Below are 144,179 nucleotides of genomic sequence, written 5' to 3' on the forward strand. Positions count from 1 at the left end.
GCCTTGTGGTAAATACAGCCCTGACCTAGCCCTCTCCGGTATGATCCAGACAACTGAGGGGGATCATGGAAGTGTCTACTATGTCTTACAGGCAAGCAGCACTTTCTTACCTCCCCTGACGGGTCGTTGCCTCTGCTCACTCCATGCCACCATGCCTTCATTTTCACAACTTTTTGCACATCATCAGGTGTTTCTGAACAGCACTTCTTCAATCTCAAACTGACATTTCTTGAGTCAGTCTTCGAGGCCTTACCTGCTCTCTTCCCATCTTATTCATATAGAAGATGCTTGTGGTAAATTGATTCATTATTTTACCTTCATGCACGGCTATGTGAGCATAGGTTCTACTGGCTTGAATATACCTACTCCAAGAGGCAGAACAACTTCTAGGCCAAGAGTGACCTACCTTCTTCCATAGCCATTAGATTGGGAACCATCATACTGTATTTAGCTGTATAATTTTTCAGAGGATTGTATATACGTTACCCATTCACTTGCTAGTGAAATACTTCATGCTTTCTGGTTGAAGACTGCTAATGTTTGTATTTTTCTCTGTAAATATTTGGCTCCATGTCCAATCACATGTTGCCTGGTGAGGCTTGTCGTACGTCGTATCTCAGACTTCTGTTATGTACTGCTTTTTCAATAAACTTTATTGACTATGAAATTAACATGGTTCAGGATTATATTCAGGATGTGCACTGCCGTGAGTTGGATAAACCCTATCCCCACACCCCACAGCCTAGTGTTATAGGAAGAATAGTTCAAAAACATCTGGTAAGTTAAGTGTTTGTTTAATATAAACCATATGTTGCACGGTGCCTAGCCTTGGTACCACAGTCAGCTTAGGTCTAAATATGTCACTGTTCTGGTTATGTCTGGTTGTAGGATTTTCTGTCCTTTAACAAATTATTTGTCAGCCTCCATTACATTACTAAGCTCTATTCATATTGTTTCATAAAGGCTTGAAAGCACAGGCCAGGAAAGTATTTTTATAACATCGGTGCTTATAGTGTCCCTTTAACATAGTTTGTAAACTGGTCATGTACAAGGACTTTGGATCCCAATCTCTTATTAACTGACTACAGTTGTGACTTTTATGTGAAGGTGCTGCAGAGCCCCAGCCCCCAGAAAGTTGTACTTCTCTAAACCCATTTCCAAAGAAGATGTTCAAACCTCAAACGACTAAACAACTGCTAGTCAGATCACTTTCATTTCTGTAAAAATGTGCCAATTAAATCTTGTTCTTATGATAGTTGGGTCCCATCAACACTTCATATGAAAATCATATTGTTTTCACTGTGTCCCACAAGATGTGATGGGTAACTCCAATACAGAAGTGTAAGTTAATGGAGGGGGAACTGAGATAGAAAGTAATATATGGCCTTTTTAACATCTTTGTGATCACAGCTTTTAGGAGATATATTGCAACAAAACTTTCTCTAAATAGATTGACGTATTAGTCCTGATTATAACAATGCCCAGTGTGTTTAGGATTTACTTGCATTTTACAGAACATTGTAAGGAGATGGTAATCATTTTAAATCTCCACCTTTGTAACCTTTGGTCTGCTAAGACTTAAACTTCAATAACAGACACAGAATCCAAAATGGTGTCACAAAAGTACATATTTGCAGGAAGTAGACACCCCAAAGGTTTTCATTTAAGAGCATTTTGATACTTTTATTTAGCCATTTCATCATTCACATCTTTCAGATCTGCTGGCTAGATTATATTAGTTATCATGTTTTTTTTTTCTTCTTCTCATATATCATTTATATGTGGAACATCACACACAGGGTAAAGATTCAAAGTAAATTCGAATAGAATTTCATATTTTAGGCCATAGTAGCTGAAGTGAAAGCATTTGGCTATTTTTACTTTATTGTATTTAGAAAAAGGTGTGCTATACCTTTAGAATACTTTGCAATATATAAACATATATACAATGCAAAACAATGCAATAAAAGTGCACTATAAAGTGCAATACACATAATTGTGTCAGAACTATTTTTTGTGTAAAATCCAACCAGTGCACTTTGTGGTCAGGTGATAAGACAAAGAGCACTTACTCTCTTATAGCCTGAAGAAAGGAACTGTTTAGTATACATTTCCAGGTATGGGTAGTGTCAGATACATGAAAACAAAAGAAAAAAATAATAGTGTAATTCTGTGATACAAATTGAAAATAGATAAGAGAATCAGGCAACTCACAAGGGGAGAGCAGTGAACGTCTGCTCAAACTTTAACAGCTCAAGTATCCTATGACCATTACCACAATGTGACAGGCAGGACGGCAACTGGATAAGTAAGTCTTTTATTGGTAAAATAGAATATACAAAGGATAACGAGCTCTATTGCTATGTGATTGTTAGGGTCACTTGTCCTGGTAAGGAGGACATTCAGAAGGCTATGCCTGTGAGGCATCCACAAAAAAACCTGGATTGTTTCTAAATACACTTTACATTGTACAGTGTATTCCTTTGGTCAACAATTACATAAATACACAATAACCACTACATTCATTGTACCTTATTGGTCACTAAGAAGTTAATGATTGTCACTGTCCATCTCTCTAAGTGATCTTATTTAGAGATCTTAATATCAAATCTAAGATTGACATGTCAATGAATAAATATGGCATATGTTGAAAACCTTACCACTCAAAAATATGATTTGTCCTCTTTTCAGATCTTGCAAGTCTCCAGTGATGTGCAATGCACTCTAGACCCATCCACTCCCACCGTCTCCTCCTGTGATTTCATACCTCACAATATTGCGAGCTATACACAGACAGACTCTGAGTACGTTCACAAGAGGCCCAAGCTATCTTGTAATAGAGAACAGCTACACGCTTAGATTCACAAATACGTGAAGACACAAATTTTCAGTAAACATAGTTTAGAAAAATATATAACTACAACTTGCAAAAGATTCTGTGCACACAAGAGGCACACATATGCACACACTGCACACAATCTCAGCACACATTCAGAAAACAGAATCAGAACAAACAGTACAGAAATGAGCCAGTTGGTGTGCTGCAAATGAAGTAGATAATATAATATAAGTATATATTTCGCAGTACGCTGAGAGGAGCATCTTCTTGCCTTTTAGATCACAGATCAAGTAAAAAGAAGTAACACATAGAATGGAAAACAGGAGGAGCAGTAAAAATAATCTATATTTAAATACTATAAATTTATCTTAAATATATAAGAAATATATATCGCACAGTTCTCTCTTTATGGGTGGATAAAATCAACATTTAGTGACTGTCCGCTAACCACCAATCATCGTTTTTTTTTTCTAATCAATATCTCGTTTTTTGGCGCCCCTGTTGGGGGTCTATGTAGCCGAACTGGACAAATAACGGCCGCCGCTTCATTTTTCAAGTTCAGTTAATTCGGCCTTAAATTTTGAATTTACTCTGAATTCCCAACAAATAACACAGTTTCTATTACGTATTTTATTTCCACTAGTTCACTGTTGTTCAACATATAAAGGTATATCTTCATTGTAAATGTTCCTTAATGTCCTAAATCCCTACTGCCATGCTAATCGGCTCCATTCTACAACCGGTCAATACATGTTTTTCGTTTTAAATTTACATTATAGAGCATAGCCTTCCATCTACCTTACTTGTTCACAGCATAAACAATATTTATTTTTCACATTTTGTAAAATCCTCAAAAATAAAACCTACTGCAGTCTCTGTAAGCATCTTTATATTTTTATGTCCATCTCCCGAAGTGCTTTGAATGACTGAAAGGGGTAAAAAAATAAAGGCGCAACAAATATTTAAAATTAGAGATGTGCATGGGCAAAAAATGTGGTTCGGTTTGGCACTTCCGAAGCATTCGAATGTCCGAATTGCCGAAATTCATCCAAATTTAAATTCAGACCGAATCGAATTGCACATGTCTATTTAAAATACAGATATTCATATACTAAAAATCCTTGAGTGAAAAAGATGCACCTATACCGTATAATAGCCCACAAAGACACACACACTCTTACAATCAGAAACTTACAGTGAGGGAAAAAAATATTTGATCCCCTGCTGATTTTTAATGTTTGTTCAGTGACAAAGAAATAATCAGTCTATAATTTTTATGGAAGGTGTATTTTAACAGTGAGAGATAGAATAACAAAAAAATAAAATATTCAGAAAAAAGCATGTCAAAAAAGTTATAAATGGATTTGCATATCAATGAGTGAAATGAGTATTTGATCCCCTATCAATCAGCAAGATTTCTGGCTCCACAGGTAACAAGCTGAAATTAGAAACATTCTCTTAAAGGGAGTGCTCCTAATCTCAGCTCGTTACCTGTATAAAAGACACCTGTCCACAGAAATCAATCATTCAATCAATCAATCGATTCCAAACTCTCCACCATGGCCAAGACCAAATAGCTGTCCAAGGATGTCAGGGACAAGATTGTAGACCTACACAAGGCTGGAATGGGCTACAAGACCATCGCCAAACAGCTTGGTGAGAAGGTGACAACAGTTGGTGCGATTATTCGCAAATGGAAGAAATACAAAATAACTGTCAGTCTCCCTCGGTCTGTTGCTCCATGCAAGATCTCACCTCGTGGATTTTCAATGATCATGAGAACGGTGAGGACTCGGCCCAGAACTACACGGGAGGATCTTGTTAATGATCTCAAGGCAGCTTGGACCATAGTCACCAAGAAAACAATTGGTAACACACTATGCCGTGAAGGACTGAAATCCAGCAGTGCCCACCATGTCCCCACGCACTAGAAAGCACATGTACAGGCTCGTCTGAAGTTTGCCAAGGAACATCTGAATGATTCAGAGGAGAACTGGGTGAAAGTGTTGTGGTTGGATGAGACCAAAATCGAGCTCATTGGCATCAACTCAAATCACTGTGTTTGGAGGTGGAGGAATGCTGCCTATGAACCCAAGAACACCATCCCAGCTGTCAAACATGGAGGTGGAAACATTATGCTTTGGGGGTGTTTTTCTGCTAAGGGGACAGGAGAACTGCACCGTATCAAAGGGACAATGGACGGGGCCACATACCGTCAAATCTTGGGTGAGAACCTCCTTCCCTCAGTAAGGGCATTGAAAATGGGTTGTGAATGGATATTCCAGCATGGCAATGACCCAAAACACACAGCCAAGGCAACAAAGGAGTAGCTCAAGAAGAAGCACATTAAGGCCCTGCAGTGGCCTAGCCAGTCTCCAGACCTTAATACAGTAGAGAATCCATGGAGGGAGCTGAAGGTTCGAGTTGCCAAACGTCAGCCTCGAAACCTTAATGACTTGGAGAGGATCTGCAAAGAGGAGTGGGACAAATCTCTCCTGAGATGTGTGCAAACCTGGTGGCCAACTACAAGAAACGTCTGACCTCTGTGATTGCCAACAAGGGTTTTTCTACCAAGTACTAAGTCGAAGGGGTGAAATACTTATTTCACTCATTGACATATAACTTTTTTGACATGCGTTTTTCTGGATTTTTTTTTTTTTTGTTATTCTGTCTTTCACTATTAAAATACACCTACCATTAAAATTATAGACTGATCATTTCTTTATCAGTGGGCAAACATTCAAAATCAGCAGGGGATCAATACTTTTTCCCCTCACTGTACATACTTAGTTATGATTGCACTTGTATATTTGCACTAAGTGAATAAGTGGTTTTATATCACAATTTTTAAAGATATTTCGCACCTTTTTTTCTGATATATATATATATATATAGAACTGTCTAAATAATGCTTGTAAGGCACACGTACAAAAGTGCTTTATAAAAAGATAGATAAAATAGATAATTTAATAAAAGGGCAAAAGTACAGGAGATCATTTGCCTGGATTTTGAGCTTCACAGATGGGGGATGCCAATGAAAAATCAATTCAAGGAGCTTTTCCTAAACCTATCCAGGGCCAGTTCAATTTAAACATGCTTTTGGTACAGGGGCTCATATACATTTGCATCAAGATTAATAAAAAATATATAAGAGACCCCTCACAATATACTAATGTTTTAATTCATTGAATGGCACAGAAAAGTAAATACTAATGTCCAAAATCAGAATAATGTGCAATGACGCGGTGGGTATTACCTACGGCTTTGCTTTACATACCACTTCTGTTTTGTGTGAACTACCCGGGCTGTCTTTGGCCACATGAGAGAAACAGGTGGAGGCAAATTCATAGCTTTCAGATTACCAATAAATCCTGTTATGTTCATTGACTTCAATGTTTTAATCAATTTCCTTTGGGACACGTTTCAGAATAATTGGAGCGTCATGAAACGTGTCCAGCCAGACACAACTTCTGTCTCGCACGGTGGATGTGAGAAGAGAACGGACATTTGAGGAACTTGATTCACAGCCATTAAGAGCACTTAAACGATTAACTCAATATTTCCATAGACGCTACAGTCAACTGGCTTTTAGACAACCAAGGAAATGAAACGTTTCATATTGTTCAAATTTTCAAAGCATTTAATAACCAGACAAGTACACATTTAAAAATAAATATTATGTTTATGGATATTGCAGATACACTCTGCTGGCCTGTTATGGGGCAGTTACTGTTTTTTGGCAGAGGAGGAACTGTCGCCCAAGGGTGCTCTAGATTCTCTAGGGTAGAACTCGTTCAGCATGGCCTCTGGAATACGCTTTAACAGTTCCTTGGGAAAGATACGCAGGAGTTGCCACCCAATGTCCAGCGACTCAAAGATTGTTCGATTATCATAAGCACCTAAAAGACAACAATCAGCATAATATATGAGTGAAACCTCAAAATGTATGGTATGGAAATCTTCAAAAAATCTAAAGTATACTGCTGTGTCAACATATAGCAAGCTCCCAAAGTACCCAGCAGAGAATTACAAGCTTTCTATGTGAAGGAGTAGGAGAGCATCTTCTAATTCTCCTTCATCAGTGGTCTTTAGAAAAGATTAAAGACCCCAGCAAACTATAATTTAGCATCAAACTGATGGAATAATGAATCAACCAGAATGGAGCAATGATAGCTTAGATTTAATGCGTCATCATATTAAACGCCAATGGTTGCTGACTCACAACTTGTGAATTCACTTCAAGCGGAGCCCGGGTGGGTCCATAAAAATGCTGTACATCACTATTTTCAACATGTTTCAGAGAAGGGAGATAACTTATCAGCAAGCTTTCCAGTGAACAGGGAAATATAACTCATTTTTAAATCAGGAGTTCTAATTGGCCTCACATTCCACGCCCTTAAGGGTAAAAAGGTATTGTGACGTAAGCTCCCATGCCATGGACTTTTGGTGATACATGAAGGCCAGCCTCCTGTACACAGAATATGGGCCTGGTCCCAAGAGCCTCCAAAAGGTGCAGATTCTCTCATCAGGGTGCTATATGGACAGTGAGGTCATTCGTGACGAGCTTTCCACAGATATATATAGTGTGGGGGTACAGTCCAGGGTAAGGTTGTTCTGTCGGACATCTTGTGTCCTGTGCTTGAAGGAATGTGAAGACACATCAGGGGTCTGATTGTGTTAGCTGGGGATAAGGCAATCAAGTCCTTAGACAAGGTGGTGCCAGGTAGGGACAATTGTGCTATACATTATATTGTATGGAGTACCACATGCAGAGGCAGTCAACATTGCAATGTATAAATAGCTGTGTGCTGTGCAATTAAGGTCGTTCTACCCCCTACTTTCAAACTCGTCTAATGTGTAGGGGAAATTATTTAGTAAAGCTATAATCACTTGCTCAACAGGAAAGAGGGTCTCCAGAGCTATATTTACTGCAGCCTGGTCTGGTGGGAGGGGTCCTCAAAGACCCCAGTCAAACTTCATCAAGTGGGTCTGAAGTGCTCTAGAGACCCCTGGTAGCAGCTAGGAAGCTGACCTGGCAGAGGTCAGAATACAGGAGCTCTGTCACAGATACCACCAATGGAATTCACAGGGAATAACAGGTATATATGTTTAGTTTTGTGGTTCTTTTTTTCATAATCGGCCATATAGATTGAGATTTTATGTGCAGCTTTTTGTCCTGGATGCTCACCTTGAGCAATAAACTGCTTCTCAAACTTCTGCAGAAACTCCAGGTAGAGGAGATCATCAGAGGACAAAGCTTCTTCACCGACCACAGCTTTCATTGCCTGGACATCCTTCCCAATAGCATAGCAGGCATACTGTTCAAACATAATGAAATACTGTTACTTACAGAGTTCTGTTATACTTAATGGCGTGCAATACGCACATACAATATAAACATCACTGGTTTCTTGATAGCTTTAGAATAAAAACATTTGGTTTTTTTTCAGCCTAATGCAAAATCAGTGCTTCCTTGTACCATGCTAAGCAATAGTTGGTCGTGTCAATGCTGCAGCTGTGAAGCTCAGCACTTAGCTCATAGCTTTTAATTATGGTAGTGGGAACCCTTGGGCTAAAAATTCTCAAGAGAGGTCTTGTTAATGACAGCAATATCAAAGAAGATTTTGTGCTTACCAGCTGGTTGGAGACATCTCCGTGGTCTTTCCGTGTCATACCTTCTCCAATGGCAGACTTCATGAGACGGGATAGAGAAGGCAGGACGTTGATTGGAGGATAGATCTGGAAATTAATATATTATTGTATAGTATGTGAGATGATACCCATACCAAGTTAGGGTGCACACAGTATTGTAAAACCATGAGGCACAGCTTTGTACCCTGTGCACTTCATTTACAGTTAGATAGGATTAGTGTTATTTTAGGGTTAGGGAGTTTTGATGTCAAGGTGTTAATATCATCTAGGTGAAATTCTTCTAATCCCAAACACTAGACTTGTGCACGGTGAGAAATTTCAGTTCTGTTGAGGGAAAATTGTTTAAGGCAGCCGAAATTCGATTAGGATGTCAGTATCGCTCAGCGAATGTTGACTCAGGAACCAAATCAGAAGACCAAGCCAAAAAAGCATAAAAATGAACCAATCAGTGTACTTCAAAATATATACATAATAACCATCTGCAGCATTGCACATTTCTGTTAGTCCGGAATTTGGGGTACACATATATAACATGGCTGTGAAAAGGGCTGTCTTTGGATGCGGTGGAGAATGATTTTACATAAAATCAGGGGCCAGTACTTAAAGACTTTAGGCAACAGATTTCTTTGGTGTGTTGTGGTTTTGTTGTTTAGAATACTGTAAAAGAGTTGTTCTCTGCTAGTTATATCCTCAATATATACAACTATAGAAGACTAGCTGACCAACCATACACATGATCTGAGTCTGTATACCGGTCAATATGAGAACCTACTGACCTGTCTGTTATGGAGCTGCCGGTCTACATAAATTTGTCCTTCTGTAATGAAGCCAGTCAAGTCGGGAATGGGGTGAGTAATATCTGCCAGAAAAAAAATACATCTCGTTAGAAACAAAAGTATTAACACTTGGGCTAAATTACAAGTATTAAAACAATTCTGTTTATATTTTCAGAATGTTGGAAAATTATGAAAAAAATTATTTATTGATTTAACCTTGTAAGAATTCCAAGTTGCGTCTGTCATTGATGAGGATGTTGTGACACTAGCTGCCACTACTACATTTAAATCTCTTCTATACTGATAAACATTATTATATACACCGTGCTGAAAATAACCTGAGAATAAATAAAATAAAAGTTATAAAAATAGTTTAAGGTATATTTGTGTTGTTTTTCAAAGAGCATAACTCACCATCATTGGGCATGGTAAGAATAGGGATCTGCGTGATGGATCCACTTCTACCTTCCACTCTCCCAGCTCGCTCGTAGATAGTGGCCAAGTCAGTGTACATGTACCCAGGGAAACCACGTCTACCCGGGACTTCCTCTCGAGCCGCTGAAACCTATAAAGGGAATGGACATAATACAATATGGAAAAAGACGCAACTAAGCAGAATTGTAAAAAGAAAATCTGCTATTTGGCTGGGTTGGATTTTTTTTTCTAATATAGGCAGTTTAACTGTGAAGAAATAATAATAAAAAATTTAAAAAAATAAAAAATGTTACACAATTTTCTTTATTTCACTTGAAAGAGAATTGTCAAAAATGTTAGATTTGCTTCAAATATTTATTTTTAAATAAAACACTAGTAATATAGGATAAAGTGTACACAAGTTTCTGGGAATATGTTTTATTCTTGAATTTTAAAAAGGGTGGGACAATTAATTTGAGTCGTTTTGCATTCAACTCTAACATACATAAAATATGGTTATATGTATAAATGTGCTATATTTTAAAGTAATTTCTACTGCAATGGAGAGAATATATTATCCTCTAGCTCATCTTTCTGGAGGTCATCTAAGGCCTAATAAAGGTACCAACTGGTTTCACTTTGTAAGCACAATGTACAAAGTACATTTTTACGGACCTTAGGTTGGACTTAAACAAGTTAGTCAGTAGGGGTAGCCAGCTAACATTCTTATATTGCTTCCAGGAATAGAAGCTCACAATTTCAAATGACAATAACAGTACATAATAATAAGCTGGGGACGTTCTGAAAATGCTTATATACACATTATTAATTCCTTTCAAAAAATAAAAAATACCAGGTCTGTGGAACAAGTTATTGAAGTGTAGGAAGATCTTACGTGTATGCAAGATATTTGACTTTGTTCTAAAATATTTTACATACCTCTGGTCCGGTTTGATCAGTTTTACCAGAAATGCGAGTGAGTATGCAAGAACGTAAGCTATCTGGGTCACTATTCCACTCTTTTACAAAAACACTAAACAAAGACAAGATAGAGGTACAAACCAACATGTCTGGTGGTCTTGTCAAGATTTAGAACCCATTTGGACAGCCATTCAGGCAGTTATTTAATCCCTAATGAGTAACAACATTATAATTACAAATTACAAATGTTCTTCTTCATTTGTCAGCCACCTCCGTTTCTTCTTCTAAAAAAAATCTGCTTTAAGGTATAATTTTATTGCTGTTTCAGAGTCCACCCCTCTAACTAAAGAAGTGATTTAGCACCACATTTGTTGACATGGATAAGCGGAGTGAAGGAATGCTGAACTCTCGAGCTTTAGAAAATTGCCCAATCATTGAAAGTGCTACATTGTAGTCTCTCTTAGGCAGGTTTTAAAATCTGAGTTTACGTCAACTTCACTTTCATTTCATCTCATGGAAGTCAGTAACCTTCTAGGCAAGAGGACTTAATGGGTTATTAAACTAAGGTGACAATTAAGTGAATTTCACATTTAAGGCCAGGATAGCTGAACTGAAAGTATAGGTTAGACAGGTTTTCCAGTTTAACTATTTTAGCCAAAAATATGAATTTCAATTCACTTTGAATTCTCACTTTAGTGAATAGCTCTGGATGTTTTTTATTTTTGTAATTCGTTTGCACAAACTTTGTATTGTTAGTGTTTGTTGGGTTTTTTTTTTCCGTTTTTTTTTCAGTACGTTTAAGATACATATTTCTATTTTTTCTTTTCTAGTTTTTTGTCTTTTCTAATTATGCATGTGTTCATAAATTGAAAACTGAAATAAAAGAATTAAAACCAAAATGAATAAATAAATAAAGGAAAAATATTCTATTATAATCAAAGTCCTAAAAGGGTCACATAGCCCTTTAGATCCCCAAGATATTATTTACCTCACGTAGAGCCTCAGCGTAGGAGCTCATGTCAGTCAGGATGACCAACACGTGCTTCTCACATTGATACGCCAAGTATTCTGCTTCAGTCAGAGCAAGACGGGGGGTGATGATCCTTTCAATTCTGTAAGAAAAAAATATATGCCATGAAGGCATTTATTCTATGATATAATACACAGTGTCAGGCTGAAGCATAAAAAGCCAGCAGTTATTGTGCACAGTTACAATGACCCATTGGTGGCTAGTGAATACTCAACTTGCACACCTCCTCTCTAATACTTACGTTGGATCGTTAGCAAGATTCAGGAAGAGGCAAACATTGTCCATTGACCCATTCTCTTCAAAGTCTGACTTGAAGAATCGAGCAGTCTCCATGTTCACCTAGTGACAAGGAATATGAAAATAGATTCAGGTCTGGAGAAGGGATGCCTGTGTTTGGGATAACTTATGAAGATGATACTGAGGGTTAAGAGGAACTTGAAGTTTAGAAGGTATTTGGAGTTAGGGGATACTTAGAGTAGGTGTTAGCATTTTATTCAACTTTAGTTTACAAAGCACCAGTGTTTGGCACAGGACTAAACAAAAACTTCCATGCAAACCATGACGTGTATTTCCAAGGTTTCTCAAACATCACAACTTTTTTATGCCTGCTTAAAGGACCACTATAGTGCCAGGAAAACATACTCGTTTTCCTGGCACTATAGTGCCCTGAGGGTGCCCCCACCCTCAGGGTCCCCCTCCCGCCGGGCTCTAGGGGATTGAAGGGGTTAAACTTACCTCTTTCTCCAGCGCCGGGCGGGGGACTCTCCTCCTCCTCTCCTCCTCCTCGGCTGAATGCGCATGCGCGGCAGGAGCTGCGCGCGCATTCAGCCAGTCCATAGGAAAGCATTCACAATGCTTTCCTATGGACGCTGGCATCTTCTCACTGTGAAAATCACAGTGAGAAGCGCGGAAGCGCCTCTAGCGGCTGTCAGTGAGACAGCCACTAGAGGCTGGATTAACCCTATTATAAACATAGCTTTTCCTCTGAAACTGCTATGTTTATAGAAAAAAGGGTTAATCCTAGCTGACCTGGCACCCAGACCACTTCATTAAGCTGAAGTGGTCTGGGTGTTTATAGTGGTCCTTTAACCCCTTAAGGACACGTGACATGTCATGATTCCCTTTTATTCCAGAAGTTTGGTCCTTAAGGGGTTAAAGGAGAACTGATTTTAGCTCTATCAGGGTTATGCACTAAAGTCTGAATGGCCCTGAACCGAATGGGGCAAAGCCGCCCAGCTGCATACGGACCATTTGGACAGAATTCACCAATGTCCAGATCTTTGTAATTTGGCCGGATTTCAGATGAGATGAACTCCGCCGGACGACTGAAATCAGGGGCGAATGTGTCAAATCCAGGCTCAAAAAAATAAAACTGCAACCTGGATTTTAAAAAAAATCTGAACCGTCTGCGCGATGGCTGCGCTAGCAGCCTGTGAGCAAATATTTAAAAACCCTTGGAGGCTTGAAGGTTAATTATGCAGCGGCTGGGCAGAGCTTGCTACTCAGCCGCCACATGAAAAAAGTAAATAAATAAATAAATTATAATTAATTAGGGCCTCCATATGTTGGCATATGTAAGGGACAGGGACACTAGATATCCTCCTCTTATTCTATAGTCATGGGAAAAATAAAGCACACCCTCTAATAACAATAATTTGTTCCTTAGCAGTTCTTTAAATTAAGTCGTAATTCGATCATTTTTATCGGATTTTGTCGATTCGGATAATACAGATATAGTACAGAGCAGAGGAGAAATGAAACAATGTTTCAAAGTTTGCCATGACTTTGCCTTGTCTGAACCAGATAGTGATATTTGGTTGTTTTTTTTATAAATTGAAAGCAAAACAGACAATGAAAAAGGTTATAGGTGATATGTTATGTTTTGTTCGATAGTGTAAACTCCGGAGGAGGAACAGATCTCCGTTAACACTAGTGAGGTAATGTGAATAGTAGTCATATTTAGAACAATTGGTTCCTGTGTTTGACAAAGCTTGAATTAAATTATAATGTTTAATGATTAATTTAGTAAACAAGATTTCAACTGACTTAGACAAAAAACAGAAAAGTTAGGTACAAAAATGTAACTTTACGTAGACAGATAGGCACCCAGACCACTTCTGCTCAATGAAGCTGTGTGGGTGCCAGGTCTCCCTAGTTGTAACGCTGCAGCTGAAAACTGCTATGTGTACACTGCAGGGTTAATCCAGCCTCTAGTGGCTGTCTCCCTGACAGCCACTAGAGGCGCTTCTGCGATTCTCAGTGTGAAAATCGCATTGAACTCACGCAGCGAGAGTTCAGATCCCTATAGAAAAACATGGAGTATTGCTTTCCTATGGGCAAAGTGAATGCGCATTTGGCTCCACTCGGGAGCTGATTTCGGCGGGGGAGGAGAGGTCACCAGCGCCGAGGGAGCCCGGCGCTGGATTAAGGTAAGTGGCTGAAGGGGTTTTAAACCCTTCAGCCCAGCGGGAGGGGGGCCCTGAGGGAGGGGGACACACACCTAAAAACTTTATAGTGCCAGGAAAACTGGCTTGTTTTCCTGGCACTATAGTGCTCCTTTAACTTAGATATTATTGGGTATTTATTTTAAGATTACTTTTTGCATATTTATATACAAAACTTGTACCACACAATACAGCACCACCAGTGAAAGGAAAAAACATAAGGGGTAAAAAAAATAGTAAAATTCCCCTTTGCTACTTTAAATGTAGATAAATCTAAGATTCCTCTCGATCTTCTTGTTGTAGATATTCTTGTGTGTTTTCTTTTTGCATATGGTTTATTTTGTTACAACAATGCAATGGTTTTAGTACAGAAATCTACAAACCCTATCAAATATCTCCAATAATGAACTGTTTACAAGGTAGAATAAAGTTTCCATTGCCAGCATCATCACAATACTATTCATAATTAGTCATGTTAAGCTAGAATACCCAAGAGGGACAGGTTTTCTTGACTTACACCCATGGCCGCAAAAACAATGGCAAAGTTGTCGTCGTGATAATCCATTACATCCTTGGACTTCTTCACCAGTCCAGCTTGTCTACAGATCTGAGCTGCAATCTGAGCAGATACAACACATTAACCATCAGTTCTCCTAACTTGATATAACAAAACAAACCTTGATAAATAAATTGGGGGTCATCTCCAGCATTGTTTTAGTTTAGCACTATACCCTGTGGTCGTTGCTAAGCTACTGCCCACTACCAAAAATAATGATTCCTACTTGTTATACCAGTAGGAGACTGGTAACATTGAGTTAAGCAGACCAGGCACTATAATAGGATCAATGAGAAAATGAGCAGCTCTGTCCTTCCAATCTTTAAAAAAAATAGTACGATGATAACTAAAAAAGATGGAGCAATAAAAGTTACCGGAAGCACACAAGAAGAAAAATGGTGTCCTCCACAATGGCACTCTGCGTCTTTGGCTGAAATCATCAGTGTAGATCAAGCATATCAAAGAGGTAGCCCGTGTGCCGCATGCAGCCCACAATGAGTATCTTTGCAGCCCAGGGCCGGACTGGCCTACCGTGATACCGGGAATTAGGATGGGGTGCATAGTAAGTAACTGGAAATAAAGCTCTTCAGTAAATTATATATATGTACTCAGGATTACATATTGTTTGCATGAGAATGATACAAGTAATTTCAGTTTGTGTTGGTCTAGGTTGAACTCTTATTTGCAGCCCACATAAACTTTTCTGACATCCTTGGTGTAGATGATCTGAGCCAATCAAATGTTTCCCCATAGGGACACATTGGGAGGCTAGTGTACAAGTTTGGAAAAATCCCACTCTACGCCATTCACTTGGTGTCTACGAGACCATCTGATTAAAATAGCTGATTTTTATTGGCTATTGGGGCGGTAGCGCCTCTAGTGGTTGGCAGTATGACAGAACGGCAATGTTTTGCATTGCAAGGTAAAAAAAAAAAACTGCAGAGACAACATTGGCAGCCAGACCACTTCATTGAGATACAGATTAGGGGACAGCGCACACACACAAAAAAAAAATACAGCTTTATATTTTACAAGGCTACATAAAATCAGCTATCATATTAAACAAATATGGGGATTCAGTTCCACCACACGGCCAACTTGGGAATCAGGCCAACTCCTTGGTTTTGCACAGCGCCCTGCCACAGGTGCCTCATCCCAGGGTCCTATTTAGCCTTGTACTGCAGCGAGCCCCAGATGGAATTCCCCCCTCCCCCCCCACACTGTAAGTGGGTTTGTCTCATAAGAGCAGACATTAGGCTGTCAGAGTAGAACCTGCCAAAGATGGGGTACATTGACGTTGTGGCAGGCTTATGCAATGTATGATCATATAATGTAACTAAACCCCCATTATTTTTGCCTAGATTTGGTGTTTTTTAAATCTGTAAGCTTTGAAGTTGCTATTTAGTGGATAAGTGAGTGCGCTGGATCTTGTGTATTGTATAAATTTTCTCCAAAAGCACCCCATTTATGCATGTTCAGGTGAGCGTTGCCCCCTGGTTTCTTAGGGTATTATTAGAAAGCAAAAAAAAAACACTTTAGACACAACATGGTAATCCCTAAATCCTGGACTGCTCGGGGGTACTTGAGGACTGGATTGGAAACCCCTGATCTAGAACAAGACACAACTATCTTGTACCAAAGATAAAACACAAAAGATCAACTACCAAGATGGTTTATCCATATGGTATTCATCTGCAGCGTATTTGGTATAGCAGTAAGTTGTGTTCTTACTTCATTGTGGGGCAGTCCCGCAGCTGAAAAAATGGGAATTTTCTGTCCCCTGGCAATGCTGTTCATTACATCTATAGGAGAGATCCCAGTCTGGATCATTTCTTCGGGGTAGGTTCGACCGTACGGGTTAATAGGTTGACCTGTAAGAGCATGTAACAAACTAATATGAATCATAGTGTTTAACACACATTTAATGACACATACAATTTATGTATCCACGGACGGAATTGTGAAACATATCAATAAAATACACTGCTCTATATTGCTTAATTCTCATACGTTAATCCTTGTGATGTTCAATGTTTGAGCTCTCATGCGATAGGCAGGGCCATATTTATATCTTAGGGGTCCGTATACAGCAAGTAAATCCTCACCTCACACTGTGACACAGATACAACACAAACAATATTTGCACACAAAGCTCACACCCTGAAAGATAACTTGCTCCAACTCCAGCCCTCTGCTACTATACAAAGCACACACCCGGAAAGATAACTTGCTCCAACTCCAGCCCTCTATACAAAGGGAGAAGTGTGAATTGTATCCAAAGGCGAACTGAGATTATGAAGCTGCTTCTCTGGTATGCCTGGCTTGCTGTCTAGGTGAATGTCTGATTTATACAGACAGCGGCAAACTTACCATTGATGTCAAGAAAGTCTTCAGCCATCACTGTAGGGCCTCGGTCAATAGGTTTCCCGGAGCCATTAAAGACACGTCCTGAAATTGAGTAGGGTGAGAAATAACAGCTACTTGGTTTATATATGGAATACAGCAACCCTTGGCACTGAACACTAAATCCCTTAATCAACTAATAATCATTTTATACTGATAATATGGACTCCAAGTGTAATGTGTCCTTTGGATTTTAAACCTTTAACATTCCGTTTCAATAAAGAGTACCCAAGCAGCAATCACAATGGAACGGCTCACTATTTGCCATCACTAATCAAGTCTATATCCATAAATCTACTTTGAAGGTTCTTTCTGGTAATTCCAACCTTAACATTAAACATTTGTAAGACCAGCAAATGCCCAACACATTGCTTAAAATGTGAAGTCCTACACTACTAGCCGTCCCTTAAAAGATACTAGCCAATGCAAGTCTAGAGAGTCAACACCACACTCAGCAGGGGTGATTATCTACTTTCCGCGGCCACATTTTGAGCCACCAATGGCTGTTGGTGTTAAGTGGAAATGTTGAGCCTTACAGCTACGGTGTTATTACATTGTAGCCAAGTCTCAGTGCATTTTATAGAGCCCAATCAGGGTTGCCCATTTAGTAAATAGCTCAGTTATACCTATACCCTACAGAATAAACAGACACATATACATGTAACAACATTTCCATAAACTATTAAAATACTATAAGAGAAAGGTATGGCTTTCCATCAAAATACCATCACTAACATCTACAAAATTACAACCATAACAAATATATACTATATATACTTACTATAGGAATGTAATACCATCAAACGGTTCTGGAGACATTATAACATCGCAAACGTTTAATGAATGCCTCCAAAAGAGCTTGATGGAATTATTTTTCCTTAATACTTGCTTTGCCATAGTGTTGGTTTTATATTACACAATAGAATAGGTTGAATGATTGGGTTTCTTTAATCTTGGGCGCGCGATTAACACACACACTGCATTCATACACACACACACACACACAAACACACACACACACGCGCGCGCACGCACGCACACACGCACACACACACCATGTTTCTAAGGAGTGTCAGTTAGAATAGATGCTTAAAGTTAAAGTAAGCGATAGGCAGCTTTAACATGAGTAACATTTGCCTTATATTCAGTGGGTCAACATGTGGTGAACTGTAAAATCGAAACTTCAGCACAAGCAGTTGATGTATGAAACACATCGCTGTCTGGTTTCCCTCAGCCATTCTGTTTGTGTGTTGGTTTAATTAGCGTAAAAACGTCCACATTGCTGCTGCTGTGACCAATGTCTTACTAAAACATCAGCTAGGTGTACATTTACCAAGTGTTGCCATCCCTTGCTGCCTTCCCTTGGCCGTCTGTCCTGAGTCTATCCAACCGTGGAGTTACACCATGGTCAGATTCTACAGCTTTGAGACTATAAGGATCATTTTTTAATGTCACAGCACATAATATTCCCCATTATTTTGAAAAGGAGATGCAATGACCATGAAAGGTCAGTAACCTTAGGGGACATTTTATTGTGCTTTTTTCTTTTGTGTTACGTATCATTGAGGCAGACAGAATTGGAAAACAAAGTAACAATATGGAAGCAAGAAATATGAACAAACTTGCCCCCGGCTCTGAAAGCTCCAAGGAGTCCTTTTTTGTCCAGAGTTTTGAGATGGACTGTCGAGTGTCTAAAGTGTTGAATCTTCTGGTCAACAACTAATGCCCAGTGTATGAAAAATGTTCTGTATTTTAAAGGACAAAGTACCTAAAAAACAAACCCTTGCTTGACAACTTTAAATGCTTTACACAGGTATGGATATCTGGACTCTTAGGTAGTCTTTTAATCTTAAGGTTCAACGTACAGAGATGGACCACTAAAATTTGGAACGGCTTTATGAAAACTCTGGTGACCTAAGGCTAAACCTGTATGAAATAAAAATGGTCAATTTCAGTGTTTGCTGAGTATTCAACAGCACTAATTAATTGAATTGTCAATGTCTTCCATAAAGAATTGGCTCAGCTTTTGACACGTTTGGGAATCTTGCATCCGTACCTTGTACTGAAACTTATTTGCTGCTGACAGTGGGATTTTAATTGATCCTATCTGCAACGAAGACCTCTGAGATCAGCTGTTGAATCTAAGATGGACCCAGGTTTCAGTCAATATTGAACTTAAAGGAACACTATGGCGTTAGGAATACAAACCTGTACTCTTAAAGTAAAAGTGTCCCTGTCCCTAGTGATGTTCAGCACATAAAGGGTTTTAAAAAAAAAAATTCTCACGTCCAGCGACGTCACGGAGCAAGCATGGTCTCCCCTGCCAATAGTCCAACCCAAGGATCCTCATCGTTTTATTACGCTCAAATCCAGGTAACACCATCTAGGGGCTGTCTGAAAGACTGCCACTAAATGTTGGGATTAGACCAGAAAAATTGCGGTTTCAATTAAAATGTTTTTCTTCACAGGGCAAACATGACAGGGGAAAGGCAACCAGGTGACTTCATTAAGATGAAGTGGTCTTGGTGCCTTTATTGTCCCTTTAATGGCTGCTAGATGATTACTAGATGGGTAGTATTTTTAATGATTTATCCTATAGTGATTTTAATGCAGCCCATGATTCTGGGTAAATGCTAAAATGTGAAATACAAATAAAGCTATCATTATATGTTAAAGTGGCAGTACTCGGTATACTAGACATAATGGGTTATTCGCCAAAGCGAAAATTCGAAGCGTTCACCTAGTGAATTTAAAGTGGATTTCATATTTAAGTAAAAAATAGACAAATTGGAAAAATTAGCTAATTCAGCTATTTATTTCATTTCAGTAACTCTAAAATTATAAATAACCCAGTGAGATAAACAATAAAATAATGATATAAGGATGCTTCAGGCCTAGCGTCAGGTGCCTTAATTGTTACAGACCGTGTGCGCTGTTATTATGCAGTGTCTCCTATTATACTCTGTTGGGTGTTAGCCTCATCTTTTTAGGAACAAGATAATATTTTCTAACGTTGATTTTTATAAACAATCAGCTTTTCTTTGATTTGTGTTGGATTAGTTAATTAAGTGCAGTATTTAAACATGAAAATGGGGGATTTTCACAGAACTTAAATAATTGGAAATTTCATTTTTTTGGGGGGAGGGGGTGGCGGGGAAACAAATTGTTTGAAGTGGTATAATTTTGAATATAAATATGAATGCGTGGTCAGTAAAATTAACATCTCATCTAGACTTTTTCACAGCAAAAAAAATGATTTGAAATGTAACATGTTCCCCTCATTCACCATAGATGGGGTAAATAGAAGAGGCTCACATTTGGTATTATTAATGTCTCTACACAACACACAAGGTGAGGGGAAAGGCCCACACTCACTAATATCCAGCACAGACGAAGGGCAAACAGAGGTCTACACTCTGTACCTTGATCACCCCATCCACCTTATATCGAAATACTATTAACCCTATGGTGAATGAATCCCTCAGTGCTGTAAAGTCCGATATCTGTGCAATTAAATAGTAGTTGGATGGTGGTTAATAATATATAATCAGGCCGAATAAAGTGCGCCATATCTTTAATAATTGCGTTATCACTGTCTGTGTGTGTCCATGTGAATTTTTGTGGATTAATCATTTGGAAAGTTTTTGTAACAGTATTGAATCATTTGCAAAGCGTATTAAATCAAGGACTACGTAACTAAATTTTTCAGTCTAAGAAGGAGACCAGTTATAAAAGTGTCAATATTTTTACGTGACGTTTCATAGGAGTACGAGGTCATTAATGTTTCTTCTTCAGGCTTATCACGTAGGGAAAACAGTTCCCGGTTGAGTACACTAGGTGGCAATATTGAGAGGGAAACGCCAATACAGAACTGCATGGATTGTGTTCTAAGTGCATTGCCATGCAGACACCACGCATGGGACTTGCCAAGCCTGTCCCTTCCCCCATAACAGTACGTACCCAGAGAAGTAAATTTTCCCCAGTATGTATCAGCAGATGGCGCTGTTGCAATCCATCACGTAACATCTAGAATCCAATCTATTGAGCGACCAACTAAGCTGCCTTATCCTTAATATGACATGTATTAGGTTGAAAAACCCCATATAGAATCTTACAGAATGCTGCGATAACAATTCTGGTATTTTATCATTAGTGTTAATCGAACTTGGTTTATTCTCTATTTTTAAACTGTTTGTTGTTAGTCAGTAGACACGGTAAAAGATTATTTCATGAGTCAGGGATTGCGAAGTTACGGGGGCAGGCAGGGAACGTTATAACATAATATGTTCTGATATAATATGTTATAATATGGTCTTCAAAGCAATAACAGATATAACGTTACTCTGCATAAATTATTTAAAAATCCTTCTGGTATCCAGTCCATTATGGCATCTCCGACTGGTTCCTCAGAAGAATCTTGCCCACTTCACATTCATTGTTTTCTTTACTTTATAAGGATGTAGGAAGGCTATACCGGGTATTTAACAGGTATCTACCCCTTTTATTATTGCCATTCTCTATTGCTTCCACTCAAAGTCTAATTCATAAACCTACACCCTTTCTACATCAACATTAGTCTTTACTGCTTCTACTGGAGGGCTATGCCATATATCTATTACCCTTTCTATATCAATGTATTTACTGCCCCTACTGGAGGGATATGCCGGATATCTACTACCCTTTCCATGTCAATGTATTTACTGCCCCTACTGGAGGGCTATGCCGTATATCTACCACCATATCCATGTCAATGTATTTACTGCCCCTACTGGAGGGCTATGCCATATATCTACTACCCTTTCCATGTCAATGTATTTACTGCCCCTACTGGAGGGCTATGCCATATATCTACTACCCTTTCCATGTCAATGTATTTACTGCCCCTATTGGAGGGCTATGCCATATATCTACTACCCTTTCCATGTCAATGTATTTACTGCCCCTACTGGAGGGCTATGCCATATATCTACTACCCTTTCCATGTCAATGTATTTACTGCCCCTACTGGAGGGCTATGCCATATATCTACTGCCCTTTCTATGTCAATGTATTTAATGCTTCTACTGGAGGGCTATGCTATAAATCTACTACTCTTTCTATATCAATGTATTTACTGCCCCTACTGGAGGGCTATGCCATATATCTACTACCCTTTCCATGTCAATGTATTTACTGTCCCTACTGGAGGGCTATGCCATATATCTACTACCCTTTCTATGTCAATGTATTTACTGCCCCTACTGGAGGGCTATGCCGTATATCTACTACCCTTTCTATATCAATGTATTTACTGCCCCTACTGGAGGGTTATGCCATATATCTACTGCCCTTTCTATGTCAATGTATTTACTGCCCCTACTGGAGGGCTATGCCATATATCTACTACCCTTTCTATGTCAATGTATTTACTGCCCCTACTGGAGGGCTATGCCATATATCTACTACCCTTTCCATGTCAATGTATTTACTGCCCCTACTGGAGGGCTATGCCATATATCTACTGCCCTTTCCATGTCAATGTATTTACTGCCCCTACTGGAGGGCTATGCCATATATCTACTGCCCTTTCTATGTCAATGTTTTTACTGCCCCTACTGGAGGGCTATGCCATATATCTACTGCCCTTTCTATGTCAATGTATTTACTGCCCCTACTGGAGGGCTATGCCATATATCTACTACCCTTTCTATGTCAATGTATTTACTGCCCCTACTGGAGGGCTATGCCATATATCTACTACCCTTTCTATGTCAATGTATTTACTGCCCCTACTGGAGGGCTATGCCGTATATCTACTGCCCTTTCTATGTCAATGTTTTTACTGCCCCTACTGGAGGGCTATGCCATATATCTACTGCCCTTTCTATGTCAATGTATTTACTGCCCCTACTGGAGGGCTATGCCATATATCTACTACCCTTTCTATGTCAATGTATTTACTGCCCCTACTGGAGGGCTATGCCATATATCTACTGCCCTTTCTATGTCAATGTATTTACTGCCCCTACTGGAGGGCTATGCCATATATCTACTACCCTTTCTATGTCAATGTATTTACTGCCCCTACTGGAGGGCTATGCCATATATCTACTACCCTTTCTATGTCAATGTATTTACTGCCCCTACTGGAGGGCTATGCCGTATATCTACTGCCCTTTCTATGTCAATGTATTTACTGCCCCTACTGGAGGGCTATGCCATATATCTACTACCCTTTCTATGTCAATGTATTTACTGCCCCTACTGGAGGGCTATGCCATATATCTACTACCCTTTCCATATCAATGTATTTACTGCCCCTACTGGAGGGCTATGCCATATTTCTACTACCCTTTCCATATCAATGTATTCACTGCCCCTACTGGAGGGCTATGCCATATATCTACTACCCTTTCCATGTCAATGTATTTACTGTCCCTACTGGAGGGCTATGCCATATATCTACTACCCTTTCCATGTCAATGTATTTACTGCCTCTACTGGAGGGCTATGCCATATATCTACTACCCTTTCCATATCAATGTATTTACTGCCCCTACTGGAGGGCTATGCCATATATCTACTACCCTTTCTATGTCAATGTATTTACTGCCCCTACTGGAGGGCTATGCCATATATCTACTACACTTTCTATATCAATGTATTTACTGTCCCTACTGGAGGGCTATGCCATATATCTACTACACTTTCTATATCAATGTATTTACTGCCCCTACTGGAGGGCTATGCCATATATCTACTACCCTTTCTATGTCAATGTATTTACTGCCCCTACTGGAGGGCTATGCCATATATCTACTACACTTTCTATATCAATGTATTTACTGTCCCTACTGGAGGGCTATGCCATATATCTACTGCCCTTTCTATGTCAATGTATTTACTGCCCCTACTGGAGGGCTATGCCATATATCTACTACCCTTTCCATATCAATGTATTTACTGCCCCTACTGGAGGGCTATGCCATATTTCTACTACCCTTTCCATATCAATGTATTTACTGCCCCTACTGGAGGGCTATGCCATATATCTACTACCCTTTCCATGTCAATGTATTTACTGTCCCTACTGGAGGGCTATGCCATATATCTACTACCCTTTCTATGTCAATGTATTTACTGCCCCTACTGGAGGGCTATGCCATATATCTACTGCCCTTTCTATGTCAATGTTTTTACTGCCCCTACTGGAGGGCTATGCCATATATCTACTGCCCTTTCTATGTCAATGTATTTACTGCCCCTACTGGAGGGCTATGCCATATATCTACTACCCTTTCTATGTCAATGTATTTACTGCCCCTACTGGAGGGCTATGCCATATATCTACTACCCTTTCTATGTCAATGTATTTACTGCCCCTACTGGAGGGCTATGCCGTATATCTACTGCCCTTTCTATGTCAATGTATTTACTGCCCCTACTGGAGGGCTATGCCATATATCTACTACCCTTTCTATGTCAATGTATTTACTGCCCCTACTGGAGGGCTATGCCATATAACTACTACCCTTTCCATATCAATGTATTTACTGCCCCTACTGGAGGGCTATGCCATATTTCTACTACCCTTTCCATATCAATGTATTTACTGCCCCTACTGGAGGGCTATGCCATATATCTACTGCCCTTTCTATGTCAATGTATTTACTGCCCCTACTGGAGGGCTATGCCATATATCTACTACCCTTTCTATGTCAATGTATTTACTGCCCCTACTGGAGGGCTATGCCATATATCTACTACCCTTTCTATGTCAATGTATTTACTGCCCCTACTGGAGGGCTATGCCGTATATCTACTGCCCTTTCTATGTCAATGTATTTACTGCCCCTACTGGAGGGCTATGCCATATATCTACTACCCTTTCTATGTCAATGTATTTACTGCCCCTACTGGAGGGCTATGCCATATAACTACTACCCTTTCCATATCAATGTATTTACTGCCCCTACTGGAGGGCTATGCCATATTTCTACTACCCTTTCCATATCAATGTATTTACTGCCCCTACTGGAGGGCTATGCCATATATCTACTACCCTTTCCATGTCAATGTATTTACTGCCTCTACTGGAGGGCTATGCCATATATCTACTACCCTTTCCATATCAATGTATTTACTGCCCCTACTGGAGGGCTATGCCATATATCTACTACACTTTCTATATCAATGTATTTACTGTCCCTACTGGAGGGCTATGCCATATATCTACTACACTTTCTATATCAATGTATTTACTGCCCCTACTGGAGGGCTATGCCATATATCTACTACACTTTCTATATCAATGTATTTACTGTCCCTACTGGAGGGCTATGCCATATATCTACTGCCCTTTCTATGTCAATGTATTTACTGCCCCTACTGGAGGGCTATGCCATATATCTACTACCCTTTCCATATCAATGTATTTACTGCCCCTACTGGAGGGCTATGCCATATTTCTACTACCCTTTCCATATCAATGTATTTACTGCCCCTACTGGAGGGCTATGCCATATATCTACTACACTTTCTATATCAATGTATTTACTGCCCCTACTGGAGGGCTATGCCATATATCTACTACACTTTCTATATCAATGTATTTACTGCCCCTACTGGAGGGCTATGCCATATATCTACTACCCTTTCTATGTCAATGTATTTACTGCCCCTACTGGAGGGCTATGCCATATATCTACTACACTCTCTATATCAATGTATTTACTGTCCCTACTGGAGGGCTATGCCATATATCTACTGCCCTTTCTATGTCAATGCATTTACTGCCCCTACTGGAGGGCTATGCCATATATCTACTACCCTTTCCATATCAATGTATTTACTGCCCCTACTGGAGGGCTATGCCATATTTCTACTACCCTTTCCATATCAATGTATTTACTGCCCCTACTGGAGGGCTATGCCATATATCTACTACCCTTTCCATGTCAATGTATTTACTGTCCCTACTGGAGGGCTATGCCATATATCTACTACCCTTTCTATGTCAATGTATTTACTGCCCCTACTGGAGGGCTATGCCATATATCTACTGCCCTTTCTATGTCAATGTATTTACTGTCCCTACTGGAGGGCTATGCTATAAATCTACTACTCTTTCTATATCAATGTATTTACTGCCCCTACTGGAGGGCTATGCCATATATCTACTACCCTTTCCATGTCAATGTATTTACTGTCCCTACTGGAGGGCTATGCCATATATCTACTACCCTTTCTATGTCAATGTATTTACTGCCCCTACTGGAGGGCTATGCCGTATATCTACTACCCTTTCTATATCAATGTATTTACTGCCCCTACTGGAGGGTTATGCCATATATCTACTGCCCTTTCTATGTCAATGTATTTACTGCCCCTACTGGAGGGCTATGCCATATATCTACTACCCTTTCTATGTCAATGTATTTACTGCCCCTACTGGAGGGTTATGCCATATATCTACTACCCTTTCCATGTCAATGTATTTACTGCCCCTACTGGAGGGCTATGCCATATATCTACTACCCTTTCCATGTCAATGTATTTACTGCCCCTACTGGAGGGCTATGCCATATATCTACTGCCCTTTCTATGTCAATGTTTTTACTGCCCCTACTGGAGGGCTATGCCATATATCTACTGCCCTTTCTATGTCAATGTATTTACTGCCCCTACTGGAGGGCTATGCCATATATCTACTACCCTTTCTATGTCAATGTATTTACTGCCCCTACTGGAGGGCTATGCCATATATCTACTACCCTTTCTGTGGCGAAACCAACCTCGCCACTGGGCCCTGGAGAAGCCTGTTTGCTAGCCTCCTACCTACTGACTATGGCCCCTGGGTTATTTGGGGCACATTGTACTGTATATTGCTGCTACTGGCCCTTTTAACAGCATCTATGGACATATTGGGACTTTTGGGACTACTGTCCCTTTAAGACTGTGATACATATTCTAGTGTACTGCCTGTAATATTATATGTGTATTAAGTTTAACCTGGGATATGTATGCAGCATTCATCTGATTGTTCGGTAGAATCACTCCATTTATTATATTGAGTGAAACTACCGAACAACCAGACCACCCAGGAATAAGTGTGCCTCCAATTACAGTTTGCAACAATGTTGCAAACGGGTAATTGGCAATCCGTGTAATGTATTCTTTGTCCTCTGGGTGGCCGCCATTCGGGAAACAAACACGTGGCGGCGGCCATCTTAAACTACCGAACAGCGGTGTTTTGCCGTCGAGTGTCTGGAACTAAAATCGGACACTTGACTAGGCAAACACCGCTGAGACCTCCATACTTCCAGAAATTCGTATGGAAACTACCGAATGACCCGCCGTTCGGTAGAAAGAACCCCACAAACAAGGGAATTCATTCAAACCCTCTCCAGGCTCTATAACACAGGCAATTCGCCTGTTTTCATTCCCTTGTTTGTGACCGACCGCAGGGCCAAAATGCATGGAACTGATTTCGGATACTTTACCCATGCGGTCGGTCAAATCTTTGGAACCCCATATCTCCCGAACCATTCATCCGAATTACTTGAATTTTGGATATGTTGTCCCCCTGAATAAGGGCTATCCAGCGATGCTGGATTTAAAGGTGTACCCCCGGGTTTTGGGGTACATCCAGAACTTGGCTGAAAAAGTGTACCGGATAATTGAGTTTAATGTTATCTGAGGGGAGGGGATGTGTGGGCTGAACCATGTATGTGATTGGTTATTTTATGCCTCCCCCTGGGTGTGGCCTGTATGTGGATTAGTGTAATAAAAGCCAGGCTGGATGAGCCAGTCCAGAGTTCCTGTTTTACCCTCAAAGTGATGTGTCGTCTCATTATTGGGGGAAGGATTTAATGTATGCTGTTCCAGTTGACTGCTAGGAGTACAAGCCGATTCGTATGGTTCCTATTCAATGGTCTACAGCATTCATACGCTTGGGAGAATTTAAAGGTTTCTCGGATTCGGTGATTATGGTGTCTGCCAGAGTGCTTGGAGTCCTCAGGAAGCGCTAGGAGCATCCATTAACGGAGGTACCAAGTCGGGGTGCCAGGCGATCCGTTACATTGGTGGCAAGCGGTGGGATGGCGTCCTAGTGCGAGGTAAAGCAGCTCGGAGACACAGTACGTTTGGATTTACAAATTGAGGGCAACGCTAGCAGTCGTGCAGCGCCCCTGGGAGCAGACTAGTATGGAAGGTTCTGGCTCTGGAGATGATTGGCTGGCCGAGGTGAGGCAGCGAGTGGCCGAGTATGGGGATGATATACCCATGGAGACACGCCGGGTGATCTGGAACCAGGTCATGGCCGAGCGAAACACAAGGCTGGACCGAGAATTCCGGTTGGCGAAAGAGAGGAAGTATGCTCAGCAGCAGGAGCGTTACAGCAGCCGAGTAGAGGCTGCATCCGAGGAGGTTAGCCGTCTTTCCCTGAGGCGGCGGGAGGAACCCGAAGTGGGGGTCCTCATAGACTGGTCCTGTGAGGAACCACAACAGGCAGGTAGAGATGGGACCAAGGTCTCTCCACCGGGCCCACCGGGATGCTGGGCAGCCGGCCCAGATCCCCAGCAGCAGCCAGAGTTGCCAGGTGGGGAAGCAGGTGGCCCTTACTCACAAATGTTGAGGGGCCTCACGGATTGGTCCTGGGAAGACCCACAGATGGCAGGTGGAGATGGGACTGCGGTCTCTCTACCGGCCCTACAGGGATGCTGGGCAGTCGGCCCAGATCCCCAGCGGCAGTGTGCGTTACAGGGAGCTGAAGGTGCCGTTCTTGCTCCCCAGCGGCAGTCTACGGTGTAGGGAGAGGAGCCTGTTATCCCCTCTCCCCAGTGGCTGAAGGTGTGTAAGGGAGAGGAGTTTGTTATTCCCTCTCCCCAGCGGCAGCGCAGCTCACCAAGGGGAGACAGTAAGCCCCTCACCAGCGCAGATGGGACCGGGGTCTCTGCGCCCTGCCTACAGGGAGTACAGAGGGTCAGCCCTGCTCCCCAGCTGCTGAAAGTGTGTAAGGGAGAGGAGTTTGTTACCCCCTCTCCCCAGCGGCAGCTTAGCACACCAAGGGGAGACAGTAAGCCCCACACCAGTGCAGATGGGACCGTGGTCTCTGCGCCCGAGTTACAGGGGGCAGAGGTAGTGGGTCCAACCCCCCAGCAGCAGCGTGATTTATTGGGAATTGGGAGCCCAGTCTCCACTCCCCAGCGGCAGTGTGATTTGTTGGGAATTGGGAGCCCAGTCTCCATTCCCCAGCGGCAGTGTGAATTGCAGGGAATTGGGAGCCCAGTCCCCACTCCCCAGCGGCAGGCTGAGTTACAGGGGGCAGAGGTAGTTGGTCCTACCCCCCAGCAGCAGAGTGATATGCCGGGAAGGCAGTGTGAAGTGCAGGGAGAGGAGAGCAGCGTCCTCCCTCCCCAGCGGAAGGCTGAGTTACAGGGGGCAGAGGTAGTTGGTCCTACCCCCCAGCAGCAGCGTGATTTTTTGGGAATAGAGAGCCCAGTCTCTATTCCCCAGCAGCAGGACACTGAATTGGGAGGAGAGACAGTCGGTCTCCCTCCACAAAGACTGAAAGTAGGCATGGGAGAGGAGATTGTTACCACCTCTCCCCAGCGGCGGATCATCAATGGGCAGAGTGTTCTAATGGGAGAGGAGCTGGTTACCACCTCTCCCCAGCGGCAGCTTAATGTACCAGGGGGAGACTGTAAGCCCCACACCTGTGCAGATGGGACCGTGGTCTCTGCACTTCCAGCACAGGGGTTAGGGACGGTCGGTCCTGCCCCCCCACAACAGGGCTGTTTAGCCAAAGGGGAGACAGTCTGTCTCCAGCAGCAGAGCTGTGTAACTAAAGGGGAGACAGTCGGTCTCCAGCAGCAGAGCTGTGTAACTCAAGGGGAGACAGTCGGTCTCCAGCAGCAGAGCTGCGCAGCTAAAGGGGAGGCAGTCGGTCTCCAGCAAGGCTCCAACCAGACTACTCCCGTAGTAGTGCTGGCACCAGTCTGCCCACTCTGCCCACTCAGCAACCCACCAAAACAGCCTACCAGTCCCCCACACAGCCGGGGTGAGGCACCTGGACCTGGACAAGTTTTTCCATTACTCAGGTGTAGTAACCATTCATTGTGGGTGGACTGTACTGCTGTTTCTGTTTTGTGGGTGGGCTGCTGGACTAACAAGGGCACTGACCGGCAAGAGGTCAGGTACCCTGTTAGTCTGTTTGGAAAAGGGGAGAAATGTGGCGAAACCAACCTCGCCACTGGGCCCTGGAGAAGCCTGTTTGCTAGCCTCCTACCTACTGACTATGGCCCCTGGGTTATTTGGGGCACATTGTACTGTATATTGCTGCTACTGGCCCTTTTAACAGCATCTATGGACATATTGGGACTTTTGGGACTACTGTCCCTTTAAGACTGTGATACATATTCTAGTGTACTGCCTGTAATATTATATGTGTATTAAGTTTAACCTGGGATATGTATGCAGCATTCATCTGATTGTTCGGTAGAATCACTCCATTTATTATATTGAGTGAAACTACCGAACAACCAGACCACCCAGGAATAAGTGTGCCTCCAATTACAGTTTGCAACAATGTTGCAAACGGGTAATTGGCAATCCGTGTAATGTATTCTTTGTCCTCTGGGTGGCCGCCATTCGGGAAACAAACACGTGGCGGCGGCCATCTTAAACTACCGAACAGCGGTGTTTTGCCGTCGAGTGTCTGGAACTAAAATCGGACACTTGACTAGGCAAACACCGCTGAGACCTCCATACTTCCAGAAATTCGTATGGAAACTACCGAATGACCCGCCGTTCGGTAGAAAGAACCCCACAAACAAGGGAATTCATTCAAACCCTCTCCAGGCTCTATAACACAGGCAATTCGCCTGTTTTCATTCCCTTGTTTGTGACCGACCGCAGGGCCAAAATGCATGGAACTGATTTCGGATACTTTACCCATGCGGTCGGTCAAATCTTTGGAACCCCATATCTCCCGAACCATTCATCCGAATTACTTGAATTTTGGATATGTTGTCCCCCTGAATAAGGGCTATCCAGCGATGCTGGATTTAAAGGTGTACCCCCGGGTTTTGGGGTACATCCAGAACTTGGCTGAAAAAGTGTACCGGATAATTGAGTTTAATGTTATCTGAGGGGAGGGGATGTGTGGGCTGAACCATGTATGTGATTGGTTATTTTATGCCTCCCCCTGGGTGTGGCCTGTATGTGGATTAGTGTAATAAAAGCCAGGCTGGATGAGCCAGTCCAGAGTTCCTGTTTTACCCTCAAAGTGATGTGTCGTCTCATTATTGGGGGAAGGATTTAATGTATGCTGTTCCAGTTGACTGCTAGGAGTACAAGCCGATTCGTATGGTTCCTATTCAATGGTCTACAGCATTCATACGCTTGGGAGAATTTAAAGGTTTCTCGGATTCGGTGATTATGGTGTCTGCCAGAGTGCTTGGAGTCCTCAGGAAGCGCTAGGAGCATCCATTAACGGAGGTACCAAGTCGGGGTGCCAGGCGATCCGTTACATTGGTGGCAAGCGGTGGGATGGCGTCCTAGTGCGAGGTAAAGCAGCTCGGAGACACAGTACGTTTGGATTTACAAATTGAGGGCAACGCTAGCAGTCGTGCAGCGCCCCTGGGAGCAGACTAGTATGGAAGGTTCTGGCTCTGGAGATGATTGGCTGGCCGAGGTGAGGCAGCGAGTGGCCGAGTATGGGGATGATATACCCATGGAGACACGCCGGGTGATCTGGAACCAGGTCATGGCCGAGCGAAACACAAGGCTGGACCGAGAATTCCGGTTGGCGAAAGAGAGGAAGTATGCTCAGCAGCAGGAGCGTTACAGCAGCCGAGTAGAGGCTGCATCCGAGGAGGTTAGCCGTCTTTCCCTGAGGCGGCGGGAGGAACCCGAAGTGGGGGTCCTCATAGACTGGTCCTGTGAGGAACCACAACAGGCAGGTAGAGATGGGACCAAGGTCTCTCCACCGGGCCCACCGGGATGCTGGGCAGCCGGCCCAGATCCCCAGCAGCAGCCAGAGTTGCCAGGTGGGGAAGCAGGTGGCCCTTACTCACAAATGTTGAGGGGCCTCACGGATTGGTCCTGGGAAGACCCACAGATGGCAGGTGGAGATGGGACTGCGGTCTCTCTACCGGCCCTACAGGGATGCTGGGCAGTCGGCCCAGATCCCCAGCGGCAGTGTGCGTTACAGGGAGCTGAAGGTGCCGTTCTTGCTCCCCAGCGGCAGTCTACGGTGTAGGGAGAGGAGCCTGTTATCCCCTCTCCCCAGTGGCTGAAGGTGTGTAAGGGAGAGGAGTTTGTTATTCCCTCTCCCCAGCGGCAGCGCAGCTCACCAAGGGGAGACAGTAAGCCCCTCACCAGCGCAGATGGGACCGGGGTCTCTGCGCCCTGCCTACAGGGAGTACAGAGGGTCAGCCCTGCTCCCCAGCTGCTGAAAGTGTGTAAGGGAGAGGAGTTTGTTACCCCCTCTCCCCAGCGGCAGCTTAGCACACCAAGGGGAGACAGTAAGCCCCACACCAGTGCAGATGGGACCGTGGTCTCTGCGCCCGAGTTACAGGGGGCAGAGGTAGTGGGTCCAACCCCCCAGCAGCAGCGTGATTTATTGGGAATTGGGAGCCCAGTCTCCACTCCCCAGCGGCAGTGTGATTTGTTGGGAATTGGGAGCCCAGTCTCCATTCCCCAGCGGCAGTGTGAATTGCAGGGAATTGGGAGCCCAGTCCCCACTCCCCAGCGGCAGGCTGAGTTACAGGGGGCAGAGGTAGTTGGTCCTACCCCCCAGCAGCAGAGTGATATGCCGGGAAGGCAGTGTGAAGTGCAGGGAGAGGAGAGCAGCGTCCTCCCTCCCCAGCGGAAGGCTGAGTTACAGGGGGCAGAGGTAGTTGGTCCTACCCCCCAGCAGCAGCGTGATTTTTTGGGAATAGAGAGCCCAGTCTCTATTCCCCAGCAGCAGGACACTGAATTGGGAGGAGAGACAGTCGGTCTCCCTCCACAAAGACTGAAAGTAGGCATGGGAGAGGAGATTGTTACCACCTCTCCCCAGCGGCGGATCATCAATGGGCAGAGTGTTCTAATGGGAGAGGAGCTGGTTACCACCTCTCCCCAGCGGCAGCTTAATGTACCAGGGGGAGACTGTAAGCCCCACACCTGTGCAGATGGGACCGTGGTCTCTGCACTTCCAGCACAGGGGTTAGGGACGGTCGGTCCTGCCCCCCCACAACAGGGCTGTTTAGCCAAAGGGGAGACAGTCTGTCTCCAGCAGCAGAGCTGTGTAACTAAAGGGGAGACAGTCGGTCTCCAGCAGCAGAGCTGTGTAACTCAAGGGGAGACAGTCGGTCTCCAGCAGCAGAGCTGCGCAGCTAAAGGGGAGGCAGTCGGTCTCCAGCAAGGCTCCAACCAGACTACTCCCGTAGTAGTGCTGGCACCAGTCTGCCCACTCTGCCCACTCAGCAACCCACCAAAACAGCCTACCAGTCCCCCACACAGCCGGGGTGAGGCACCTGGACCTGGACAAGTTTTTCCATTACTCAGGTGTAGTAACCATTCATTGTGGGTGGACTGTACTGCTGTTTCTGTTTTGTGGGTGGGCTGCTGGACTAACAAGGGCACTGACCGGCAAGAGGTCAGGTACCCTGTTAGTCTGTTTGGAAAAGGGGAGAAATGTGGCGAAACCAACCTCGCCACTGGGCCCTGGAGAAGCCTGTTTGCTAGCCTCCTACCTACTGACTATGGCCCCTGGGTTATTTGGGGCACATTGTACTGTATATTGCTGCTACTGGCCCTTTTAACAGCATCTATGGACATATTGGGACTTTTGGGACTACTGTCCCTTTAAGACTGTGATACATATTCTAGTGTACTGCCTGTAATATTATATGTGTATTAAGTTTAACCTGGGATATGTATGCAGCATTCATCTGATTGTTCGGTAGAATCACTCCATTTATTATATTGAGTGAAACTACCGAACAACCAGACCACCCAGGAATAAGTGTGCCTCCAATTACAGTTTGCAACAATGTTGCAAACGGGTAATTGGCAATCCGTGTAATGTATTCTTTGTCCTCTGGGTGGCCGCCATTCGGGAAACAAACACGTGGCGGCGGCCATCTTAAACTACCGAACAGCGGTGTTTTGCCGTCGAGTGTCTGGAACTAAAATCGGACACTTGACTAGGCAAACACCGCTGAGACCTCCATACTTCCAGAAATTCGTATGGAAACTACCGAATGACCCGCCGTTCGGTAGAAAGAACCCCACAAACAAGGGAATTCATTCAAACCCTCTCCAGGCTCTATAACACAGGCAATTCGCCTGTTTTCATTCCCTTGTTTGTGACCGACCGCAGGGCCAAAATGCATGGAACTGATTTCGGATACTTTACCCATGCGGTCGGTCAAATCTTTGGAACCCCATATCTCCCGAACCATTCATCCGAATTACTTGAATTTTGGATATGTTGTCCCCCTGAATAAGGGCTATCCAGCGATGCTGGATTTAAAGGTGTACCCCCGGGTTTTGGGGTACATCCAGAACTTGGCTGAAAAAGTGTACCGGATAATTGAGTTTAATGTTATCTGAGGGGAGGGGATGTGTGGGCTGAACCATGTATGTGATTGGTTATTTTATGCCTCCCCCTGGGTGTGGCCTGTATGTGGATTAGTGTAATAAAAGCCAGGCTGGATGAGCCAGTCCAGAGTTCCTGTTTTACCCTCAAAGTGATGTGTCGTCTCATTATTGGGGGAAGGATTTAATGTATGCTGTTCCAGTTGACTGCTAGGAGTACAAGCCGATTCGTATGGTTCCTATTCAATGGTCTACAGCATTCATACGCTTGGGAGAATTTAAAGGTTTCTCGGATTCGGTGATTATGGTGTCTGCCAGAGTGCTTGGAGTCCTCAGGAAGCGCTAGGAGCATCCATTAACGGAGGTACCAAGTCGGGGTGCCAGGCGATCCGTTACATTGGTGGCAAGCGGTGGGATGGCGTCCTAGTGCGAGGTAAAGCAGCTCGGAGACACAGTACGTTTGGATTTACAAATTGAGGGCAACGCTAGCAGTCGTGCAGCGCCCCTGGGAGCAGACTAGTATGGAAGGTTCTGGCTCTGGAGATGATTGGCTGGCCGAGGTGAGGCAGCGAGTGGCCGAGTATGGGGATGATATACCCATGGAGACACGCCGGGTGATCTGGAACCAGGTCATGGCCGAGCGAAACACAAGGCTGGACCGAGAATTCCGGTTGGCGAAAGAGAGGAAGTATGCTCAGCAGCAGGAGCGTTACAGCAGCCGAGTAGAGGCTGCATCCGAGGAGGTTAGCCGTCTTTCCCTGAGGCGGCGGGAGGAACCCGAAGTGGGGGTCCTCATAGACTGGTCCTGTGAGGAACCACAACAGGCAGGTAGAGATGGGACCAAGGTCTCTCCACCGGGCCCACCGGGATGCTGGGCAGCCGGCCCAGATCCCCAGCAGCAGCCAGAGTTGCCAGGTGGGGAAGCAGGTGGCCCTTACTCACAAATGTTGAGGGGCCTCACGGATTGGTCCTGGGAAGACCCACAGATGGCAGGTGGAGATGGGACTGCGGTCTCTCTACCGGCCCTACAGGGATGCTGGGCAGTCGGCCCAGATCCCCAGCGGCAGTGTGCGTTACAGGGAGCTGAAGGTGCCGTTCTTGCTCCCCAGCGGCAGTCTACGGTGTAGGGAGAGGAGCCTGTTATCCCCTCTCCCCAGTGGCTGAAGGTGTGTAAGGGAGAGGAGTTTGTTATTCCCTCTCCCCAGCGGCAGCGCAGCTCACCAAGGGGAGACAGTAAGCCCCTCACCAGCGCAGATGGGACCGGGGTCTCTGCGCCCTGCCTACAGGGAGTACAGAGGGTCAGCCCTGCTCCCCAGCTGCTGAAAGTGTGTAAGGGAGAGGAGTTTGTTACCCCCTCTCCCCAGCGGCAGCTTAGCACACCAAGGGGAGACAGTAAGCCCCACACCAGTGCAGATGGGACCGTGGTCTCTGCGCCCGAGTTACAGGGGGCAGAGGTAGTGGGTCCAACCCCCCAGCAGCAGCGTGATTTATTGGGAATTGGGAGCCCAGTCTCCACTCCCCAGCGGCAGTGTGATTTGTTGGGAATTGGGAGCCCAGTCTCCATTCCCCAGCGGCAGTGTGAATTGCAGGGAATTGGGAGCCCAGTCCCCACTCCCCAGCGGCAGGCTGAGTTACAGGGGGCAGAGGTAGTTGGTCCTACCCCCCAGCAGCAGAGTGATATGCCGGGAAGGCAGTGTGAAGTGCAGGGAGAGGAGAGCAGCGTCCTCCCTCCCCAGCGGAAGGCTGAGTTACAGGGGGCAGAGGTAGTTGGTCCTACCCCCCAGCAGCAGCGTGATTTTTTGGGAATAGAGAGCCCAGTCTCTATTCCCCAGCAGCAGGACACTGAATTGGGAGGAGAGACAGTCGGTCTCCCTCCACAAAGACTGAAAGTAGGCATGGGAGAGGAGATTGTTACCACCTCTCCCCAGCGGCGGATCATCAATGGGCAGAGTGTTCTAATGGGAGAGGAGCTGGTTACCACCTCTCCCCAGCGGCAGCTTAATGTACCAGGGGGAGACTGTAAGCCCCACACCTGTGCAGATGGGACCGTGGTCTCTGCACTTCCAGCACAGGGGTTAGGGACGGTCGGTCCTGCCCCCCCACAACAGGGCTGTTTAGCCAAAGGGGAGACAGTCTGTCTCCAGCAGCAGAGCTGTGTAACTAAAGGGGAGACAGTCGGTCTCCAGCAGCAGAGCTGTGTAACTCAAGGGGAGACAGTCGGTCTCCAGCAGCAGAGCTGCGCAGCTAAAGGGGAGGCAGTCGGTCTCCAGCAAGGCTCCAACCAGACTACTCCCGTAGTAGTGCTGGCACCAGTCTGCCCACTCTGCCCACTCAGCAACCCACCAAAACAGCCTACCAGTCCCCCACACAGCCGGGGTGAGGCACCTGGACCTGGACAAGTTTTTCCATTACTCAGGTGTAGTAACCATTCATTGTGGGTGGACTGTACTGCTGTTTCTGTTTTGTGGGTGGGCTGCTGGACTAACAAGGGCACTGACCGGCAAGAGGTCAGGTACCCTGTTAGTCTGTTTGGAAAAGGGGAGAAATGTGGCGAAACCAACCTCGCCACTGGGCCCTGGAGAAGCCTGTTTGCTAGCCTCCTACCTACTGACTATGGCCCCTGGGTTATTTGGGGCACATTGTACTGTATATTGCTGCTACTGGCCCTTTTAACAGCATCTATGGACATATTGGGACTTTTGGGACTACTGTCCCTTTAAGACTGTGATACATATTCTAGTGTACTGCCTGTAATATTATATGTGTATTAAGTTTAACCTGGGATATGTATGCAGCATTCATCTGATTGTTCGGTAGAATCACTCCATTTATTATATTGAGTGAAACTACCGAACAACCAGACCACCCAGGAATAAGTGTGCCTCCAATTACAGTTTGCAACAATGTTGCAAACGGGTAATTGGCAATCCGTGTAATGTATTCTTTGTCCTCTGGGTGGCCGCCATTCGGGAAACAAACACGTGGCGGCGGCCATCTTAAACTACCGAACAGCGGTGTTTTGCCGTCGAGTGTCTGGAACTAAAATCGGACACTTGACTAGGCAAACACCGCTGAGACCTCCATACTTCCAGAAATTCGTATGGAAACTACCGAATGACCCGCCGTTCGGTAGAAAGAACCCCACAAACAAGGGAATTCATTCAAACCCTCTCCAGGCTCTATAACACAGGCAATTCGCCTGTTTTCATTCCCTTGTTTGTGACCGACCGCAGGGCCAAAATGCATGGAACTGATTTCGGATACTTTACCCATGCGGTCGGTCAAATCTTTGGAACCCCATATCTCCCGAACCATTCATCCGAATTACTTGAATTTTGGATATGTTGTCCCCCTGAATAAGGGCTATCCAGCGATGCTGGATTTAAAGGTGTACCCCCGGGTTTTGGGGTACATCCAGAACTTGGCTGAAAAAGTGTACCGGATAATTGAGTTTAATGTTATCTGAGGGGAGGGGATGTGTGGGCTGAACCATGTATGTGATTGGTTATTTTATGCCTCCCCCTGGGTGTGGCCTGTATGTGGATTAGTGTAATAAAAGCCAGGCTGGATGAGCCAGTCCAGAGTTCCTGTTTTACCCTCAAAGTGATGTGTCGTCTCATTATTGGGGGAAGGATTTAATGTATGCTGTTCCAGTTGACTGCTAGGAGTACAAGCCGATTCGTATGGTTCCTATTCAATGGTCTACAGCATTCATACGCTTGGGAGAATTTAAAGGTTTCTCGGATTCGGTGATTATGGTGTCTGCCAGAGTGCTTGGAGTCCTCAGGAAGCGCTAGGAGCATCCATTAACGGAGGTACCAAGTCGGGGTGCCAGGCGATCCGTTACACTTTCTATGTCAATGTATTTACTGCCCCTACTGGAGGGCTATGCCGTATATCTACTGCCCTTTCTATGTAAATGTTTTTACTGCCCCTACTGGAGGGCTATGCCATATATCTACTGCCCTTTCTATGTCAATGTATTTACTGCCCCTACTGGAGGGCTATGCCATATATCTACTACCCTTTCTATGTCAATGTATTTACTGCCCCTACTGGAGGGCTATGCCATATATCTACTGCCCTTTCTATGTCAATGTATTTACTGCCCCTACTGGAGGGCTATGCCATATATCTACTACCCTTTCTATGTCAATGTATTTACTGCCCCTACTGGAGGGCTATGCCGTATATCTACTACCCTTTCTATGTCAATGTATTTACTGCCCCTACTGGAGGGCTATGCCGTATATCTACTGCCCTTTCTATGTCAATGTATTTACTGCCCCTACTGGAGGGCTATGCCATATATCTACTACCCTTTCTATGTCAATGTATTTACTGCCCCTACTGGAGGGCTATGCCATATATCTACTACCCTTTCCATATCAATGTATTTATTGCCCCTACTGGAGGGCTATGCCATATTTCTACTACCCTTTCCATATCAATGTATTCACTGCCCCTACTGGAGGGCTATGCCATATATCTACTACCCTTTCCATGTCAATGTATTTACTGTCCCTACTGGAGGGCTATGCCATATATCTACTACCCTTTCCATGTCAATGTATTTACTGCCTCTACTGGAGGGCTATGCCATATATCTACTACCCTTTCCATATCAATGTATTTACTGCCCCTACTGGAGGGCTATGCCATATATCTACTACCCTTTCTATGTCAATGTATTTACTGCCCCTACTGGAGGGCTATGCCATATATCTACTACACTTTCTATATCAATGTATTTACTGTCCCTACTGGAGGGCTATGCCATATATCTACTACACTTTCTATATCAATGTATTTACTGTCCCTACTGGAGGGCTATGCCATATATCTACTGCCCTTTCTATATCAATGTATTTACTGCCCCTACTGGAGGGCTATGCCATATATCTACTACACTTTCTATATCAATGTATTTACTGTCCCTACTGGAGGGCTATGCCATATATCTACTGCCCTTTCTATGTCAATGTATTTACTGCCCCTACTGGAGGGCTATGCCATATATCTACTACCCTTTCCATATCAATGTATTTACTGCCCCTACTGGAGGGCTATGCCATATTTCTACTACCCTTTCCATATCAATGTATTTACTGCCCCTACTGGAGGGCTATGCCATATATCTACTACCCTTTCCATGTCAATGTATTTACTGTCCCTACTGGAGGGCTATGCCATATATCTACTACCCTTTCTATGTCAATGTATTTACTGCCCCTACTGGAGGGCTATGCCATATATCTACTGCCCTTTCTATGTCAATGTTTTTACTGCCCCTACTGGAGGGCTATGCCATATATCTACTGCCCTTTCTATGTCAATGTATTTACTGCCCCTACTGGAGGGCTATGCCATATATCTACTACCCTTTCTATGTCAATGTATTTACTGCCCCTACTGGAGGGCTATGCCATATATCTACTACCCTTTCTATGTCAATGTATTTACTGCCCCTACTGGAGGGCTATGCCGTATATCTACTGCCCTTTCTATGTCAATGTATTTACTGCCCCTACTGGAGGGCTATGCCATATATCTACTACCCTTTCTATGTCAATGTATTTACTGCCCCTACTGGAGAGCTATGCCATATATCTACTACCCTTTCCATATCAATGTATTTACTGCCCCTACTGGAGGGCTATGCCATATTTCTACTACCCTTTCCATATCAATGTATTTACTGCCCCTACTGGAGGGCTATGCCATATATCTACTACCCTTTCCATGTCAATGTATTTACTGCCTCTACTGGAGGGCTATGCCATATATCTACTACCCTTTCCATATCAATGTATTTACTGCCCCTACTGGAGGGCTATGCCATATATCTACTACCCTTTCTATGTCAATGTATTTACTGCCCCTACTGGAGGGCTATGCCATATATCTACTACACTTTCTATATCAATGTATTTACTGTCCCTACTGGAGGGCTATGCCATATATCTACTACACTTTCTATATCAATGTATTTACTGCCCCTACTGGAGGGCTATGCCATATATCTACTACCCTTTCTATGTCAATGTATTTACTGCCCCTACTGGAGGGCTATGCCATATATCTACTACACTTTCTATATCAATGTATTTACTGTCCCTACTGGAGGGCTATGCCATATATCTACTGCCCTTTCTATGTCAATGTATTTACTGCCCCTACTGGAGGGCTATGCCATATATCTACTGCCCTTTCCATGTCAATGTATTTACTGCCCCTACTGGAGGGCTATGCCATATATCTACTACCCTTTCCATGTCAATGTATTTACTGCCCCTACTGGAGGGCTATGCCATATATCTACTTCCCTTTCCATGTCAATGTATTTACTGCCCCTACTGGAGGGCTATGCCATATATCTACTACCCTTTCCATGTCAATGTATTTACTGCCCCTACTGGAGGGCTATGCCATATATCTACTTCCCTTTCCATATCAATGTATTTACTGCCCCTACTGGAGGGCTATGCCATATATCTACTACCCTTTCCATGTCAATGTATTTACTGCCCCTACTGGAGGGCTATGCCATATATCTACTACCCTTTCCATGTCAATGTATTTACTGCCCCTACTGGAGGGCTATGCCATATATCTACTACCCTTTCCATGTCAATGTATTTACTGTCCCTACTGGAGGGCTATGCCATATATCTACTACCCTTTCCATGTCAATGTATTTACTGCCCCTACTGGAGGGCTATGCCATATATCTACTACCCTTTCCATGTCAATGTATTTACTGTCCCTACTGGAGGGCTATGTCATATATCTACTACCCTTTCCATGTCAATGTATTTACTGCTTCTACTGGAGGGCTATGCCATATATCTACTACCCTTTCCATGTCAATGCATTTACTGCCCCTACTGGAGGGCTATGCCATATATCTACTACCCTTTCCATGTCAATGCATTTACTGCCCCTACTGGAGGGCTATGCCATATATCTACTACCCTTTCCATGTCAATGTATTTACTGCCCCTACTGGAGGGCTATGCCATATATCTACTACCCTTTCCATGTCAATGCATTTACTGCCCCTACTGGAGGGCTATGCCATATATCTACTACCCTTTCCATGTCAATGTATTTACTGCCCCTACTGGAGGGCTATGCCATATATCTACTGCCCTTTCCATGTCAATGTATTTACTGCCCCTACTGGAGGGCTATGCCATATATCTACTTCCCTTTCCATGTCAATGTATTTACTGCCCCTACTGGAGGGCTATGCCATATATCTACTACCCTTTCCATGTCAATGTATTTACTGCCCCTACTGGAGGGCTATGCCATATATCTACTTCCCTTTCCATGTCAATGTATTTACTGCCCCTACTGGAGGGCTATGCCATATATCTACTACCCTTTCCATGTCAATGTATTTACTGCCCCTACTGGAGGGCTATGCCATATATCTACTACCCTTTCCATGTCAATGTATTTACTGCCCCTACTGGAGGGCTATGCCATATATCTACTACCCTTTCCATGTCAATGTATTTACTGTCCCTACTGGAGGGCTATGCCATATATCTACTACCCTTTCCATGTCAATGTATTTACTGCCCCTACTGGAGGGCTATGCCATATATCTACTACCCTTTCCATGTCAATGTATTTACTGTCCCTACTGGAGGGCTATGCCATATATCTACTACCCTTTCCATGTCAATGTATTTACTGCTTCTACTGGAGGGCTATGCCATATATCTACTACCCTTTCCATGTCAATGCATTTACTGCCCCTACTGGAGGGCTATGCCATATATCTACTACCCTTTCCATGTCAATGCATTTACTGCCCCTACTGGAGGGCTATGCCATATATCTACTACCCTTTCCATGTCAATGCATTTACTGCCCCTACTGGAGGGCTATGCCATATATCTACTACCCTTTCCATGTCAATGTATTTACTGCCCCTACTGGAGGGCTATGCCATATATCTACTACCCTTTCCATATCAATGTATTTACTGCCCCTTCTGGAGGGCTATGCCATATATCTACTACCCTTTCCATGTCAATGTATTTACTGCCCCTACTGGAGGGCTATGCCATATATCTACTACCCTTTCCATGTCAATGTATTTACTGTCCCTACTGGAGGGCTATGCCATATATCTACTACCCTTTCCATGTCAATGTATTTACTGCCCCTACTGGAGGGCTATGCCATATATCTACTACCCTTTCCATGTCAATGTATTTACTGCCCCTACTGGAGGGCTATGCCATATATCTACTACCCTTTCCATGTCAATGTATTTACTGTCCCTACTGGAGGGCTATGCCATATATCTACTACCCTTTCCATATCAATGTATTTACTGCCCCTTCTGGAGGGCTATGCCATATATCTACTACCCTTTCCATGTCAATGTATTTACTGCCCCTACTGGAGGGCTATGCCATATATCTACTACCCTTTCCATGTCAATGTATTTACTGTCCCTACTGGAGGGCTATGCCATATATCTACTACCCTTTCCATGTCAATGTATTTACTGCCCCTACTGGAGGGCTATGCCGTATATCTAATACCCTTTCTGTATCAATGTACTTACTGTCCCTACTGGAGGGCTATGCCACGTATCTACTACCCTTATATATACTACTATATATACTACTCTGGCCCTAAATGTTAAATTCTCTTACAATTCTCACTGTAGTAAATAAAGCACAGGGCTGCAGAATTGGGCTGAAAGTTTGAAAACTGACAATGCTTTTTGTGGGTATTTGCATATTTCTGCATTGCATTCTGGGAGTTTTTGGTGCTGCTGTGCATGGGGCATGGTTTCGGAAAGTTGCATTATGTCGTTTTGATTTTATTTGTATGAGATATAAACCAGACTCTGATTATTTACTGTATCTGCCCGAGTCTACAGAATAATTTTGAGTATAGTTGGCCGTGAAAGGGTTGGTAATTTTGCCACCCCAGTATCCGGATCTGCTAAATAAGCAGAGCTGCCGCAGCCTGTCTAAGCCCCCTCCCTAGTCACATTTCTTAGTTTTATTTGGTAATACAGCCTCTCATTGACAAATGCGATGAATGACTGAGCCGACCTGCCAAGAACCTGCAACGGTTTTTATGTAAGCTAAGGAATAATAGAAAAAGAAAAAAAAAACCTGCTCTCATTAAGCTCCTACGTTTCAAAATCTCCAACCTAATTAACAGCCTCCCACCGTCTTATAATTCACTTTATTTAAAGACGCTATTAGTGTTCGACAAAGGAATTTACAAATAGGAAATCAATTAGTTATTTTTTTATTGCAATGTTTTCTTCAAATGTTGTGAAACTAATTAAGGAGTGAGGGGGAGGGATGGTATGTTCCCTATTAAAGCATCAACACTGTTATTTATTATTGGGGATTATCTAACATGGATAAAGCCCCGTTCTCTGGACACCATTAGAACGTCACATTAACAATCTGCAGATCTATGCTTTAGGCAGATATTTCATCCAAAATGTGTACAATGATTAAGTGTGAGTGTTGACTGAAACGTCGTATCTTCAGTGGTTAAATGATCACATCCTGATGTCATGCACAACATTAAGTCGTCTTCTGTGGTTGCTTGACTCATTGTTGGGAGGTATGAGTTCTAGGTCCGGGATTTGTCAGTATTATAAGTAGAACAGAACTAAGAATTTACTAAATCCTGGATTGTTAGTGTTTATTGCTCTAAGAACGTCTAAGGACGTGATCTGGTGTTTAGCACTCTGAACGGAATACTTACCTATTTAAAGTGTCTCTGTCACATCTGAGAATTTCATAATGATTTTTTTGAAATACTTATATTGACTACATTGGAATTTCAATTAAAAATCATACTTTGTCATGTGGGTAAGACTGAGGTTGACAAAATGTGACAAAAAGTGGAACTCCTGCATCAAGGTTTGTCAGTTCCCACAGCTGTCGCTACTGAAATAGTCTCATACATTGTGTATGTAGATTTATGGAGGATCTCTAAGTCTAAACATACACGAGAGTATGGCACGGGCACAGCTCCTGGCAAATGACGCGATGGCTGACACTAGAAAGATACTTTGCTTACAGCAGTGGTTCCCAATTAATTTTTCCAGTGGAACCCTTTGACATAGTGTATCAACATCGTGGAACCTCCCCCAGTAAAAAAAAATTAAAAAAAATTAAAAATTTGCACCGTTTGTGCCAGTGTGTGTATCTGTGTGTCAATGTGCATGTGTGTATGTATATGTATCTATGTGTCAACGTGCGTGTAGTTGTGTGTCAAAGTGTGTGTATCTTTGTTTGTATGTGCCGGTGTGCGTCTGTGTATCAAGGTCTGTGTATCTGTGTTTGTATGTGCCGGTGTGTGTATCTGTGTTTGTATGTGCCAGTGTGTGTATGTATCTGTATCTGTGGTCCAGTGGGGCTGCTGGGCTGGGTGTGCAGTCCCTGGGGTCCAATGAGGCTGCTGTGCGGCTGGCGTGCGGGCGTACAGTGCAAGCGGCGAGGGAGCAGTGATCTTCCTGCTCAGCTCCCTCGGGCGCCTCTTAGTGATGCCAGAGCCGGAGTGACGTCATGTTCCAACTCCAGCATCACGACTGTGAGCACGAGCAAGCTGAGCAGGGGAGAGTGCTCTGTTGCCACCCACGTCCACTCTCTTGCCACCCACGGCCATCCCAATTGGTGTTCTCCGCAGAACACCAATTGGGAAACGCTGGCTTACAGTGTATAGACACGAATTAGCAGATAGAATTTTGCAGAACATGAGTTGCAATCAGGATACATTTTTGTACGTGCGAGTTGTGTGTTTTGTCAACTTTTAGTTTTGTGGTTTATGATATCTGCATCCCTTTGTTATTTGCGTATAACATGCAGTTCCCTTTTACAGGTTCTCACTACCTCTCTGCTCTCAATTTTTTTCGAAAACCAAACACTCTAAAAAAAAAAAAAATATATATATATATAAACAACAAAAAGAGTAAAAAAATTAAATAAATAAAAAAGGTTTCAAATTACCTCTTTTGTCTTGCAGAGGCCAAGTTCTGTCACAGCCCAATCTTCCTTGTCTGACATCACTACCTTTCGTCGGAGGGGGAGGGATGTCAGGGAGAACAGATACTAATCTTGCACAGAATTGACGTTAGCCAACCTGGAATTTTGTTCTGGGCTATCTAATGATGCTCCCGGAGGTGAAGTTACACCGCTGATAGGGAAGGGGTTAATCTTTGTATGTGCAGGATTTCAAAGCAAAACATCGCACATACAGACTGCAAGCACCATCACCACTTCAAATCACTTATCATGGTGCTTGGAGTAATTCTTTAAGAGAATTGAGAAAATTATAGGTGCATCGTGTGGAGACTATCCCACCTACAGAAAGCTGTGTGTTCCACCTATTCATGACGTTTTAAGTGTTCTATTACATATATACATATACACATTAAGAGGAATAAGAAAACCCTCCATACAGGTATAGACACTCACACCTACACAGAGCTATGCGTTCCACCCTTTCATTCCATTCTAAGTGCTCTGTTACTTTAGATCCGAAGATTAACCTCTCACTGTTTGTTAATGGCCAGTACATTAACTTTGTGCTCCCCTCCCTCCCAAATTCCCTGCCCTCCCAGCATCCCACATACCCAGCATGTCTTCTGAAACAGGTGTCCTGAGGATGTCTCCCGTGAACTCACAAGTTGTTTTCTTGGCATCAATCCCAGATGTGCCTTCAAACACCTGCGGAGAACCGGGGCAAGAACCCAATTACTAGCAATTAGTGAGGATTAGAGCAGACACGGCAGGAGAAAGTCACATCCAAATGAATGCAAAGGGATAATGTGCAGGGAGTTAAAGGGGAGTTAAAGGGGGAGGCTTGCTTTTACATGCTGGACCCCTTAGACGCTGTGGAGGCTTTTGAACTCTTAACAAGCAGGGGCAGATGATCTCTAGCAGTGAAAGTGTTAGATTGGTTTTCAACGGATGAGAGTTTTACACTTAGGTGGCTGTGAACCCTTTCGTTGCTGTGAAATGGACAGAGCTCAGGATTGAGCCAAAAAAGGCCAAACTGACCCGTAACTGCTGGAAGGATGAAAATAATGCACGTCTATAGGGAGTATTCACGAATTAGTGAATTGCTGCAACTTGCAAAAATCTACAACAACAAAAAAAGGCATGATTTTGGTCCAGGTTTCGCAATTGTCTATGGTTTTAATGTATACATTTGAAATGGGATAAATAAAAAAATAAATTGCAAATAATAATAATAATTAAAAAGAAAATTAAAGAAACAACTGATGATAGACGTGAATTATTTTTGCTAAAATAAAGGGTGAATTCGAAGGTCAGGGAACCAGAACTGAAAGAAACGTTGATCTCGATTCGAGAGAATTTTTCCAGTTCAGCTATTTTGATCTTAAAGTTAAAATTCACTTTCGGTTCACTTTTAATTCTCACTTTAGTGAATAACTCTGAAAGTGCGATTTATTGCTTGTGAACTGCTGGAACCGAAAACATGGCTGACTTTGAAAGTTTCCCAGTTTCAGCTACTTTGGGATAAAATGTTTAAACTGTTACTAATAAACCTGGCATACATGACGTGTTGAATTCAGTGATTTGTATCGTTTAGAATGTTGGCCCATCTGTGGTTAATCCAATCACTGAATACACAGCCAAGGTGCTTGCATTGTTTGTATGTGTTGCATTGCATCCACCTGTCTCTGTCTCTCAAGATGTTAACACTCCAGTTAGGCAGCAATGTCCCTTATTACCTAATGCAAATAATGAACCTTCCACAGCAGATTATGCAAAGGCTGAGAGTTTAGGCCACAAATTGTGGGCCCAGCTTCCGTTCTGCTGTTGCAGGTTCATTATCGCTACATTTCTTATGTCAATCTAATCACTGTCATCTCCCTCCACATGTCACCAAAGTGTCCCTGGAATTGGTTTCCAACTATGTAGGACTCCATCTTGTTTATGATAGCTCTTGGTCTGTCTAAGAACAAACGTTAAGAGACACAGAGGTAAAATGTAAACAGAGACAGAGACAGAACAAACAGGTAAAACTGATAAAAACATATTGAGGCTCTCGTTACACAAAACACAAATTGGGAAATGGATCCACAGACATTCTGAGACGCACACACACACAAATATATAACTCAGATAAGTAAAACTACTATATATGTGATAAATTAAACAATGGTAAGACCTGGTATAAATGTGCCAACATATTGTATGTGAAAATCCATGGGATTTACCCGTTTTGAATGGTTCCCATTTTCAGTGGATTGTAAGATTAGTAAATAATCAGAAAAAGCTATTTGAAAACAATAGCTTGGATTTTAGAAACCATTGCTTACACATTCCAGGGATTGTCTTGAGGTCATCCGAGAACTGTTATTACCTAGTAAAAAGAATCCAGAGTATTTAACTACAGATTGGAGTCCCCATTGATGTCCATAAGGATTTAACAAATCCAGGTGAATACCCAGACTTGTTTTTGCTTAAGGTGGTTTTAGTTATCCTCTGGCATTCCAGTTCTTCTGGCTACATGGCTAGGCTAGCTGAGCATTATGGGAGGTGTAGTTTAAAACAACTACAGTGCCATAGACAAACTTTCACTAGAACAATGCTGGTCCCTATTAGAGATGAAGAATTCATGTATAATGTGTATTAATGTGAACAGCACAGCATCAGCACTATTACCCATAATGCATGGCTTGCCCCATGCAACACAGGCATTGTTGAACTCAGGACGTACATGTCCAAGAGATTAGTGGCTGTTGTGCAAGGACCAAAATGATGTATCTTGCATTATCATGGATTGGAATTGTATTAATATGATTTGTATTTTGTTTCAATGTATCTATCGCTGTGCTACGGAAACCTGCGCATTCTTCATGTTTGATCATTCGTGCCGGGTCTGCTAACTCCAGATCTTCCCCATTATTCCATCGTGTAATGGAACCACTGGAAATATCGCACAAACTATTTATTGCCAAAATGCTGAGGAAGAAAAGCAAAGGCAAAGTAATGGAACTTTGATCAGTATAATATTTGACACCTTTTGTATTAATTAACCTTCAGCTTGCATGCTTAATTAGATCTGTGTGGCCTAGCAGAGCTGAAGAATTTACTCGCACAGAGCTTGTTCTGTGGAACATCCACAGAAAGCTGTACTGGTGTGTGACCGAGGACCTGCTTTAAGCAGCTTCTCCACAGCTCGGCTCTGAGGCTGACTCTCTAATGGGATTACAAGGGCCCTGGAAAGGTCTAGTTGGGATTAAACACGTGCAGTTTGGCTGTTTGCCAGTGAGGTCCTGTGCAGGTCAAATATGTGGGCTACGTTAGTGAAATGATTGGACGTGGAAGGAGAAGTCTGGAAGGCGGGTGGAGAATGATGTATAGGTAACGAGGAATGTTAACATTCTCAGAGAGATCAGCAAAAATATATGGAAGCATGGAATACTTGGTTCACAGATATTGTGGTGAAATAATTAAACAAGATGTGACTAAATGGTCCAAGGGACTAAGAACTTTTTATTCTCTCATTATGTCCGAGGGCTCAACGTTCTGCTTATTCCATAATATCTACTGTTAATGTTCAAACATCACCATCCATTCAGAGACTAGACATTGTCCCATTTAACACTGCCGGAGTGTCTAGTCATCTCTATATAATGACATTGTTAGTACAGGCCTGTTCTAATGGGGAGGGGGATTATCCCCCAATTCTATCTATCATTGCTCCTGGACAGTGATTGAGCCCCTATAACCCTATTACACCGTGGCACATGAAGAGCACCCCAATATGCCAGGTATATTTGGCATTCTGGGGAGCCTTTCATTTGCCACAGGACCCTCTGTATCCAACACAGATGCATATTGGACTCACACGGACTGTCTGGCATTTGTGGTATTACATAACACTGGATGGCGGACAGATAGACAGACAGATTCATACCTGAACAATAGCTTTTGTTCCTACAACCTCCAGCACTTGACCGCTTCGGGCTGTACCATCTGGTAGTGTGAATTTCACTATTTCAGCATACTGAGCAAACTTCAGGAAAAAGAAAATATGTGTCATGTTATGTTAAAAAGTCATGCATTAACCACACTTGTACCTGTGGTATGGACAGACACACAGACGTTCTTTGGAAAGACTCATTCTGAGTCATTTTGTGATTTTTGAATCGCAAATAATCTCTGCTCTATGTTGTATAACAGCAAGTGAATTCTTACCTTTGTTTTCCTTCCCAAGAGCCTATTTAATAAGATTACGTTCTGGTAACAAGCCATCACGGCCATGCTATTTACTGCCTATGATATTGTTGCAGTTATTATTGGCAGCAGGACCTGAGACTTTGGTTAGAATTTTAAGATTCCTGGAAATACTCCAAGTCAGACTCACCGTTAAGACTTTGACGGTACTAACTAATAGCCCTTCTCTGTGATGAGAGACTGGGTCAAACTACAGACTCTACAAAAGAACTTGCTCCAAAACACTGAAATAAAAATACTGCAAAGTTGTTAGCTCTTGGATACAGTTTATTCCTGGTCAGTGGGCCTTAGGACTCTGTTTAAGCAATGAAGATATGTAATTAGCACATATAAGAGAGATGGGACAATTTTCTTAATAGATGGGTTTTCTGGAGTGTTTTCAGGATGTATGTGAACAGTTTTAGAATATCACGTGGGGGCAATTAATGTAATAGTTTTAAAATACGGGACATCAGTTATAACAGTGTTATATTTTTGTTGGTTTGCTCCCAGTGAAGCATGATAGGAACCACCAGAGGTCCAAAATAACTTGCTGTAAATTTAAACAGTAAACTGGAGCAACCACAGGTCTCGTTCCTGTACAAATAAAACCCCAACAGTCGAAAAATCCAAAAAGAAGAGGTCTCATTTGAAATGCCACTAAGGCCCAATATGCATTAGTGCCATTGGCCCCTTGCTGCTGTGCTCTTCCTGAAAGACTCAATTTTTGACTCAGGGTAGTTTATGTTTACATGTGTTTAGCTCCTAGTTTACGCAAGATAAGTGAATGTTTTTGTTCTATCTGTAGGAGGGAGTTTATTGTAACCTAGTGGACAATCAACACCCAGCTCACTGGTTCTTAGTTCCTCAGCCAACCCAATACTTTGTTGGATTATTGATGCAGCCCAAACTCCTGGTCTGTAATCCCTAACCTAGTAACAAAGTGCTTTTGGGTAAATAAAGAATAAAAAAGATTTACACATTATATCTATACCTCACATTGGCAGTCTGATGATTGGTAATAATAATAATAATAATAATATGGCATATAGGATATTGACTGATGGTAACATGGTATATAGAGTATTGGTTGGTGGTAGCATTTTATATAGGATATTTACTGGTGGTAACATGTTATATAGAGTATTGACTGATGGTAACGTTATATAGGACATTGACTGATAATAGCGTGATATATACAATATTTACTGACTGTAACCTGTTATATAGGACACTGACTGATGATAACATGGTATGTAGGACATTGACTGATGGTAACATGCCATATTGGACATTGACTGATGATAACATGGTATGTAGGACATTGACTGACGGTAACATGTTATATAGGGCATTGACTGATGGTAGCATGGTATACTGAGTGAATACTGACTGATGGTAACAGGTTATATATGGCATTGACTGATGGTAACATGGTATACTGAGTGAATACTGACTGATGGTAACATGTTATATAGGGCATTGACTGATGGTAACATGGTATACTGAGTGAATACTGATTGATGGTAACAGGTTATATATGGCATTGACTGATGGTAACATGGTATACTGAGTGAATACTGACTGACGGTAACAGGTTATATAGGGCATTGACTGATAATAGCATGGTATATACAATATTTACTGACTGTAACCTGTTATATAGGACACTGACTGATGATAACATGGTATGTAGGACATTGACTGATGGTAACATGCCATATTGGACATTGACTGATGATAACATGGTATGTAGGACATTGACTGACGGTAACATGTTATATATGGCATTGACTGATGGTAACATGGTATACTGAGTGAATACTGACTGACGGTAACATGTTATATAGGGCATTGACTGATGGTAGTATGGTATACTGAGTGAATACTGATTGATGGTAATATGTTATATATGGCATTGACTGATGGTAACATGGTATACTGAGTGAATACTGACTGACGGTAACATGTTATATAGGGCATTGACTGATGGTAGCATGGTATACTGAGTGAATACTGACTGACGGTAACATGTTATATAGGGCATTGACTGATGGTAACATGGTATACTGAGTGAATACTGACTGACGGTAACATGTTATATAGGGCATTGACTGATGGTAACATGGTATACTGAGTGAATACTGACTGACGGTAACATGTTATATAGGGCATTGACTGATGGTAACATGGTGTACTGAGTAAATACTAACTGATGGTAACATGTTATATAGGGCATTGACTGATGGTAACATGGTATACTGAGTGAATACTGACTGACGGTAACATGTTATATAGGGCATTGACTGATGGTAACATGGTATACTGAGTAAATACTAACTGATGGTAACATGTTATATAGGGCATTGACTGATGGTAACATGGTATACTGAGTGAATACTGACTGATGGTAACATGTTATATAGGGCATTGACTGATGGTAACATGGTATACTGAGTAAATACTAACTGATGGTAACATGTTATATAGGGCATTGACTGATGGTAACATGGTGTACTGAGTGAATACTGACTGACGGTAACATGTTATATAGGGCATTGACTGATGGTAACATGGTATACTGAGTAAATACTAACTGATGGTAACATGTTATATAGGGCATTGACTGATGGTAACATGGTATACTGAGTGAATACTGACTGACGGTAACATGTTATATAGGGCATTGACTGATGGTAACATGGTATACTGAGTAAATACTAACTGATAGTAACATGTTATATAGGGCAATGACTGATGGTAACATGGTATACTGAGTAAATACTAACTGATGGTAACATGTTATACAGGGCATTGACTGATGGTAACATGGTGTACTGAGTAAATACTAACTGATGGTAACATGTTATATAGGGCATTGACTGATGGTAACATGGTATACTGAGTGAATACTGACTGACGGTAACATGTTATATAGGGCATTGACTGATGGTAACATGGTATACTGAGTGAATACTGACTGACGGTAACATGTTATATAGGGCATTGACTGATGGTAACATGGTATACTGAGTAAATACTAACTGATGGTAACATGTTATATATGGCATTGACTGATGGTAACATGGTATACTGAGTGAATACTGACTGAAGGTAACATGTTATATAGGGCATTGACTGATGGTAACATGGTATACTGAGTGAATACTGACTGACGGTAACATGTTATATAGGGCATTGACTGATGGTAACATGGTATACTGAGTAAATACTAACTGATGGTAACATGTTATATAGGGCATTGACTGATGGTAACATGGTGTACTGAGTAAATACTAACTGATGGTAACATGTTATATAGGGCATTGACTGATGGTAACATGGTATACTGAGTGAATACTAACTGATGGTAACATGTTATATAGGGCATTGACTGATGGTAACATGGTATACTGAGTGAATACTGACTGACGGTAACATGTTATATAGGGCATTGACTGATGGTAACATGGTGTACTGAGTAAATACTAACTGATGGTAACATGTTATATAGGGCATTGACTGATGGTAACATGGTATACTGAGTGAATACTGACTGACGGTAACATGTTATATAGGGCATTGACTGATGGTAACATGGTATACTGAGTGAATACTGACTGACGGTAACATGTTATATAGGGCATTGACTGATGGTAACATGGTATACTGAGTAAATACTAACTGATGGTAACATGTTATATAGGGCATTGACTGATGGTAACATGGTATACTGAGTAAATACTAACTGATGGTAACATGTTATATAGGGCATTGACTGATGGTAACATGGTGTACTGAGTAAATACTAACTGATGGTAACATGTTATATATGGCATTGACTGATGGTAACATGGTATACTGAGTGAATACTGACTGACGGTAACATGTTATATAGGGCATTGACTGACGGTAACATGTTATATAGGGCATTGACTGATGGTAACATGGTATACTGAGTCAATACTAACTGATGGTAACATGTTATATATGGCATTGGCTGATGGTAGCATGGTATACTGAGTAAATACTAACTGATGGTAACATGTTATATAGGGCATTGACTGATGGTAACATGGTATACTGAGTAAATACTAACTGATGGTAACATGTTATATAGGGCATTGACTGATGGTAACATGGTATACTGAGTAAATACTAACTGATGGTAACATGTTATATAGGGCATTGACTGATGGTAACATGGTATACTGAGTAAATACTAACTGATGGTAACATGTTATATAGGGCATTGACTGATGGTAACATGGTGTACTGAGTAAATACTAACTGATGGTAACATGTTATATATGGCATTGACTGATGGTAACATGGTATACTGAGTGAATACTGACTGACGGTAACATGTTATATAGGGCATTGACTGATGGTAACATGGTATACTGAGTAAATACTAACTGATGGTAACATGTTATATAGGGCAATGACTGATGGTAACATGGTATACTGAGTAAATACTAACTGATGGTAACATGTTATACAGGGCATTGACTGATGGTAACATGGTGTACTGAGTAAATACTAACTGATGGTAACATGTTATATAGGGCATTGACTGATGGTAACATGGTATACTGAGTGAATACTGACTGACGGTAACATGTTATATAGGGCATTGACTGATGGTAACATGGTATACTGAGTAAATACTAACTGATGGTAACATGTTATATATGGCATTGACTGATGGTAACATGGTATACTGAGTGAATACTGACTGACGGTAACATGTTATATAGGGCATTGACTGATGGTAACATGGTATACTGAGTGAATACTGACTGACGGTAACATGTTATATAGGGCATTGACTGATGGTAACATGGTATACTGAGTAAATACTAACTGATGGTAACATGTTATATAGGGCATTGACTGATGGTAACATGGTGTACTGAGTAAATACTAACTGATGGTAACATGTTATATAGGGCATTGACTGATGGTAACATGGTATACTGAGTGAATACTAACTGATGGTAACATGTTATATAGGGCATTGACTGATGGTAACATGGTATACTGAGTGAATACTGACTGACGGTAACATGTTATATAGGGCATTGACTGATGGTAACATGGTGTACTGAGTAAATACTAACTGATGGTAACATGTTATATAGGGCATTGACTGATGGTAACATGGTATACTGAGTGAATACTGACTGACGGTAACATGTTATATAGGGCATTGACTGATGGTAACATGGTATACTGAGTGAATACTGACTGACGGTAACATGTTATATAGGGCATTGACTGATGGTAACATGGTATACTGAGTAAATACTAACTGATGGTAACATGTTATATAGGGCATTGACTGATGGTAACATGGTATACTGAGTAAATACTAACTGATGGTAACATGTTATATAGGGCATTGACTGATGGTAACATGGTGTACTGAGTAAATACTAACTGATGGTAACATGTTATATATGGCATTGACTGATGGTAACATGGTATACTGAGTGAATACTGACTGACGGTAACATGTTATATAGGGCATTGACTGACGGTAACATGTTATATAGGGCATTGACTGATGGTAACATGGTATACTGAGTCAATACTAACTGATGGTAACATGTTATATATGGCATTGGCTGATGGTAGCATGGTATACTGAGTAAATACTAACTGATGGTAACATGTTATATAGGGCATTGACTGATGGTAACATGGTATACTGAGTAAATACTAACTGATGGTAACATGTTATATAGGGCATTGACTGATGGTAACATGGTATACTGAGTGAATACTGACTGACGGTAACATGTTATATAGGGCATTGACTGATGGTAACATGGTATACTGAGTGAATACTGACTGACGGTAACATGTTATATAGGGCATTGACTGATGGTAACATGGTATACTGAGTAAATACTAACTGATGGTAACATGTTATATAGGGCATTGACTGATGGTAACATGGTATACTGAGTAAATACTAACTGATGGTAACATGTTATATAGGGCATTGACTGATGGTAACATGGTGTACTGAGTAAATACTAACTGATGGTAACATGTTATATATGGCATTGACTGATGGTAACATGGTATACTGAGTGAATACTAACTGACGGTAACATGTTATATAGGGCATTGACTGATGGTAACATGGTATACTGAGTGAATACTGACTGACGGTAACATGTTATATAGGGCAGTGCTCCCCAACCTTTTTATCGCCGCGGACCGGTAAACATTTGATAATTTTTCCGTGGCCCGCTTGTTTTGATTTAATAAGACAAAAAAAAACCAAACAGTCACATATATTAAAAAAAACACGCAGACACATACATAGTCAGAAAATCACAAACACAGTCACATAAAGACATAGACTCAAAATTGTGTGTATGTGTGTGTGAGCGGTGCAGTGTGTATGTGAGGGTGGCAGTGTGTGTGAGAGTTGCAGTGTGTGTGGGGGGCAGTGTTTGTGGGGCAGTGTGTCTAGTGTGTGTATGGGGGAAATGTTTGTGGGGCAGTGTGTGCAGTGTGTGTATGGGGGCAGTGTTTGTGGGGCAGTGTGTGTAGTGTGTGTATGGGGCAGTGTGTGTAGTGTGTGTATGGGGCAGTGTGTGTATGGGGCAGTGTGTGTAGTGTGTTTATGGGGCAGTGTTTGTGGGGCAGTGTGTGCAGTCTGTGTATGGGGCAGTGTTTGTAGTGTGTGTATGGGGCAATGTGTGTAGTGTGTGTATGGGGCAGTGTTTGTGGGGCAGTGTGTGTATGGGGACAGTGTTTGTGGGGCAGTGTGTGTATGGGGACAGTGTTTGTGGGGCAGTGTGTGTAGTGTGTGTATGGGGCAATGTGTGTAGTGTGTGTATGGGGCAGTGTGTGTAGTGTGTGCATGGGGCAGTGTTTGTGGGGCAATGTGTGTAGTGTGTGCATGGGGCAGTGTTTGTAGTGTGTATGGGGCAGTGTTTGTGGGGCAGTGTGTGTAGTGTGTGTGTGTGGGCAGTGTGTGTATGGGGGGTAAGGAGGCTTTTTTAAAATTTATTTAATTAAAATTAATATATTCATGTCCCCCCTCCCTTCTTACCTTTACTGGGAGGAGGGGGGACATTTCTTAGTCCCTGGTGGTCCGGTGGGGATTCCCTGGTGGTCCGGTGGTGGTGAGGTGAACTCTAGCCCACTTACAGGGCTAGAGTTCACTCTCGCGAGATTTGGAGCGTTGCCGTGGTTACCGCGGCAACGCTCCAAATCTCGCGAGAGGAGGACCCGGAGGAGCTGCAGGTAAGAGCTTCCGGGTCCTCTCTCACTCCCCTGCCGGCTGCCAGCAATGTGCCTGCAGACCGGGGAGGGAGATCTCTGATCTCCCCTCCGGTCCGCAGGCACATTACAGGGCTGGCACTTGGGCAATGCCAGCCCTGCATTAGCCGGCAGGCTCGCACACCCCACACCCCTGGGCGACCCGGTACCGTTTGATCCACGGACCGGTACCGGTCCGCGGCCCGGGGGTTGGGGAACACTGATATAGGGCATTGACTGATGGTAACATGGTATACTGAGTAAATACTAACTGATGGTAACATGTTATATAGGGCATTGACTGATGGTAACATGGTGTACTGAGTAAATACTAACTGATGGTAACATGTTATATATGGCATTGACTGATGGTAACATGGTATACTGAGTGAATACTGACTGACGGTAACATGTTATATAGGGCATTGACTGATGGTAACATGGTATACTGAGTCAATACTAACTGATGGTAACATGTTATATAGGGCATTGACTGATGGTAACATGGTATACTGAGTGAATACTGACTGATGGTAACATGATATATAGGGCATTGACTGATGGTAACATGGTATACTGAGTGAATACTGACTGACGGTAACATGTTATATAGGGCAGTGCTCCCCAACCTTTTTATCGCCGCGGACCGGTAAACGTTTGATAATTTTTCCGTGGCCCGCTTGTTTTGATTTAATAAGACAAAAAAAACCCAAACAGTCACATATATTAAAAAAAAACACGCAGACACATACATAGTCAGAAAATCACAAACACAGTCACATAAAGACATAGACTCAAAATTGTGTGTATGTGTGTGTGAGCGGTGCAGTGTGTATGTGAGGGTGGCAGTGTGTGTGAGAGTTGCAGTGTGTGTGTGGGGGGCAGTGTTTGTGGGGCAGTGTGTGTTGTGTGTGTATGGGGGAAATGTTTGTGGGGCAGTGTGTGCAGTGTGTGTATGGGGGCAATGTTTGTGGGGCAGTGTGTGTATGGGGGCAGTGTTTGTGGGGCAGTGTGTGTAGTGTGTGTATGGGGCAGTGTGTGTAGTGTGTGTATGGGGTAGTGTGTGTATGGGGTAGTGTGTGTATGGGGCAGTGTGTGTATGGGGTAGTGTGTGTATGGGGCAGTGTGTGTATGGGGCAGTGTGTGTATGGGGCAGTGTGTGTATGGGGCAGTGTGTGTATGGGGCAATGTGTGTAGTGTGTTTATGGGGCAGTGTTTGTGGGGCAGTGTGTGCAGTCTGTGTATGGGGCAGTGTTTGTAGTGTGTGTATGGGGCAATGTGTGTAGTGTGTGTGTGGGGCAGTGTGTGTATGGGGACAGTGTTTGTGGGGCAGTGTGTGTAGTGTGTGTATGGGGCAGTGTTTGTGGGGCAGTGTGTGCATGGGGGCAGTGTTTGTGGGGCAGTGTGTGCATGGGGGCAGTGTTTGTGGGGCAGTGTGTGCATGGGGGCAGTGTTTGTGGGGCAATGTGTGTAGTGTGTGTATGGGGCAGTGTGTAGTGTGTGCATGGGGCAGTGTTTGTAGTGTGTATGGGGCAGTGTTTGTGGGGCAGTGTGTGTAGTGTGTTTATGGGGCAATGTGTGTAGTGTGTGTGTGGGGGCAGTGTGTGTAGTGTGTTTATGGGGCAGTGTGTGTATGGGGGGTAAGGAGGCTTTTTAAAAATTTATTTAATTAAAATTAAGATATTCATGTCCCCCCTCCCTTCTTACCTTTACTGGGAGGAGGGGGGACATTTCTTAGTCCCTGGTGGTCCGGTGGGGATTCCCTGGTGGTCCGGTGGTGGTGAGGTGAACTCTAGCCCAGTTACAGGGCTAGAGTTCACTCTCGCGAGATTTGGAGCGTTGCCGTGGTTACCGCGGCAACGCTCCAAATCTCGCGAGAGGAGGACCCGGAGGAGCTGCAGGTAAGAGCTCCCGGGTCCTCTCTCACTCCCCTGCCGGCTGTCAGCACAGTGCCTGCAGACCGGGGAGGGAGATCTCTGATCTCCCCTCCGGTCCGCAGGCACATTGCAGGGCTGGCACTTGGGCAATGCCAGCCCTGCATTAGCCGGCAGGCTCGCACACCCCACACCCCTGGGCGGCCCGGTACCGTTTGATCCACGGACCGGTACCGGTCCGCGGCCCGGGGGTTGGGGAACACTGATTATAGGGCATTGACTGATGGTAACATGGTATACTGAGTAAATACTAACTGATGGTAACATGTTATATAGGGCATTGACTGATGGTAACATGGTGTACTGAGTAAATACTAACTGATGGTAACATGTTATATATGACATATTGATCTTTATTTTGATTTTAATAAGAAATGGTTCCATTATGTTAGAAAAAAAAATATTTACCTACAGAAGTCACCATTAAATTCTATGGGAATTAATGTAGTTTAACCCCTTAAGGACACATGACGTGTGTGACACGTCATGATTCCCTTTTATTCCAGAAGTTTGGTCCTTAAGGGGTTAATTATTTAAAAAGGTTTTCCTAACACAATGCAATAACTTCTGATTCTGATTCAAACAAATTAAGTCAAGGCCATTGATTGGCTTGTGGATTTTAACTTAATGAAGATATTTAGTGTATTGACTGGCTGACTTGTTTTTTTATTTATTTAATTGTTTCTTTTTTCAGTTCTTAATTCTAATTCTTAGAATGACTACACGTGGATAGCTCTTTATACATAGCAAACCAATGTATCAGCTTGCGGGGTCTATTAACTGGAGATTTCCACTCAGATGATGATATCTAGTGAGCATCCAACCAGCAAACCATATATTTAGATCATGTTTTTATATCCTACATTTAAGTTTTGAGCTTTATTACAAGATTTTCTATTTTTCCAAATTGCATATTATTTGTTCTCTCTGTATTTGAATATTTTCTATATTTAATTTGCTGGTTCATTAAATGTGAGGAAGGTTGAGGTCTTATTCTGGTACGATGCTTTGCTTGAAAGCAACTTGTAAAATTTCAACTTCTTTATGTCATAAAAGGCTTCCACAGTTGAGTTAGGATCAGGAAGACATAATTACACTGCAGCTATCCAACCTCAAGGTCAAGTTGATCTTCAACCTATTGTCACATTGCTGGTCCCTTACACTAATGACTACCGAAGTAAGGGAACGGGGCAAATGAATTAACCGGATTATGTGAACTGGGCTGAGTTTTTCTTTATTACTATATTGTTTCTGCCTTTGCAGTTTCAAATTAAACTGGTTTATTAGCTAAGTTATAAATTACAAAATGTAAGGGAAAATCTTGTAACTTCACCTGATTTAGCAAATTTCTATATTTACTGACATTGTGGTCAAATTTGTTAGTTGAACAGACAGATCAAAGGATATTTATCGAACAAAAACAAGTGCTATTCTGGGGCAAAGTGCTAAATAAACTTACCATTTAAACCACCAGAATGTTACATAGCTAAATAGTTGTTTTATAATTACATATTTACTTATATCTTTAAAAAAAAAATGTCTTCCGTCATGTTTCCAAATCACATATCGTGTTTTTGTGTGTGCATGTGATTGTGTGTGTACACATCATTGAAGCACGTATTTCAATCACAGAGCCTGATATAATGACATCATATACCTTCACATTGTCCAACACAACCAATGGTCCATTGACCCCGCAAACTGTCCGATAACCTACAGGAAAAGGAGAGGAGATAATTTTATCAGTTGCAGGCATATACATTCCTCACTTTTTTAATGTAACAGAATCGGTTACAGGCAGATCATTTTCTGCATATCAATCTGTACATCTTCAGTTAATATTTGTTTTTTCTCCTAAGGCGTGGTCACAGACCTGACCAGACTCTGAGTCCATACCTGATCACTGACCAGCTGCTTGGAACTTTTTCACCTGGTCTACTAGATGTTTGGTCATGGCCACCAGACTTAATAATTCGCCATATGCTTTGATATAATGACAGGGCGACATGAGCTGTGTTAGCTAGAGGGTAACAGAGATCTGCGCCATTTAAAGATAAGCAACATAGAATGAAAATATGTAGACAGCTGTTGGACCCTCCAGTTCAAAGCAAACCACTTCTAGAAAATTAAACTAGATGCAGATCTCTGATGTTTCTCTCGTTATTGGTATCATAAACTTGAGATAGAAAATTGTTGGTATATATTTTTATGATTGCTGTGTTTCGACCAGTTTGTCTCCGTTTTTGCAGCCAGGAGATAGCATGGAAGTCTTAGGACAATATATTCCCCTGACCCACTGTCCTTCTTCGCAATTATGATCAAAGAAAATCAACTGGAACTTTTAGCTTTTAAATCCGCAAATTCCACAGAGAGAAAAAGAAGCGACAGAGAACAAGAAAATCACAGAGCACATCAGTAACGTGTAGACTATCCCCGGAAAACATCAATTTCACTAATTGAGAGTTTGAGATCTCAGGAAGAAAGGAAAAAAGTAGTACGAAATGGCCAAAAGGAAAAGAAATAAAATCTTTCGTTCAGGGACAGAAGGCTGTGTGGGTGGGCTGGGATTTTCTTAAAGTAGGAAAAGAAAAAGCTGTTAGGAAATAGGAATGACTGCCAATTCCGTAACAACAAAAAAGAAGTCTTTCAACCTGACCCCTCTGCACACACTCACCCAAAATTCACAGGTCCTGTCACATACAATCACCATTAGCACTGTGTATAAGGCGCTATTAACTCACATCAGGCATGGGAGAGAGGAGGGGGCAAAGACGAACCCAACTGGATTTGAGGATAGAAAGACCACTCTAGAAGCGTCTGAAGAATTAGAGGTTTGCTTTGAATCTTATAATACGGACATTTTAAAGGAATCCGGTCACGTTATTGTGCCGTTAATTTACTAAACCAAAGAGTATGGAGAATAGGCACGGCAACTGAACATTGTAGACTAAAATTACCGTAATAAATTAAAACAATATTGGAAAAATACCTTCAACTCAGCTATGTTTCAAGCTGGGATAATTTCACTTAAAATTAACAAATCCTTCATAAATTCTCCATAATTCCAAGCTTAGCGAACAAACCTCAAGGTGTTTCAACAAAGTTATGGTTTGGATAGACTTCCTTTTTCGTTTTTAAATGCAGTTTTATTAGAGCCAAAGACAGCACAAACCATTGCAAACAAGCCAAAACATACACAAGTAGGAACAAAGTGGATACAGGCAGTTAGAATGCAATGTAAACACGACGAGCTTCGTAATGTACGAATAACGAAGAAACATTCTAAATAGACTATGCTGACACTGTTCGAGCAGGGCCCTCTTCACTTCTTGTATCTGACGACAGCGGCGGTCTGTCAATCACTTACAGTAATATATAACAACATGGTATAATCGTAAAATGCTGCATGGTATGTTGGCGCTATATAAATGAAAATAAAAACAATATATGACCAGAGTAAAATAGTTACCCATAGACATTTGAGCAGTGAGACTGCAGGGGCAGCATCTATACACCAAAACTGATTCATTAAGCTAAAGTTGCTTTGGTGACTATAGTGTCTCTTTAATCTAGGCAAATCAGTCTGTGTTACTGAATTCATTTAGATTCTCTAATTTTTCATGATACACTGTCAGTAATTGACTCCATTTACACCTGTGGCATTGCTTTAGTTACCTGTGGTGGCTTCACTCACTCCATGAAAGTGAAATCTTAGTTTTCTGACTGAGGATGATAGGGGATGTAGAGGGAGTATTCATTTCAATCTACTAGCTGTTATGAGGCATAATTGGTCCAGCTATGGATTGCAGTGGAGACTCAGCCAAGCCTTATACTCGGAGAACAGTATGTCTGTTACTGAATGAATTTAATATCTTTTACGGAGAGAGCTCTCTGAGAGCTCCATTAAATGTGAGTGACAGGTTTATCAGGTTTAGCACGGAATGCTTATACACAAGCAGGTGTCCGCTTATGACTGATTTTAGATCAAAGTGAGTTAATAAAACGATACTATGACCTACATGATCATTGTTGTGCTTTATTTGTAAGAAGGTGCGTGAATGGGAAGTAACATTACTATTTCCAGACAGGTCTGAGACACATTGTTTCAGTTCTGTGTTTCGAGATCAGTTCTGTTCCTATCATGGCATGATGTCAAACTCGCAGTGAAATTGTCTCCCAAACAAGGCATTGACTTACAGGGAATAATAGTTTATCTATACATTGAGCTATGTGACTTGCACTTGGAAAGCTCTTAAATCAATTTCACAAATTGCACAAATTTCTGTCCAATTCTCTGCAATTTAAGAACTATAGTGTTATTTAGTAAAAGTGAATATTAAAAGTGAATTCCGAATTCTAACAGTTCTGCTATTTTCACCTTAAATAAACACTACAGTATCAGCAATACAATCATGTATTCCTGACATTTTAGTCTTGAAAATGCAGTTCAGGTGACCAGCCCCCCTCTGATCACAGGAAAAAGGTGATTTTAGTAACCTTTTCTACCACGCCGTGACGGTCTCGCCGTAGCTGGCATTTTCTGGCCCAGTTTCCATGGCGGAGATCATCCAATCCAGTGCTTTACCATAGGAAAGCATTGGGAGGCTATTGCGCTTGAATGGCAAAATGCTGCATGACACCAATCAGCATCTCTTCATATAGATACATTGAATCAATTCATCTCGATGTGGAATTTTCAGTGCCTTTATGCAGAGCCACACTGTGCAGCACTGACCCAGGAAGCACCTCCTGTGGCTGTTTGAGTGACTGCCACTAGAGGTGTTACCAGTAGTAATGTAAACACTGCACTTTCTCTGAAAGGGAAATGGTAACATGAAAATGCTAGAAGGGATACACTATATACACCAGAACAACTACATTAGGCTGTACTGGTTCTGGTGACAACAGTGTCCCTTTATACTTGAAATTCACTTTGAAAAAGCACTTTAGTAAATAGCCATCAGACTTTAAAATGAATCTGAGACCTACTGTGACCTTCTGAAACCCCTACTGTTACCAGGACAATTAAGAATTGCTTACAATGGGGAAGGTTTATTCACTGGGAATTAAAGGGAATTTCACATTTAAAGCCAAAATAGCAAAAATGAAAACGGACTTTTTCCTTAATCAGCTATTCGGCCTAAATGTTGGAATTCACTTTGAAATCACATTGGGTTCCCACCCCGGTTAATCAATAAACTCTGAAATCCAGCAAATTAAAACCCGAAAGGCACAATTTAGACAAAAGCAGCTAAACTGGAAAAGTTCCCAAACTCTAGTCTGACTGAGCTATAGTGAACGGCAATCTGGCTATTTTAGCCTTAGTTTTGCCTTTTGGATTTCAGTTTGTTAGAATTTAGTGAATAATCCCCCCAGTGTAGTCACACACATTTTAACAAAGACGTTCTAAGTAAAAACTCTCTCTGCAGGGCTGCATGACTTTGTACAGACTGCAGCCGCCGAATTCCCACCGCAAACGTGATCACCCATCATCCACCAGAAAGGGTTTAGATGAAAATAACTCAATATCGCCTGGAAAAGTTCAGATCCTCTATATCTGATCATTTTTTAGCCGGGAGCCCCAGTCAACTAGAGGTAAAAAAAAAAAAAAAAAAAAAAAAATCAGTTTTAGAAATGTTAAGACAATCCCTCTCTTGTTTGCCCTTTACCCCCGTTTCATTGTGCAATGTGTCAGCCTGGGCAGGTCCGTCAAACTAGGCGACCAATCCCGAGCCGGCAGCCCTTGTGAAAAGCCCAGTGGGGATTCCCACACTATGCCACTAATTAAGAGCGCAGACCACTGTTCCCAGACACACCTGCACAGTCACGTGACTACAGAAAGACTGATCTGCCCAAGCGTGAAGGGGAACAAGAGTGAAAGCGATGTGAAAGAGGTCTCTGGACTGCTGCCTCGCAAAACACATATTTCATGTTTCATTGAGGAAAAGATTAATTTGCAAGTGTTCACGCTTCCTTTGTCTCTCCCCAATTTGTGTGGGCCCCCGTCTACGCCATCATTGGATGCAGCGTGGACCTGTTGCCAACTAGGATGTGTGGTCATGTGGCCTCACCTTGATATGCCAGTAAGACACTCCAGCTAGGATTACAACTCCTATTATGCTGAGATAATTGCAGAAAGCACCATTTCTTCTAGTTGGGAAAATGCAACGTGCTCCTGCATCACCCAATTAGTTATAACTTTGTCTGGCTAAAGGGTTATGGGCAGGATCAGGCTGGTATGATTCACCCCTGTGCGTAAAGTCTGTAAATGGATTAATGAACCGCTCTTGCAGCATATGAACCCTCTATACTGTAGGGCAACAGTTATCATGTATTGCCCAACAGCATGAGGATGTGATATGTGCCCATGGGAATATGGTGAATTCTGCAAATTTAGTAGTTTTAGGGCCACACAGAAATAGCTGGAGAAATCCCATCCAGCCATACGCCGGCCCCGTTGGACAGGTTAGGGTGAAATATATCTAAGCTTTTGACTACCCCCTACAGTCACAGGAAATGTCGTTTATTCAGTTTATCCAGTGCTGACTCATATACTCATCGTTTGGTCTTGGAAATGGAATTCCTCTAAAATAACAAAATATACAGAAATGTGATAAAATAACACCACCACTCACACACAAAAAAAGAATAGTTTCAGCCAAAATGCTTACAGAGCTACTGGTTCGGTGCCCCAGGGGCAGCTTGCCGTAAGTCACGAGGCCGGATTGTGGCTGTGTTTTTAACTTTCGCTGGATTTTTTAAATATTGTTTCATTTTAGAGTATGTCCATTTGAGTGGAAGATGGGCTATTCAAGGGCATTGATGGTCATCGATGGAAAAGGTGAGTTTAGTTGAGGAAATCAAAAGGTGGCAACGTATTGTAGAAATGCAAGTTTCATGATGCTTTGTTAGCCTTTAATTGACGTGAGAGGTAGCGATATCTGCACACCTGCAGGACATTGTGTGAGGGGTACAGGGGCACTTTTGGGCAGATCTCCCTCTTAAAGCCCATATTTTACTATCTTTATTATCCTTTCCACTAGAGCAGGAAAGAGCTTGAGCAACCAGCAGGTACTAATTAATTTGTGACAAAGACCAGGAATTAACCTGACATGTAACTATTCTGGGCACTTTTACAGTCTATTAGGCTACAGAATATATAGAACTATGGGTTACGATTCAATATTCATCAGATTAATTCAGACATAAAGTACTACAGCAAGCTAAAATGCTTTAGGTGTGTGTAGTGTATTCTCCGGTTCAATATTTACCAAATATTTTGTTTATAAAACATTTTTTTTGATGTGGGGTAGTGGCCGGCCGAGTACCAAGCCAGACGTGTTCCAGTGAAGCCCGGGCCCTACAAAATATAGACAAAACGGCAGAATACCGCAAGCTATAAATACTACATATATATGCTGACAACATGGGGCGCAAGCAGAGGCACCAATTTTAGGTAGAGAGACCCGCTTTCCCCGACATTAGGCTATCGTTTGAGCGGCCTACGTTCTTTAATCCATCCTTCTCTCCCTGCCTTTTGCTTACCTACCTTTTTTCTTTCTTTCTTATTATATTACATGCCCTACATAACAAGAATGTATGTTGAGCTATGAGATCGCAGTAACAAGCCAGCGATGACCTAATATGCATGTATCTACTATACTCCCCATACAGTTGTATGCTGAAAGAAAACTTTCAAAATACAAACTACAGGGGGCCTGACCGCTATGCCGAAACGGTCGCACTAAGCCTGAGCTCCGTGAGGAACTTTGAATTTAAGCGATATAATAGACTTTTGAGCCCTTAATTACAAGCTTGAAGCTTCAAGTGTTTTATTAAGGCAGGTGGGAACGACATTGCCCTCCTTACCTCGGAATCTGTGGCGTAAAGTCCTGCGGCCTACTTAAGGGCCCTCATGGCGGTGGGGACACAGAAGCGGCCAATCTCTCAGTCTCTTGGCTGCAAGGAAACAGCCTTGCGGTGGTTGAGCCCATCTCCCTCCCCCTGTTGGAGAGGGTTATCACACATACATTCGTCTGCTGATTCACCTCTGCAACCTAATTAGCATCCAGTATCCAGCAAGGCAGTGCGCTCTCCACAGAAGCAAGGCTTGATACGGAGCCGCAGTTCTCCGCGGAAAGCTGACACCGACCCTTCCACTTGGTCTAGAAGACCAATGAAGCAACAGTGCCACCCGCCTGTACAGTCTCCCCAATATATTCAGGCCGACCTGTGGCCTCTAACCCTCGGAGGGTGCGCTCACGATGGCACAGACCACAACGGTTCAACTCCAGACAGGCTGTTAATGGGCCTGCTCCGAAGCATGCTGCAGCAAGGCCTGAGCTTTCCACTTGGGCAGCGGAGGGGAAAGGCACACACAGGGAGTCTCAGAGGTCTCTACACCACCCTATGGATCTCATGCCACCAGATGGGCAGACCAACACCACCTTGGGGAACTATGTCATACCAGCTGCTGGCGTGGGCTAAGTGACACTCATGATACTTAACAGTCACACGGCTTGCCCACTCTGATAAGAGGCTAGCTCCTTAAACACCTATTCTTTAATCTGCAAACATCACAAATTCCCTCCTGTGTTCATCACCATAATGTGTGGTAACTCAGCTCACATATTGTCATATTGTCTCTTCACTGACCTATGTTTCCGCATCTCAGCTACGTAGTGCACTAGCTTAACCTTGATAAGTGTTTTTGAGCCAAGCACTGTGACATATATAAACGATCCAGGGGCCTCTAGGTCTAGGGTGTTCTGCTTCTTAACCTCTACACTTCTAGAATAGTTCTTGCTCACCTAGTTTAATTTTTACCAATCGATTAGACGTGCTTACTTAACCTGACTATAATCTTCTATAAAAATTGTGCTGTATTTTCTAAAGCTGACCAACTGTTATGCTGTGTTTTATCGTATACTTGCAAATGCTGTTGGGGCACTGCGAGCTACCATGTTATGTTTTCATGCACTACAAAAATAAAGAATAATACAAAAAATAATACAAATTACAAAACAATATATATATATATTTTTAAGTATTAATTCATTTGGTTTTTTTGGACCTTAGTGAAAAATCATGCTACAAGTTGTTGCTCTGTGAATGTCCTATCATTGAGCAGAGGTTAATGTTAGCTTAGAGGGAGATGGCTTCATTTTGCAGCTCGGGATGCAATGTGGCAACAAAGTGTACAATGCTCTAGCCGTGTACAACGCTTTGCTCAATTTGTTCCCTAAAGGGAGGCCCTGACAAGGATTTTACCATCACTCTTTGTTTTCTCGGAGATTCTTTCCTGGGATGAGAGAAAGCTGAGCGGTGGGCTGGCTGCCAAGGAAGGGATCTGCCAAGCTGTGAAGGTGAGCCAAGTGAGAGCAATGGGGCATATAACAGGAACCCATTCGGTTAGGTGCCAGAGAGCAGTGACTTGATGTACAAGGAAATTAGGGACAGGGCGCTGCGCTCTGTGGGCTGCCCGTAAAGAGAATACATTGTAATACTCACTGCAAGGCATTGTGGGACTTAATGAAATCATTTAAAGTCTGTCTTGGTAACCAGCTGATACAGAATCCCTGTTAATTGTTAATTAAAGACATTTTTGGCAAATTAATTGATCAAGACAACAAGTAATTTTGCTTTGTAATTTCTCAGTAATGTCAATAAGACACCAGTCAGTTTTAGGATTGCACATCTAAATGAACCACATAGACTCAGGATGTTAATCATGTGGTCCAGGATGGTACGCATAAAATCACAGATTTAAACGTTTTTTGTTTTTTTTTGCCAAATATGAGCTTCAGTAGCACTGTACATATGGCTGTATGCCAGAAAGTGGGGTGTGCATTCATGCCAGGCTAACATGGCCCCTTTTTTTTTAGGTGTACCACACCTTCCAGCTGGAGTAACCCCATTTGGACATCGCCAGTGACACAAAAATAAATGTCACTTCCACAGTCACCGCACCCACCCCCAGTTCCATCCTCTAACTTTCCAGTGTTAGAAGGTATAGTGTGTCTATAGCCCTCACCAGCTCGCCTTCTCCATGCCTGCTTGGTCTGTGACCCTCAAACACTAGTAAAATAATAGAGGTCCAGGCACTCCTTGGTTCAAGGCAGGTACTATATTAAGCCACAACAGCAACGTTTCGACCCCAAAAGGTCTTCCGGTTCAGCAAGCACCCTGGCTCTACTAAAGGCCTCAAACACTGGTGTCACACGCACCTACTATAATAATACTACAGAGTCAGCAGGAACCCCTTGGGTTTCTGAGTTCAGTTTGAATTTGGGCAGGGGTGGGACAGGCAGCCGCATCAGTCAGTCCCATGCGGCGCTTTCCATGTCACATAGACAATGCTCTGAGTTTAGTTAGCACAGCAGGGGGACTCTCCAAATGTAATGTGGGGCACTAGTCATGTTTGGTAAATAACCTTGTTAGTGGCATGTGTTTGCAAGACGGCCCCCCCCCCCCCCGGTTCTCCTGCACACTGTATCCAGCAATTTGGTGGCAGCAGCACCATCAGGGGGAGCTCAGGAGGTGAAGCGCGTCAGGCTGCAGGGTGTGAGGCTCTGTGTATGCCTTCACGCCTGGCAGAAAGGGGGTCAGTAAGGTCAAGAGCAAACAACCCAGACTGCTGGGCCAGGGCAGAGTCTAAAGGGAACGGGCTGCGTCTAACCCACATCACTAATTGTCACTGTTAATGGCCTTTGTCAGGAGGTCCAGAGAATGCACTCTTTCTAAGCAGGCAATCAGCAAGGAGAGCACAAATCAGCTACATCATGAAAAGAGTGCTGGTGAAGCGCTATACAATATTAAATTATAACAATAGTGTTTTTTCCTATTTACAATTGGTGAATAAACTTTAACATGTGAATATATATATAAACAGTACCTTTTAGGTATATACAGAAGTGTTGTAAGTTGGTAATCAGTACCTTAAGAAAAACAGAATATACCAAACATAGTGTAAACTGTGACAAAAATGAAAATAGATTTAAATTAAGAGGGAAAATTCCCACTCACACTTTAGAGAGCTAATAATGTATAGCTCAATTTGATCGCCTGTGGGGTCCGTAGAGGCGACCCTATCCCTTCTTTTTGCTGGATATTGATAAAAGAAGGGATAGGGTCGCCTCTACGGACCCCACAGGCGATCAAATTGAGCTATACATTATTAGCTCTCTAAAGTGTGAGTGGGAATTTTCCCTCTTAATTTAAATCTATTTTCATTTTTGTCACAGTTTACACTATGTTTGGTATATTCTGTTTTTCTTAAGGTACTGATTACCAACTTACAACACTTCTGTATATACCTAAAAGGTACTGTTTATATATATATTCACATGTTAAAGTTTATTCACCAATTGTAAATAGGAAAAAACACTATTGTTATAATTTAATATTGTATAGCGCTTCACCAGTACACTACCACTGAACTCACTCTTAAAGATAAGAACTTGGTGTTAAAGCTGCTTATCCATTGTTCACTCTTTGCAAATTAGCGCTAGTACTACCCTGTTTTGTTTGTACATCATGAAAAGACTTTAGGATTCTGGATCTCTAGAACTACAACTCCCATCATGCTGAGGCTGAAATGTATGAGAGCTACATACAGTAATTAGTAGCCGAACTGAATGCAACGCTGACTTAGATAATTTTTCCAGTTCGGATATTTTGACCTTAAACCTGAAATTCACCTTGAGTTTTCACTTTAGTAATTAACCATGAAAAAACAAAGTCCCGGCACCCCTGGTGCTGCAAAGAACAACTCCCATCAGGCTGAGCTCAACAAGACCCAAGCAGATGTAACACCAGAGGTTTATAGAAAGTAGAATAATTGGATTCCATTATCACCAAAACATACACAATCAATAACTAGTGATGTCGCGAACATACAATTTTCGGTTCGCGAACGGCGAACGTGAACTTCCGCAAATGTTCGCGAACGGGCGAACCGGGCGAACCGCCATAGACTTCAATAGGCAGGTGAATTTTAAAACCCACAGGGACTCTTTCTGGCCACAATAGTGATGGAAAAGTTGTTTCAAGGGGACTAACACCTGGACTGTGGCATGCCGGAGGGGGATCCATGGCAAAACTCCCATGGAAAATTACACAGTTGATGCAGAGTCTGGTTTTAATCCATAAAGGGCATAAATCACCTAACATTCATAAATTGTTTGAAATAACGTGCTTTAAAACATCAGGTATGATGTTGTATCGATAAGGTAGTGTAAGGGTTACGACCGCTTCACAGTGACAGACCAAATTCCCCGTTTAACGCACCGCAAACAACCGCAAACTCCCCATTTGCACACGGTTGCATACCAAGCTAGCCATGTCCCGTTCCTTGTCCTCACTGATGTCATTGAAGGTCTCTCTTCCTCCACCCAGCCACGTACAACACCAAGGGTCCCCAAAAGGTGACAACAAGCCCCCTGGGACGCCTGCTGTGTTTGGTCTTCCACCTCCTCAAAGCCACCTTCCTCCTCTGACTCCTCTTCTTCAGACTCCTCTCTCTGCATTATTATAAGGTGTGTTAAGTAGTACTATTCCTATCAGTTTAATCCCTGTTACGTCCCCTATCAGGGGACGTGTATATAAGGCATCGATTTTAGGAACCGGCAGATGGAAAAAGATGCTTGGTCGGTCCTCCTACTTCAAATTTGGGGCACTGCGCGGGCAATCTAATGTGCCACCAGATAGGAGTGGTGTGTTAAGTAGTACTATTCCTATCAGTTTAATCCCTGTTACGTCCCCTATCAGGGGACGTGTATATAAGGCATCGATTTTAGGAACCGGGAGATGGAAAAAGATGCTTGGTCGGTCCTCCTACTTCAAATTTGGGGCACTGCGCGTGCAATCTAATGTGCCACCAGATAGGAGTGGTGTGTTAAGTAGTACTATTCCTATCAGTTTAATCCCTGTTACGTCCCCTATCAGGGGACGTGTATATAAGGCATCGATTTTAGGAACCGGGAGATGGGAAAAGATGCTTGGTCGGTCATCCTACTTCAAATTTGGGGCACTGCGCGGGCAATCTAATGTGCCACCAGATAGGAGTGGTGTGTTAAATAGTACTATTCCTATCAGTTTAATCCCTGTTACGTCCCCTATCAGGGGAGGTGTATATAAGGCATCGATTTTAGGAACCGGGAGATGGAAAAAGATGCTTGGTCGGTCCTCCTACTTCAAATTTGGGGCACTGCGCGTGCAATCTAATGTGCCACCAGATAGGAGTGGTGTGTTAAGTAGTACTATTCCTATCAGTTTAATCCCTGTTACGTCCCCTATCAGGGGACGTGTATATAAGGCATCGATTTTAGGAACCGGGAGATGGAAAAAGATGCTTGGTCGGTCCTCCTACTTCAAATTTGGGGAACTGCGCGTGCAATCTAATGTGCCACCAGATAGGAGTGGTGTGTTAAGTAGTACTATTCTTATCAGTTTAATCCCAATGTCACGACTACTAGTGTGGTCCAGCACGCAGAAGCTATGTAAACATATACATAAGCAAGAAAAGGAAAATAAAAGAACAGAGCGTAAACCGGACCTTAGAATGGCCGGACTAATACGCTAGAGACAGAGAATGGTCAAAGGGAAAGCCGAGGTCAAGGAAGCCAGAAAATATACAATACCGTTTACATCAGGCCTTTTTTAGTCGAATGTAACGCCCACTGTCAGTCACTTCGGGATCCATCCCTCATTCATCTTAATAAAGGTGAGGTAATCTAGACTTTTTTGACCTAGGCGACTTCTCTTCTCAGTGACAATGCCTCCTGCTGCACTGAAGGTCCTTTCTGACAGGACACTTGAAGCGGGGCAGGCCAGAAGTTCCATCGCAAATTGGGATAGCTCAGGCCACAGGTCAAGCCTGCACACCCAGTAGTCAAGGGGTTCATCGCTCCTCAGAGTGTCGATATCTGCAGTTAAGGCGAGGTAGTCTGCTACCTGTCGGTGGAGTCGTTCTCTGAGGGTGGACCCCGAAGGGCTGTGGCGATGCGTAGGACTTAAAAAGCTCTGCATGTCCTCCATCAACAACACGTCTGTAAAGTGTCCTGTCCTTGCCGGCGTGGTCGTGGGAGGAGGAGGATTACTTTCACCTCTTCCCCTGTTAGATTCCCATTGTGCTGTGACATCACCCTTATACGCTGTGTAAAGCATACTTTTTAATTGATTTTGGAACTGCTGCATCCTTTCGGACCTGCCGTAATTCGGTAACATTTCAGGCACTTTCTGCTTATACCGGGGGTCTAGTAGCGTGGACACTCATTCTCCTTCAGCCTTTTTATACGAGGGTCCCTCAACAGGCACGATTCTAGGGCCAAAGGGAATCACAGCACCACGACCACGACGGCCCCTGCGGGGTGGCCTGCCTCTGCCTGTCATTTTTTTTCCGATTAGTGGTACTATGCGTGCAAGCTACTGTGACAACAGATATGAGTGGCACTGGTGTGACACTGTGCCCTGGCAGGCCCTGAAACGCACACTCGTGAAGGAAACTGACTGCTATTATATTACAGTCCAAAAAGTTTAGTTTTTTTTAAATGCAAGTTATTGGGACACCAGTGAGTGAGTGGTGGCACTGGGCAGGCCCTGAAACGCACACTCGTGAAGGAAACTGACTGCTATTATATTACAGTCCAAAACGTTTAGTTTTTTTTAAAATGCAAGCTATTGTGACACCAGTGAGTGAGTGGTGGCACTGGGCAGGCCCTGAAACGCACACGCGTGAAGGAAACTGACTGCTATTATATAACAGTCCAAAAAGGTTTTTTTTTTTGTTAAATGCAAGCTATTGTGACACCAGATATGAGTGGTGGCACTGGACAAGTGGGCACAGTATACGCTGTCAGCCTGACACACGCTCGCAGACAATTAACTGCTATTCTATCTATTACAGTCAATTTTTTTTTTTTTTTTAAATGTACACTACTGTTACACCAGATATGAGTTGCACTGGTGTGACACTGTGCCCTGGCAGGCCCTAAAACGCACACACATGAAAGAAACTGACTGCTATTATATTACAGTCAAAAAAGTTTTGTTTTTTTTAAATGCAAGCTATTGTGACACCAGTGAGTGAGTGGTGGCACTGGGCAGGTCCTTAAACGCACACGCATGAAGGAAACTGACTGCTATTATATTACAGTCCAAAAAGTTTAGTTTTTTTCAAAATGCAAGCTATTGGGACACCAGTGAGTGAGTAGTGGCACTGGGCAGGCCCTGAAACGCACACTCGTGAAGGAAACTGACTGCTATTATATTACAGTCAAAAAAGTTTTGTTTATTTTAAATGCAAGATATTGGGACACCAGATATGAGTGAGTGGTGGCACTGGGCAGGCCCTGAAATGCACACTCGTGAAGGAAACTGACTACTATTATATTACAGTCCAACAAGTTTAGTTTTTTTAAATGCAAGCTATTGTGACACCAGATATGAGTGGTGGCACTGGGCAAGTGGACACAGTATACGCTGTGAGCCTGACACACACGCTGGCAGACAACTAACCGCTATTCAATCTATTACAGTCAATTTTTTTTTTTTTTTAAATGTACACTACTGTTACACCAGATATGAGTTGCACTGGTGTGACACTGTGCCCTGGCAGACCCTGAAACGCACACTCGTGAAGGAAACTAACTGCTATTATATTACAGTCCAAAAAGTTTTGTTTTTTTTAAATGCAAGCTATTGGGACACCAGTGAGTGAGTGGTGGCACTGGGCAGGCCCTGAAACGCACACGCGTGTAGGAAACTGACTGCTATTATATTACAGTCAAAAAAGTTTTGTTTTTTTTTAAATGCAAGCTATTGGGACACCAGTGAGTGAGTGGTGGCACTGGGCAGGCCCTGAAACGCACACGCGTGTAGGAAACTGACTGCTATTATATTACAGTCAAAAAAGTTTTGTTTATTTTAAATGCAAGATATTGGGACACCAGATATGAGTGAGTGGTGGCAATGGGCAGGCCCTGAAATGCACACTCGTGAAGGAAACTGACTGCTATTATATTACAGTCCAAAAAGGTTTTTTTGTTGTTAAATGCAAGCTATTGTGACACCAGATATGAGTGGTGGCACTGGACAAGTGGGCACAGTATACGCTGTCAGCCTGACACACGCTCGCAGACAATTAACTGCTATTCTATCTATTACAGTCAATTTTTTTTTTTTAAATGTACACTACTGTTACACCAGATATGAGTTGCACTGGTGTGACACTGTGCCCTGGCAGGCCCTAAAACGCACACACATGAAAGAAACTGACTGCTATTATATTACAGTCAAAAAAGTTTTGGTTTTTTTAAATGCAAGCTATTGTGACACCAGTGAGTGAGTGGTGGCACTGGGCAGGTCCTTAAACGCACACGCATGAAGGAAACTGACTGCTATTATATTACAGTCCAAAAAGTTTTGTTTTTTTCAAAATGCAAGCTATTGGGACACCAGTGAGTGAGTAGTGGCACTGGGCAGGCCCTGAAACGCACACTCGTGAAGGAAACTGACTGCTATTATATTACAGTCAAAAAAGTTTTGTTTATTTTAAATGCAAGATATTGGGACACCAGATATGAGTGAGTGGTGGCACTGAGCAGGCCCTGAAACGCACACTAGTGAAGGAAACTGACTGCTATTATATTACAGTCCAAAAGGTTTTGTTTTTGTTAAATGCAAGCTATTGTGACACCAGTGAGTGAGTGGTGGCACTGGGCAGGTCCTTAAACGCGCACGTGTGAAGGAAACTGACTGCTATTATATTACAGTCCAAAAAGTTTTTTGTTTTTTAAATGCAAGCTATTGGGACACCAGTGAGTGAGTGGTGGCACTGGGCAGGCCCTGAAACGCACACTAGTGAAGGAAACTGACTGCTATTATATTACAGTCCAAAAGGTTTTGTTTTTGTTAAATGCAAGCTATTGTGACACCAGTGAGTGAGTGGTGGCACTGGGCAGGTCCTTAAACGCACACGCGTGAAGGAAACTGACTGCTATTATATTACAGTCCAAAAAGTTTTTTGTTTTTTTTAAATGCAAGCTATTGGGACACCAGTGAGTGAGTAGTTGCACTGGGCAGGCCCTGAAATGCACACTCTTGAAGGAAACTGACTGCTATTATATTACAGTCCAACAAGTTTAGTTTTTTTAAATGCAAGCTATTGTGACACCAGATATGAGTGGTGGCACTGGGCAAGTGGACACAGTATACGCTGTGAGCCTGACACACACGCTGGCAGACAACTAACCGCTATTCAATCTATTACAGTCAATTTTTTTTTTTTTTTAAATGTACACTACTGTTACACCAGATATGAGTTGCACTGGTGTGACACTGTGCCCTGGCAGACCCTGAAACGCACACTCGTGAAGGAAACTAACTGCTATTATATTACAGTCCAAAAAGTTTTGGTTTTTTTAAATGCAAGCTATTGGGACACCAGTGAGTGAGTGGTGGCACTGGGCAGGCCCTGAAACGCACACGCGTGTAGGAAACTGACTGCTATTATATTACAGTCAAAAAAGTTTTTTTTTTTTTTAAATGCAAGCTATTGGGACACCAGTGAGTGAGTGGTGGCACTGGGCAGGCCCTGAAACGCACACGCTTGTAGGAAACTGACTGCTATTATATTACAGTCAAAAAAGTTTTGTTTATTTTAAATGCAAGATATTGGGACACCAGATATGAGTGAGTGGTGGCAATGGGCAGGCCCTGAAATGCACACTCGTGAAGGAAACTGACTGCTATTATATTACAGTCCAAAAAGTTTTTTTTGTTGTTAAATGCAAGCTATTGTGACACCAGATATGAGTGGTGGCACTGGACAAGTGGGCACAGTATACGCTGTCAGCCTGACACACGCTCGCAGACAATTAACTGCTATTCTATCTATTACAGTCAATTTTTTTTTTTTAAATGTACACTACTGTTACACCAGATATGAGTTGCACTGGTGTGACACTGTGCCCTGGCAGGCCCTAAAACGCACACACATGAAAGAAACTGACTGCTATTATATTACAGTCAAAAAAGTTTTGGTTTTTTTAAATGCAAGCTATTGTGACACCAGTGAGTGAGTGGTGGCACTGGGCAGGTCCTTAAACGCACACGCATGAAGGAAACTGACTGCTATTATATTACAGTCCAAAAAGTTTTGTTTTTTTCAAAATGCAAGCTATTGGGACACCAGTGAGTGAGTAGTGGCACTGGGCAGGCCCTGAAACGCACACTCGTGAAGGAAACTGACTGCTATTATATTACAGTCAAAAAAGTTTTGTTTATTTTAAATGCAAGATATTGGGACACCAGATATGAGTGAGTGGTGGCACTGAGCAGGCCCTGAAACGCACACTAGTGAAGGAAACTGACTGCTATTATATTACAGTCCAAAAGGTTTTGTTTTTGTTAAATGCAAGCTATTGTGACACCAGTGAGTGAGTGGTGGCACTGGGCAGGTCCTTAAACGCACACGCGTGAAGGAAACTGACTGCTATTATATTACAGTCCAAAAAGTTTTTTGGTTTTTTTAAATGCAAGCTATTGGGACACCAGTGAGTGAGTAGTTGCACTGGGCAGGCCCTGAAATGCACACTCTTGAAGGAAACTGACTGCTATTATATTACAGTCAAAAAAGTTTAGATTTTTTTAAATGCAAGCTATTGGGACACCAGATATGAGTGAGTGGTGGCAATGGGCAGGCCCTGAAATGCACACTCGTGAAGGAAACTGACTGCTATTATATCACAGTCCAAAAAGTATTTTTTTTGTTAAATGCAAGCTATTGTGACGCCAGATATGAGTGGTGGCACTGGGCAAGTGGGCACAGTATACGCTGTCAGCCTGACACACACGCTGGCAGACAATTAACTGCTATTCTATCTATTACAGTCAAAATTGTATTTTTTTTTAAATGTACACTACTGTTACACCAGATATGAGTTGCACTGGTGTGACACTGTGCCCTGGCAGGCCCTAAAACGCACACGCATGAAGGAAACTGACTGCTATTATATTACAGTCCAAAAAGTTTTGTTTTTTTTAAATGCAAGCTATTGGGACACCAGTGAGTGAGTGGTGGCACTGGGCAGGCCCTGAAACGCACACGCGTGTAGGAAACTGACTGCTATTATATTACAGTCAAAAAAGTTTTTTTTTTTTTTAAATGCAAGCTATTGGGACACCAGTGAGTGAGTGGTGGCACTGGGCAGGCCCTGAAACGCACACTCGTGAAGGAAACTGACTGCTATTATATTACAGTCAAAAAAGTTTTGTTTATTTTAAATGCAAGATATTGGGACACCAGATATGAGTGAGTGGTGGCAATGGGCAGGCCCTGAAATGCACACTCGTGAAGGAAACTGACTGCTATTATATTACAGTCCAAAAAGGTTTTTTTTTTGTTAAATGCAAGCTATTGTGACACCAGATATGAGTGGTGGCACTGGGCAAGTGGGCACAGTATACGCTGTCAGCCTGACACACACGCTGGCAGACAATTAACTGCTATTCTATCTATGTTACACCAGATCTGTTACACCAGATATGAGTTGCACTGGTGTGACACTGTGCCCTGGCAGGCCCTAAAACGCACACGCATGAAGGAAACTGACTGCTATTATATTACAGTCAAAAAAGTTTTTTTTTTATTAAATGCAAGTTATTGTGACACCAGATATGAGTGAGTGGTGGCACTGGGCAGGCCCTGAAACGCACACTAGTGAAGGAAACTGACTGCTATTATATTACAGTCCAAAAAGTTATTTTTTTGTTAAATGCAAACACAGGCTGGCAGGCAGGCAACTGCAATTACATTACACATGGGAGGGAGGGTCTGCTGCTGATTGACTGGAATGTGTCTGCTGACTGTGAGGTACAGGGTCAAAGTTTACTTAATGATGACGAATAGGGGGCGAACGCGAACAAGCGATGTTCGCCAGGAACTATTCGCCAGCGAACAGTTCGGGACATCACTATCAATAACACCTTTTACATTTATATCCTTTGTTAAGGTGGAAAACAATATATTTTTGCAACTTATTTCCAATGTTTTGGACTAAGGTTTGTTAATTTAGAACAGCTTACATTCAAATAAAATGACAATACATATATAAAAAGAAATAAAAAGTAACTGCTTATCTGCCTGTCTTTTAACGGATAGAATACAACTCAGCATGCTCATTCAAACACAAAGGTTCCAACAGATATGGGAGCTGCTATTCCCCAGTCTTTCTCTGGAGGGCGCCGTGTTTTAATCAGAGCCAGGTGTACAGGTCAGTGTTCAGACCTGGATAATCTGACATGTTTTCACCCAGGGCTGATGAAGCAAAGAGTTAAGGAGCGATAATGACCTCTGCTAATCATTTTCACACCCATCGGCCTTGGCATGTGATAGAAGAACAGGACCTCTTGCTCCTTTGGGAATTATGTCACATACAATCAGGTCTGCTTCAGGACTTTCAGGAAATGGCAAATTGCAGATGGCTGGGCCTCTCTGAACGCAGAGCACGCTGACCCCACATCAATGGACAAAAGCAAAAAAAATCAATGGGGTTCATTCCCCAAACCGTGAACTGACATCCGACTTGTAAAGATTAGCCTTAGATACCAGTTAGAGGTGCAGGTGTGATGGAGAATTATCAAATTTTTTGTGTATTCACTCTTTAGTACATAAACACCTTTGATCTTAAAAAAAATAATAATAATTGCTTTATTTATCTAGGGTCAGGCGGACAATCACGATTTTAGTATCTTGTCCCGCCATCCTGGCTTTCTTCCTTGGTGTCATTGTTAGACGCTTGCTCTCACTAGGACCCTGCAGAGCGCACTGAATCACACATAGAGGTAAATTAGATTCCAGTGTTTGTAACCAACCAATAGCATGTTCACATTTTTGTATACCTTGCAACAATGGCGTTCTGTGACTAGGGATGGGGGAAAAAGGGACAGGCAATCACGTCGCTAGAGCTGCCAAAAGAGAGTGGAAAAGTCCAAAATGGGCAAGAATTGGCAAGCCAGGCCTCCAGTCAAACATCCAGACTGACCCATGTTGCCGGCCTATGTTATTGTCTTAAAACCAGGCCTAAACCATGATATCATCATTAAAGGGAAACTATAGTGCCAGGAAAACAAACTCATTTTCCTGGCACTATTGCTTCCCCCTCTGTCAAGGCTCCCCCCGTGGTGCAGAATGGGTTAATAACCCCTTCTGTCACTTACCTGGGTCCAGCAACGATGTCCCCCAGCACTGCAATGGCCACTCTCACGTTAAGATTTCCCCATAGGAAAGCATTATTCAATGCCTTCCTATGGGGATTCCAGCGACGCTGGAAGTCCTCATAGATAGCGTAATGACGGCCAGCGTTGATCAGGCGACCAAAAGTCATCTAAGCACCCAGAAGTCCCTCTAGTGGAGGAGATAACCTTTATAAAATCTGTAAAAATTACATGCTCAGGGTTAAGGGTGATGGGAGTTTGCACCCAGACCACTCCAATGGGCGGGCGTTGTCTGGGCGCCTACAGTGTCCCTCTAATCTCATGATGATGAGCTTGATAGGCTGATGTCATGAGGTTACAGAGAGCCCAGTGCTTGGATGATGCTAAAATGTGGCAGATGTTTCATTATTATCCCAGAATATTCCGTATAAACATTGCAAATTACTGTCATTAACGTGTTCTAAACCAACCATTGTAAGGAGATTTACCTGGGGTCTGTCGGACACCGCCCCCTGTCTCTACTACCTCAGCCAGAACAGTGTAAGCTCGTGTCTGAGTTAAGCATGGTGGCGCAGGGCTTAGCTCATTGGACGAGAATGATCAGGGCAGGGCTAAGCTCATTGGATGAGAACGATCAGGGCAGGGCTTAGCTCATTGGATGAGAACGATCAGGGCAGGGCTTAGCTCATTGGATGAGAACGATCAGGGCAGGGCTTAGCTCATTGGATGAGAACGATCAGGGCAGGGCTTAGCTCATTGGATGAGAACGATCAGGGCAGGGCTTAGCTCATTGGATGAGAACGATCAGGGCAGAGCTTAGCTCATTGGATGAGAATGATCAGGGCAGGGCTTAGCTCATTGGATGAGAACGATCAGGGCAGGGCTTAGCTCATTGGATGAGAACGATCAGGGCAGGGCTTAGCTCATTGGATGAGAACGATCAGGGCAGGGCTTAGCTCATTGGATGAGAACGATCAGGTGACTACTGGGCTTAGCTCATTGGATGAAAACGATCAGGGCAGGGCTTAGCTCATTTGATGAGAACGATCAGAGCAGCGCTTAGCTCATTGGATGAGAACGATCAGGGCAGTGCTTAGCTCATTGGATGAGCACGATCAGGGCAGTGCTTAGCTTATTGGATGAGAACGATCAGGGCATGGCTTAGCTCATTGGATGAGAACGATCAGGGCAGAGTTTAGCGCATTGGATGAGAATGATCAGGGCAGGGCTTAGCTCATTGGATGAGAACGATCAGGGCAGTGCTTAGCTCATTGGATGAGAACGATCAGGGCAGGGCTTAGCTCATTGGATGAGAACGATCAGGTGACTACTGGGCTTAGCTCATTGGATGAGAACGATCAGGGCAGAGCTTAGCTGATTGGATGAGAACGATCAGGGCAGTGCTTAGCTGATTGGATGAGAACGATCAGGGCAGTGCTTAGCTGATTGGATGAGAACGATCAGGGCAGTGCTTAGCTCATTTGATGAGAACGATCAGAGCAGCGCTTAGCTCATTGGATGAGAACGATCAGGGCAGGGCTTAGCTCATTGGATGAGAACGATCAGGGCAGTGCTTAGCTCATTGGATGAGCACGATCAGGGCAGTGCTTAGCACATTGGATGAGAACGATCAGGGCAGGGCTTAGCTCATTGGATGAGAACGATCAGTGCAGGGCTTAGCTCATTGGATGAGAACGATCAGGGCAGGGCTTAGCTTATTGGATGATAACGATCAGGGCAGGGCTTAGCTCATTGGATGAGAACGATCAGGGCAGGGCTTAGCTCATTGGATGAGAACGATCAGGGCAGTGCTTATCTCATTGGATGAGAACGATCAGGGCAGGGCTTAGCTCACTGGATGAGAACGATCAGGTGACTACTGGGCTTAGCTCATTGGATGAGAACGATCAGGGCAGAGCTTAGCTGATTGGATGAGAACGATCAGGGCAGTGCTTAGCTCATTGGATGAGAACGATCAGGGCAGGGCTTAGCTCATTGGATGAGAACGATCAGTGCAGGGCTTAGCTCATTGGATGAGAACGATCAGGGCAGGGCTTAGCTTATTGGATGAGAACGATCAGGGCAGGGCTTAGCTCATTGGATGAGAACGATCAGGGCAGGGCTTAGCTCATTGGATGAGAACGATCAGGGCAGTGCTTATCTCATTGGATGAGAACGATCAGGGCAGGGCTTAGCTCACTGGATGAGAACGATCAGGTGACTACTGGGCTTAGCTCATTGGATGAGAACGATCAGGGCAGAGCTTAGCTGATTGGATGAGAACGATCAGGGCAGTGCTTAGCTCATTGGATGAGAACGATCAGGGCAGGGCTTAGCTCATTGGATGAGAACGATCAGGGCAGGGCTTAGCTCATTGGATGAGAACGATCAGGGCAGCGCTTAGCTCATTGGATGAGAACGATCAGGGCAGCGCTTAGCTCATTGGATGAGAATGATCAGGGCAGGGCTTAGCTCATTGGATGAGAATGATCAGGGCAGGGCTTAGCTCATTGGATGAGAATGACCAGGGCAGGGCTTAGCTCATTGGATGAGAACGATCAGGGCAGGGCTTAGCTCATTGGATGAGAACGATCAGGTGACTGCTGATTGTTCTCATCCAATGAGCTAAGCCTTGCCCTGATCGTTCTCATCCAATAAGCTAAGCCCTGCCCTGATCGTTCTCATCCAATGAGCTAAGCCCTGCCCTAATCGTTCTCATCCAATGTGCTAATGCTAATGCACATTGGATGAGAACGATCAGGGCAGTGCTTAGCTCATTGGATGAGAATGATCAAGGCAGGGCTTAGCTCATTGGATGAGAACGATCAGGTGACTGCTGGGCTTAGCACATTGGATGAGAACGATCAAGGCAGGGCTTAGCTCATTGGATGAGAATGATCAGGTGACTGCCAGGCTTAGTTCAGGAGCGCTAATGTAAGCTCCTGCACAGGAAGTTCTGTCTCTTTGGCTGAGGTAGTAGAGTTTGGAATTGTGGACCCCAGGTAAACAAATCACCCCATCTTAAAACAGTTTGATTTCTTTGGGGGGTGCGCTGTATTAGTTAAGGACAGTGGGCGTCCTTATTATGATACTTGGAGAATTCCTTCAAATCCTTAAGGATAGCGGGTGTCCCTATTACTTACCGGGTCCCCGCAGATCTGGTGGCTGCGATCTTGGGGCTGATCCGGTTGTCACCGGTCATGTGATCGCAGGGTATTGCAAATGGGGTATGCCCAGTCTTCTTTAGTTACAAACACTGGCCAAACTTAGTGTTCATATTTAGATTTTTTTGCATTTTCCACACACAGACAAATATGAACGCTAACTTTGGCCAGTATTTGCGACTAAGAGGAAAAATGACTGGACATACCCCACTTGCAATACCTTGTGTTTTCTACTTTTGCAAATGGTATGCCATCGTGGGGATAATATTCTTTTCTGGGCTGCCCTATAGTCTCAAACATAGACCCTGCAAACCAATCTGGCAAACAGAAACTGGCAAACCCTATATTTGACCCTGTAACTTCCAAAAAAACCTGTACATCGGGGGCACTGATGTACTTGCGAGACATTGCTGAACATAACTGTGTGTTTTATTGCAGTAAAAGCTAACAGTATATGACATTCACAGTTAATATGCTGCGCACAACATGGAAAATATTTCTTAATTTTGCAAACTTTTTTTGTTTTTCTTCACATTAAATTATGTTTCATATATAAATATGTAATGTGAAATGAAAAGCCTGTTACTTCTGAACAAAATGATATGAGTGTAGGTGTACTTAACAGGAAAGAGGTGAACTATAGTTGAGAACATATAGCTCCAATAAAAGAGCAGGGGTGCCCCAAAGGTAGATCTCCAGATGTTTTAAAACTGCAGCTTCCTTGAGGCTTTGTCATTCTAAAGGCACGCAAAGCATTATGGGAGTTTTAGTTCTACAGCATCTGGGGAATGTACATTTTGGGCACCCCTGCTCTTTTATTGGAGCTATATGTTGCTCAACTATAGTTCACCTCTTTCCTCTAGTTTGTTTAAATTTTGTTTTGATCTGAATTTGCACAATTGCCTCTGTCCTTAAGGTGTTAAAGACACATCTCTGGGAGTATTATTGCTGTGGAGCTCTGTGCTGTACATTACTGGGAGTATTATTGCTGTGGAGCTCTGTTACATACTCAGACACATTACTGGGAGTATTATTGCTGTGGAGCTCTGTGATACACATTACTGGGAGTATTATTGCTGTGGAGCTCTGTTATACACACAGACACATTACTGGGAGTATTATTGCTGTGGAGCTCTGTGATACACTCAGACACATTACTGGGAGTATTATTGCTGTGGAGCTCTGTTATACACTCAGACACATTACTGGGAGTATTATTACTGTGGAGCTCTGTTATACACTCAGACACATTACTGGGAGTATTATTGCTGTGGAGCTCTGTTATACACTCAGACACATTACTGGGAGTATTATTGCTGTAGGGCTCTGTTATACACTCAGACACATTACTGGGAGTATTATTACTGTGGAGCTCTGTTATACACTCAGACACATTACTGGGAATATTATTGCTGTGGGGCTCTGTTATACACTCAGACACATTACTGGGAGTATTATTGCTGTGGAGCTCTGTGATACACTCAGACACATTACTGGGAGTATTATTGCTGTGGGGCTCTGTTATACGCTCAGACACATTACTGGGAGTATTATTGCTGTGGAGCTCTGTTATACACTCAGACACATTACTGGGAGTATTATTGCTGTGGAGCTCTGTGTTACACTCAGACACATTACTGGGAGTATTATTGCTGTGGAGCTATGTTATACACTCAGACACATTACTGGGAGTATAATTGCTGTGGAGCTCTGTTATACACATTACTGGGAGTATTATTGCTGTGGAGCTCTGTTATACACACAGACACATTACTGGGAGTATTATTACTGTGGAGCTCTGTTATACACCCAGACACATTACTGGGAGTATTATTACTGTGTAGCTCTGTTATACACTCAGACACATTACTAGGAGTATTATTGATGTGGAGCTCTGTTATACACTCAAACACATTACTGGCAGTATTATTGCTGTGGAGCTCTGTTATACACTCAGACACATTACTGGGAGTGTTATTGCTGTGGAGCTCTGTTATACACCCAGACACATTAATGGGAGTATTATTGCTGTGGGGCTCTGTTATACACTCAGACACATTACTGGGAGTATTATTGCTGTGGAGCTCTGTTATACACTCAGAGAAATTACTGGGAGTATTATTGCTGTGGAGCTCTGTGCTGTACATTACTGGGAGTATTATTGCTGTGGAGCTCTGTTACATACTCAGACACATTACTGGGAGTATTATTGCTGTGGAGCTCTGTGATACACTCAGACATACTACTGGGAGTATTATTGCTGTGGAGCTCTGTTATACACTCAGACACATTACTGGGAGTATTAATGCTGTGGAGCTCTGTTATACACTCAGACACATTACTGGGAGTATTATTGCTGTAGGGCTCTGTTATACACTCAGACACATTACTGGGAGTATTATTACTGTGGAGCTCTGTTATACACTCAGACACATTACTGGGAGTATTATTGCTGTGGGGCTCTGTTATACACTCAGACACATTACTGGGAGTATTATTGCTGTGGAGCTCTGTGATACACTCAGACACATTACTGGGAGTATTATTGCTGTGGGGCTCTGTTATACGCTCAGACACATTACTGGGAGTATTATTGCTGTGGAGCTCTGTGCTGTACATTACTGGGAGTATTATTGCTGTGGAGCTCTGTTACATACTCAGACACATTACTGGGAGTATTATTGCTGTGGAGCTCTGTGATACACTCAGACATACTACTGGGAGTATTATTGCTGTGGAGCTCTGTTATACACTCAGACACATTACTGGGAGTATTAATGCTGTGGAGCTCTGTTATACACTCAGACACATTACTGGGAGTATTATTGCTGTAGGGCTCTGTTATACACTCAGACACATTACTGGGAGTATTATTACTGTGGAGCTCTGTTATACACTCAGACACATTACTGGGAGTATTATTGCTGTGGGGCTCTGTTATACACTCAGACACATTACTGGGAGTATTATTGCTGTGGAGCTCTGTGATACACTCAGACACATTACTGGGAGTATTATTGCTGTGGGGCTCTGTTATACGCTCAGACACATTACTGGGAGTATTATTGCTGTGGAGCTCTGTTATACACTCAGACACATTACTGGGAGTATTATTGCTGTGGAGCTCTGTGTTACACTCAGACACATTACTGGGAGTATTATTGCTGTGGAGCTATGTTATACACTCAGACACATTACTGGGAGTATAATTGTTGTGGAGCTCTGTTATACACATTACTGGGAGTATTATTGCTGTGGAGCTCTGTTATACACACAGACACATTACTGGGAGTATTATTACTGTGGAGCTCTGTTATACACCCAGACACATTACTGGGAGTATTATTACTGTGTAGCTCTGTTATACACTCAGACACATTACTGGGAGTATTATTGATGTGGAGCTCTGTTATACACTCAAACACATTACTGGCAGTATTATTGCTGTGGAGCTCTGTTATACACTCAGACACATTACTGGGAGTATTATTGCTGTGGAGCTCTGTTATCCACTCAGACACATTACTGGGAGTATTATTGCTGTGGAGCTCTGTTATACACTCAGACACATTAATGGGAGTATTATTGCTGTGGGGCTCTGTTATACACTCAGAGAAATTACTGGGAGTATTATTGCTGTGGAGCTCTGTGCTGTACATTACTGGGAGTATTATTGCCGTGGAGCTCTGTTACATACTCAGACACATTACTGGGAGTATTATTGCTGTGGAGCTCTGTGATACACTCAGACACATTACTGGGAGTATTATTGCTGTGGAGCTCTGTTATACACTCAGACACATTACTGGGAGTATTATTGCTGTAGGGCTCTGTTATACACTCAGACACATTACTGGGAGTATTATTGCTGTGGGGCTCTGTTATACACTCAGACACATTACTGGGAGTATTATTGCTGTGGAGCTCTGTGATACACTCAGACACATTACTGGGAGTATTATTGCTGTGGGGCTCTGTTATACGCTCAGACACATTACTGGGAGTATTATTGCTCTGGAGCTCTGTTATACACTCAGACACATTACTGGGAGTATTATTGCTGTGGAGCTCTGTGTTACACTCAGACACATTACTGGGAGTATTATTGCTGTGGAGCTATGTTATACACTCAGACACATTACTGGGAGTATAATTGTTGTGGAGCTCTGTTATACACATTACTGGGAGTATTATTGCTGTGGAGCTCTGTTATACACACAGACACATTACTGGGAGTATTATTACTGTGGAGCTCTGTTATACACCCAGACACATTACTGGGAGTATTATTACTGTGTAGCTCTGTTATACACTCAGACACATTACTGGGAGTATTATTGATGTGGAGCTCTGTTATACACTCAAACACATTACTGGCAGTATTATTGCTGTGGAGCTCTGTTATACACTCAGACACATTACTGGGAGTATTATTGCTGTGGAGCTCTGTTATCCACTCAGACACATTACTGGGAGTATTATTGCTGTGGAGCTCTGTTATACACTCAGACACATTACTGGGAGTGTTATTGCTGTGGAGCTCTGTTATACACTCAGACACATTAATGGGAGTATTATTGCTGTGGGGCTCTGTTATACACTCAGAGAAATTACTGGGAGTATTATTGCTGTGGAGCTCTGTGCTGTACATTACTGGGAGTATTATTGCTGTGGAGCTCTGTTACATACTCAGACACATTACTGGGAGTATTATTGCTGTGGAGCTCTGTTATACACTCAGACACATTACTGGGAGTATTATTGCTGTGGAGCTCTGTGATACACTCAGACACATTAATGGGAGTATTATTGCTGTGGGGCTCTGTTATACACTCAGACACATTACTGGGAGTATTATTGCTGTGGAGCTCTGTTATACACTCAGATAAATTACTGGGAGTATTATTGCTGTGGAGCTCTGTTATACACTCAGACACATTACTGGGAGTATTATTGTTGTGGAGCTCTGTTATACACTCAGACACATTACTGGGAGTATTATTGCTGTGGTACTCTGTTATACACTCAGACATACCAACAACATGGAGCTTCTAGAAAAGAGGGACATTAAAGAGACACTATAGTCACCTGAACAACTTTAGCTTAATGAAGCAGTTTTGGTGTATATAACATGCCCCTGCAGCCTCACTGCTCAATCCTCTGCCATTTAGGAGTTAAATCCCTTTGTTTATGAACCCTAGTCACACCTCCCTGCATGTGACTTGCACAGCCTTCCATAAACACTTCCTGTAAAGAGAGCCCTATTTAGGCTTTCTTTATTGCAAGTTCTGTTTAATTAAGATTTTCTTATTCCCTGCTATGTTAATAGCTTGCTAGACCCTGCAAGAGCCTCCTGTATGTGATTAAAGTTCAATTTAGAGATTGAGATACAATTATTTAAGGTAAATTACATCTGTTTGAAAGTGAAACCAGTTTTTTTTTTTTTCATGCAGGCTTTGTCAATCATAGCCAGGGGAGGTGTGGCTAGGGCTGCATAAACAGAAACAAAGTGATTTAACTCCTAAATTACAGTGAATTGAGCAGTGAAATTGCAGGGGAATGATCTATACACTAAAATTGCTTTATTTAGCTAAAGTAATTTAGGTGACTATAGTGTTCCTTTAACCCCTAAGGACACATGACATGTGTGACATGTCATGATTCCCTTTTATTCCAGAAGTTTGGTCCTTAAGGGGTTAAGAGGGAGAGAGGAATTTTATACCAAGATAGGGACTGTCCCTCCTAAACTGGGGCAGTCGGAAAGTATGAGATTGTGATTGCAGCTATTAACTTGTAGATTAAAAAAAAAAAAAAAAAATCAACGTGCTACTAAAAATCTGCAAGCAATTTCTTTTGTAGGACAGTCCTGTTGACAAATGGTTAATTGTCATGTCCCACCCAGACTGCTCAGAGATTGATTGATTACAGGGGGAGAATAAAAGAGAGCTACAGTCTCTTCACTCAGAAATACAAGCTGTTTACTGGGGCTCTGGCAAGACTAAGTGAAATAAACACATGATAATTGTTATGCCCTAATTAAGCAGAGCTGACCACTGCAGAAGGCTTTCCAAGTAGTTAATGACCAGATGGTGTGCTAGTTAATGCACTTGAAAACTTAACCCCACAACCCATTAATGAATGAGAATTGTTTTCTTTTTACTGCCCTCGTTTGGGGGGAGGTTTGTACCCTGCTTTCTGAGATTAAAAATCAGTGCTGGTTCTAAGAACACTTGCCAGATCAACCGATTTTGGGTGATATCTATGGATCCAGCTTTCTTTCTGTGAAGGATTGAGAGTCCTGCCCGACAGTATGTGGAATACATGCAATCCAAATTTCATTGGAATTAATTAACTGAGGCAGCTCCGGCTGTAATTAGTTAATTAATTCATTGTCGGTAGCACAGTGCTTTATAAGCCTGTCCAAGAGAATGCTGAATTCATCAGAATTCCACAGAAATATGGCAAACGAGTAGCCAAGGGAAAACAATCTGAAAATCACAGATTATTCAATAAAGTGGGAATTTTTAAGAATTCAAAGAGAATGTCATGTTTGAAGCCAAAATAGCTGTACCGAAAACAGCTGGATTTAAGGATTTCATTATAAATATCATTTAAAATAATGATATAGCACCAACAAATACTATAGCACTTTACAATTCTAGAATGGGAATATTTGAAAAGTATCTGACGAACATGATATTAAGGTCCTCAAACAAGTTTACAATCTACAAGAAGGGGTAAAAAAAAATCAATTCTTGACAATTGACCCTGTAAATATTATTGTTAGTGGCACGCACACAAATACACACATGCTACCTGTATGCACAAACAAACACGTGCACGTTCCATGTGAATTAGTTTGAGGGCCATCAATGGATGGTCACCAACAGAGACTCAGATAACTGTCAACGAGTTGTTTTATTTGACACTGAAAAGGTTTATACTTTGTCAATATGGATCAGGATAGGGCCCCCACCCGTTTAGTGTCAATAAAAACCACAGGAGGCTGCTCACTCTGTCTGTATCTGGCTTAATTACAACCTTACTGTGCCATTTGTATCACTGGTCACAAAGAGAGATCCCAAAACACGACATCCCTGACTGGGTGGCACACTGGGGGATTTACACGTAAATATTCAGATAGAGTTTATTATTAATATCATGTCTGATCTCCTATTAGCCCCATCTATTATTCAAAAACACATACCTCCACTAGGAGGTCTTTCCAGGTACCTACTACTATTCCTATGTAGGCTATAAAACATTCACTGGAAGGGTGTTCCAGGTACCAACTCCCATTCCTATGTAGGCTGCATAACTTTTATTGGAAGGCTGTTCCAGGTATCTACTACCATTAATATGTAGGCTGTATAACTTTCACGGGAAGGCTGTTCCAGGTACCCACTACTATTCCTATGTAGGCTATATAACTTTCACTGGAAGGCTGTTCCAGGTACCTACTCCCATTCCTATGTAGGCTATGTAACTTTCAGTGGAAGGCTGTTTCAGGTACCCACTACCATTCCTATGTAGGCTATATAACTTCCACTAGAAGGCTGTTCCAGGTACCTACTACCATTCCTATGTAGGCTGTATAACTTTCACTGGAAGGCTGTTCCAGGTACCTACTACTATTCCTATGTAGGCTGTAACTTACACTGGAAGGCTGTTCCAGGTACCCACTACCATTCCTATGTAGGCTATGTAACTTTCAGTGGAAGGCTGTTTCAGGTACCTACTACCATTCCTATGTAGGCTATGACTTACACTGGAAGGCTGTTTCAGGTACCCACTACCATTCCTATGTAGGCTGTATAACTTTCACTGGAAGGCTTATCCAGGTACCTACTACCATCCTATGTAGGCTATGTAACTTTTACTGGAAGGCTGTTCCATGTACCTACTACCATTCCTATGTAGGCTATGTTACTTTTACTGGAAGGCTGTTCCAGGTACCCACTACCATTCCTATGTAGGCTATAACTTTCACTGGAAGGCTTATCCAGGTACCCACTGCCATCCTATGTAGGCTATGTTACTTTTACTGGAAGGCTGTTCCATGTACCCACTACCATTCCTATGTAGGCTGTATAACTTTCACTGGAAGGCTGTTCCAGGTTCCCACTACCATTCCTATGTAGGCTGTATAACTTTCACTGGAAGGCTGTTCCATGTACCCACTACCATTCCTATGTAGGCTATAACTTTCACTGGAAGGCTGTTCCAGGTACCCACTACCATTCCTATGTAGGCTATATAACTTTCACTGGAAGGCTGTTCCAGGTACCTACTACCATTCCTATGTAGGCTGTATAACTCACTGGAAGGCTGTTCTGAAACGTGACAGTAAAATTCAATCATTATTTTGACGGTATTAAAGTTTTCCAAAAGTTTTAGAAGGCCACCACATTTGGAGTGGCAGGGAGAAGTAAAACAGAGAATACTTTTTTCTGTCTGAAAACAAGTGTTGGATAACCCATTAATCTGTTGTATCACTGAAAACATGGTGTGTATTCAAAAATGACAGGGAACAAAAAAAAAAGCAGACTCAATGTGAATTCAAACTGAATTTCAAATGTAAACGACTACTTCGACCACCATGGCTACTTTAGTGACTTGAAGTGCTTATGGTGGTAGGAGTATGTGTGCATAGTGTTTCAGTTTGAATCGCTGCACAAAATGAGTAATGTCCACTTTTAAAACAATGGTTTTTTTTTTGTTTTTAAAATCCTCCCTCCTCCTCCCCACTAACATCTTCCACTTGCGCTCTGAGCCATTTAAACGGTCCAATCACAGGCTTCAGTGGGACGTCCTGCAGCTGCCCTGACGTCCTAAAGAGGCATTAAAAGCGTCGCTGTGAGCTTTGCCCTGCGCTGGATTCCAGGTTAGTTTGAACTTATTTTAAACATAGAAACATAGAAACATAGAATGTGACGGCAGATAAGAACCATTCGGCCCATCTAGTCTGCCCAGTTTTCTAAATACTTTCATTAGTCCCTGGCTTATCTTATAGTTAGGATAGCCTTATGCCTATCCCACGCATGCTTAAACTCCTTTACTGTGTTAACCTCTACCACTTCAGCTGGAAGGCTATTCCATGCATCCACTACCCTCTCAGTAAAGTAATACTTCCTGATATTATTGTTAAACCTTTGACCCTCTAATTTAAGACTATGTCCTCTGGTTGTGGTAGTTTTTCTTCTTTTAAATATAGTCTCCTCCTTTACTGTGTTGATTCCCTTTATGTATTTAAATGTTTCTATCATATCCCCCCTGTCTCGTCTTTCCTCCATGCTATACATGTTAAGATCCTTTAACCTTTCCTGGTAAGTTTTATCCTGCAATCCATGAACCAGTTTAGTAGCCCTTCTTTGAACTCTCTCTAAAGTATCAATATCCTTCTGAAGATATGGTCTCCAGTACTGTGTACAGTACTCCAAGTGAGGTCTCACCAGTGTTCTGTACAATGGCATGAGCACTTCCCTCTTTCTACTGCTAATACCTCTCCCTATACAACCAAGCATTCTGCTAGCATTTCCTGCTGCTCTATTACATTGTCTGCCTACCTTTAAGTATAGAAATCATAAAGTATTTTATGATTAAAAAAGCAATTTGACAATTGTTCTGGTGCCCAACAAGTCATTACGAGCTCAGACATACTTTATGTGACAAAGGGTTATTGTAACCCATTAAGGTCAAAGTAGCCGAATTTGAAAAATTCTGAGTCAGCTGTGCTTTCCATTCAGCTACTTTGGCCTTAAATTTAAAATTTATGTTGAATTCTCACTTTGGTCAATAATCCTGTTAGTGAATTGCAACCGAAATTTCACTGAAAATTAGGCATTAGAGTGTCAGTGACACTTTGCTAAATATCCCCTATGATGTATGAGTCAGAAGGACAGACAGGTTAAAGGGACACTATAGTCACCTGAACAACTTTAGCTTAATGAAGCAGTTTTGGTGTATAGAACATGCTCCTGCAGTCTCACTGCTTAATTCTCTGCCATTTAGGAATTAAATCACTTTGTTAGTGCAGCCTAGTCACACCTCCCTGCATGTGACTTACACATCCTTTCTAAACGCTTCCTGTGAAGTCATCTAATTGTTATACTTCCTTATTGCAAATTCTGTTTAATTTAAAATGTCTTATCCCATGTTCAGTTAATAGCTTGCTAGACCCTCCAATAGCCTCCTGTATGTGAATAAAGTTCAATTTACAGAGTAGGAGACAAAAAAAAACAAAACTTTTTTATAGTAAGTTACATCTGATTGAAAATTAAACCATTTAAAAATTCATAGGCATGATCTATACACTAAAACTGCTTCATTAAGATAAAGTTATTTTGGTGACTATAGTGTCCCTTTACAAACATACAAAGTGTTGGGAGAGACAGAGAGAGACGATGAACAGAAAGACAAACATACAAAGTGATGTGAGAGACGAGAGATGAGCGATAGACACCTGGCTATAATACAGAGCTCTATTGACAGTCTTCTGCCCAGTGTTTTGATCTGTGAACCAAAACATCTCACTGTATAGACAACAAACAGACAGCGTGATCTATCTTTCCTTATCACAGCACGGCCATTACATCCCTTAACCCCTTCACTGCCAGACAGCCATAGCTCACAGAGGGGATTACAACAGCCTTTCACTGCCATAGTAGTAAGGGTGTCCCTGTATTATATGATATGATCCTCATTGCCTCGATTTATGCTCTTCTAAAACGAAATAGAAAATTCCCCTCTACTAAAATACATAAACAGCAATATTGCTTATATAGGCAGAGAGCACAGGTCTCTCGTGGTAAATGTCATCTGATTATACTGCGCTGCAGAGCATGTTGGTGCTTTACAAATTTTAAATAATACATTACATCTATCTTGATGACAGCACTTTGAGCTCTACTTGCATTCAACAGCAATTCTCTGGAGATCCCATAGTAGTAGCTTTGTATTGTTTTTTTATACAGCGCCATCAAATTGCGCAGTGCTGGATACATTAAGTAACGGAATAACAGCAAAGATTTATTTAACTCACAGAAACAAAACAATGCTTCGATAAGGCACTAACTTTCTGCCTAAGCATGAAAACCAAAGCCAACAAAAAAGGTAAACATCTGGAATAATTCATTAAAAATAGAAGAGATTCATAATGAAATATTTTTTTTGTAATAGGATTATAAAAAATAAAAATAAAAAAATAACTCTTCTTCATAGAATGGCACCTGTAAATTGCGCAAAACAGTGGGTCTATTTGTTAAACATAGAATTGTAGTGAATTTAAAAGCCAAAAAAGCATGAATCCATCTGTACTCACAGCTTGACTGCTTTAACCTATTACAATTTGCAAATTTGATTTTCAGTTCACTGCAATTCAGTGTTTAGTGAATAATCCCCATCAGAGTATTTTACATTTATACACAGAACCCATCAACGGGCCAGAATGTCACGATCGCCCTCCTTTAGCACAGGTGACTTAATCCTTCCTTTTGCAGTGACACACCGGAGTACCAGAACGGATGTCTTCAGATCGTGTGTGGTTACTGAGGATAGATTTACACATTGCCAAGCCTCCCACCTGCCCCGATTACGGTGGGCCAGTCCCACTATCCCGACTTTGTTCTCTGGAATCTTATCTTATATAATTTCAATTATAGAAACCATAAAAATACAGCAAAAAACTTCCTTGTCAATAGTAAGTAAAAAGCCTCCTTTCATTATTGTAACAGCCAGCGTGAAATGGCAATTCTGGTAACTAAAGATAATACATAAAGAATATGATAGGAAGGCTATAAGCCCAGGGGTGCCTAAAAGGTAAATCCCCAGATGTTTTAAAACTACAGCCTCCACGATGCACTGTCATTCTGAAGACATTCTAAAGGCATGCAAAGCATCATGGGAGTTGTGGTTCTACAACACCTGGAAATCTACATTTTGGGCATCCCTCTTTACTTGATCCTAGTATTTCAGAAATGATTAATTTATAACCTTGGACAATCAGCAGACAGGTTCCATTGGTGACGCCTTCCCTTACAGAATATTCCTCACTTTTCAGAACAGACACCTTGATAAGTCTCCCCCATATTATCACCTTTAACACTCCCATCACTCAGGGTACTTACACAGTCTGGGGTCTGCAATGTAATTTCGGGTCACTGCCAGCACGTGCTCCTTGGATGCTGCCAAGTTTGCTTGGTGGTTGTTTACCCTGATGTCCACTTTAGTCGCCATGGTTGGAGCTGTGACCCTGTCAAGGTGTCTGTGGTTCTTATAGCAAGGTGAGGAAGGGGGCTGGCCAGTCTCGTGTTTTGATTATTCCAGGTATGACTGCCCTGCCCTGGCTGTGCTGTGTGGGCTCTGAATGCCTATCGCTGGCTGGACCCTGACAAAACCATTCCCGTGTTTACTGTAAACCTGTCACAGCTCACCGCCTTTACTGCATCACTGTGCAGAGTGTGTAAGGGCAATTAACCCTGCGAGGCCCAAAACGGCGATAGCCTTTTATACCTGAGAATTAGTGATAACCATTGGTTTTTATTTCACCTACTGTAAGCTGCAACTCACATTGTGCTAAGGCAGACATAGGTGCCAGAGGTTGCTTATTCTTACAGACAAACATCGTTGTCTTTCGCAGTATGAAATATTTTACATTCTGAAACATTTAATTCAATATATGATCATTTTTTATTTTTTTTTGCTAATCTTTATTTGTTTAAGTTTGATACAGCAGTGCGGTCAGTGGCGAAGGCTCCTCCACAAAGTGCAGCAGCAAGCATACTTCACTTTCGTCCTCAAAAATACGTGGCATCTCAGAGTCTCAGACATGCAATATATCGGGTCACCAGCCACCTCCTGAGCGTCACCACCTCCAAGAGAAAGGAGAGAACAGTGAGGGGCGATCTGAGATTGGGGAGAAGGGAGGAGAGAGAAAATAAAAAAGGGAGGGGGGAGATGAGGTGAGGTTTTATTTTGTCGTATTGGACTTTTCTAGTCTATGGGTTCTGTCATATTAAGTTAAAAGAATCGTATTGCATCCAGGGGGACCAAGCAGCCATGTATTTGTCCGTGGTTATCATCATTTCCATCGGATATATTTCTTCTACTCTCTGCATCCACTGTTGGACGCTAGAGGCGATGGGGTCAGACTCTTCGCAGCAGTTTTATCCGATGTTTCATGAGGGACTTCTTATAAGTGCGTAAGGAGAGAGATGTTTTGTAGCAATACTATGTCTGCTGTGAAGGGGACATCCTCCCCAATGATGTATTTTATGTGTCTACAGATCACCATCCAATATGTTGAGATGATCGAGCCTGACCAGCTGACCAAAAAAGGTGAAGCATAGTGCCAGATTCTGCAAGACCTCTCCAGCACAAGTCAGGCGGGTCCTGCAAGATTTTATGTATCATGATTGGAGTCCTGTACCATTGGCTTAGGATTTTGAAATGAATTTTTTGCAAGCGGGAGCAGATGGTGCTCTTATGCAGAAAGCATAGTTTTCTGCCATGGCTCCTCTGTTAGGGAAACCCCTTGTTCTCTCTCCAAAGGACATTTTGGCATTGACAAAGAGGATATCCAAAGCTTTTGGTCGTTAACATAAATTGTATGTAGCTCTCCTTGTGCACATTTAGCATGTGGTTACACTTTCTTGATTTCCTTGGTATCTATTCTCTAAATAAAGGAAGAAAGACGAGACAGGGGGGATATGATAGAAACATTTAAATACATAAAGGGAATCAACGCAGTAAAGGAGGAGACTATATTTAAAAGAAGAAAAACTACCACAACAAGAGGGCATAGTCTTAAATTAGAGGGACAAAGGTTTAAAAATAATATCAGGAAGTATTACTTTACTGAGAGGGTAGTGGATGCATGGAATAGCCTTCCAGCTGAAGTGGTAGAGGTTAACACAGTAAAGGAGTTTAAGCATGCGTGGGCTATGCATAAGGCTATCCTATTTAGAAAACTGGGCAGACTAGATGGGCCGAATGGTTCTTATCTGCCGTCACATTCTATGTTTCTATATGGTGAAAACTCCCTTGTCTGATCTATTTGTCCATCCTTCTGTATGTCTGATTTATAGCACACATAGCCGCACAGACTTTACTTCCAAATATAATTACTTTGTTGATTCTGTGGTCTGTATTTTTTTCAGTTCTATATTTTTGATCTGATTATATATATATATTTTTTTACATTCCGCTTCCATGAAACTCTGTCCTCTTTGGATTATAAAAAATCTGGATTCAAATTAATTAAAATTACTGAACTCTCAATTTCACCTGACAAAACAGAGCTGAGATTTGTCAGATAGAATATTATGAAACAGAAGCAAAACATGTTATGTGAGAGTATTGAAGTGGAAAAGTCCCTTTCTGAAATTTCGAACGCTAATAATATTTCTGAGTAGTTTAGGTAAGTTTACATTTAAATTCAGAGGGTACAATCAGAGCCAAGCTATGCAATACCAAATATGTTGACTAGATGCTAATCTTGCAGTGTTTGTGTAAACAAAACGACAATAAAATAGTTTACGTATAACTCAGAGAAAAATGTGTATACGAGTATTTCTTTACCTCGACCTTGTCAAATGGTTCGCCCAGATTTAGGGGGTAACAAGAAGGCCTTATTGACCAGACAGTTCATTGCTGCAAGCTGACAAGCTGTTCGAGAAATTTCACCATTATTGCACAGTACTTGACTACATCTTTAATGATCCCCTTGGTTAACTTGTCCTTGACATGGGGGTATCCCACTAGTGGTCACTAGTATTGTTAAGATAGCTGTAATGGATAAGGTGTTGACTAGTTAGACTTTAGTTATTGATAGCCCTGTCTCTCCTCTAATATCTCTTCTCTCCAATCCCTTTATTCTATCCTGTCTATATGGGAGTTTTTCCTTACGGGCTTTATTCTGTGAGACCGTATCAAGGTGAACTTTTAAACTGAGAGAGGAGATGTTGGAAGATTGTGATGAATGATGGCTGCACCAGTTTTTTTGATAGCTGCACTCTAATAAGACTCGTTTAATAATGGGTGTAGTTAAAGGAATAATATAGTGCTGGGATTGCTGCTGATCTATGTGAAGATTAACCCCTTAAGGACACATGACGTGCCTGACATGTCATGATTCCCTTTTATTCCAGAAGTTTGGTCCTTAAGGGGTTAAAGGTTTAAAACCTGCCATGGCTGACCCCACTCCCATGTCTGAGATTATCAATCTTGATGATCTTAGCCAATCCAATGCTTCCCTGTAGGAAAGCATCAGGAAGCTATTGTCCTGCAAACCGTTGCACAGCACCAATCAGCATCTCCTCTTAGACATACATTGCATCAATGCATTTCTGTGAGGAGCATTCAGTGTCTCTGTGCAGAGCGTAGGTCTGAGTGACTGCCACTAGAGGTGTTACTAGGAAGTGATGTAAACACTGCATTTGTTCTGAAAGGACAGTGTTTACATTGAAATGCCAGCAGGGACAGACTATACTCACCTGAACTACTACAGTAACATGTAGTAATTTTCATGACTATAGTGTCCCTTTAAGACCTATAAGGAGGGTGAAACCACTTTTGTTACACTGTGGGTTACACTAACACTGTGAGTATTGTGTTTAATGTTTTGTTCCTGTAACTATCCATTCACCATTAACTATAACTAGTTTTATATTACTAGGTACTGGGCCTCTCTGTATTGGGAATACCCAATTTTTTTCTTTTTTTTTTCATTTAATATTGAAACACACACATTATTTTCTTTAGTTCCTCTCTCTATGATGACTGCCAGTGGTAAGTGCATATGACACAGCTTATACCAATTAATGACCAGGAGCTAACATGGAGGCACCCAGAGGCAGGATAGAAAGGCATCGCTTTGTACATTTCATTTTATTTATTACTCCTCACAAACACATGTTGACTAAATATAGGGATAAGTAAGCAATAATCCTGAGAAGTGACATTCCTATTTAACCCCTTAATGACACAACTTCTGGAATAAAAGGGAATCATGACGGAATATATCCGTCGTCTGTCCTTAAGGGGTTAAATGCTGTTGCTTCCATCCCTACTTAAAGGGATTTCTGTTGAGCCCCCCCATGCCCTTGTATCATTGTATTATGTGCAAATACAAAAATCTTACAGAAACTCAAACAACAGAAATAATGGATACTAAGGATGTGTCTATATAGCTATAGGTTCCACGTGATGCCTGGAGGTAGGATGCAAACAACTGTGATAAAGTAATAGCATTCCACTGGTAGGATATGAATGCTACATACTGCAGGGCTCCCAGCAAATCAAACACGCGGCGTGCTGCATTTATTGTACGGTACCATGTATGGTTTGGTGTGGAAGGTGCGGCTGTTTTATGTGGCATCCGGTGAGTCCCTGGGACGTTTTCCAAGTCCGCTCCTGGCAAGGCTACTCTGTATCTCTGGACAGCATGCACAAAATGTGACCAATGTGACAACTCTAATCTGGGATCCCGTGTACAGCTATCCTGTGCACGTCCTCTATAGGACATTAGTTTGCTTTATGTTTTCAGTCTGCACCACCATTTCTATATCTTCTTTAATGCTTGGATTCAGTTAGATTCAGTGAATCCCTGTCTTCAATATACACGCCTTTTCATGCAAATCATTACATTATTTCAGGGTAACTCAGTGGAGGGCCGCTGGTCCTGAACAGCTGGAGTCTACGATTTGTGTGAATTTGACAAATGGGGCCTGTGTGAGAGAAACAGGGGGAGAGTTACTCAGCTCATCTGAACAGTATATTTTAATTTTTGTATCCAATTTGTTCGAATTTTCTACCTAAATTCTGCCACTTTTCTCAGAAATAGCCATTTCATTGAAGACCACCAAGCTTATAGGGGTGGAAAAGAGAGAAGCGAAACGCAACATTTTTCTGACAAAGTGATGGAAAACGTATTGCTAAAAACATTGTGTTGACAAAAGAATGGCATGCGATAACAGAGGATGGTTAGATACAAAAGTAGCAACAGACTAAAAAAACTGACAGATTTGCTAAACTGTGCTAAATGCTAACAAAACGCCAAAAGAAAAACTCTATGTGACAGTTTGATAACTCTTCTTCGTTTCCTGTGACTCCGTTGTCACCAATGACAATAGTGTGTGTTTCTTGATGTCATGAGTGAACTCTGTCTCCAAGGGCACCATATATACGTGACCTAGACTGGCACCTGGCCAGCCTAAGGCTCTGCAGTCCACTGGGATATATCCAAATGGGCCTGTCCAAACAGGAAGAACATTAAAGGAACACTCCACACACAGCACGTAGTCTTGATCAAGGGCTTTATATTTCTAGAACCTCTTACATTTAGACAGTTTATAAAAATGCAGATTTCTATAGATTATAAATTGACAAGTTTTATAATTGGGGGCAGAATCCAGGGAGGTTTCCATCCGTTTCTGTTAGATCTGCAGAGCTAACATCTGTGGCTGGTGGGTGCCTGACTTCCTCACTTCTGTAATTTATTATAGCTCATTGAGAAGCATCAGAAAGCCACGGTTGTGTCTCCAGCACAATGTCTTCTCATATAACCCCAGAGAAAACATGCAGAAAAAAAATACTATTTCCCTATTGGATTTTGCCCCAGATGGATTTTTTTTCCTGAGTAAGTGGAATAATCTCATAACAGCAGACATTAGGTTGTCAGAGTAGGACCTACCAAAGATGGGGGGCATTGACGTTGTGGCAGGCTTATGCATTACCCCCATTATTTTTGCCTAGATTAGGTGTTTTTTTCAAAATTTAGGACATTTGCTGTTTAGTGGATGAGTGAGTGCGTTGGATCTTGTGTATTATTGAGAAATATATATATGTGCATGTTTTGAATGGGGGTATATTTACTAAACAGTAATTTATTTATTTTTTGGCAGTAGAGTGTACCTGAGTGGTCCAGCAGCCCATGCACACACTCACACAGTGCTGGACTAGCAAAGGACCTGCACACATACTGCCTATTGCCTCAGTCCGCAGTACTGTTCAAATATATAGTTCCACAGAAGGCTGGTGTGAGTCCGCATCCCACAAACTCTGTATGCTCGTGGCCTTGGGGCAATTGCCCCCCTTGTCAGCCCTCCCTTGGGGTAGATTTCTGATTATGCCCCTTTCATATGTAAAACATGCTTTGTGTGGCAGTAAGTAAGTCAGGGAACAGGTCTGACGACTCTAGAAAATAAACACTAGGACAGAACTTTCATTACTATTGTCAGGAGAAGAATCTGTGAAGTTTTATGTAAACAGAGTTTAGCTGTGACCGGTTTAAACACAGTTCCTTTATTCAAAATAACTAACCAGCCATACAGTCATGGAGAAAGGGAGAGTGCGCTCTTATATGCACCCTGCTTCAAAATCAGACAAAAATAAAACCTTCTCATATTTCTCCAATGTGAATATAAAGCTGTCCCTGCTGTATGGTGATGGCCCTTCGTAGCTGTGACTTTGTCTTGTTCTGAAACCTTGATTGTGTGTTTCATTATGCACTTGCCTTTAAAGGGTTACTATATCCTTTCCAGGGTAATATGCCCTTTTGGGTCCCCCCTCTTAAGTTGTAGTAAAACCTCCAAAAAATGGTTTTACTTACCTGGAATTCAGCACCGGGGTGTCACTGGGGCAGCACACGTCATAGTAAAGCCTGTGATTGGACCATTTCACCGGTTCATGCACGTGCTCCAGGCCGGTAAGGAGAGAGTGAGAGGCGTTTAAAAAGCAAAAAACAATGTGGAATGGAGGGAAGCAGGAGGGAGTGCAGTGTGGGTGGGAGGGGAGAGATAGCTACTCAAAAGCTGAAGTGGTCATGGTGGTTGGACTAACCCTTCAAGTCATGTAGTCTCTTTCTGCCATGTGGCCTAGACCCCCTTACAGCCTCCTTCTCAATATGTCACAGTCTGCGTGCAGTCTAATTCTGCTATACAGTAGTGAAAGTAACACCCTAAGTTTGGTGTGATTGATCCAGGAGCTGATTCACCGGAAATGGCTATTTAATGTAATATCACTGGTATAAAAATTGTAATTAAATATAACAGTGGCAATGTTAAAATAAAGATCAAGTATTCCAGGAAAAAGGGCAGCAACTATGTGTGGTGTGTACGTCTTTAAATCTGCTAGAAACAGAATCAATTGAGTACACGCCAAATGTTATACTTTGTGTAAAAAGACATAAACCATATAGAAAGACAGTATTAGGAGCTGTTTTCTATAATACAGTAGGATTGGATATCACAACTGTGTATGGTATCACAACTATATATGGTGTGTACGTCTTTAAATCTGCCAAGAGCAGAATAAGTAGAGTATGCAGCAAATATTATACTTTATAAAAAAAGATATAAATCATATGAAATAGAAATACAGTATGTGGAACTGCTTTCTATAGTGCAATAGAATTAGGTATCGCTTCAAAAACCACTTATATCAAATTAATTAAAAAAGGATGGATGAAGGTGAAAATAACACGAAGTTTATTAAACATATTAAAAATACTAGAAATACAAGCCAGGAACGGTATGCAAAGATATTACCAGCAGAATAGTGGTCCTTATTCTGAGTTAACCACAGGGACCGGCTAGGATTGATGTGGATAGATCCCTCTAGCTGTCAGCTGTCAGTGAGGTTGGCGTACGTCTCAGACCTCACTCTGAGTGGTGCACGCTATGAGCCAATCGGTCCCCAGATCGTGGGATGTTATTCGGTGGGGGTAATGTTCTTACTGCTGGATCAAAAACTGCGTCCGTGACGCGTTTCGTGGGTGTCAGCCCCACTTCTTCAGAGACGGAATGGAGCTCGATGGATCAGCAATGATTTAAATATGCATCTGGCTAATTGCCAATAAATGACATTTTCTATATACAACAGTTCATTATGACAATTAAACACTAATTCATTAATACTCATTGCACAATAAAAACATAAAGAATATATATATAAAAGTGGTATGATGATTTTGAATTAAATTTAGGATACCTGAAGGTTGTTATTATACTGTACAAAAATATGAAAATATGGAAATCATGTACTAATTTATTTTAAAAAAATATAGATATATAATAGTTATAATAGGGATATCTCTAAGTTGATACTCCGCTACACATTAGAATGACAAACTTCGAATAATTATACTTTTCAGATACAGATTACACAGGAAAAATTACATAAACGGAATTATACATTAGAATTAATTAATTACAATTGAAAGTTAAGAGTTAATCGATTTCATTATTGGCTAGGTTCAATGCCGAGTGTGGGAGATAAAAGAGGGGAGGAAGAAAAGAGAATAAAATTAGTTGAAAGATACAAATATAAATATACCTGGAGGATGACAAAAATGAATAGTGAGAATCAAATTAAAAATGAAAATATTATTATAAACCCAAATGATACATGCCGATTTAGAAGCATATGGGTACTTGGTTGTATAATATAACTTGGTGTAATGTGTCAGACGTAGATGAAAAGAGATTTTCTTACATATGTATGGATGTATTACGACCGTATTTGAGATGATATGTAGATCATTAAGTTAATAGCTAGAATACACAGGATTGTGTCATGATGTTGTATTGTATCAATTGTTGGATATATTATAGCAATATTACCATCGAGGTAATATTCTAATTATGTAATCCATACTTAGCATCAGGAGAGAGCAATATAGTGAAAGCATATCTCAAGTTTAATATGATCCTGGTATTGTTAGTGGTCGGAAAAGCCATAAAGGAAATATTCCTAAAAGTTAAGGGGGAACACAAATAGTAGTAATAAAAATAAAAATGAAGAAAAAAATATAAAAAAATTAATAATGAATATAAATATAAATATAAAATAAATAAAAATAAAAATAAATGTAAAAATAAATAAAAATAAAAATAAATAAAGATAAAAATAGAAATAACCATTTTATCATCTTATACATCAGATAAATATATCGGCTAAATATCTCTGAAAACTTCGTGTGATTTTCACCTTCATCCATCCTTTTTTAATTCATTTGATTTAAGTGGTTTTTGAAGCGATACCTAATTCTATTGCACTATAGAAAGCAGTTCCACATACTGTATTTCTATTTCATATGATTTATATCTTTTTTTATAAAGTATAATATTTGGTGTATACTCTACTTATTCTGCTCTTGGCAGATTTAAAGACGTACACACCATATATAGTTGTGATACCATACACAGTTGTGATATCCAATCCTACTGTATTATAGAAAACAGCTCCTAATACTGTCTTTCTATATGGTTTGTGTCTTTTTACACAAAGTATAACATTTGGCATGTACTCAATTGATTCTGTTTCTAGCAGATTTAAAGACGTACACACCACACATAGTTGCTGCCCTTTTTCCTGGAATACTTGATCTTTATTTTAACATTGGCACTATTATATTTAATTACAATTTTTATACCAGTGATGTTACATTAAATAGCCATTTCCGGTGAATCAGCTCCTGTATCAATCACACCAAACTTAGGGTGTTACTTTCACTAGTGTATTTCTTTAGACAGGTTTTTTGGTGAACTCCTGCCTGTATCCAGTTTTGAGCCATTCACTACAAGTCAGACTCCCTCATCCCTGTCTGTTGCAATAGGCATACCAGACCAATCTACTAATTCTGCTATATGGCTCGCTCTCCCTGCAATCTCATTCTGCTATTTGACCCGATCTCCTTTCATCCCTATTGCTGTGTCATTACTTTAAAAAAAAAAAATATATATATTGCTAATTTCCCTGGTGGTTCTGAGAAACGACTTCATACATGCAACCTACATGAGTGTTATCTTGAATTCGCTAAGATTTTCCAATAATTATCCTGGGTCAGTATGTGCATGTCTGCCAATATGTGCTATCTATGTGACCAGTCAAAGAAGACAAATACCATGAGAGCCGCCGGGTGCTGATTCGCTCATTGTTTGATTGAAAACTTTCAGTCCAATCCAGTCATGGCAAACGCTTTTCGTCACGCGGGTTTGGTATTTCTCACACTTTCCCCGTCTTATCTTCCCTCGTTGTTACCTTACTGCTCACTCTCTCCATGCTTTCCTTCTGCATCTCAGCCCCTTTTATTCCAGTTTTTGTCACCTCCATATAAAGCTTATCTTTCCCCTCTATAACAGCTCTCACCAACCCTTCCATAGCACCCTTTCTGTGCAAGTTCTCCCTAACTATCTGAGTTCCTGCTGCCTTTTTCTCATTCCTCTCTACCCCCGCCATGCGTCTCTGCATTCTAAACCAAATCCTACCAGTCCCATCTCAATATTCACTCTAGCATTCCCATATTCCTATACTTCCCTTATACTCTATCCTTGTACCAAATCAACCCTTCATGGCAAATGTTTCCCATCAATGATCTAATCCAGGTGCCATGGGACCCCAAAAAACAAGAAATACACTTACTGAAATCAGACAGTTTTTATTTTGTGAGAATGAAGAAGATAAAAACAAAAAAAAAAACATTTGTTAAAACATCTCTCAGTACCAAGCACCAAGTACAACATTATTATTTGTCTTTAAAATTACAGATAACATTAAAGGACATTTTTCATTGTTTTTAAATTCTCTATTTTTTTTTATTTTTAGAGAACAAAATACATTTCGGGACAAGCCACAAAAACATCTATATAGACAGACAAACTGTCTGGTGTCCCTAAAACTGCCAACGGAGTCTGGATTTGTATTTTTTTTATTGTGTTAAATGTTAGATCTCAAAGTATGTGATTGGGTTCTGGAAAGATAGATTTCTCGTGGGTAAAGAACAGATGGTCAAATACCGTCATTCTAAGTCATATGATTGTAATTGTAACCATTTTTAATATCTCACTTGCAATACTGAGGAATAAAGGTTTGCAATTGTCCTACGGTTGTCCCACATCTGAGTGTAAGTCTATGGTATAGTAGTCTTCTCTTACAACATTCCACCGTTCACATCTTGTGATTTTTGTGTTTAGTCAGAACAGCCTCACATATTTGTCATTGATAGTGCAGGGTTGAAAACCCCAAAAAATGCAAGTTCTATGAACCGTAACAGAAAAAAAAAAAATTGGAGAGGAACAGCGCTACAGTACTGATCACAGGGGAGAATAGAGCTGCACACCTGAGGGGAAGGGTAACCCTCAAACCCTTCAAAGAATGGAGAGAACAAGATACAACAAATACAGCAAAAATAATATAAAGAGTCTCTTAAAGTACACCCCAGGTCTTCACTGTACTTTAAGAGACTCTTTATATTATTTTTGTTTATTATCTCTCATTGTCCTACTTAGCGCACGCTGTATTTGTTGTATCAAGTTCTATGAACACCTGTGGTTTTATATTTTGTAATAAAAGGGACTCATGTATAAGTATCAAGATGGATTATTTAGGTCAAATGATAAGATGTCACCGTCAGCGGTCTTCTGCGAATTCTGCACAGTAACAGTGCTCTTTAACCTCTTAAGGACACATGACATGTGTGACATGCCATGATTCCCTTTTATTCCAGAAGTTTGGTCCTTAGGGGGTTAAAGCAACAGTAGCATCGCTCATTCTGCTTAGAACACATAAATAATAATGATTTGCATTCATGCATTTTTCTGACTGGTTGGAATCATTGGTGAAATGGCCAATGTTCTCAACAATATGATCCACCAGGATCCCCATTTATTGGTAGAGAATGGGCAAGATGTGATTTCCAGCTTGTATAAGAACATTTTATAACTCTAAAATCCTTTTATTTTACAATTGCTTTAGTTTGTCAGAGAAACAGAGAAATCAGAACTTCACAAAATTCCTGAAATGGGACACAATATTTAGCATACAGTCCCCCTTGTTTTAATATATGTCTGCAGAACTTGGTCTCCCACAATCTAATCCTGGCAATATAAACATGAAATATCGGAAATAGTAGGTCATTGTATTGGCAAAGAGCTCAGTTGGTTAATGCACCGATTGAGGCAGCTGTCCAAACCTCATAGTTGCAGGTAATATTCACAGCAGGATCCATGCAATCGTTCATCTTTCTGGAGTCAACACAATGACTAGCATTGATTTAGCTTATTGTAACATATTTTTCCAGGACATTTTTGAAAATGAGAGAAACATGTCCGTGTGAAATGCTTTATTATTTCTGTTTTGGACTAGGTTCCTGTTTACATCCCAGGTACCTGCAGTTACAAATAAATCCCACCACCACCACTATTTTAAGTTAATATAAGCAGAATGTAATGTTAAGTTAATGTAAGTAGAAACACATTGCTAGAACTCGGCAGGACTTGAGCCATAGTAAGTGAGACTAATGTTTAAAGCATCACTGTCCCCTCCCCCCTTTTCCCTCCCCCGTGATAAATGATAGAGTAGAATCAAGAGATATATTGAGACAAAGTAGGGAATACATTGTCTCTGTATATTTCCTCTGCCGGACTTTCTTAGACTCTGGGCGGAGCTACAGTGTCAATCTCGACAGCATGCACGAGTGTTCAGCATTGACGTTGGCTACTGACGCTGAAATACCAGGAGCTGAAGAGGACCACCTGGAACAAGATGGCCTCACCCACGAGGGACAGGTTCAGGTAAGTAAATCTCTCCTTTATCTGCCCCAGTCACTGGACCCCTAGCAGCGATGTTACCTTCGAAGGTCTTTGAGAATTTGCAAATGTCCCAGGCAATGACAGTGCAATTATATTCCATTTGCACCATGGTGCATTATGGGTAGTCTATGAATAAATGAGGCTGACTGAGATGTATGTTGTTAATACCATCACACTACCATCACACTGGGTATTTCATGTAGACCTCCCAATATAGGACCTGGAAAGCAAAGAGGGGGTGGTAGTCTTGGAGAAGATGAAGAAGCTAGGGATGGGACTTGGAGGGTGAACGCTCCAGATCCAAGAGGTGTGCTGCTTATACCTGGTGACGTGCTTCCTGATGTCCCTAAGCTGGGCCCATTTCCAGAAGAAGTGCCCAAGGTGTTTTGACTAGGAGAGAGCAAATTGGATCATCGTGAAAGTCTGACTGTGCGTATATAACGGAAATATGTGACAGACTCAACACCAGACAAAACATTACTCAACATGTAAAGGACATTGGAGGAGATGTATAAATAAGAACACTAGTACTAACTCGGAATGCAGGTGCATTAATTCTCCTTCATCAATAATGCCTGATTGTCTTGATGTTTAAAAGAAATACACAAATTACAAAAATAATCCCAAATTCACCTTTTTTTCATTTTTTTTTTAAATAAGCACAATAGTTACTATGACCCTATTCAGTTACTTGTAACCCTATTCAGAGAAATCTTCCCACCCACCATCCTTAATCTCTGCTTATTTTATACACGTGTGCACATACATTAGTGATGCAGATTAATTTAATTTGTTTATATATAAAGTTCCAACTTACTCTTCATTCATTTACTCTTACTCATCTGTCTGACAATGGGAATTCTGTAAACTTACATCAGCAACGTTTTTATACATCTCCCCCGCTGATTGCTGTCAGTCTAATTATTGTGACTTATTTTAGCCTGGTCACCCAAAAAACATAATGCTGATTGGATAGGTACATTTAACAAATCTGGGATAAAAATTATATATATTTGTATCTTTATTTTGCACTGAACTACATAGTGTAGTCAACAAAATAATCCTTTTTAGTAACATTGTAAACCTTTATCTAGCTCATTTACCCAACACATCTAAGACGATGCAGAATCCTGGCCCTTGGGCACATACACATAAGTATGACAAATATAATTTAGCAATGTGGCAAGAGTGCTTGAGGGTCATTTAAAAAGTGGACACAACCAGATGCACCAGTGCTTCCAACTTGACATGATCCATTAGACCTTGTTCATCTCTTTTACGATTATCTCCACATAGCAGAGCTTGTTTTCACTGTGAAACAAATACACACCACGAGACACATTTGGTAAACAATCTTTTTGAATTTCCACTTGCAATCCAGTCATTGGGTGTGTTACCCGAAAGTAAATACAGTGGGAATCTGACAAGTTCACTTCAAAAGAGTTAGGAACTCGGCTTTTTGCTGGAAGTAGTATCTTTTCTTTCCAGACGGGTGTAAGGCTCAAAAGCTGAACTCCCAAGTCCATACCCGGTAGGTATTTCATGTAGACCTCCCAATATCGGACCTGGAAAGCAAAGAGGGGGTGGTAGTCTTGGAGAAGATGAAGAAGCTAGGGATGGGACTTGGAGGGTGAACACGCCAGATCCGGGAGGTGTGCTGCTTATACCTGGTGACGTGCTTCCTGAAGTTCCCAAGCTGGACCCATTTCCAGAAGAAGTGCCTAAGGTGTTTTGATTAGGGGAGAGCAAATTGGGTGGAACAGATAAAAGTCTGCCTTGTTCCAACAACCGTAAAATATTGCAAGTAGCAAATGATTCAGACGTTGAAGAGGAACGTTTTTCAGAGTCCCTGCTCTGATCCTTCTTCTGTTTAGTCCTCCTGTTCTGGAACCAAACTTTGACCTAAAAATGTAGAAGAAACATAAGTCAATCAATCACTCAATAATATATTTAATTCATTCCCTCTATGGATTCTGCAATGTCATACTCCTTCCTCCAATGTGTTAAAACATATGGTTATGCCAGAAAAGTGAACTAAATATTGTGCAACTTACCACGCTGGTATGTTTCTCAGTGTCAGGTTAAGTATTATCCCTCTAACACAATGTATATCATGCTATGGAAGGGTTTTTTGTATATATAAATAAGAAGACAGACCCATGAACTATACATTAAGGCCAGTAATAATGTTGAGGTACTGACAAAGCTGAACAATGCATCTCAGGACCATAAGATGGTATCATTATTCTATAATGTCCAAGTCGGTGTTGTGTCATTTTTGATAGTGTTTGGAGATTCTCGAAAAACTGGGTTACTTAACTAATCTCAGCTGTTGGAAGAGGTAGTGTCCTAGCTGTCTCCACTCTTTTACTGCTCCCATACATTTTTGCCTGGATCAGACAACCCAGGTGCACATAATTTCAACCCATGTGTTGGAATAGACCCAATGGATTAGTTCATTAAACAATGAATGATTTGGGAAACACATTTGGCAAAACTGAGCTTTTTCCTGCCATTTTGATTTAAATATTGCCCTCATTTTACTGTTTTTAAAGTATAAACTGCCAAAACAGATTTGCAAACATGTATAGAAGAATTCAAATTAGGTTCTATTGCTTCTATTTAACAGACAAGAATCCATAGAACAGATAGTTTTGTACACTTATATATAATATATACTTATATCTAAAAACAAGTATTTTTTAGAGAATTTATAAGAAAATTTAACATTTTAGGTCAAAAAAATTTTGTCTGAAGATACTCGCCAAATCTGCTACTTTACTCCCTTGTCAATTCTCTAGTTTACCCAATAAAGCTCCCAGTTCGCAGCACGTTTGTATTTGTAATTAAACACATCAGCCATAGACATACCCAAGGAATTAGAATTTGAAGGTTGCCTTACTCAACCTTTACTGTCTAGTCACGCAGACAGCCACTAGAACGACTTCCTGGATGAGGTTCTGCAATCTTTGCAGGACCCACCTTCCTTCCGAGTCTCTCTGCATGCTCAATGCATCTCAATGGGGAAATGCTGACTGATGCCGTGTGGCAATTTGACACGCATGCGCAATAGCCTCTCTATACTTTCCTATGGGGAAGCATTTCATTAGCTGTTGCATTTCATTAGCTCAGTCAGGGAGGCAACATCATGGTGACATTTTGATGGGGGAATAAAGATAAGTAAACATTACCATTATAATTAATGGGGGGGCGGAAACCTGAACAGTGAGTAGGACACTATAGCATTAGGAATACATGTTTGTGTTCCTGGCATTATAGTATTCCTTATAGCAAAATTCCTATAACACAAAGGCAGAGCTTTCTGTTTAAATAAATTGATATATAATTGCGATCTCATGCTCTGTGCTGAATACATGAGGTTCTGCCTTTGATTCGGGCACTTATAAAACAAAGCTGACTCTGTTACTGCTGGACTGTGCTCCTATCGCAGACTCCACATGTTACAGGAGGAACCTATCCCATCAAAATGCTAATGAGTTCTAAATATCCACATATACTAATAGACTGTAATATAAAACTTTCCCAAGCATAGACAAACGCAGCAGAGCAGGGGATCCCTCTGATTCCCACGCCGGCTCGCACTAACCACCCCGCGAGAGAGCTGGTCGTAAGTGCAAGCCGTCGTAAAACAGGTAGGTTGCAAAACGAGGACCACCTGTATATATATGCCTAACCACTTAAAATAAAATATATTGCGTAGTTCATGTGGCGATTTGGTTTGTCCAATTATCTTCTGTGTAAAATATTCAGGGACAAAAATTTAGGTGAACCAAAAAGGGCCTGAAAATGAGCCAGTGTACTTTAAGATATATACATAATTTAAAATCAGATGATCCATCAATAATCTATTTTTTGGGGGGCAAAACAGAAATTGAAATCATGAATCAAACAGGCATGTTTGTTCATTGCTAGTCGTTTCGTCGAACATAAGTCCGTACGGTGCTTCAGAGATGCTGAATTCAGAAAACAACCTGACAATCGTCCTAAATGGCCCTGCTGAAATGATCTTCTGAACTTCTGCTATAAACCTTGCTACTAAAAAGGCGAATACATTGCGTTTCCTGCAGATTAACTCACAGCCTCAGACAGAGTATATTTAATCAGTCTAAGTGACTCAAATTGATCATTTTTTTCTAGTTAACGAGCTAAGTTTACATTAATGTCAAACAAGAAAATAAATGCTGGGGACCGTGTAAAAACAATTAAACACAAACACTGGAAATTCCACTGCAATAAGCAATCATTGGCTAAGTTAAAAAATTATTTTATTTTTTTTAAATTAACAAATGAATCCGATTTTAAATGTGCCTCACTTATGGGTGATTAATTTCTACCTGCAAAAATTCTGTGTCCTCTCCATAAAATTGCAGGATTTCGGTTTATTTATGCATTGTCACAGATGCCATAAAACAGCAAGTTAATGCTATCGAAACTGCTTTTAGAAGAAAAATGACATTTCTGTCAATCCTCGACTTCCTAATTGAAATCCAGTCATTTCTATTCAGACGATTAAGGATTTTTGCAGTTTTGGCAACTGTTATATCGTTTTTTTTTTTTTTTAATAAATTAATTTCTTAGCTACTCTATGTAGTTTAAAAAGGAAAAAATGTCTGAAGATAATGAGATTCATGTTTGAATTCACGCCAGCTTTCCTGGTAAAATCTGCTTTAGAAAATATACATTAAAATACATGTAATAGAACTGCAGGAACCGGCATTGAAAAAGAATAAGTGGCCGCAGAAAATCATTCATTATATTAAAAAAAATGTCATTATTATTAAGGAAATCTGATGGGTACAAAAGAAAGTACAAGGGCATGCTGAGAAATCTCCTGTGCTAAGCATGCTCTGTTGTTTAAGTAAATCATTTTCTATACAGCTTACAAAAACGACAATTACAGTTTTAGTTTTTGGCTTTTAAATATATTGATCGTGAAGTGCAGACTGTGTGTTTGCCTGTAATTCTCATCGTAGGCCAGATGCTGAGTTATTAAACGTAGACTAGCCATGAAGAGTGCAAGAGTAAATTTGCAAACAAACAAGAAGTTAAATAGTAGGATTTTGCTTAAGCGAAAATAGAAAGATACTTTGTATTACAGTTAATTTTATTGTTTGATGTATTGAGAATTGTCAAAGAGAACTCATGTTGATTGCCGTGAAGGTAACTTCTGCTTAGAGATTTGACCCCATGTGCGTGCCAATTATTTTAAGGAGGAAGGTGTTTTATGTAATTACAAAGGTGTATGGGTGAAGAGATGATAATTTGAGAGATTAGACAATGTAAAAGGTCCATTACAACAAAAATGCAACTTCTAATTTGTAGGCAATTCTAGAGGCGATGACTGCTTGACAGGTCACTACTGGTCAAATATCATATCAGGCTTCTTCATGTTGTGTCCCCATATATTTTGCAAGCAATGACCTATGGACTTAACTCAAGCAAATTCCACCAGATTGAGATTTCTGAGGAGATTCAATGACTTGTTCAACCTGGAGAAGCTTCCACTGCATTTTGTATAGCTCCCAACAAGGTAGAAAGAGAGTAAAACACGAGAGGAAATGGGTGACAAAAGAGGAAGAGAAAGACAAGAGAGGATAAAGGTTCATGGTAGCCATGTACATGTAGGGTATGTGTATATACAAGAGATATGTGTACATGTAGGGTATGTGTATATACAAGAGATATGTGTGTACATGTAGGGTATGTGTATATACAAGAGATACGTGTGTACATGTAGGGTATGTGTATATACAAGAGATATGTGTACATGTAGGGTATGTGTATATACAAGAGATACGTGTACATGTAGGGTATGTGTATATACAAGAGATACGTGTGTACATGTAGGGTATGGGTATATACAAGAGATACATGTACATGTAGGGTATGTGTATATACAAGAGATATGTGTGTACATGTAGGGTATGTGTATATACAAGAGATATGTGTACATGTAGGGTATGTGTATATACAAGAGATATGTTTACATGTAGGGTATGTGTATATACAAGAGATACGTGTGTACATGTAGGGTATGTGTATATACAAGAGATACGTGTACATGTAGGGTATGTGTATATACAAGAGATACGTGTGTACATGTAGGGTATGTGTATATACAAGAGATACGTGTACATGTAGGGTATGTGTATATACAAGAGATATGTGTACATGTAGGGTATGTGTATATACAAGAGATACGTGTGTACATGTAGGGTATGTGTATATACAAGAGATACGTGTACATGTAGGGTATGTGTATATACAAGAGATATGTGTACATGTAGGGTATGGGTATATACAAGAGATATGTGTACATGTAGGGTATGTGTATATACAAGAGATATGTGTACATGTAGGGTATGTGTATATACAAGAGATACGTGTGTACATGTAGGGTATGTGTATCTACAAGAGATACGTGTACATGTAGGGTATGTGTATATACAAGAGATACATGTACATGTAGGGTATGTGTATATACAAGAGATATGTGTACATGTAGGGTATGTGTATATACAAGAGATATGTGTACATGTAGGGTATGGGTATATACAAGAGATATGTGTACATGAAGGGTATGGGTATATACAAGAGATATGTGTGTACATGTAGGGTATGGGTATATACAAGAGATATGTGTGTACATGTAGGGTATGGGTATATACAAGAGATACGTGTGTACATGAAGGGTATGGGTATATACAAGAGATATGTGTACATGTAGGGTATGGGTATATACAAGAGATATGTGTACATGAAGGGTATGGTATATACAAGAGATATGTGTGTACATGTAGGGTATGGGTATATACAAGAGATATGTGTGTACATGTAGGGTATGGGTATATACAAGAGATACGTGTGTACATGAAGGGTATGGGTATATACAAGAGATATGTGTGTACATGTAGGGTATGTGTATATACAAGAGATACATGTACATGTAGGACACGTGTATATATTATTACTATTACTGGTATTTTTATAGCGCCAGTATATTCCGTAGCGCTTTACAATATTATCAAAGGGAAAGATTTAACAATATATGAGCCAATTACAAAAACTTACAGGAACAATAGGTTTAAGAGGACCCTGCTCAAATGGGCTATGTTTTTAAGGTGGAATCTACAGGATTTGGTAACAGACTGGATGTGAAGCTCAAATGTGAGCCCAGAATCAAGTATAACACCAAGACAGCGTGCTTGCAAGGATGGACTGATGTGGGTACCACTAACTTAATGGGAGAGTGAAGGAGGAGGATCAGTATTAGGAGGAGGAAAGACAAGGAGCTCAGTTTTAGAGAGATTGAGTTTCAGAAAGCGGGAGGACATCCAGTCAGAGATGGAAGAAAGGCAAGCAGTGACACGTTGTAGAACAGCAGGGGAGAGGTCCGGGGAGGAGAGGTATATCTGAGTGTCATCAGCGTACAGGTGGTATTGGAATCCAAATGAGGTAATAATTTTGCCAAGAAAGGCAGTATAAAGAGAAAATAGAAGGGGGCTAAGTACAGAGCCTTGGGGGACTCTAACAGAGACAGGACGAGGGGAGGAGGTATGCTTGGAAAAGGAGACACTGAATGAGTGTTGGGAGAGATAGGAGGAAAACAAGAGAGGACAGTGTCACAGAGATTGAGTGATTGAAGAGTTTGGAGAAGGAGAACATGGTCAATGGTGTCAAATGCAGCAGAGAGGTCAAGAAGAATTAGTATGGAGTAGTGCCCTTAGGTTGTTAGTAACTTTAATAAGAGCAGTCTTAGTAGAGTGGAGGGGTCGGAAGCCAGACTGAAGAGGGTCAAGGAAAGAGTTGGAACTGAGGAAACAAGTCAGAGGGTAAAGACCAGTCTTTCCAAAAGCTTTGAGGAAAAAGGGAGCAGGGATATGGGACGGTAGTTAGGAGGGGTGGACGGGTCAAGAGATGTTTTTATTTAAGATGGGCACTACAGTAGCATGTTTAAGGGCAGCAGGGACAACACCAGAAGAGGGAGAGCAGTTGAAGATGTGTGTTAAGGAAGGCACAAGACAAGAGAGAGAGATCTGATAAGGTGAGATCAAGGATCGAGCAGACAAGTGGTGGGGCGAGAGGAAAGGAGAAGTACAGCTACCTCTTGTTCAGTAGCCGGGGAGAAAGTCTGAAGGGTAGGAAAGGCTTGGTCTACGTGTGGTTGAGAAATAGAGGGGCACGGTGGGGAGAATTCTTTCCTTAGCTGTTCAATCTTGTCGGTAAAGTAGCATGCAAAGCTATTGGCTGTAAGGTTAGTTTGTGGGGTGGCCACAGCAGGGTAAAGAAGGGAGTTAAAGGTATTAAAGAGACACCTGGGATTGCTGGAGCATGAGCTAATAAGGGAGGAAAAGTATGACTGTTTGGCAAGGGCAAGGGCTGCGCTGTATGAACACAACATGAATTTGTAGTGGAGGAAGTCCGACTTGGTGCGCGACTTCCTCCAGCAGCGTTCAGCAGAACAGAAGCATCTCTGCAGGTAGCATGTTGATTTATGCCACGGTTGGGGGCGTGTTCTCCTTAAGGTGCATGTTTGGAGCGTCCAGGGCAGAGGTGAGGGTAGTGTTATATGAGGAGATAGCCAGTGAGGGACAGGAGAAAGTAGGGTTGGATAGAAGTTGGAAATCAATATTAGCTGATAGCTGCTGGAGGTCAATATAATTCAGATATACAAGAGATACATGTATATGTAGGGTTAGTGTATATGTAGGGCACGTGTATGAACAAGAGATACATGTACATGTAGGGTATGTGTATGTACAAGAGATATATGTATATGTAGGGTGTGTGTATATGCAAGTGATGGTTGTACATGTAGGATACGTGTATATACAAAAGATACATGTATATGTAGGGTACGTGTATATGTATGTACAAGAGATACATGTACATGTAGGGTACGTGTATATGTAGGGTACATTTATATACAAGAGATACATGTACATGTAGGGTAGGACTGATACTTTCTTTCGTATGATAACAATCTAGTGTTATGTAGAAAGTAATTTGCTAAGGAATACTGCAGTCTAATGACGGCCTTGGATCATTGGTGAAGCATGGCAAGAGAACTTGTCTTTAGATGAACATATAGCCAGAGGGGAATGACAAGGGAAAAGTAAGAAATGGAAGCAGATATTCAGAAAGCCAGAACAGGCACGTATTATACAAAATGAACTTACTTGACATGTTCCTGCTACTGTACTATAGAATACTGATCTGATTAATATTTCATGTAATATATTAAATGGGAAATAACATATACTATGACTTCTTAAAAGGATTATTCTTTTCTCCAAATCACTATTCATATTTCTTCTATCATAGCTTCACTATTTAACTGTTTAATGCCACAGGGTATATAGCAACGTATTGATATTCAAAGGGTTAAATTAACGTCAGCTTCTAACCCTGTATCAAGTCATTTATTTCACTAACCCCCATATCATTTTACCTTAGTATCTGATACTTTTCTCTTAATTAGAAACATGCTGGATGTTTAAATAGCCATGATCCTCATGTTTTTACTCTTTGCCAAACATTTAGTTAAAATGTTAAAGGGATACTCTAGACATCAATACACGTTTAGCTTAATGAAGCAGATTTGGTGTATAGATCACGCCTCTGCAGTCTCACTGCTCAATTCTCTGCCATTTAGGAGTAAAATCACTTTTGTTACTGCTTATTTATCCTTAACCACACCTCCCCTGGCTGTTACTCATACAGCTAACATGAAAATTTAGTTTATTTTTCAATCAGATGTGACAGTACAGTTTACTTTTAAGGCTCTTACCTCCTGCTTTGTTAATTGAACTTTAATCACACACACGGCTCCTGCAGACTCTAGCAGGCTATTGATAGAGCAGGAGATATGAAATTCTAAATTAAACAGACTGTGCAGTAAAGAAAGTTTAAACATTAGATCTCACTTTACAGGAAGTGTTTAATAAGGCTGTGCAAGTCACATGAAGGGAGGTGTAACTAGAGCTGTATTAACAAAGTGATTTAACCCCTAAATGGCAGAATTGAGCAGTGAGACTGCAGAAGCATGATATATACACCAAAACCACTTAATTCTGGTAAAGGTGTTTTGGTGTTTATAGTGTCTCTTTAAAAGGACACTCCCGTGTTGATTAAGTTACTGTTAGTTATACTGGGTGGGTTTACATTAGATTGTGTGTACGGAGGCAGAAATATGTGCAGGTGGGTTTATAGAGGTTAAAGTATAGGGCTGTAGTGTCTGTATAGTGATGTAGCATGCGCGTGTTTAGAGAATATAGTGCATAAGTGTGTTTGTGTGTGTAGTATGTGTTTGTTGGTTTTTGTAGGGAAAGTAGTTTGTGCTTAGGGAATACAGTGTTTGTGTGTGTAGTATGTGTGAGTGAATGTATCGGGTGGGACAAGGACTCTGTTGGGGGGGTGTAGAAAGAAGCAATATTACCCTCTCCTCATTTTTTACCTTGTGCAGTGGGAGGGGGGTATTGAAATCCCTGGTGGTCTGTTGGTGGTTGACCAGTAGGGAAGATCCTTTTATTTCCCCTGTTGCCCTGAGGCCTTGGCCATCACGACCCACCAGAATTTGCCTGGTTTGTTCGGGTTTGGCTTAGAGTGTCTCTTTACAGATAACATGGTGTGAGTTAAGAGAGTTAGAAAGAAAAGCACAACACAACAAATTCATCCTAAATATCGAAAAATGTTTTCCAACAGGAGGCTTCAGAGGAAAAAAACCTGCTCTTTAGAAGTTCTCAATAAAACTCTACAACCAAAACACACTGGATAGGAATATGGCCAGATCTAGCGCAAGCTGTCTGTGTGAGAAAACCCCGAGATCACTAAGATGTGAAATTAATGGTTATCTTTACCTGTTATTATGCCACAGATTACCATTTGTTAACATTGTCATCGTGAACCATTCGCCATTCATGACAGTTTTGCCAGCATCTCTCACCGGTACATTCCTGGTTAGCATTTTCCTTTATTTATTTATTTTTAATTCTTAGCTCGGGAGATTTTCTTTATCTTCTGTTAATTCCACAGAGCTAATGGATGGGGCAAGTCCGCTGGACTAGAGCGTGCCTACCCTTCTTCCTCCTCAATGAGCTGTCCTATAGCTCCTCAAGAAGCACTGGAAAGCAGCAATGACATGCCGATATCCACACGCCACCAGCACAAAGACTTCTTAACGAGGCAGTGGGTGGCTTGCGAAGGATGCACATACCCACAAAGAAAATTCTATGCATGTTTTCTTTGAGAATGTAAATAGTTCAAATGATTTTAATAATGTTTTAAAGGGATGATGCTGAGATACAGGCTAATGAGTTCATCTTTTCTTTTGTGCACTGTATGGTTAGAAGGCAACATGTCAATGGCCAAGATCCACTGATTCAACTAGATTACTTTTATTTCCATAGAAGTGAAGAACGTATCCGTTAAAAGTCTTATGGAACACCAACCCTGCTCTGCTTTAAACCTCAATGTATGTCAGATAAATATAATGAATATTAATCAAAATATGTCATCCCAGTCTCTTGTGTGAAGAAGCACCTGTTGGTCTTCTTCTAAGGCAATTTGTGCTATTTATATCTGATAACAGCTGTGGTCTATGTATCGGTGATCTATATACCACAAACATGGGGCCTTTTTATTGGGGAAGTCTAAACAGTTTGTGAACCTTTTTATTTTATTTCAGTACTAATTCAGTATGTATTGAAACTTTATAAAAATCATATGTTTACTGAACTTTCGGAGACTGTTAAAAAATTACTGGGGACCTCAGAAAATGTGTTAATTTTGTGTCTTAGTTATGTGTTTGTATTAAAGGAACACTACAGCATTAAGAATACAAATGTGTATGCCTAAGGCTATAATGTCCTGGTAGCCATTTAGGCTCCCACCTGTAGGCAATTAAATAGGTATTTTACTTATCTTTTCTACCTTGAAGCGCCGGTCCCCACACTGCCGTCCCGCCTCATTCAAAGAGATATGTGCCATGCTCGGCAAAATGCCAAACTGTGCCAATCAGATAGTCTGTTGAATTGTTTGGAATACAATGAAGCAAACAATGTGCTTCACTTCAAGGTGAGAGGTACATGTGCAACATTAAACACAATATGGGCAAGATTCCCATATCCATTGCTGAGGTCTGTTATAGGACTATGTGTTCACTGATTGACCTGTATAACAACACCCATGGTGAACATCACCCCAATTAATACAATGCTGTCTGAAGCCTTAAAACAAAACTGTTTTAATGATAAGATTTATAGAATAACTAGCTGGCTGTCTATCAATCTCAACATAGTCTGCAAATATGTCCCCAAAACACAGAGAACACAAGGGAACAAACTATTAGAGTTACAATGAGCGGCTGATTGTTGATTGAAAGTGTTATTTGCCAAGATGGTCAGCAGTAGACGTCCTAAGTTTCCAACTTTCTATTATGTATAATTGGAAAAAACTTCTTTTATGTTTAAGATGGGGTATTACAGGGCTGCGGAATACGTTGGTGATTTAAAAAAAACGTAATAATAATAATTACAAGAAGTGTTCAAATTTAAGCTCATTAGAACTTCAGTTCTACTAGGTATTCCTACGCCTTAAGGAACCAAAGTTAGTTTTATATATTACGGTATTTGATATTATTAAAACTTTATATATTTGGAATGTGCCTTTTTTGTTAACAAATGTAGAAAGAAGGAAAAAAAAAAAAAAACACAACATACAAATTACTCTAACTTAATGCATTTTATGCTTTGCCCAGAAGCTAAAACAAGATTGTTTGCGTAACCTACACTTTCCCAGCGACATAATAAGCTGACCTTTATATGTTTTTTTCCACATGCTGTCATTCATATTACAGCGAACAACCTAATCCACACCAACAAAAGGTTATAAAAAAACTTTTTGTGTACTTTGGTGGGAGTAAAACACCCCATTGGGTGCGATCTATTCTAGGGACCTGGCATACCTCCACAAAAATCAAAATTAAACTTCTTGCACCCAATATGGTATTTCGTGTTCATTTGTGCATTATGATTATTATTATTTTTTTTTAATATTGCTCCCCCACGTCTTGTTCACTTAAAAAAAAACGAACAATATAAACACCCGGAGCTGCAAAAGCTGAACAGAGAAAGGCGCTGGCAATATTCAGACAATGCAAGCACATCGTGCAGAGATCCTGATTGCAAAGCAAGATCAAGCCATGCATTTATGCAAAGAGCTAATCCCAGTAACAAGCTAAGCCATGCTAGGATGTTTTATTCCCATACCCCGGTCCTTCAATGGACGTGCGTCTCACCCGGGTAGGCTAACACAAAGCGACCAGTAGGGTGATTCTGAACTATTTGCAGATCCCAGACCCAATATTAAAAAATAAATGGCTGCACAGAATCAGACTGGAACTGAATAGCCTTCGAACGAAAGGCTGATTTCCTCCAAAAATTGCATATTTAACTCTTGCAGTAACCACATACTATTTAAATAGGCAGCCATTCCATAGTCTACGATGGGCACCATTCTTTCACAAAAACCTATGTATGTTTTATCAAATTTACTAAGTATAATTTCGCTCATAATGGTGTAATAGTAACTGGCAAGTATTTATGTGCTTTCAAGTAAATCTAACTTTTAAATAGGGAGTTTGTAGCATTTTATAACTTGCCAGCAGACATTTAATATTAATTAGGGGACATGCAATGAACGTTCACGGCAGAGAGATTTAAATCTGTGAGTAAATATACATGACTCCCAGATGGATAGTGCTCTTATCTTAATCTAAAACTATGTCAAATAATTCAATGTAAGCCTATGGGAAAAAAATACCATGTAATTCTATGATAGAAAATGCAATATTAGCCTATGAGAGAATGTTCAATGTAAATCTAAGATATAATGTTCAATGTAATTCTGTGACAGAACGTTCATTTTAAGTCTACGAGAGAATGATCAATGTAAGTCAATGGGAGAATGATCAATGTAAGTCAATGGGAGAATGTTCAATGTAAGTCAATGGGAGAATGTTCAATGTAATTCAGTGATAAAATATTAAATGTAAGTATAAGACAGAATGCTCAATGTAATTCAATGAGAGAATGGTCAATGTAAGTCAATGGGAGAATGTTCAATGTAATTCTGTGATAGAATGCTCAAGGTTAGTATATGAGAGAATGTCAATGTAATTCTGTGATAGAATGCTCAAGGTTAGTATATGAGAGAATGTCAATGTAATTCTAAGATATAATGTTCAATGTATTTCTCTGATAGAATGTTTAATGTAAGTATATGAGAGAATGTCAATGTAAATCTAAGATAGAATGTTCAATATAAGTATATGAGAGACTGTTCAATTTAATTCTAAGTTAGAATGTCGAATGTAAATCTAAGATAGAATGTTCAATGTACTTCTAAGTTAGAATGCCGAATGTAAATCTAAGATAGAATGTTCAATGTAATTCTAAGATAGAATGTTCAATGTAAGTATATGAGAGAATGTTTAATGTAAATCTAAGATAGAATGTTCAATGTATTTCTCTGATAGAATGTTTAATGTAAGTATATTAGAGAATGTCAATGTAAATCTAAGATAGAATGTTCAATATAAGTATATGAGAGAATGTTCAATTTAATTCTAAGTTAGAATGTCGAATGTAAATCTAAGATAGAATGCTCAATGTACTTCTAAGTTAGAATGCCGAATGTAAATCTAAGATAGAATGTTCAATGTAATTCTAAGATAGAATGTTCAATGTAAGTATATGAGAGAATGTTTAATGTAATTCTAAGATAGAATGTTCAATGTATTTCTCTGATAGAATGTTCAATGTAAGTATATGAGAGAATGTTTAATGTAATTCTAAGATAGAATGTTCAATGTATTTCTCTGATAGAATGTTCAATATAAGTATATGAGAGAATGTTCAATTTAATTCTAAGTTAGAATGTCGAATGTAAATCTAAGATAGAATGTTCAATGTACTTCTAAGTTAGAATGCCGAATGTAAATCTAAGATAGAATGTTCAATGTAATTCTAAGATAGAATGTTCAATGTAAGTATATGAGAGAATGTTTAATGTAATTCTAAGATAGAATGTTCAATGTATTTCTCTGATAGAATGTTCAATGTAAGTATATGAGAGAATGTTTAATGTATTCTAAGATAGAATGTTCAATGTATTTCTCTGATAGAATGTTTAATGTAAGTATATTAGAGAATGTCAATGTAAATCTAAAATAGAATGTTCAATATAAGTATACGAGAAAATGTTCAATGTAATTCTAAGATAGAATGTTCAATATAATTCTAAGTTAGAATGCCGAATGTAAATCTAAGATAGAATGTTCAATGTAATTCTAAGATAGAATGTTCAATGTAAGTATATGAGAGAATGTTTAATGTAAGTATATGAGAGAATGTGCAATGTAAGTATATGATAGAATGTTTAATGTGATTCTAAGATAGAATGTTCAATGTAATTCTAAGTTAGAATGTTCAATGTAAGTATATGAGAGAATGTTTAATGTAAATCTAAGATAGAATGTTCAATGTATTTCTCTGATAGAATGTTTAATGTAAGTATATTAGAGAATGTCAATGTAAATCTAAAATAGAATATTCAATATAAGTATATGAGAAAATGTTCAATGTAATTCTAAGATAGAATGTTCAATATAATTCTAAGTTAGAATGCCGAATGTAAATCTAAGATAGAATGTTCAATGTAATTCTAAGATAGAATGTTTAATGTAAGTATATGAGAGAATGTTTAATGTGATTCTAAGATAGAATGTTCAATGTAATTCTGAGATAGAATGTTCAATGTAAATCCAAGATAGAATATTCAATGTAACTCTCTGATAGAATGTTTAATGTAAATATATGAGAGAATGTGCAATGTAATTCAGTGGGAGAATTTTCAATGTATTTTGTGATAGAATGCTCAAGGTTAGTATGTGAGAGAATGTGCAATGTAATTCTAAGATAGAATATTCAATGTAAGTATATGAGAGAATGTTCAATGTAATTCTAAGATAGAATGTGCAATGTAAGTGTACAGGAGAATGTTCAGTTAAAGTCTATAGCACAAGGGTCAATGCAAGTCTATGATGGAATGTTCGGTATATGTCTATAGTAGAATGTTCAGGTGAGTCTATGATGGAATGTTCGGTATACGTCTATAGTAGAATGTTCAGGTGAGTCTATGATGGAATGTTCGGTATATGTCTATAGTAGAATGTTCAGGTAAGTCTAATTGAGGATGTTCATTACAAGCCAATGGGAGAACATGTTTGTGTTTTTTAACCTACATGTTTCATATTTGGGGTTCATTTCAGAGACCATGTGTGTCGCAGCCATAACATTTGGACTATTTAATATGTTGCATTAAATTTTCTTTTTCTTTCACATACATATTTAATTTCGTATTGTGTGTTCTACTAGTTCAGAGACCCTAGATTTGTATTATGACTTTTCTCTTGAAAAACACGTTTACCCCTCATGTATATTCTTGCCAGGTTTGGGGGGAATTTATAGTGTCACGTGAGCTGTTGTCCGTTCTCAGTATTCTCTTGCACCATGTTTTTTGCTCTCCCTAAGTTTAATGAGTAATCCAAATGTGGACCCCTTGCTCACAGTACCTAGAGGGATATCAGCTATACCTCAATGAAAAGGCCTAACAAGGCTAAAACAATCGTCTGAGGTTGCTGTATATCTCGTGCAGAGTGAGCTGGCCTGCATTTCGGTTATGAATTGCCCTTTTGGGTGGGATCAGTCTGATATGTAAATTCCCTTGGTTTTTTTTGTAATGGCACGAGACGAGCTAAAACGAGCTTGAGAACTGAGCGGGGACCCACCGAAGGGCAGGCTTTTTGAGCTGTTGACCGTTCTCAGTACTCTCTTGCACCATGTTTTTTGGCTTCAAGAATTCCGTGAGATTTTATGTATTTATTTATATTTGTTAATCCCAAAGGCAATCGCCCACGTTCTGAACCAAAACAAAAGCTGTAATTTAAGGGTTTCTCTTCAATTGCCCCCATACATATTATATATCATTTTATAAAGGCCAGAAAGGGCTTTCATGTAACGGCCTATATGTATACCTATTATAACATATGTGTGATTAAAATGTTAAAAATACAAGAAATTAGATTTTAATTTTCTTCACATTTTTCCTTAGATTAATTTTTATACATCCAGCGCAACCAATTCAAAGAAGTTAAAATAGTTTAATATATTAGCCCTGATTGTTAAATACCTAATATGTTTAGGATCTAAATATATATTTGATAGTTAATGCTAACCATATACAAACCCCCTCACAAACACTAACGCTAACCATATGCCTACCCTAGTCTTAAAGGACCACTCTAGGCACCCAGACCACTTCAGCTTAATGAGGTGGTCTGGGTGCCAGGTCCAGCTAGGGTTAACTAATTGTTTTATAAACATAGCAGTTTCAGAGAAACTGCTATGTTTATCAATTAGTTAAGCCTTCCCCTTTTTCCTCTAGTGGCTGTCTCACTGACAGCCGCTAGAGGCGCTTGCGTGATTCTCACTGTGAAAATCACAGTGAGAGCACGCAAGCGTCCATAGGAAAGCATTATGAATGCTTTCCTATGTGACCGGCTGAATGCGCGCGAAGCTCTTGCCGCGCGTGCGCATTCAGCTGACGGGGAGGAGAAGAGGCGGATCGGAGGAGGAGAGCAGGAGGAGAGCTCTCCGCCCAGCGCTGGAAAAAGGTAAGATTTAACCCCTTTCCCCTTTCCAGAGCCGGGCGGGAGGGGGTCCCTGAGGGTGGGGGCACCCTCAGGGCACTCTAGTGCCAGGAAAACGAGTATGCTTTCCTGGCACTAGAGTGGTCCTTTAATGTTAACCTCAACCCTACACCTTCTTTAACTCAAAAAAGCATTAACCCACACCCTACAGGCTGGGAGACCCCGACATTTCAAATAAAAACACAAAAATGGCTCCAGAGAGAGTAATGGATTATTAGGAAATGTTTACCCTTAACGTGCATCTAAAGTTGTATTTTTAGTGTCATAAAGTTTATTGAGTGTGGCTATCACTGATCTCTAACAAGGTCCAGTCTCTGTATGATGGACATCATCAGTGTCCTTGTATTACCATCTCCTTTATGACATTAGAAGAATTAGAATTCATTGAAATCAATAAAGATTTTTTTTAAAAATGATCCACCGAGTAAAGGGAGCGCTGTGTGTATTTAGGTAGTTTCCTACCAACTTCTGCTATTGAGGAGGCACACAATAAGAAATAAGGTTATATTCATTAGTTCACATTACAGAGTTCATAGGGTCACCAGAAGGTACAATTTCATCATCACAATAATAAAATGTGCCTGAAGAGTCAACTGTGTCAGACTTAATGGAAGCAAAGGGAGGGTGTGGAATGGAGGTCCCTACATTTGTGGAGTACAGTCTGTGAGAGACATAGAACATGAAGAACAGTTGTTCATAACATGAATTCTCACATTCCTCTATAGCAGGGGTAGGCAACCTTCAGCACTACATCAAGGGAGCTGTAGTCCACAACACCTGGAGTGGCAAAGGCTGATTATCCCTGCTCTAAAGTAAAGTGATTGGCACAGTAGGCCCTGCAGATGTAGCCAATTTCCCCATGGGGCTACAATAATAAAATAGTGGGGATTAGCTGGTCACAGCATATGGGACACAGTCCAATACAGCTGAAGAGCTATAGTTTTGCCATCACTGCTTCAGTCTGTGTGTTTTACGACCTATGTTCTAAAGCGTTGCTGAAGATCCGTGTCACTACAGCAGTTGTTGCTCCAATCACACAGCCATCCTGGTGTAATCAAACTGAGACAGTCGTATCAGAGAATTATGAGAGATGAGGTCTGTGAGGAACCAAACACAGCTGTGGTTGTTCAATTTTTCAAGCATAGGAAACTGACCTTTTGTTTTGGGTGTTGATGGGTTGGACCAGGCTGAGATAATCATTATGGTGTTTACTTTGTAATGGCATGAGTGAGCTAACCCATTTCACATGCTCCTGATTGACAATAATTCTGTAGAGCAAGCTATCACATTGAAATACATTCTCGGTGTTCACCTCTTGCTGAGGACTAGTCCACGTTAGCTGGAGATACAACGTGAATCTAGAAAAAGCATGTCATGTAACTGATGATAGACCATAAAATTATAAAGCTACGTATTAGGGTGGAAATGTTCCGTTGTGGGATGAAAGTTCTAAGATTATCAGCTTCTAAAGCAGCTAATGGCAGTCTGTTGTAGAAAAAAAATGAAAAAGAAACAACATAAATGGGAACAAAAGGAAGATAAAAAAAATGAAGTGATTTGAGCTTTCCTGGCTGAGCTATTACCGCGCGTCTTGAGAAAGCACTTACTGTAAGAGGCGTGTTTCTCGGGACTCAATTCAATGGCACGAAGGCTTGTTTTTATAAACAGCCAAATGACTCAGCTGGCAATCCCAGCTAGTAGGCTTTAAATTATTATTATAACTGAGCCACCTGCTGGAGCCTTCCATATCTCATCAGCTGGAGCTAAATAAACTCCGGTCATGCTTGCTTATGTACACTGCGCTCATCGGCAGAAACAAGAATAACACTGCAACCAAGAGCTACACTATACAGACTGGTTTACGCCATATATAATTACATCACCCAAGAACACACAAAGCTAAACAACAATGACACACCATGTCTGTAGGGTGTGCACCCCATTGAAAGTATATATCTTTATTAAAAAGGTTTATATTCACATTTAGTCATAAATTATATGACTCGAGGTACATTATAACTTACTTTAAAATACCATCTATACATTACCTAAAAAATACTTAAATATAAAACACCACATATTGCTGTAGTATATGCAGTAAAGTATATGGTCTGGTGTTTGATCGTGGAGTGTCTATAATATGGGGGTGGTCAGCATGGTTACTGTGGTCTGGTGGCCCAGGTCCCAGAGTAGTAGCAATGTAGGGCTATCTATCCCCTATCCCGTGACAGCCCTGCCCTTGATGCATAACCCATGACCCTCTGGTGGGTGTATCGTGCATGGGAAATCCCGGGGGGGGGGTCCATATGGCCCAAACTCCGTGCCTGCATCCCCTGCCCCACCACTTCCGTAGCGGAGCCCTCATGAATGAGTTGACTGTCGGTGAGGCACAGGTTACAAGTGTACGTATATAAATGAATAAAATAACATAAACTAAGATAAACATGACATCAACATTAGTGAATATGGAACATCATCAGGTGAAGCTTCAGCTTGAACAGGTGAGCGGTAAGTATAATGTGAAAGATCTAACGCTGTAGACCTGCTGTGGGGGTTCAAGTATTGACCGTAGCGTAGGAGTCTGCCTAGGCATGAATGGGGTTGTGCCAGCTGGGTCCCACTTGCGATTGTCCGTTTGAGAGTGAGTCCTGCGGACAATCGCAAGTGGACCGCCACTTGCGATTGTCCGTTCGAGAGTGAGTCCTGCGAGAGACCCAGCTTCACTAGCATTGCTTCCGCCCCTCCAATGTCTCAGTTTGGGCAGGAGACTCCGTTCTGGGAGACAACAGAGTGTCCGTTGATATGTGATACCATGCGCTTGAAGGAGCGAGGTGAAGGGCTGCATAATTTTTGCCATGCTCTGGTGCTCCCCGAAAGGTCCGCGTAGACGTTAAGAGGTGAGTTCTCAAAGTTGTAAGGCATTTGCCTCCTGAGAGCGCCCATCACTGCGGCTTTGTCCTGTCCAGCCTGGAAGCGTACAATCAATACCTTGAAACTTTTATTTCATATTTTTATTTCTGTTTTTAGCAATGAATATTGTTAATATGGTTTCCAAGGCTTATATTTTTTTTTTCAGGCCAAAGGGTAACAAATGAAATGTGCGACCTGCACTATGTAGCAATGTCATACTACTGGAATGAACTCAGTTGACCAATCAAGGCAGATCGTTTGGGTCTCTTCATTGACTTACAAATATATTACCTTCCTGGCATTAGTGGCCCATTCATACAGGCTCTTGGGTGAGCGCACCACCAGATAATTGGTAGAGTAATAAAAATTTAAAAAAACAAAAACAAATAAATCTGATATTGGTTAAGGGGAGGGGAGAGGTTTACCTGCAAATTTCCATTGAAAATAGTAAACAAGTGCCATCCAGTTAAACTACAGATAAACAGAACTACAATTTCTCCTTTCATTGTTTCTCTACAGCAAAGACTGTCTAACTGGTAATGAACAGCCATCTGAATAAGCTGCTGACATCACTTTAGTCATTTGTGAGAAATGCCTGTTTTAGTCGAGACTTCAGACATGCTCAGTCTGCTCATGGAATTGATTTCTCGAGTCACCCATTTAGTTCACACTGGGATATCTGAGTGTGGATATCCTAGATGTAAATTTGTTCCGAACTCTTAAAATGTTAGCCTAAAGTACTCTATAAAAACTAACAAGGAGGTAAAGTGTCAGGCTTGTAAAATGCAAGTTCCAGTACATTCTTATAATAATAGAGTAAAAAGACTTGTTCTCATAGAAGGAATTGAACCCTGGGTGCTAGGGTGAAAAACAAAACACATACCATATTATAGTGGAAGATATCTACGTTTACTCATTATGTCATAGTAGAAGACACAGGCACACCTGCTTTCACAACCTAAATGTTTGAAACTGTCCCGCTTGCTTGTGGTGTCCATAGTTTACCATCTCATTATTGTAGGCTGGAGTAAGGTTACAAACAATCAATCCCCTGTAAAGATTATTCAATAAACAGCAATTTTTTGCAAAAATCTGATTTATCCAATTCGGGCTAAAATGGCCGAGCCGTGACTATAGCCGAGATGGAGAAAGTTTCAAAATCAACTATATTTTCACCATGAGCTTAATTCACAAAAATGCAATACTTGAATAAAGTGAAGTGGCCCAATGATCCCCCCCCTCCCCCATCCCATACTAGGCATGTAAAGTAAAGACCCCGGAAGTAAACCGAGACAATAAAGGTGTTAATATGGTAATAAGGTGGGTTTGCATTCTGTCTTCTATCTCTAAGGTTTTGGAATGGGGTTGAACGTAAGGAATGGCCTATATATATAATGAAACTTATTGGAACTCGTTTATTGACATTGGCAAAATGAAAGACCGAGCTGCCCAGAAATTGAACATGAAACTAAAAATGCAAACTAGAGCCCTATCCATTGCGTTATCTAACTGAGCAATAACATCTTAAACGAATGGCCACCAGCAAACCACAGCCATTATCTATTAAGATAAAGTCTTGAGAGATTGGACTTGGACACTGTCCATTTATGATTGGCAAACATTTTAGGTCTGCATTCGAGGCTTCTCGCATGTTGCCCGTTCTCACGATGACAGTATTTTTGGGATTGGCAATTGTCTGCCCCTCTGTAAGGATAGTTCCAGTTTGTCATTGATCTCCATGTGCTGGAGGGAATGTTAGCCCAGATGCACAGACAGTGATAGCTGCTTTTTATAGACACGTCTGCCGCATGCGTGTTGGAGCACTCAACTGTGCCCCGTGGATGACCTGGGACTTTAAAATTGATTCAGCTGCTGCACTAGTGACCTCATCTCTCTAAGCCTTAAGCTCTGCTCTTGTCACCCCCATTGGCAGAGGGATTAAACTGTGATATCTATGCAGCTTCCATTCATGCCCTTGTCACAGACAAGGAATATTTGATTCAATATGTGTATCAGCATCCATTTCCCATACTGTAAAACACACACACACAGGCTGTCCGCAATAACGGAAATACGGTACATATATCAAGAATTAATACATTGGGGGTTATCCGCTAAGCAGTGAATTGTGATGAACTGAATATCAGCAAAATGTTGCAAAAATAACTTCATTAAAAAAATTCCAAAATCCCCTATATTGGAAATCGATTTTTCTGTTTGGACTTCAATGGTGGGAAAATCACTATAAAAACGTAATAAATGCAAAAGGAAAACAATGAGCCTAGCGACACAGACTTTTTAAAATTATATTTTTATTTATTACAAACTACCGTAAAATGTATCTTATTGAAGGTACTTAGCAAACATTGCGTGTAATATCATGCGTTGAGCTGCACAACAATACTGAATTCTAATCATATCTCAGTAGGGGATTTGCCAAATAAATACTAACTTTAAAGGATTCATTTCCTTACTCTACATCTGTCGGTCTGTATTTCTTTGTCAGTCTATTCATCGCTCGATCTGTCTCTTTGCCTTCGACAGACAAATTTGAGGCGATAAAAATCATAATGCATAACCTCACAACAAAACAAGCGACTATATCTTATAGAGCAGCCAACAGCTCCCCCTGCCCAAGGAAACAGTAGTAACAGCTCAGGCCAAATTCTATAACAATAGTATCAATAGCAATATGTGTTCAACAGCATTCGATACAAAAAATACATAACGTTATGGATCATTCATCAGCGAGCAATATATTAAATAACAAGAGCCGGTATTCACCAGACAAAACGGTGCCAAATAGACAAGAATATTACAAATTTAAAGGCGATTCAAAAAATATCAAATCTATTCTTTTAGCTCCTATATGTAGACCTAGAATTTGCTAAATTCCTTTGTCATTTTTTCACAATTCCCATTTATTTAATAATAAATAATCACACAACTTCCGATTGTCAGGAACTATCTAGAGAAGCTTACATTTTAGATTATAGTAGCCGAATTAGAAAAATTCTCCTATTGAGTTATTTTTTTCACCTATTTGTAGCTAAAATGCTAACTTCAACGTAATTTCCCGGTTTAGTGCGTACGTCTTTATACCGTCAGTCTGTGCGCACGTAATAATCGTGTTAGTCCCACGTGGATGTGCAATAGCGCTGGGTAATGAAAGAGTTAAAAGCAATGCATAGAGCTCCCATGATCCCCAGAGTCTGCACGCACAGCTATATAATGCAAGTATAGAGAGCGTTCTCTGTAACCAGAGGGCGGGACCTACGCCATGCCCTGAAGACTCTCTGCGTTCAGCGACCTACTTATTTCTCAGTTGCCATTTTTCTCTGAGCAATGAGCAGATGCACCCCCCCCCCTTCTTGAACTTTTAACCTATAAGAGTATATTAACCTATCTGTGACCTATAGAACATACGCTGCACATATGTATACGCTATCGTTCTAAGTACCTCCAGATTATGGTGCTGGCTTTGCCCGAATCTGACACCTAACCGTCAAAAGATGGATGTTCTCCTGCCCAACCCGCTAAGACCTCGAGAACAAGAAGATACCCTCTACTGACATATACCTAAAGTAATTCATAATATAGAGCTAGCAGACTCCTCCGTAATTAATTATACAATGTTAACATAGTCCTTGGTATTAGATTACGGATAACAATATAAATTAAACAGAGCTTACATTTTCCTCTGCAATTAATTCTACAAGTAAAACATATTCCTCAGCATTAGATTAAAGGTGACATATCCCTTAGTATGAATTATACAGCACTAAAACATACGTCTGTATTCATTTTTTCAGCGCCAATATATTCCTCAGTATTAAATTAATCATCACACATCTTTCAGTATTTTGTTATAGAGCGCTAACATATCTCTACGTAATTTTATTCTACAGCCCTAACATAATTCTCAGTATTTGATTAGTTACCGCATATCCCTCAGTAGGAATTATACAGCGCTGATATATAATTCTGTATTTTATCGCACAGCGCTAAAATATCTTTCAGCATTTAATTACACAAAACGTAAATATCTCCTAGAATTAATTGTACAGCTTTAACATATACATGAATACTTAATTATAGTGTGCAAACACCTCCCTCAGTATTTAATTATACAGCGCTAATATATTTCACAGTATTTAATTATACCGCGCTTATATATCCCTCAGTATTTTATTATAAGGAGCGAATATATCCTCTCATATTTAATTATAATTAAAAAGACACCGGAAAATAAAAGATTGAACTGTGTTGTATAAAGTTATAATTTTATGCAATTAAATAAGGAAATGCATCAATAGATTTATCGCAGTATTCTGTTACATAACTAACAAAAAAAAAAAGAAATAACTCAATAGTGTAATACCGTCACAAACAACAAGTTCAATTAAAATACATATGTGGTTTTACTCACATTTATGAGAGTAAACTATTGCTCTGGAAGCATGATCTTAGTGCTACAATCCTTACTCAGGATTACAAGAATAGATGTTTTGATGGTATTTGATATAAACAGTTATAAAAAAGATAATATAAATCCTTTATAACTTAAAAGTATAGTTGTATAATAAATTTGCATTCTCATATTATTGAGCCAGTTCAGCTCACATTGTGTATATCAGTGGTTTGTTTCACATTCCATTAACTTGATAAAGAATATTGTTTAACATGTAGAGTGTTCAAGTCAAGGGGGGAGGGGGGGGGCAGCAAAATGCATCTTCGCCTGTGTAGCCAAAAATCCTTGCACCGGCCCTGCATGTTTGTGTTCCTTTAACATTCCATGCATTGATATGTACTATGATATTATAGACCAGAAATGATCTGTGTGTTGATACATATTATACTCAGCACAGAGGCTAGACATTCTGTGTGTAAATACATATTATGGCCTCACATTGGTTAAATGTGCTTTACATTGATACTTATGATATCTGGGCATTAAAACCCATTGTTATAAAGGGGCTAAATGTTAGGATTTTTAATAATAGAGAAGATGAACCGTACATTGATACATATTATAACATGAACGTTAACATTTCTGTGCATTGATACATATAATGATATCATGGAGGTTACACTAACAATAGAGAACACAGCCTGCTTGTTAGTGTAAAGGCTTGCCTCCCATGAAGTCACATGCACTGCACTGACGATGACAAGTTAGGACAGTGTAAAGGCATCATTTAGAGTAGTGGTAGTCAAACTGGTTCCTACAGCCCACTAGTGGGTGTTTCAAGCTTCCGTGGTGGGTTTTACCCGCGACTCGGTTCTCGGGCACAACCACATGCTCCGCACAGGCGCAAGCCTCCCTCCAGGCGTCGAGAGAGACCTCACAGAATCACGCATTACGTGAACGCCTCTGTTTGCTAAATCTCTCTCGATGGCTAAAAGGAAGTGTGCACACAGCTGCACTCCTGATCGGGACACAGGGGGGACGTGATGATGTAACATGCCGGAAGAGGAGGGGAACCGGTGCACTCAATGTAAATGCAGGGACAGGAAGAAGTGTGGCATTTAGAGTGGCTGATATTGAACTTTGGCAAGCTTAGTTATGTCTTTTTCTGTTGACTTGGTTTACTTAACATAAAATAAAAGAAAGAAGTAAAGGAAGGAGAAGGAGAGAATAAAGAGAAAAGAAAAAGGGACCCCGGATATAAATATATTCTTTTTTTTTTTTTTTTTGGCTAATAATAAAGTGGGCTACCTAGTTCAGCCTTCCTGCTGGTGATTGCAATAAAGTAGGAGAAAAGAGAAGAAGAAAGGACAAGGGAAAAAAAAGAAAAGGAAGAAATATAATTAAAAAATAGAAAAAAAATAAAAGCAAAAATCCAGTTTTTAAATTTAACTTTCTATTTCTTAACATTAAGTTAATGGAGTTAATACGGCAGCGGTGGGCGGTAAGGAAATGTAACCATCAAAAAAGATACATAAATAGGCGGTAGGTATTAAAAGGTTGACTACCCCTGATTTGGAGCAATGCTTCCTCTCCCTGTCCTCAAGAATCCAGGTTTTATCAGCGTCGTCACAGGAACAGACTTGGGAAATGCCTACATTCTGACTCTATGGTCCATCTTGGAGATAGGTGAAACCAACCTTCTAAAAGTACTAAGCAGTCCTGACTTTATAGAATGGAAGAAAAGAAATATCCAGACACACCTGAGGTCTCTTCTAAAAGGCAGTCATTTTTATTTGAAACAGGGAGGTGGAGACAACGTTTCGGCTCCTCTCTGAGCCTTTAGAAGAAACCTCAGTTGTGGCTTGTGCATAGGGCAGACTTAAATTCTTCTAAAGTCTTTTCATCACCAAAACAGGCATTAACTATAGCCGCCAATATTCAGCACTGCATATGGCGTTAGCAATGGCACACCCATACATACACAGACGATGTGTTTTACTATTGTCTGCCATTGATGTCAAATTGTCTGACTTACAGAATTGGGATCTAGCAGTCTCGCAGACACCATGTGTAGAAATATCGCACGTTGGCTTAAAAATATTTAACGTGCTAGTCTATCACCTATTTTATTCCTTAAGGTTGAGAATGCCGTTAGCAGGTCCTTTTCTGCTGAGAAAAAAATATGTTTTCTCCAAGTCATTAGGGAATATTAGCTTTTACTATTCTGACCGTATTCATTTTCTTTTCATAAAACTCCATTTGAATGTACACTTGATCTTAACCTACCAGGCAGGTAACACATTCATTTTCCCTCTAAAATAGTTATTTACCTAAACTTCAAATCGACGGCTGAATTGCAAACTTTGTGATGAACAGCAGAATTGGCTAAAAAAAACACCCAATTTGGCTATTTGCTAAATTGAGCTCAGTTAACAATTCGGCTCTTGTCCCAGAATCTGTAAATTCCGTTTCTATGCCTTTGGGTAAAAGGCAAAACAAGCTGAATAGCGATTAGCATCGTAACAGCACGGTTATTTGTCAGCAGCCAATTTGCAGATAAACAATGTGAATTCTGGACTGATTTCGACATTTCAATGCTACATAGAGGTATTACACTAAACTCCCAAATATAGAACAACCTGAGGCAACTAACGTACCGTGTGTAAACAAAATCACAACTGAAAAGAGCAATTTGTATCGACCTGACCAGCCAGTGACTTTGGGGACTTTGGGTTCTACAAACAGTTTTGCAACCTTTCTTTGGCAATTCTTTGGTGCAGTTTAACAGATCCGTCTTTTTTTCAGCCTTTGCTTATTTTGTGCTCTAGCCATTATGTATCGCATTTGGCCAGATACACAGCAGATTTATCAATCTTCCATAGAAATAAAAACATTTCAGAACATTTTTAAAACAATGTAATAAATATGAACAGCAATAATACTCCCAGTAATGTGTCTGAGTGTATAACAGAGCTCCACAGCAATAATACTCCCAGTAATGTGTCTGAGTGTATAACAGAGCTCCACAGCAATAATACTCCCAGTAATGTGTCTGAGTGTATAACAGAGCTCCACAGCAATAATACTCCCAGTAATGTGTCTGAGTGTATAACAGAGCTCCACAGCAATAATACTCCCAGTAATGTGTCTGAGTGTATAACAGAGCTCCACAGCAATAATACTCCCAGTAATGTGTCTGAGTGTATAACAGAGCTCCACAGTAATAATACTCCCAGTAATGTGTCTGAGTGTATAACAGAGCTCCACAGCAATAATACTCCCAGTAATGTGTCTGAGTGTATAACAGAGCTCCACAGCAATAATACTCCCAGTAATGTGTCTGAGTGTATAACAGAGCTCCACAGCAATAATACTCCCAGTAATGTGTCTGAGTGTATAACAGAGCTCCACAGCAATAATACTCCCAGTAATGTGTCTGAGTGTATAACAGAGCTCCACAGCAATAATACTCCCAGTAATGTGTCTGAGTGTATAACAGAGCTCCACAGTAATAATACTCCCACTAATGTGTCTGAGTGTATAACAGAGCTCCACAGCAATAATACTCCCAGTAATGTGTCTGAATGTATAACAGAGCTCCACAGCAATAATACTCCCAGTAATGTGTCTGAGTGTATAACAGAGCTCCACAGTAATAATACTCCCACTAATGTGTCTGAGTGTATAACAGAGCTCCACAGCAATAATACTCCCAGTAATGTGTCTGAATGTATAACAGAGCTCCAAAGCAATAATACTCCCTGTAATGTGTCTAAATGTATAACAGAGCTCCAAAGCAATAATACTCCCAGTAATGTGTCTGAGTGTATAACAGAGCTCCAAAGCAATAATACTCCCAGTAATGTGTCTGAGTGTATAACAGAGCTCCACAGCAATAATACTCCCAGTAATGTGTCTGAGTGTATAACAGAGCTCCACAGCAATAATACTCCCAGTAATGTGTCTGAGTGTATAACAGAGCTCCACAGCAATAATACTCCCAGTAATGTGTCTGAGTGTATAACAGAGCTCCACAGCAATAATACTCCCAGTAATGTGTCTGAGTGTATAACAGAGCTCCACAGTAATAATACTCCCACTAATGTGTCTGAGTGTATAACAGAGCTCCACAGCAATAATACTCCCAGTAATGTGTCTGAATGTATAACAGAGCTCCAAAGCAATAATACTCCCAGTAATGTGTCTAAATGTATAACAGAGCTCCAAAGCAATAATACTCCCAGTAATGTGTCTGAGTGTATAACAGAGCTCCAAAGCAATAATACTCCCAGTAATGTGTCTGAGTGTATAACAGAGCTCCACAGCAATAATACTCCCAGTAATGTGTCTGAGTGTATAACAGAGCTCCACAGCAATAATACTCCCAGTAATGTGTCTGAATGTATAACAGAGCTCCACAGCAATAATACTCCCAGTAATGTGTCTGAGTGTATGACAGAGCTCCACAGCAATAATACTCCCAGTAATGTGTCTGAGTGTATGACAGAGCTCCACAGCAATAATACTCCCAGTAATGTGTCTGATTGTATAACAGAGCTTCACAGCAATAATACTCCCAGTAATGTGTCTAAATGTATAACAGAGCTCCAAAGCAATAATACTCCCAGTAATGTGTCTGAGTGTATAACAGAGCTCCAAAGCAATAATACTCCCAGTAATGTGTCTGAGTGTATAACAGAGCTCCACAGCAATAATACTCCCAGTAATGTGTCTGAGTGTATAACAGAGCTCCACAGCAATAATACTCCCAGTAATGTGTCTGAATGTATAACAGAGCTCCACAGCAATAATACTCCCAGTAATGTGTCTGAGTGTATGACAGAGCTCCACAGCAATAATACTCCCAGTAATGTGTCTGAGTGTATGACAGAGCTCCACAGCAATAATACTCCCAGTAATGTGTCTGATTGTATAACAGAGCTTCACAGCAATAATACTCCCAGTAATGTGTCTGAGTGTATAACAGAGCTTCACAGCAATAATACTCCCAGTAATATGTCTGAGTGTATAACAGAGCTTCGCAGCAATAATACTCCCAGTAATGTGACTGAGTGTATAACAGAGCTTCACAGCAATAATACTCCCAGTAATGTGTCTGAGTGTATAACAGAGCTCCACAGCAATAATACTCCCAGTAATGTGTCTGATTGTATAACAGAGCTTCACAGCAATAATACTCCCAGTAATGTGTCTGAGTGTATAACAGAGCTCCACAGCAATAATACTCCCAGTAATGTGTCTGAGTGTATAACAGAGCTCCACAGCAATAATACTCCCAGTAATGTGTCTGATTGTATAACAGAGCTTCACAGCAATAATACTCCCAGTAATGTGTCTGAGTGTATAACAGAGCTCCACAGCAATAATACTCCCAGTAATGTGTCTGAGTGTATAACAGAGCTCCAAAGCAATAATACTCCCAGTAATGTGTCTGAGTGTATAACAGAGCTCCAAAGCAATAATACTCCCAGTAATGTGTCTGAGTGTATAACAGAGCTCCAAAGCAATAATACTCCCAGTAATGTGTCTGAGTGTATAACAGAGCTCCACAGCAATAATACTCCCAGTAATGTGTCTGAGTGTATAACAGAGCTCCACAGCAATAATACTCCCAGTAATGTGTCTGATTGTATAACAGAGCTTCACAGCAATAATACTCCCAGTAATGTGTCTGAGTGTATAACAGAGCTCCACAGCAATAATACTCCCAGTAATGTGTCTGAGTGTATAACAGAGCTCCACAGCAATAATACTCCCAGTAATGTGTCTGATTGTATAACAGAGCTTCACAGCAATAATACTCCCAGTAATGTGTCTGAGTGTATAACAGAGCTCCACAGCAATAATACTCCCAGTAATGTGTCTGAGTGTATAACAGAGCTCCAAAGCAATAATACTCCCAGTAATGTGTCTGAGTGTATAACAGAGCTCCAAAGCAATAATACTCCCAGTAATGTGTCTGAGTGTATAACAGAGCTCCAAAGCAATAATACTCCCAGTAATGTGTCTGAGTGTATAACAGAGCTCCACAGCAATAATACTCCCAGTAATGTGTCTGAGTGTATAACAGAGCTCCACAGCAATAATACTCCCAGTAATGTGTCTGAATGTATAACAGAGCTCCACAGCAATAATACTCCCAGTAATGTGTCTGAGTGTATGACAGAGCTCCACAGCAATAATACTCCCAGTAATGTGTCTGAGTGTATGACAGAGCTCCACAGCAATAATACTCCCAGTAATGTGTCTGATTGTATAACAGAGCTTCACAGCAATAATACTCCCAGTAATGTGTCTGAGTGTATAACAGAGCTCCACAGCAATAATACTCCCAGTAATGTGTCTGAGTGTATAACAGAGCTTCACAGCAATAATACTCCCAGTAATATGTCTGAGTGTATAACAGAGCTTCGCAGCAATAATACTCCCAGTAATGTGACTGAGTGTATAACAGAGCTTCACAGCAATAATACTCCCAGTAATGTGTCTGAGTGTATAACAGAGCTCCACAGCAATAATACTCCCAGTAATGTGTCTGATTGTATAACAGAGCTTCACAGCAATAATACTCCCAGTAATGTGTCTGAGTGTATAACAGAGCTTCACAGCAATAATACTCCCAGTAATGTGTCTGAGTGTATAACAGAGCTCCACAGCAATAATACTCCCAGTAATGTGTCTGAGTGTATAACAGAGCTCCAAAGCAATAATACTCCCAGTAATGTGTCTGAGTGTATAACAGAGCTTCGCAGCAATAATACTCCCAGTAATATGTCTGAGTGTATAACAGAGCTACACAGCAATAATACTCCCAGTAACGTGTCTGGGTGTATAACAGAGCTCCACAGTAATAATACTCCCAGTAATGTGTCTGAGTGTATAACAGAGCTTCGCAGCAATAATACTCCCAGTAATGTGTCTGAGTGTATAACAGAGCTACACAGCAATAATACTCCCAGTAACGTGTCTGGGTGTATAACAGAGCTCCACAGTAATAATACTCCCAGTAATGTGTCTGAGTGTATAACAGAGCTCCAAAGCAATAATACTCCCAGTAATGTGACTGAGTGTATAACAGAGCTCCACAGCAATAATACTCCCAGTAATGTGTCTGAGTGTATAACAGAGCTCCACAGCAATAATACTCCCAGTAATGTGTCTGAGTGTATGACAGAGCTCCACAGCAATAATACTCCCAGTAATGTGTCTGATTGTATAACAGAGCTTCACAGCAATAATACTCCCAGTAATGTGTCTGAGTGTATAACAGAGCTCCACAGCAATAATACTCCCAGTAATGTGTCTGAGTGTATAACAGAGCTTCACAGCAATAATACTCCCAGTAATATGTCTGAGTGTATAACAGAGCTTCGCAGCAATAATACTCCCAGTAATGTGACTGAGTGTATAACAGAGCTTCACAGCAATAATACTCCCAGTAATGTGTCTGAGTGTATAACAGAGCTCCACAGCAATAATACTCCCAGTAATGTGTCTGATTGTATAACAGAGCTTCACAGCAATAATACTCCCAGTAATGTGTCTGAGTGTATAACAGAGCTCCACAGCAATAATACTCCCAGTAATGTGTCTGAGTGTATAACAGAGCTCCACAGCAATAATACTCCCAGTAATGTGTCTGATTGTATAACAGAGCTTCACAGCAATAATACTCCCAGTAATGTGTCTGAGTGTATAACAGAGCTCCACAGCAATAATACTCCCAGTAATGTGTCTGAGTGTATAACAGAGCTCCAAAGCAATAATACTCCCAGTAATGTGTCTGAGTGTATAACAGAGCTCCAAAGCAATAATACTCCCAGTAATGTGTCTGAGTGTATAACAGAGCTCCAAAGCAATAATACTCCCAGTAATGTGTCTGAGTGTATAACAGAGCTCCACAGCAATAATACTCCCAGTAATGTGTCTGAGTGTATAACAGAGCTTCGCAGCAATAATACTTCCAGTAATATGTCTGAGTGTATAACAGAGCTACACAGCAATAATACTCCCAGTAACGTGTCTGGGTGTATAACAGAGCTCCACAGTAATAATACTCCCAGTAATGTGTCTGAGTGTATAACAGAGCTCCAAAGCAATAATACTCCCAGTAATGTGTCTGAGTGTATAACAGAGCTCCACAGCAATAATACTCCCAGTAATGTGTCTGAGTGTATAAAAGAGCTCCACAGCAATAATACTCCCAGTAATGTGTCTGAATGTATAACAGAGCTCCACAGCAATAATACTCCCAGTAATGTGTCTGAGTGTATGACAGAGCTCCACAGCAATAATACTCCCAGTAATGTGTCTGAGTGTATGACAGAGCTCCACAGCAATAATACTCCCAGTAATGTGTCTGATTGTATAACAGAGCTTCACAGCAATAATACTCCCAGTAATGTGTCTGAGTGTATAACAGAGCTTCACAGCAGAGGGACTAATGAAAGTATTTAGAAAACTGGGCAGACTAGATGGGCCGAATGGTTCTTATCTGCCGTCACATTCTATGTTTCTATGTTTCTATGTTTCTATAATACTCCCAGTAATATGTCTGAGTGTATAACAGAGCTCCACAGCAATAATACTCCCAGTAATGTGTCTGAGTGTATAACAGAGCTCCACAGCAATAATACTCCCAGTAATGTGTCTGCATGTATAACAGAGCTCCACAGCAATAATACTCCCAGTAATGTGTCTGAGTGTATGACAGAGCTCCACAGCAATAATACTCCCAGTAATGTGTCTGAGTGTATGACAGAGCTCCACAGCAATAATACTCCCAGTAATGTGTCTGATTGTATAACAGAGCTTCACAGCAATAATACTCCCAGTAATGTGTCTAAATGTATAACAGAGCTCCAAAGCAATAATACTCCCAGTAATGTGTCTGAGTGTATAACAGAGCTCCAAAGCAATAATACTCCCAGTAATGTGTCTGAGTGTATAACAGAGCTCCACAGCAATAATACTCCCAGTAATGTGTCTGAGTGTATAACAGAGCTCCACAGCAATAATACTCCCAGTAATGTGTCTGAATGTATAACAGAGCTCCACAGCAATAATACTCCCAGTAATGTGTCTGAGTGTATGACAGAGCTCCACAGCAATAATACTCCCAGTAATGTGTCTGAGTGTATGACAGAGCTCCACAGCAATAATACTCCCAGTAATGTGTCTGATTGTATAACAGAGCTTCACAGCAATAATACTCCCAGTAATGTGTCTGAGTGTATAACAGAGCTTCACAGCAATAATACTCCCAGTAATATGTCTGAGTGTATAACAGAGCTTCGCAGCAATAATACTCCCAGTAATGTGACTGAGTGTATAACAGAGCTTCACAGCAATAATACTCCCAGTAATGTGTCTGAGTGTATAACAGAGCTCCACAGCAATAATACTCCCAGTAATGTGTCTGATTGTATAACAGAGCTTCACAGCAATAATACTCCCAGTAATGTGTCTGAGTGTATAACAGAGCTCCACAGCAATAATACTCCCAGTAATGTGTCTGAGTGTATAACAGAGCTCCACAGCAATAATACTCCCAGTAATGTGTCTGATTGTATAACAGAGCTTCACAGCAATAATACTCCCAGTAATGTGTCTGAGTGTATAACAGAGCTCCACAGCAATAATACTCCCAGTAATGTGTCTGAGTGTATAACAGAGCTCCAAAGCAATAATACTCCCAGTAATGTGTCTGAGTGTATAACAGAGCTCCACAGCAATAATACTCCCAGTAATGTGCCTGAGTGTATAACAGAGCTCCAAAGCAATAATACTCCCAGTAATGTGTCTGAGTGTATAACAGAGCTCCAAAGCAATAATACTCCCAGTAATGTGTCTGAGTGTATAACAGAGCTCCACAGCAATAATACTCCCAGTAATGTGTCTGAGTGTATAACAGAGCTCCACAGCAATAATACTCCCAGTAATGTGTCTGATTGTATAACAGAGCTTCACAGCAATAATACTCCCAGTAATGTGTCTGAGTGTATAACAGAGCTCCACAGCAATAATACTCCCAGTAATGTGTCTGAGTGTATAACAGAGCTCCACAGCAATAATACTCCCAGTAATGTGTCTGATTGTATAACAGAGCTTCACAGCAATAATACTCCCAGTAATGTGTCTGAGTGTATAACAGAGCTCCACAGCAATAATACTCCCAGTAATGTGTCTGAGTGTATAACAGAGCTCCAAAGCAATAATACTCCCAGTAATGTGTCTGAGTGTATAACAGAGCTCCAAAGCAATAATACTCCCAGTAATGTGTCTGAGTGTATAACAGAGCTCCAAAGCAATAATACTCCCAGTAATGTGTCTGAGTGTATAACAAAGCTCCACAGCAATAATACTCCCAGTAATGTGTCTGAGTGTATAACAGAGCTCCACAGCAATAATACTCCCAGTAATGTGTCTGAATGTATAACAGAGCTCCACAGCAATAATACTCCCAGTAATGTGTCTGAGTGTATGACAGAGCTCCACAGCAATAATACTCCCAGTAATGTGTCTGAGTGTATGACAGAGCTCCACAGCAATAATACTCCCAGTAATGTGTCTGATTGTATAACAGAGCTTCACAGCAATAATACTCCCAGTAATGTGTCTGAGTGTATAACAGAGCTCCACAGCAATAATACTCCCAGTAATGTGTCTGAGTGTATAACAGAGCTTCACAGCAATAATACTCCCAGTAATATGTCTGAGTGTATAACAGAGCTTCGCAGCAATAATACTCCCAGTAATGTGACTGAGTGTATAACAGAGCTTCACAGCAATAATACTCCCAGTAATGTGTCTGAGTGTATAACAGAGCTCCACAGCAATAATACTCCCAGTAATGTGTCTGATTGTATAACAGAGCTTCACAGCAATAATACTCCCAGTAATGTGTCTGAGTGTATAACAGAGCTTCACAGCAATAATACTCCCAGTAATGTGTCTGAGTGTATAACAGAGCTCCACAGCAATAATACTCCCAGTAATGTGTCTGAG

At 41.2% G+C, this 144,179-nt stretch overlaps 2 protein-coding genes across 2 annotated transcripts in view; both read right to left on the minus strand.

Annotated features, from left to right (window-relative positions):
- Window positions 1–6,451: 6,451 nt before the first annotated feature.
- ATP6V1B1 (ATPase H+ transporting V1 subunit B1) lies at window positions 6,452–95,807 on the minus strand. The gene is made up of 14 exons (XM_063457564.1): window positions 95,578–95,807; window positions 60,730–60,785; window positions 49,556–49,654; window positions 46,236–46,329; window positions 17,003–17,080; window positions 16,364–16,503; window positions 14,594–14,695; window positions 11,874–11,971; window positions 11,591–11,714; window positions 9,682–9,832; window positions 9,268–9,350; window positions 8,474–8,578; window positions 8,028–8,157; window positions 6,452–6,738 (listed from the first exon to the last, which is right to left on the minus strand). Exons 1-14 carry the CDS (start codon window positions 95,684–95,686, stop codon window positions 6,566–6,568), a joined length of 1,542 nt encoding a protein of 513 aa, XP_063313634.1. The 5' UTR covers window positions 95,687–95,807; the 3' UTR covers window positions 6,452–6,565.
- A 12,898-nt stretch (window positions 95,808–108,705) lies between these two features.
- VAX2 (ventral anterior homeobox 2) overlaps window positions 108,706–144,179 on the minus strand; it is a 77,370-nt gene continuing 41,896 nt past the window's right edge. Inside the window, exon 3 of the mRNA XM_063459801.1 lies at window positions 108,706–109,941. Within this exon, the coding sequence (XP_063315871.1) occupies window positions 109,483–109,941 (459 nt within the window). The 3' untranslated portion in view covers window positions 108,706–109,482. The remainder of the gene's footprint in view (window positions 109,942–144,179) is intronic.

This window comes from Pelobates fuscus, chromosome 6, assembly GCF_036172605.1.
Source record: "Pelobates fuscus isolate aPelFus1 chromosome 6, aPelFus1.pri, whole genome shotgun sequence".
Taxonomy (NCBI): domain Eukaryota; kingdom Metazoa; phylum Chordata; class Amphibia; order Anura; family Pelobatidae; genus Pelobates; species Pelobates fuscus.

Bases quoted from the DNA above. Each gene is read 5' to 3' on its own strand.
- ATP6V1B1 (XM_063457564.1), bottom strand. From the start codon at position 95,686: ATGGCGACTAAAGTGGACATCAGGGTAAACAACCACCAAGCAAACTTG. The intron at 46,330-49,555 runs GTATGAATCTGT...GGTTCTCCGCAG, and splicing joins GAACAAAAGCTATTGTTCAG to GTGTTTGAAGGCACATCTGG. The intron at 14,696-16,363 runs GTAAGAACACAA...GTATCTGCTCAG, and splicing joins CGGGACTGCCCCACAATGAA to ATTGCAGCTCAGATCTGTAG.